Source organism: Odocoileus virginianus, chromosome 1 (assembly GCF_023699985.2).
Source record: "Odocoileus virginianus isolate 20LAN1187 ecotype Illinois chromosome 1, Ovbor_1.2, whole genome shotgun sequence".
NCBI classification, from domain to species: Eukaryota; Metazoa; Chordata; class Mammalia; order Artiodactyla; family Cervidae; genus Odocoileus; species Odocoileus virginianus.
In genome coordinates, this window is record NC_069674.1 from 2,490,866 (window position 1) to 2,631,608 (window position 140,743).

Here is a 140,743-nt window from a genome sequence, read left to right on the forward strand (position 1 = left end):
CCAGACACCAGTTCTCCAACCCAGAGGAGGCGGATATTCAGTTATCTTAGGTTCCTTCCAGAAGGACTGCATTTTTCCCAAGGCTAGCTTACTATGTTACATACCTGGTTTGGAAATTTTTCGTAAATGTAATGACTTCATAGGTGAGTCGTTTTGTACCTGTGCGCGTGCTCGTGTTGCCAAACTCCTGGACTTGGGATCCTTGGCCCCCTACCACGTGTGCATTTGTGATTTGTCTCACTGTTCTGACACTAGCAGATGCCCTCTGTTGAGTCCTATATGCTTCTTCTCCACCAGTACGAGGTCTCATCTCACCAGTGCCAACTCAGCCTTTTTATTTTGCTCATCTTCTTTTTTAAAATGAGATGTTTATTCACCTATTTGGCTGCACAGGAATCTCAGTTGTGGCGTGGCGGATCTTCATTGCGTGTGGGACCTGGTTCCTTGACCGGGAACTGAACCCGGGCCCCTTGCATCAGGAGGGCAGCATCTTAGCCCCGGGTCCACCCGGGAAGGCACTGTTTTGCTCATCTTTTGTTCAAATTCTTACTCAGTTTTCAACTAGGTGGTTAGATTTAATTTTCTGGTTTTGCTTTTAATGGTGGTGGTGGAGTCGCTCAGTTGTGTCTGACTGTTTATGACCCCATGGACTGTAGCCCACCAGGCTCCTCCATCCATGGGATTTTCCAGGCAAGAGTACTGGAGTGGGTTGCCATTTGCTTTTTTTTTTTTCCCCCAGGAGATGGTGAGTTTTATTTTGTCTTGTCTGGATAGAGGTTTGATTTGCTCTCGAATGTTCCAGGGTGGAGGGAGACTAGGAGAAAGCACAGAATGCTGAGGTCTATTCAGTGTAATCTCCCTCATTTTCATCTTCACCATCAATGGCAAGAGCAGCATATTTGCTTGCAGACAGAACTGAACTTCGAGGCTGGATTTTCTTCAGCTTTCTTTGGCTCAGGTGCAGATCTGGAGTCATGATCCTTTTTGCCATCTTTCCTATCTGACTCCTTCCAGTGGTCTTTGTTCCCTCCATCTCTGGGACCACGGCTGGAGTTCCCACTTTGGCCTTTTGGGGCACTTACCTTGCCTATCCCTCCTCAGGTGGTTGAGCTGAAACTACTTTCCCTCCACCACTTGTAGGGGACTGCTGCTCTGTGTCTGAGCTCTGAGATCGAGCAGGAGGGTTAGAACTTCGCTTCACCCAAGCATTCTCCTTTGGTGGAGGGGTTGGCATTACCTTTAGAGGCTGTTCAGGTTTGGGAGGCTTAGAAGTTGGAGACTGAGAGTCTTCCTCTTTATTGGGGGTTTCATTTTCTAGAGATTTCTCACTCTCTCTTCTTCGTGCATTTCTGCCAGATGTGGCTGAGGTCCCAGTCTGTGATGACTCACTTCCTGTCCTCGATCGTTCCTGTTCCTGAGTTTCTTCACTTTGCCAGCTTGGGTGCCTCTCCCGAGGCCGTCGTTCTAGTTTTGGCCCATCCAGCTGATGCTGCAGTCTCTCTTGTTCCTTCTGTAGCCGCTCTTCTACTTCTCGTTCTCCAGCAGCTGTGTCAACAGGCTTTGCCCCTCCAAAGACAGAGGCTGCCCGACTGGACTGGGAGGTGCTAACGGAGGAATCATCTTCCTTAGGAGTACTCCGAGGCTTTAGGGTCAGTTTGGGCCTTTGGGGGGGACCTCTGTCATCCCGCCTATAATCATCCCGAGAGTAATCATCTCTGGAGCTCTAGGACCGGTCATCTCGTCTGTCCTATCTGTCTTCATAGCGGTCCCCGCCTCCTCTGTAGTCATCATCCCTACGGTACCCACTACCGAACACTCTTCTGCCACTGCCTATCCTGGAATCATAGCCTCTGTCATAGTCTCTGCCACCTTGGTCATCATAGTGATCTCGGCCCCCATATCGATCCATGTCCCGGCATGGGCCATCATGGTAACTGTCCCGATACCCATCATGATATCGGTCTGAATCGTAACGATCTCGATACTTGTCTCCAAAGCTATCATCACCCCTTCTAGGCGGGTAGTCATCAAAGCTGTCTGCAGCAGGACGGGCCCTCCAGTCGGTATCTGTTTTGTCAGAATCACTATTTCTATCTTGGCCAAAAGAACGATCATCCCTGTCTTTATCCTGTGCTCGATCAGCAACGTCCACTCGAATTCTCCTGTTACCTAGAGACTCTTCGTTGAGGCTCAGGGCACTGAGCAAGGAATCCAGGTCCTCAAACTCAGCATAACCAAAACCTTTTAACCTCTCAGGATTGCTGGGTTCAGGCGGTAAACGCACCGCACTGATATTTAATCCTCTAAAGAATTCCTTAATGGAGTCTTCTGTCACATTATAGGGCAGGTTCCCTAGAAAAGCAGTGTAGGGTGGAGATTTGGGAAGATGGCTCCGGTCGATACTGGGTTCCCGAGCAGCCCGTGGAGCAGTGGGCAGGATGGAACGGTCAATTGGAGGTGCCTGATACACTTCATCATCATTACTATGCCAAGTGGTTGAAACATCCCCTTCCAGATCATCTGTTTCATCAGCCCAGCTGACTGGTTTGGGGACAGAGGTGCTGCCTCCACCAGTCCCTCCATCCTCAGCCAGAAAGTCTGTCAGGGAGATAGTCTTCCCCTTCTTATTCTTCTTTTTCACTGAGGCCGCCATGTTGGGAGAGGGAGAGAGAACGCAAAGGTGCCATTTGCTTTTAATAGCCTTTATTTTTTAGAGCGATTTTATGCTCACAGCAAAACCGAGCATCATGACAAAGATTTCCTGTATTCCTTCTGCCCCTCAAATGCAGTCACCCCTCTTTATCAGCACCCCATTCACTATCTGTGTGTCTGGTTTACTGTTACAGCTGGTGAGTATGCATCACATGTGGTCACTGTCCAAAGTCCGCCGTTTGCATTGAGGTTCACTCCTGCTCTGGAACATGCCACGGGTTTGGATAAGTGTGCAGTGACGTCATTACAGCATCATCTAGAACCATTTTGTGGCCCTAAAAATCTTCTGTTTTCTGCCAATTGATTTTATTTTATTCTTTTTTGGCTGCACCGCATGACTTTTGGGCCTTAGTTGCCCATCAGGAAAGAAACCTGCGCCCCCCGCAGTGGAAGGGCAGACTCTCAACCTTGGGCGGCCAGAGAAGTCCTGGTTTCAATTTTTCCATGATTAAGGGGTGCTTGGTCTCTTCTTTTATGATTTGGGGGCGGGAATGGCTAGAAAGGCTTGCCTCACTCTACAGGCGTGTAATAAACACTCTCTGGTAACTTATTCTAGTATTTTTATGGTTTCCTTTCTTTTTTTTTTTTTTTTTTTTACTATTTATTTATTTAGCTGTACCAGGTCTTTGCTGTGGCATGTGGGATCTAATTCCCTGACCAGGGATCAAACCCAGGCCCCTTGCACTGGGAGTGTGGCATCTTAGCCACTGGACCACCAGGCAAGTCCCTATGGTTTCCTTCCTTAATCCATCAGGATCGTCCCCTCTGTGATGTACATCCCAAGACGGTTCACTGGACGGTCTCTTACTGCAAACACCACCTTCCCCGCACCCTCAGGCTGGCCTGTGGAAAGCTCTTTCTGGCCACGTTCGAAGCACAGGCGGATGGTCCGAGGGATGCAGGCACACCCAGCAGGACTTTGAGCAGCTGAGAGGCCAGAAGGATGCCCCTCAGAGCAGGTGGGGGGGGGGGAGGTGGCAAGGAGCAGCCTGATCCAGAAATATTTGGGAGACAAAATCAAGGGAGTTAATAAGGAATCAGATATGGGGCCTGGGGGAGCAGTGGGGGTGAGGGACGACTTCCTGGGGCTGGGCTCTGTGAGTGCTGGACCTGCAGGTACAAGGAAGCTGGGTCTCCACTGCAGATCCAGGCCCCTGTGGCTGATGGAGAAGGGCCGGGCCGCACAGGGCCTGGGGCTCTCTCCCCTTCTGTGGCTCCTCTGCCCTCCCGGAGTTTACGCAGGACCGGGCCCAGACCCCGTCCTCCTCTCTTTCTATAGGCTCCGCAGCCTCAGCTCTCACTCCCCAGGCCACGTGGACCCAGTCCAGCTTACTGACGGTTTCCTCTAGGATGGGGTGCTCCCCTTTTATGAGCAGCTGTGTCCAGGGGCCAGGGGTCCTTGGAGTTGCTACTTCTGTGCTGGGGACCAACAAGCTTCCCTGTGGTGGGGGGAATCACCTCTCTGCTCTTTCAATTAGGGATTTCATTTGGCTCTCTACCAACTTATACTAAAAGTAACAATGGCTTAAACCTGGTGGACATGAACTTTTCGCTTATATTGAGGGAAGGCCCAAAGTCAGCAGTTATGGGCTGGTGTGGACATCAGCATCAGGATCCAAACTCCTGGCGTCTTGCTCTGCTTTTCTGCCTTGAGGCTGCCTCAGGGCCCAGGAGGCCTGCAGGAGTTCCAGGCATCAGATCCACATTCCAAAGAAGAAGCAAGAAGAACAAAGGAGAGGCAAGAGGGACCCAAGGTCGCTGTCTTCCTGCTTTTGAGTTTTTCAGAAGTCCTGCTTCCCCCCAAGCCCTGCTTACATCTCACTGGCCAGAAATTAGTCCAGTGTCCATACCTAGGAGCAGCGCAGCTGGGAACTGGAATCTCTAAGCTGGGCACACTGCTGCTCCGTTTAAAGGTAAAGTCAAGGTCCTATGAATGTAAACAGTGCATGTGAGCAAATGGCTAAATCTCCCTTAGGTGATACCATGGGAGGGAAAGGTGAATATCAGTTCAGTTCAGTCACTCAGTCAGGTCCGACTCTCTGCGACCTCATGGGCTGCAGCACGCCAGGCCTCCCTGTCCATCATCAACTCATGTCCATTGAGTCGGTGATGCATCCAACCATCTCATCCTCTGTCGTCCCCTTCTCCTCCCACCTTCAGTCTTTCCCAGCATCAGGGTCTTTTCCAGTGAGTCAGTTCTTCCCATCAGGTGGCCAAAGTATTGGAGTTTCAGCTTTAGCATCAGTCCTTCCAATGAACGTTCAGGACTGATTTCCTTTAGGATGGGCTGGTTGGATCTCCTTGCAGTCCAAGGGACTCTCAAGAGTCTTCTCCAGCAACGCAGTTCAAAAGCATCAATTCTTCGGCACTCCTCCGAAGGTGACTATAATACGAGGCTATGTTTATCAGAACCAAGCCCGGCTCCTTGGGCCCAGATGACCGGGCACAGCTGGGGCCAAGCAATGGTCTGCAGGGCCACGAGGTGACTGGGCGCTTGGGGGGACAGGCAGGGAGCTGAGCCGCCGACACCCTGTGAGGGAAGCGGAAGGGGGGCCCTTGCTGTCGGAGAAGGGGTTTGGTAACGCCACAAAGGGAGAAGGTTACAAAGAACCTGAGGCGCTGGACTGGGTTGGATATGGTATCAACTCATCCATCTCGATGTAGCCATGGAGACGTGTGTGCACTGGGGTGAGTGTGTCTATACGTGTGCATGCTAACTCGCTTCAGTCGTGTCCGATTCTTTGCGATGCCATGGACTGTAGTCTGCCAGGCTCCTCTGTCCATGGCATTCTCCAAGCAAGAATACTGCAGTGGGTCGCTGTGCCCTGCTCCAGGGGATCTTCCCAACGCAGGGATCGAACCCGTGTCCCTTACATCTCCTCTATTGGCAGGCGGGTTCTTTACCAGTAGCGCCACTTGGGTGTACAGTGATGTGTACTTAAATCTCATCTTTCTCCCAGACAGTCTGGGGGCAGTGACACCCCAGTATACCTCAAACTTGGTCTCCCAAAACGTCTTCTCCAGTCAAGGGTGCCTGGCCCCTAGAGGAATGGCGAGTCCGCGAGGCGAGTGTCCCTCCTCCCCCGCTCCTTCCCTTCGCCCTTCTTTTTTCTCTCTTTCATCTCTCCCACTACCCCCATCCCCCCAAAATACCCCCCAGTTTCACCTTCAATGGCCCAGCATCCTAGAGACCAGGTGCTCAGAAGCATGCTACAGAGCTGGCATTTTCTGCTCGCTCAGAGAAAGCAGGGATCTGGGGAATATGGAGGAAATTATTCCGATTACTTGGAGGAAATTAAAAAAAGCATTTCCCTCACTGAACCAAGTCGCCATCCTTCTTTCTTCACCACGCTCTGCCCGCAGCCTGCAGCTGGGTTTGGGGTGACAGGCGGGCAGGGTGTGCCTGGGGCCCAGTTCCCCAAGGGCCTGCACCTGGCCGCTTTTCCTATGGGGTTTGCATGAGACTCATTTGCAAAAAAAAAAAAAAAAGGATGCCCTGCTGATGTTTAAGGCAGTTCCTGTTAAAATGTAAATGTGATGCTTAATTCATCCGCCCCTTTCAGGCTTGTGGGGTGAGTGGGACAAGGTGGGAAGAAATTGGATTGATGGAGGGGACTGGGAGACAGGCCTGGGGCGGGGGGTAAGACCAGTGTCCCCACAGCCTGGGAAGGGCTGGGACACTCCTGGGGCCTTCTGAGAATGCCCAGGAGGACATGCCTTTTGCCCGTTGGAGCAGTGTTGGGAGCAAGGCCCTCCAGGGCCAAGTGACCCGGGGCACCTCACATCTTTGCTGCAGGGTGAGGGTCTGCACGCAGGGGGTGTAAGCACAGGTGACCTGGCTCATGGGGCCTCCTGCCCAGGGCTGGGGCGAGGGGACCCAGAGAGGGCGTGGGGACACAGGAGGGAAGGAGGTGGGATTCCTGGAACAGGATGGGGACCTGGGATGGGGTTGGAGGCTGGGGCAGGGCTGGGGAGGGGCCGGGGCGGTGGCCTGCCTGGCAGAGGAGGCAGCTGTGTGCACCGGGATGCGGGCACAGGTGTGGCGCCCAGGGCAGAGCTGGTCTACCGGGTGACCAGGGCGGCCAGGCATCTGCTGGGTCTCCCGGCGGGACACCCAGAGGCCAGAGGGCGCGGAGAGGAGGCGGTGCAGGCATGGCGCGCTCGCTGCGGCCCATGGCCCTGCTGGTCATGCTGGCCCTGCTGGAGGGGCTGCCGGCGGCCCGGGACCCCCAGGAACCGGACATATTCTGTGGAGGTGAGTGTGGGGGTGCGGCACAGGCCGGGCATCCCCGTGGCTGGACAGTCCCCTGGCACCCCAACGGGAAGCTCTCTGGGTTCCCACTGAGCCCTGGCCCGGGCTCAGGTCCAGAAGTTATGGCAGCGGCTGTGTAACCTCTTCCAGCCCCGCTGTGAGCATGGGTGCTCAGTTCCTGTCTGTGGGCCGCGTTTGGGGGCAGAACCTTGGGGCATCTGCAAGGAGATCCAACCAGTCCATCCTAAAAGAAATCAGTCCTGAATATTCATTGGAAGGACTGATGTTGAAGCTGAAACTCCAATACTTTGGCCACCTGATGCAAAAAGCTGACTTATTAGAAAAGACCCTGATGCTGGGAAAGATTGAAGGCAGGAGGAGAAGGGGAAGACAGAGGATGAGATGGCTGGATGGCATTACTGATTCGATGGACATGAGTTTGAGTAAACTCCAGAAGTTGGTGATGGACAGGGAGGCCTGGTGTGCTGCAGTCCATGGGATCAGAGTCAGACATGACTGAGCGACTGAACTAAACTGAATTTGAGGTGTTGGCTCAGCTGTGGGGTCACGCTGGCACGTGTGACCCAGGGCACTTTAGTGACATCTCTCCTGGGATGACGAATTACTGGGACCTGTTAGTCACAGCTGATTTGAATACTTGCGTGCCCAGGTTTTGGCTCTAAGCTTGCCCGTTGGACTGTAGAACCTGCGGGTGGCTTTTAGTCTTTTCAGGGTGGTCCTTTAGTCACACCGAGGGGCGGGGCGTCATTAATGAGAATCGGGGGTCTGGGGAGGAGCACGTGGGCTTCCACTGGCCATCTCAGTGGGGACGAGACCATGCAACCGGGAAGCCACTCATGCCAGCAGAAGCGTCTGTTGGCTCCGGTCAAGCATGAGCCCCGCTGTGCTGTTTGTTTCTGCGCGGATCCATCATGCGGCCCCTGGTCTCTGGGTGGGTGGGGGGAGCCACGCCTGTCCGGGCAGTCAGAGGGCAGTCACTGACCTGTTCCGGCTTCCCTGGTTGGGCTCCTGGACGCCGTGAGGGTCAGGGACAGGAGGAGGGAGTCCCTTAGGACCAGGGCCTGGGGGCAGGGTGCAGAGGGACAGGTGGGGTGGAGCCACAGAGCCCACGGTTGAGGAGGGGCCTCAAGCTGGGGGCCATGGGGGGAGATGGGAGAGGGCGGTGCCCCCGAGGCCCGGGGGCAGGTGATCTGCTGAGAATCCCCAAGGACTCACTGGAGCCGTTCCGGATCCTCAGAGATGGGCCCCACCCACCTTGGGCTCTCATTGCATGCTGAGTTCCTTCAGTCGTGTCGAACTCTTTGTGACCCCACGGACTGTAGCCCACCAGGCCCCTCTGTCCATGGGATTCTCCAGGCAAGAATACTGGAGTGGTTTGCCATGGCCTCCTCCGGGGGATCTCCCCAACCCAGGGATCGAACCCACATTTCTTATGTCTCCTGCATTGGCAGGTGGGTTCTTTACCACTAGCGCCACCTCGGAAACCCTAATGTAGAGAACATGCAAACAGTTGGTTGTGTCTGTGTTCCAATAAGGCTTTATTTATAACAGCACGCAGAGGGCCAGATCTGGCCCGTGGGCTCCAGGCACCCAGCCCTGCTCAGTACAGGCTCCAGGCCCTCAAAGGACTGAACCTTGTGGCCGCCTCCACGCAGCTTGTCTGCTCACCTCTTCAGGTTCCCCCCCACTCCTTTGTTCTGGCGGGAACTCCACCTAAGGCAGGTGGATCGAATTATCGCCCGCATTTGCAGAGGAGGAAACTGGCAAAGCTGAGCTTTTCTCCCGAGGCCATTCAGCCGGCGGGGGCAGCGCCAGGCCCGTCCGCGGACCCGGGTTCTGCAGTCTGGATCCCCCGTGCTGTCTCGCGTCTCTGAGTGATTCTGGAACCAGTGAACGTGTGTGCCTGTGAGCTTCTCCAGGGCCCGTGGCGAGGGGCTGTGAGCCCTTGGAGGAGATGCTGCGGAAGAAGCAAGGCGCCTTCGCAGTGCCGAGGGGGAGACGAGGGGAAGGGGCACCCACGGCGGGGTGCAGGGGCGGCCGAGTCACACCCCACCCCCAGCCCCCGTGGCGCGTGGGCCCCCTGCCCTCCTGGCTTTCTCCCAGCTCCTCTTCGGCTCCTCTGTGGCCCCCCTCCCGTGTCTGCGTGCTGAGGCTCAGGCCTGCCCCACGGTGACCCCCTGGTCCCCAGGACCTTGGTGGCGTCCTCTGCTCCCGGCGCCCCTGGAAGCAGAAGCCCGATCCCTCTTCACCCTCGAGAGCAGCTGGAGCCTCGGCCGTGGCTTTGAGATGGGCTGATGCGACTTTACTGCACTCGTGTTCGTGTATCTGTGTCTCTGTGGAATGTGCGTGTATTGTGTATGTGTGTGTATGTGTGCCTCTGTGTATATGGGTGTGTGTGAATGTTTGTGTGTATGTGTGTCTCTGTGTATATGGGTGTGTGCCTGTATGTGTATACATGTCTTGTATGTGTTTGTGTGTGTGTTCTCTGTGGTATGTGTGTGTATTGTGTATGTGTGTGTGTGTATGTGTGTGTGCCTCTGTGTATATGGGTGTGTGTGCATATATGTGTATACATGTGTTGTATGTGTTTGTGTGTACGTATGTCTATATGTGTCTATGTGTCTGTGTGTCTCTGTGTGTATGTGTTTGTGTGAATGTCTGTGTGTCTCTGTGTATATGTGCGTATGTATATGTGTGTGTATATATGTCTGGGTGTGTGTGTGTGTATATGTGCTTGTGTGTATGTGTATGTGTGTGTGTGTGTGCTTAAATATTTGATGCTTAAATTTTGACTGCAAGGTCCTAACGCCTGAATGTCAGGCCACCTGTCCGTGAGCTTGGGGAGCTCACCCTGGCCGGTTAGGCAGCCAGTTTTGAAGTCTGGTCCCTCAGGACAAAAGGCAAACACCCAGCTGGCCCCAGGGTGGGAGGGGCCAGTGGCTGAGGGCCTCTGTCTGTGGCAGCCTGAGTCTCAGGACCCGAGACCACCCTGATGAGCCTACCCTGCCAGGGCATCACCTCCGCAACAGACCTCGCCCCATGCCATCTCGCCTGCCCACACCCTGAGTGTCGCCACCTTCCACCCGGCTGAGGAGTGGAGGACCAGGCGGTGCCTTTGACTCCTTCCTTTGCTCCCCGCCCGAGGCTTGCCCGGCGATTCTCCTCCACGGCCGTGCGGAGCCGTCCACTGCTTGCAGGCCAGGGCAGCCACCGGCACCTCGGGCCTCGTTTATAACCAACTGGCCCCCACTTCCTGCCTGCACCCTCTCCCCCTCATTCTCTGCACAAAGCCAGCATCTATTCTGTTTTAGTACTGTTTCCCCCCCAATTTTTGGCCATGCCTCGAGGCATGTGGGGTCTTAGCTTCCCAACCAGGGATGGAAGCTGTGCCCCTTGCACTGGAAGCTCAGAGTCCTAACCACTGCACCCCCAGGGCAGTCCCTCCTGTCGTAGGACTTGTTCCTTCCTCCATTCTCTCCGACCCTTTCTTTGATCTGCTGGGCTCATTTGGAGCGGGTGGGAGGCCCCTGCTGGGTGTGGGCCTGCCCTGGCCCCGCTGCACAAGCGTCGGTGCGGGGCTTCTAGTCCTGACCCCCTCCACCATCGCCTGCTATTCTTGGGGCACCTGTAGCATGGAGACGATCGCCAGGTCCCCCTCCTCTTGTGCTTTGACCTGCGGGCTGAGCGGGTTTCCCTCTCCTGGCCCTCCTCCTCTGCGCCCCCTCGCTTTGTGGGGGGAGGCCCTCTGTCCTCCGCAACTCTTCACAGACCTTCACGCGTGTGTGTCAGCCGTCAGCCAGCAGCGCCACGCAGGCTATTGATTTAGTGACAACCATCGCCGCTCAGGATTGATCTAATGTTTCCATTACACTAAAAATGCTTTAACAAGTTCATTGGGAATTAGGCAACGGCAAAGAGTGGCTCGGGTCGTGTCAGGTCCCCTGGAGGAGGGGACTTGTAGGGGACCTTGAGGGATGAAAGCCGCCTCCCTTTGGTCAGCCTGGTGGCGTGGGACTGCCTGCCCCCAGGAGAGCGGAGCCCTCGGTGTCCCCACCAGGCCTGCTGCTGGGAAAGGCTCGGTGTGGCTCACTCGGGGCTTCCCAGTGACCATGTCCCTGGGGCCCTGATTCTTTCTTCATCACCACCCCACCCCCCAGCAAGTGGCTCTGAAGGTCCCTGTCTTTGAGAGACCTCAGCTGCTCTGTCTGAGCGGGGAGGTCCACGTGCTCCACTAAGCTTCCCGTCTCTCCCGCTCACGTTTTCCCCATTGCTGACCTCAGTTTGGACCCTGGGTGCTTCCTCATCCCAAGACCCTGTGCCTCGGGCTCCCACAGGTAGCTGGGTGACGCCATTGGCTCTCAGGGAGGCGTGGACGTTCAGAACAGTGATGGGGCCAGGTGCCCGAGTGGGCAGCACTCAGGGCCACAGTCTCCCAGCAGGGCCGCTGTCCAGGGTCCTGAGACAGCACCCTGGCCATGGGGTCCTGCTTGCAGATGGCAGAGCCTTCCCTACCTGCGCCTGGCCTCGGTGCCAACCTCCTCCCAAGCCTAGGTCCCCAGCCTGGCACGGAGGGCTGGCCTTCTGTTCTGGACCCCATTCTGAGGCAGCGGTCAGCGGTTGGTCACTCAGTGCCCCGGGCCGGGACCGCTGCGTAATTCGCGAGGTGCGGGAGAAAGGCTGATGCAGGGCCCCTGTTCACAGGCCAGGGCTTCACAACAGCACGGCGGCCCTGCCCCGTCGGTCATCCCGGGAGCCCTGCGGGGCCAGATGCAGACGCTCTGTGGGTCTGGGCTCTCAGGGGCCCCTGCCCCTGGGCCCCAATGATACGGTGCTTCTCGCGCCCCTCAGGGTTTGCACTGGGGTCCCCTCTAGTGGGCATCCTGAAACCAGCCCCAGAGGCCCGTGTTGGCCGAACCCCGGGGAGCTCGGGTGTGGGCAAGGTCCCTTTCCCGGGGTGGTGACATCCCGGGTGGCAGGCGGTCAGGACAGGCCAGGCTGCGCTGGGTAACACCCACTCCCAGTGCTTCCCATTATGAGTACTTCTACCCCACCGTGGGCTGCTTGGCCGGTTGGCAGCTGTCATGGGTGGGTGAGGGCGGAGAGCCCCGGAGGGTCCTGGACAGCATGCAGATGCCGGGATTCAGCCATGACTCACCCTTGGCTCCACCCGAAGCTAGGGTAGGAAGACGGGGGAGGCCGAGCCCCACTTGCCACATGCCTGGGACAAGCCCAGCCAGAACTGTTCACTGAGCGCCGTTGCTAATGCCGTGTTTCTGAAACTGAGCCAGGCCTGAGCACAGCTCCCTGGGGCCATGGTGATTCACGACAGTGTCATGGACATCACCCTGGGCCCACCTCATTCATTTAAAACATCTGACACCACTGTGGGGTCTTTCTTCATGTGCACTTTCCCCATGTTGTTATATAACCTACTCTATCTGAAAAGCAAAACACCCAAGTCAGCATCTGGCATCAACCCCCAGTATCTAAGTTCTAAATTCTTTGATTTGTGTGTACACTGTCAGCCAGCTACTGCTGCATAACAAACAAGTCTTAGTGGCGTTTTTCCCTCCAAGTCTGCTGGTTGAAGGGAGCCAACTGCCTAGAAGGTCTTCCCTTGTAGCTCAGATGGTAAAGAATCTGCCTGCAATGCAAGAGACCCAGGTTTGATCCCTGGGTTGGGAAGATCCCCTGGAGGAGGGAATGGCTGCCCACTCCAGTATTCTTGCCTGGAGAGTTCCATGGACAGAGGAGCCTGGTGGGCTGCAGTCCATGGGGTGCAGAGTCAGACATGACTGAGCGACTGACTCATGTGTGTAGGCTCAGCAGGCGGCTTTCCCGGGTAATGTGGGTCCAGGTCTGTCCCACACGTGACTCCTCCTCCTCCAACCTGGGGCTGGGAGGGACGTGCTCTTCTTTGGCCAGGTTACGGCAGCAGGAGGACCAGTGGAGCTGTGAGATGCCCTGGGAAACCCAGGCTCAGACCTGGCAGACCTCGTCACAGACCGGGCTCAGACCTTGTCACTTCCACCTCAGTCCCCGGAGTCAGACGGCTGACCCAATGCCCCACGTGGGCAGAGAAGAACTGTAAGGTTATGTTGCAGAGCCAGGGTCCCCATCAGAGTGGGGTCTTCTCCCTCCGTCCTTCTGTAGATGGGTGTGTGTCTGCAGAGGGAGTCAAGCCTCTACTCCCTCAGGGCGGTTTATATCGCTGCTCTAGAAGCACCAGCTTAACCAGCCAGGTAACTTCACCACCGAGTGGGATTACCTGATGAGACCCACCCCCACACCCACGTCCCGCTTGCAACCAGCCCAACCCCACCCTCAGGAACCGTGGTCTTGTTGGAACCGACCTGAGCATCCTTGGGTGCTTTATCGGGAAGTCAGTTTCCTCCTGGGGAGACCAGGTGTCTGCATCCTCTGTGGGAGGCATGCATCCTTCTGGCAGGAACCAAGGGACCTCTGGTGATGGGAGCGCATCCACCCAGCCTGGGCTCGAGCACCCAGGATGACGCCAGCCTGGGCTGTGTCTTCATCAGCTCGTTAGAACTCAAGACAATTTTGCATTTAAGCTTCTTTCTACAACCAAACCTTTTATGATGGAGATTTCAGGGGCCGTAGCAGTCTCTAGGAGCCCTCCCAGGTGACCTGGCTCAAGTGAGCACTCTCGCGCTGTCCTTGGACGGCCCCACCTGCCCGCTCTCGCCCGCTCTGCCCGCCCTCGCTGGCTTGCTTTACCATCTCTCCACACAGAGGGCATTTGGGTGGGACCATGGTAGGTTCTGGAGATGCACCTGCTTTTGAGTCTCTGCCCTGTGGTCCTGTGTGACCCAAAGCAGATTGCTTCCTTGCTCGCCTCAGTTTTCTCATCTGTCAAATGGGATGAAAGACACAGCAGCTGCCCTAGAGTTTCTGTGGGTCTTCATCATGATGGTGGGCAGAAGCCTCAGCACAGAGCCTGATGCAGTGGGCCCACCAGTGGAAGCCCCCGCACATGGATGTGGTCCCCAGCTCCCCAGACAGGCCTGGATTCAGTGCCCTAATGGTCTTTTCTAAACTAAAGTATTGTTGACTTACTATGCTTAGTTTCTGCTGCAAAGCGAAGTGACTCAGTAATACACATATATACATTTCTCGTATTCTTTCCCACTATCTCAGGATGCTAATAGAGTTTCCTGTGTTGTACAGCAGGACCTTGTTGTCTGTCCATCCTAGATATAATAGCTTGGGCATGAGTTTGAGCAAGCTCCGGGAGTTGGTGATGGACAGGGAGGCCTGGCGTGCTGTAGTCCATGGGGTCGCAAAGAGTCGGACACGACTGTGCAACTGAACTGATATAATAGCTTGCATCCCTCACGATCTTTAATCACATCAGGATGTTTTTAATTGACAGGGACTGGAGGGCCGGAAGTCCCACTCAAATAGCTCTGACTATGCCTTGTGAAAATAGCGACCCACAGCCTGTTTTATGCTTTGCCCAGAATTTTCTTAACATTCCCAAGTCTCAGAGAAATTTCGTACTCAAGACGTGCAGAATAAAAACTTTCAGAGTAATCAGTTGAGAAGGACCTGAACCAAAGAAAGAGATTCTAAGAGATTTAAGAGGCGTTTGGGTTGATGGCACTTCCGGTCACCTGAAGGCTGACCGGAGACCCTTGTATTGTTAGCACCGGAAATCTTCCAGTGGCGTACCTGCCCACATTTCTCCCAGAGTAAACAGCATCTGCCGGCTGTAATTATCTCTTCCCCTGGTGACTGAAGGCTGCTGTCCTGAACGTCAAGGATGATGGAGTGAGACGAAAGGTAAATAGAATTACAGTGAAGCTGGAACATTCCCTGGGAAACAAACACTGCCCCTGAAAACCCTAAGGTTGCTTCTTTCTCTTAAAGGCGTGTGGGAGGAAAATGCCCGCCAGTTTGGGTTGTGAGTAACCAGGGTTTGCCTGTTCGAGTAGAAAATATCATGGATCGGATTTGCCTTTTCTACCGCGCATCTCTCGTCTTTGCACACCTTCACGTTGTTAACATGAATCCTCACAGCGCCTCTGTTTTTAGATCTGGAAGATATAATTTGGGTTAAAACTCGATGGGGAGTCGCTGGGGCGCTGGGTTGCCGTGGTGACGTGCTGGGGCGGCTCTGTCTTTGCACCAGCTGGTGGGCCTCCTCTTTCCAGGCCCCGCCCCCACCTGCTGCCTCCCTGAATCACTGCCCAGCACTGAGATGTTTGTGGGGTCCCCGGGCACGGTGCAGGCTTGCTGGCAGAACTTGGATTTTCTCCATCTACAGAGGGACCGAGAGCCTCAGAGGCCAGGCTGCACCCTTTCTGGCCCCAAGGGGTAGATCTCAGTTGATCTGAGCTAAACATCATCATTTTATTTCCATGCCAGTGACTGACCTGGGCCAGGTCACAGGACAGTTCTGGCTAAGGACAGCGGGAGTCTGCCAGGGGCATCTGGAACTTTCCTTACAAACAGGAGCTCACAGGCGAGGAAATAGTTGTTCAGACTCTAGGTGTCACATCTGAGGCTTGGAAGCTGAGGACCGCAGGTGACACTGCACGCCTGTGCCGGAAAGTCAAGAGGGTGGCAGAGAGGCGGAACCAGAGTCGGGGAGTTGCTGAGACTCTGAGCTCACCGATCTGGGGTGTCTTCATATCCGGAGACAAACTTTATTCCCGAATTGTGCTCCCCTAAATTCATATGTCGAAGCCCTCCCCCCTTGTACCTATGAATGTAATTGTGTTTGGAGGTAAGGTCTTTTCTAAAATTGTGCTTGTTTTTCCTGGCTGTGCTGGGTCTCTGTTGCTGTGAGGACTTGCTCTGGCTGTGGCGGGTGGAGGCTCTTTGTAGCTGTGCCGCGGGGCTTCTCACTGCCGGGGCTTCTCTTGTTGCGGAGCAAGGGCTCTATGTGCTCAGGCTTCAGTAGTTGCCGCAGGCGGGCTCAGTAGTTGTGGCACATGGGCTTCGTTGCTATGCTTCTAAGCCCACGTGGACCTTCCCGGACCTGAGATCGAACCAGTGTCCCCTGCATTGCAAGACGGACTCTTCCCCGCTGGACCACCAGGGAAGCCCGAAGTTCCACTTTTAAGGGACTGGTCAAATTGGATTATGACTTACTGCACGGCTGTTAGCATAACGGACGCCATCTTGGGCCCGTACACCCCGCCTGTGCTTCTACTGAGCCCACCCAGGACTCTGCTCTGGAGTACCTTTCTTCTCTGTCATCAGGGGCTTTGTGGTGGACAGGCACTGTGTAGCGATCGTCAGGTCCAGGTGGCCTCGGGGCTCTCAGCCTCCAGACGATTGCGTAGACGGATGATGTGTTCCGGGCACCCCCGAGACTAGCGCCCCGCTCACAAACCTGCCCGGCCCGCGGCCTCCTCGCCAGCCACGCTCCTCTCACGCGCTCCTGCTCAGGCATGTGGACGGGCTTCTTTCTCCACTTCCCCCAGACACACTGACCTCACACGGGCATTTCGCGTCTGCTGGGCCCTCTCTCCAAGGAGCCTGGACACGCCTCACCTGCACCCAGCCACCCTCACCCGCCGTGTGCAGCCCGCCCACCCTCAGAGGCCTGCCCGTGAACCGGCCGTGCTCCCGGGCTGGGCAGGCGTGGGCTAGCGGCCTCAGGTCCCCCTGCGCTAGCTCGTGCGCCCGAGTCCTGCAGCGGCCCCCAGGGCGGGTCTGGGGCCTGGGTGCTGGCCCTTGGCTTCTGCCTGTTCCCACCTGACCTCACGGTCAGCAGTCCTTCTGGGCTCTGGACGGGATGGTCAGACATCCCAAGAGGGCAAAGGTGAATGCTCCCAGGCCCCTTGAGGCCTGGCCCTGCACACATCACTCCTTCATTGCTATTGGCCAGCCCAGCAGTGTGGGAAGACGGAAGGACATGAAAATACATCATGTCCATACATGAAAATAAATCTCAGAATGTCTCAGAGCCCGCGAGGGTCTCCTTTCTGGAGTTGACCCACACTCCCCTGTCCTCTGCAAACCCCGAGTGGCTGTGGTCAGGACGGTGGTCTTCTCTTACCTTCCATTGTAACTCCGGCACCAGGTACGGGGCCTGGAAGAGGGTCAGGGTTTTACTATTTCTTGAATGATCAGATGAATGAGACACAATGATGTCCCCAAGTTCACTTAAAACGCAGCTATTTTGCTAATAACGATCCTTAGTGAGGCAAATTATCCCCCCTTTAAACAGGAGCGGGTAGAAGAGTTAGGGCGATTGCGGTGCATCTTCTCGGTGGGATATCACACGCAGCTTTTATAACAGTCACCGCTGAGCAGCAAGTCGAGAATATACTGATGGTAGAGAACTGAAGGAGAAAAGTGGGACAAAGGAGTCACAATCGTGCAATAGCGTCATTCCATCGCTCAAATTCGGATACACCCATCATTCCCCGGCTGATACAGCTGCTCCCGCGGGGGGGATCACCCCCTTCTGGGAGCTGGTGGTCTCTGTCGGCCCGCCTGGCCGTCTCCGGCACTAGGGAGGCCCTGAGGCCCAGCCACGCGCGTCCCGTGACTCTCCCTGCCCCCGCCCATGCCGTCTGCCTTCCTCGCGCTGTGTCTCTGCCCCTGGCACAGCTGAGACGTGGTGCCCGGGGGTGCTGGGGGGCTTAACAGTAGAAGTGCATTTCCTCACGGTTCTGGACACCAGAGGTCTGAAGTCCAGAGATGTCGGCGAGGCCACATTCCCCCAGAAACTTCTGTGGAGGGCCTTTCCCGCCTCTGCCAACATAGAGCGGGGGCTGATGCCTGTCAGCTTGCGGGCGCGTAGCCTCAGCCTCTGCGTCTGCCACCCCGAGGCTCTCTGTCCGTGTCTCCCTCTGGGCGACGGTCTCTGGGTCCCTCCTCTCCTTCCTAGACCCCAGTCACCCTAATGACCTCATCTGAGTTTGACCATCTGTCAAGACCCTGTCTCTAGATAAGGTCACCTCCACCGGGACCGGGGCCAGGCACAAATCCTGCTGGACACAGTTCTGCCCACGACCCTGGGAGAGGGAGGGGAGGAGGAAGGTGGCTGCAAGATGCAGGGCGCCTAAAGCTGAGGCTCGCTCCCAAGCCCAGCCGGCTTCCCGCATGCCTGGCTGGCACTCACACCTCCCCTGGGGGCTCTGGGCTGCCGGGGTCTCCAGCCCTGCAGGACTCCCGGGGGGCTGCGCCCCTCCAGGCCCCAGCTCAGGGTCACTGGTGTGGCTCGTCACTGGCCTCTCAGCTCATTTCCCGCCCACCCCTCATGGAACAGCACCCCCCCCGGCCCCCACACTTCTGGCGTCTTGTGGACAAAACATTCAAGAAAGACTTAAGTGCTGGCCACCACTTCCACTTGCAGGAGACCCAGGGTTCCTTGACGGGCAGGGTGGGGGAGCTGCCCTCTTCAGGACAGCCCCCACCTCGGGGGCCAGGGCTCGTCTCCCCAGAGGGCTGGGGCCCCACTAAGCAGAGACAGGTAGCTTGGTGGTGGGACGCAGGCAGAGCCTGGGCCGCTCCTGGGCTGGGACCCGGGTCTGTGTCTTAGCATCTGCTCAGCTGAATCTGCTCGTCGCCCGTGCTGGTGCACAGAACTGGCTGCTGCAGGCGACTCTGGGGGTTCAGGCGGCCTCACTCACCTCGCTGGCGAGGTGTCTGCAGCCCCACCCCGCACTGCTCATTTCTGTGCCCCTTGGTGAGCAGGCCGCCCTCCAGGCAAACACAAGCGCCCTGAGGGCCTGGCTGGGACTCCTGGGACTCCCCTGCTCCTCGCATCACCCTGCAGACCACAGGTCCTTGAACGCGGGTGACTCCTGAGCCTCTAGGGCGTGTGCCCAGCAGGGTGCGGGAGTGGGGCGTGGGGAGAGGGGTCTGGACCCCTAGGTCACACGTGTTCTCTTGTGGGAGTGGCATCAGCAGAGGGGACCGGCAGGCTGCAGGCTTCCTGGGCACTGTCCCCACCCTCAGGGCTGGGAAGGGGGGTGCCCCCCACCTGCCCTCCGCAGCCCCCAGGGACCATCCTGACGGCCCCGAACACCCGCCGCGTCTCCTCCCCATTTCCAAATCTCACTCCCAGAAAGAGAGAGAGGAGAGGCCAGCAGAGAGGATGAGGCAGACGGAGGGAGGAGACAGGCGGGCCCAGCTGGGGGGAGGGCTCGCCCTCTGGCAGGCAACGTGACCCGCCAACCCCCTCAGGAGGCTCCAGGCCCGCCGCCTGCTCTAATAAACTCGAAACTCCAGTGACTTAAGTGAAGATTTCAGATTAACATTTAAATTAATGCCGGACTAGAAATCTGGAGGCCCAGGTCGCTGATGTGACTGTGTTAACTTGTTCTGTGACCTGGGGCGAAAATGTGAAATGATCTGTTCTGCTCGCTCAGCCCCTTCCCTGCACCGGGGAGGTCAGGACGCAGGCCTGGACGACCTCACGCCCTCCAGGGCTGTCCTGGAAGCCCGGCCTTCCACGTGGGTGGAGCTCACCTCTGCCCCAAGCCACTCTGCTTGACCAGCAAATGTGGCCCCTGGAGGCTGGGACCCCAGGCAGCTGGTGCCACAGAAGAGAAGGCAGGGCCGGGGGCATGGGGACCACGGCGACCCTGCCGTCAACTCCGCTTTCCTCTTCCCGGCCTGTCCTGGCACTCCCCAGACATGGCCTGAGCTGAAAGGAGTAGGACATTAACAGGACCGATAGCCCGGGGATAGGCACGGTGGCTAGGTCCACCCCGTGAGCTCCACAGAGCCTGGAACATCCTAGACCTGCTGGATCCTGGAACATCCTGGAACCCAGTCTGCAGACACAGGGCAGAGAGCCAGGCAGGACTGGGGTCCCAGGAGGGTTGCCAGGTCCAGCTGAGGGGGAGGGGGTGGTGGTCCGCTGAGTGGATGTTGACACTAGGTGGCTTCTAGGTTACCCTCACCCTCTGATGAAGAGAGAGCTAAGTGAGTCAGAGCAAGTGAAGCAGGCACCCCAGGGCAGGCTTGGAAGGCCCAGGCTGTGAACAGGGACCCCGCTGCCCTCCAAGCGGGCAGCTGTAGCAGGAAGGGCTGGTGGCACTGCTGGAGCATGGAGCCCCCTGGTCCCCCGGGCCCTGCTCCGTGGGGCTCCTCAGGCTGGCCTGCCGAGGTCCTCTGGGCAGGGGGGGAGCCACATAGCTCCCTGGAAGCCGCCTCGCAGCCCTGCGGCCACACCAGCCACTGCCCCTTCGCACTGACCGTTCCCTTCCCTGCGGCCGAGTCTGGTTCCCACTCCCTTCCCCTCCTGGAAGCAAGGACTGAAAGGGCATCAGGAGACCCGAGGACATCCTTCCTCACACCTGTCCGTCCCCAGGGATCCCGAGTGGTCCTCAGCTGCAGCGGTCACCCGCGCTTTGTTCCCAGGAGGCCTCCTGGCCGAGATGCCGGGCCATCTGCCAGCTGCAAGGCCGGGGAGGTGTGGCCCCCACCCCGGCTGGTGGGCTCGGCGGGTCAGGGACCCTCCGGAGACCCTTTCCTGGGACCATAATGGACTTGGAAGGGCAGCGGCTAAGGCCCCTCACAGAGCAGGAAGGCTGCCATCCAGGGGGCCGGGAGAGCTGCCCCGAGTGCGCAGGGCGCTGGTCCAGAGCGACAGGAGGGCATCACTGGGTCAAGGGCTTTCAGGAGGGTGCTGGGATGCCTGCTCCAGGGCCAAGTCACAGGCTGGGGATGGAGGAGCAGGCATGCCAGGCTCCTGGCGTCGGGCAACCGCCCGCTGCCCTTCCAGCTCCTGCTGTCTCCTTGGACTGATGGGCTCTTCTTGGAGGCCTGAGAATGGAGAAAGAGCGGGTGCTGCTCAGGGGGCCGGCGCCTCCATAGTAGGTAACCCTAATGATCAAGGATGGCTCACACTGCCCGAGGGTCACCCGGTCAGCAGCTAGGCCGGGTGACCCACGGCCTGACTCTCAATCACAGACCTGCCCGTGTCCGTGTAGACATGCTCTGGGTGGCCTGTGGAGAGGAACTGGGGAACGTCCTCCAGTCTCTCTAAGCCTCACTGTGACACAGGGTCACTCTCCAGGCTCCGAGGAGTGTCGAAAGCGTGGCTCAAGACCCAGCATGGGGCAGGCAGGACGTGTCTGTACTGTCGGCATCGGCGAGACTGTGGTTGGCTCTTGCTGCCACTGACGCAGGCTGAGCCCACGCCATTCCACTCTGGTGTACAGTGGGTTGTTGTTCAGTCACTCAGTTGTGTCTGACTCTCTGCGACGCCATGGACAGCAGCACGCCAGGTCTCCCTGTCCTTCACCATCTCCCGGAGTTTGCTCAAGCTCAAGTCCATTGAGTCGGCGATGCTAACCAGGAAACAGCGCTAAAACCAGGGTCGGCCGTGCCGGCGTTCAGATTTGGGAATTTAAAGGTTATGCTGTTCACCCCTGAAATGCAGTGCTCAAATCAGACAGAAAACGTGTTCACGCCTCGTTTCACACCAGGCAAGGGGCTGTGAGCAGCCCAGGCTTTGCTGGGCTCCTCCGACATCCATGTCAGAACGGGGGCAAAGACAGAATGTTCAAAACCAGCATCCTGTTGAGCAAACGAGGTTGATGCTGGAGGCATCACTTCGTTTACTTTTTCTTGGCGAGAATTCTCAGCTGGGTAGCCCTGCCTGAGAAGAGGGGCAGAATCAGCTATAGAGCTGGGTAGAGGGAGGTCGGTTTCAGAGGTTCCCTGAGATTTTAAACTCAACCAAAGAGTGTCTTTGGGAGCAGGGCCCCGTTTTGGACAAAATGTTTCCTTTGCTGAGGCTCTGTGGGGGTAATGACTGTGACCCAGTGGGGCTTAGGGAACTCTGAAGGACTTGGAGCTGAGGTCTATTCTTTAAAAAAAAAAAAAAACACGTGTGTTTTACATGAAAAAGTAAAATGTATGTGGTTTATGAAAAACACAGGGGCCAAAGGATAAGCAAAGGAAGCCTCAGTCTGGCTGTTTTTGAAAGTTCTGCGTGTCTCAGCCTGTGCAGAAGAAACCGGAGGAGAGGAGCCGTCCCAGCCCCGGGGACCGCAGGCTCGTGACTCTGCAGCTGGACGGGGGCTAGGGGCAGGGGCCCTTCCGGGAGTAACGTGCACGCCTTGCCTTGTTTAGCGTGCAGAGCGCTGATGGACGAAGTGGAATACGACGTCACCAAGGCTCGGCAGGAGAAGACCAAGGTGGGCTCCTTCCGAATGAATCCTGACGGGACGCAGGAGAGGAGAAAGGTAGCGGAAAAGAAATTATGTCCCCGTGTATAATTGCGGGTGTGGGCAATTACCAGCCATTTATCCAAACAGCAGTTGGTCTTAATCTTCTAACCTTTCTCTTGTTCAGGGTATCAGCTCTAAATTGCTTCTGAGTCCTGGGGGACCCAAAGTAATCTTTAAGCTTGAAATTGAAGTCTCTCTCCCAGCACCTAAATTTTGTGTCTCGTCAAGTCGGAAGGCGTTCTGGCACTGTTGTGCATCAGGATAAAAATAGCGCTTCCACGGTTCTTGGGCGAGGCCTGCAGGGGACCCAGAGCGACTGCGGGGGCTGCCTAGGGACCTCAGAGGCTGAGCACCTCCCCCCGGCTCCCCACCCCTGCTGCCACGATCCGCAGAGGATCCTCCTGGGGGTGAGGATGCGAGACCCGTCTCTAAGACAGACCCAGTCACTCATCTGAGTGGAAAGATGGATATGCTTCTTCCATGGATGCCCCCCGGGAGGGCCCCCCACCCCACCCCAGCCCGCCCCGCCCCACCCTGAGTGTCTGATGGCAGGGGTCTGAGGACCCAGGAAGGAGGGGCTAGATGGGGCCAGGGCGAACCTAGGCTCCTGTCTTCTCCCCCCACCCCGCACACAGGTGGTAAGTGCCCAGACGAGTAAGTGATTTCACAGTCATCCTAAGCCAAACAAGGGCTTCCCCGGTGACTCGGTCAGTAAAGAATCTGCCTGCAATGAGGACTGACCTCAGTTCAGTCCCTGGGTCGGAAAGATCCCCTGGAGGAGGGCATGGCAACCCACCATGCCTAGAGAATCTCCATGGACAGAGGAGCCTGATGGGTTACAGTTGATGGGGTCGCAGAGAGTTGGATACGACTGACCGACTGACACACACAAGTGAATCAAGGCTGGAGAAGGTGTTGCACCACGTCACCCAACGCGCTCTGGGCTGACCGGAAGTTGGGTTTGGATTTCCTGTTGGTTTGTCCAGCATGGCCGAGGTGGGCCGTCCGCTTTTTCCACCTCTTTCTGGAGCGTTTGCCCATCAGAGAGCGTGGGAGTGGGCTGGTTAAGGCCCAGCAGGACACTCTGAAGGGAGCCTTTAAGAGATGTGTTGGGTCAGGAGCCACCCCGAGAAGGGCAGGGCCTTCCTTCCCACGTCAACCCTTCTCCCGTAATTTCACCAGGTAATTCACCAGAATGATCAGATAATTCTGATAACTCAGGTGCTTCCCCGGGAAGGACCATGACACTTGCGTCACCATGCACCCACGGCAGCTCCATTCAGGCCAATTCCCCGTGACAAGGTGGCCCCGGCGGCCACAGTGACCTGCAGGGGGGAGCAGCCCTGGCCCCTCCACCGGCCACACCGTCTCCCACCATCCAGCAGGGCAGCGAAGGTGTGTGTGCTGGGGCCAGTGCAGCCTCTGAAGTAAACGGAGGGTCGCTACGGTAAAAGGTTAGGCTGTGGGTTACCTGACCCGCTGCTGGTGCATCTGGGCCCGGACAGAGGAAGGAGCCTTTCTCTAAAGAATGACTGACCCAGGGGACCCGGAAGGTCCCAGAGGAGGTGGCGGGGTGGGGACCTCGGGGAGCTGGCGGCTGATTGTTGAGAACCCCGCCATGCCAGTCTTTCAGTGATTTCCCATCCTGACAGCGACCTGCAGAATAAACCTGCTTTCTGATGACAACATGCAGAGCAGGTCAGCGGTGTCCCAGGGTCCCGTAGAGACAGTGGGCCCCGTGGGGCTGGGCCGGGGCGCACCTGGGCCCTGCACCCTCCAAGCTCTCCCACTGCGACCCTGGGGGTCTTCCCTGGGGTCCGTGCGGAGTGCCCCGAGCTCCCACGTGGACTCACCTCTAGCAGCGACAGGCTTCCTCACACCGCTTGGTTCTGCTCTGAGATGATCTACTTGAAACCACATTTTCAAAGTTACCGCAAACTGTCTGCTGAGCCCCGAGGGCCGCCATTCCGGCGCGTCCATCTCTCGGGCCAGGGTGACCTCAGAGTCCAGGCAACCGTGAGCCCCACCATCCTGGGGCATGCTCAGCGGTCACGGGGAGAGGCCCCCCCAGCTCCAGCCCTTGGCGCTGGAGCCGGATGCTCCGGGCCTGCACGGGGAGGCTCCACGGTGACCGGAGAGGCTGGGCTTCCAGCCACGTGTCCTGGAACCATGTGGCTTTGGGGTCAGGGCTGGCGGTCAGCCTCCTGGCCTCTGGCCAACACGAAGCCAGTGACCGCGACGGCTCCCATACGTCACAGAAGCCAGCAGCCTTTCCTCCCACCCACCCAGGAAACGCTACCCAGCTTCAAAGCCCCGCGGCCATTTTCTCAGCCAGTCGGACTTGAAAGGCAAGGCCTCGTGTGGTGTGAAGTCGGGGCCTCACCCGCCTCCTTGGACGCGGGCCTGGCGGGCCTGCCGGCGGGGCTGGTGTGCAGCCATCTCTCTGTCCTTCTGCCGCAAGCAAGCGCGCAGCCTGTGTGAGCTCAACTTGGTGTTTGAGAAGCGCGCGCACACACACACACAAAACAAGCGTCCGGCGGGACTGGGCCTGTGCTCCACTGAGAGAGGCCTAGACTCAGGGTGCGTCCCGACACGCTGGCCAAGGGTGCAAGACCCACCTTCTGCTCTGTCCTGCTTTCTCGTTTCCTGGTTTGGCCCTGTTTCTCCAAGGACGGGGGGGAAGCCCTGACCGGCGTGCTGTGCCCTCCAAGCTGAGGGTCCGGGGGTGGCGGGGGGGAGACAGGCCTTCGTCGGAGGGAGGGGGGGCGGCCCTGCTGAGAGGCCCGAGCTGGCATTTCCAGCGCGGTGTGTGGACAGTTTACACACAGGTCCATGCAGCCTGCTCGCCCATATCCAGCCTGGCGCCAGGGAGGGCGGCAGCGGAAGGGACGTGGCCAGCTGCTCTGGGTTGGGTCATGTGTGGTGAGTGGGCTGCAGCCGGCCCTGCCCAGCATGCTCCGTCCCCCGTGAAGGTGGGCTCAGAAGATGAGGTGCGCGGGTGGGGGCAGCCCTGAGGGGCCGCGTGTCCCCCAGACGGCAGCTCCTGATGCCGCATCGCTGCCGCAGCCCGAGGACCAGGGTGCCCTGCGCGCCTCCCCTCCACACTCTGCAGAGGCAGCAGTGGGGCCTGTGCAGAAATCCACCGCCTTGTGCTGTTCCCCGACTCTTCCCGCGGGCACCCCAGCTGGGAAGCCTAGCCCCTGGTCCAGGAGCCGGGGGAGCCTGGGAGGCGTGCTCGGGGGCCCCGGGGAGCCTGTGCTCAGGCTGCGCCCGCCCCAGGGGGCAGGCCCGGCTCTGCGGGGTTAGGACCTGCCCTGGCCCCGCCCGCCAGCTGCACCCCGCTTGCTTTGGTTCTGCCGTGCCCTGTGGCCCTGGGCCAGCCTGGCCTTGAGCCCTGCACCCCGCTTTCCTCTCTCAGCTCCGTACACCCGGGGCAGGCCGCCCGCTGGACCACGGACACCAGGACACAACCCTGTGTGGCCACTATAGGATGCTGGGAGGTGGGGACGTCCGGAGGGCCAGCCCTTGGAGGATGCGGTGGGACTCGGGTGGGGTCAGGTCAGGGTTGAAGTCAGGTTTGGGGTTGAGGTGGGAGATCAGTGTTGGGGTGGGAGGTCAGACTTGGGGTGGGAGGTTGGAGTTTGGATGGGAGGTTGGGGTGGGAGGTAGAGGTTGGGGTGGGAGGTCAGGGGTGGGAGGTCAGAGTTGGGGTGGGAGGTTAGAGTTGGGATGGGAGGTCAGTTTTGGGTGGGAGGTCAGTTTGGGGTGGGAGGTCAGGATTGAGGTGGGAGGTCAGGGATGGTGTGGGAGGTCAGGATTGGGGTGGGAGGTCAGAGTTGGGGTGGGAGGTTGGAGTTGGGATGGGAGGTCAGTTTGGGGTGGGAGGTCAGTTGGGGTGGGAGGTCAGGGATGGTGTGGGAGGTCAGGATTGGGGTGGGAGGTCAGAGTTGGGGTGGGAGGTCGGGGTTGGGGTGGGAGGTCAGTTTGGGGTGGGAGGTCAGTTTGGGGTGGGAGGTCAGGGTTGGGGTGGGAGGTCAGGGATGGTGTGGGAGGTCAGGGATGGGTCGGAGGTCAGGGTTGGGGTGGGAGGTCTGGGTTGGGGTGGGAGGTCAGGGTTGGGGTGGGGGAGTTGTGGCAGATGCAGCCTTTCCCGTTTCCCCGGGGGCTCCCACTGACTCCAGGAACCCTGCTCTCTCCTAGAGTTTTCTACAGTGAGCAGAAAGGGGTAGACTGGGGGTGGGGCAGTGCAGGGAAGGGGTCTACTACTCCTGGGTGGGGTACCTCTCAAGAGCGCTGCCCCCGCTCTGGACCATCCCCAGTGGACTTGGGCCCCAGCCACCCCCGGAAGATCCACCTTTACCTTCTGCCCCCACTTCCGCAGACACTGCCCCTGCCCCGCCCATGTTTGGAGAAGGGAGGGGAGGGGGCAATGACCCTCCAGTGAAACCCAGACCCAGGCAGTTACCATGAGGCCCTCTCAGGCAAAGTGCCCCTCTGGTCCCCCTCCCCAGGAGGGCCACCAGGCCACCATCAGCTCCCCACCTGGCGTGGTGGGCCGGGAGACCCTCGGGGAGAGGCCCCATTTTCTCTGAGTGGTAACCAAGCAAGGCCTGGACCAGCGCTTTGCAGACTCAGTGGACAGCGGAGCCTGGGGTGCCCAGCCTGGCTCCGTGCCCCGCACCCGGGCAGGCCTGAAGGGAGGGGCGTGTAGTGCTGAGACGAGGAGAAGTCTCATTTGCTGGAACATCCTCGTGGCAGCATGGAGGCCTGTTTGCCAGCGAGATGAGAGGGTGAGTGTTGGACAGTCACGGGCCAGCTGGAGGGCAGAGGGGAACTCAGTCCCCAGTGACGGTCAGACTGCGGGCCACCCCCCAACCAGCAAGCCGCCAGTCAGCACCCAGGGGTGAAACTGGCGTGGAAACGTGTACGTGAAGTGTCAGAGTGCTTCTTGACAAAGGAAGCTATTGTCTCCTGACGCTTTATGTAAGGAATTGCATTGGAAAAAGTGGGTCACATCCCGAACATTGAGAGCCACGGCCCCAGATGGCCCTTCTCAGCATGGGACCGCAGCCTAAAGGTCTTTCATTCTGGAGGACTATTCGTACCCAAACAATGCCACAGGAATTGCTATTCCCCATGCGGAAACCAACAGAACCTCTCCTCCAGGGGTTACGGCAGAAAGCAGGGCTGGGTCTTGGTGGTCTGCGCTGTCCGTGGACCCAGGGACCAAGGCGCCCTGGGGGCCACGGTTGTCTCCCCAGCCCAGCGGGGGCCCTGGCAGCCTGGCTCCCAGCTCCCAGTAGCCATGGCTCAGAGGTTATGCTCTGGCCCCAGGGCCACCCTGCGCCAGGACGCCTGGTGCGTGTTCAGCCTGCACTGGGGGTGGTGGAGAGGAGGAGTTCTCAGACCTCAGAAGGGAGCACCGTGAGCACAACGTGTGACGGCGGTGAGAGACGATCTGGTCTTCGTCCCCACCCCCGGCATCAGAGCTTGATGGTTTCAAGCTACTCGTTTCAAAAAGGCGGCCCTGGGAAGCGCTCAGCCTCGAACAACAGGCCAACCAGCTAAAGCAGCGTCTCCCGTCCTACACAGGAGATAGTCTGCATGCCGGTGGCCCTGGGGGCGAGTTTGGAGGCCCAGGGACCCCAGGGGTGGCCGAGCCCCTTTCTGCCTTTCCTGTCTGCCGATCTTGGCAGAAAGAGAGCTCGGCCTGGTGGGCGGAGTCTCCTCGTGGCCCCCAGTGAGCCACGCGTCTCCCGGTGTCACGCGTGGACAGCCCTCAGAACAGAAAAACGGAAAAGTGTTGCCTTAGGTTTCTTTTCAACAAGTGGGGAATTTGTCCAAAAGACCCCGACTCCCCAGCCCCAAGACAGTGCGGATGGTGTCTTACAGTCAGGACACCGTGAGGGAGTCCCCGGGAGGTCAGGCCAGCCCTGGGGTGGGGGCTGCTGCCCGAGGAGAGGAGGGGCGACAGAGGCGTCTGGCCACCTGAGGGTCGGGGGGCAGTGGTCTTGTGGCAGGCGGCCACCCGGCAGTCCACACTTCTGCCCTGTGCTGTGAGAGCGAGGGCTCAGAGACAGTGTGGAGACCCTAGTGTGGCGATGGGACTGAAACGGGGTTGGGGGACATTCCTGAGTTCTCTCGAATTTTCCTGCAAGCAATAGAAAGAGATGGTGTGAATGGGTGCAGGGCTGGAAGCTACACTGGCAAGCAGGAGCTGGGAGACTACCCCTATGTTGTTTCATGGACGTTGTCAGCCCGCGGTGTGTGTGTGTTCAGTGGCTAAGTTGTGTCTGACTCTTTGCAACCCCATGGACTGCAGCACGCCAGGCCTCCCTGTCCATCACCACCTCCTGGAGTTTGCTCAAACTCATGTCCATTGAGTTGGTGATGCCATCCAACCATCTCATCCTCTGTCGCCCCCTTCTCCTCCTGCCCTCAATTTTCCCCAGCTTCAGGGTCTTTTCCAATGAGTTGGCTGTTCGCATCAGGTGGCCAAAGAATTGGAACTTAAGCTTCAGTCTTTACAATGAATATTCAGGCAGTGGTTAACACCTTAATCAATGTATTACTTTGACAACTGAAGATAAAATTATGTTCACATGGACCCGTGAATCAGCATGTAAGAAAATCAGAAAGGTGCAGTGCAGTTTTCAAGTACAAAAAAGAAGTGACTACTCAGTGTATACAGATACTCCCCATGAGTGAGCATCTGGTCTTGGGAGATGGGGGCACAGAATATACGCCTTGATGATGATGGGGTCATCCTGGCATTGCTGTGAGGCTTCGTTTTTGTTTTTTTTTTCCTCATCTTTCTAATGTTTTCCCATCATGAACAGATTACTACTGTGTAATTTTTAAAAATTGAGTTTTGGTTGGTTTTTTTTTCCCCTGAGAAATCAAAAGAATTCCATGTCATTTCAGGAGTTCCAGTTCTCAAAAGTAGCCTTGCTCTCAGTAAAGTGGAAGGCACACATAGCTCTCTGCTACACAGAACACGCGGCACAAGCAGGCAGGTGGCCACCCCCGTCTGTGCGGCCTCTGCTCCTGGTTCCTGGTGGCCCACCAGCTCAGCGGTGGGGGGCCGCCCTCCATCCCCGTCCTGTGGAGGTTCGGACAGTCCTGGGAAGGCAGCGCTGGAGTCAGGGGGCTGTCACCTTTGTTTCTGTTGCCGATTCTTCTCTCTAAAGCCGCGGGGCCCCAGGACCCTGTCTCTGAGATGAGCGGGTCTCCTCTCTCAGGCGTCCAGAGGACATGCGCAGAATCTGTGTGTTCAGTCCTCGACAGCCTGGCTGCTTTTCTCCCAGGCTCCCTTTCCCCCCTCTCCCGGAGAAGGACGAGGAGAAGGAGCGGCCTTTCTCGTTTTCCAGACTGTACACTTGGGGTTCGTTGCATCTCTGTCATTCGTTTGGTTGACAGCTTTGACTGTGTGTCATCTTCTTTTTTACCTCTCCTTCTATTCTTTTATTTTTTTAAACAAGTTATACTTGAACTTTTTTCTATTAAGAATCCTTTTTTAAAAACTCTATTTGTTTTTGGCTGCGCTGGGTCTTCGTTGCTACATGCGGGCTTTCTCTAGTCGCAGCCGGCAGGGGCTGCCCTCCGCTGGGGGCTCAGGCTTCTCACCGCGGTGCCTTCTCTTGGTGCAGAGCACAGGCTCGCGGCACACAGGCTTCAGTAGCTGCGGCTCGCAGGCTTTAGTTGCCCCGTGGCACCTTCCCAGACCAGGGTAGAACCCATGTCCCCTGAACTGGCAGGCGGATTCTTACCCACAGAGCCGCCAGAGAAGTTCCTCTTTCACTTTTTTAAAAAGAGAAACCCTCTGGCTCTTGTGCTGATTTGTTGATACGGTGCCAAGGGCGTCTTTCCCGTGTGAATCCAGGGACCGCTCCCACGATGAGAGCTGCCCTCCTGCCCACCGGCGCCGGTGGGTGGGGGAGGCTGCTGCCTGGCTGTTCAGGGACCCAGTCCTCGGGGTCCCCTGCATGTTCCGAGGGAGGGTGGGGAATTCGGGGCAGGGGACTCCTGGGGGAGGTCCAGGGGGCAGGGTGAGAGTGAAACGTCTCCCTTCTGCCCGCACACCCAGCTCTTGTCTCTGGCACCCGTGCTCACCTGATCGGTTTCCAGGGAGCTGGGGTCAGGTGACTATATGGCGGTTCCGCCCCGTGGCCACTGGGGACAGGCTGTGTCGCGGGGGCTCTCTGGTCACCAGGCATCTAGGGTGTCACCCAAGTGAGGGTTCCTCAAACCAACGACCTGCAGCCCTAGCACAGAGCAGCTCAAAGCCTATGATCTCCCCGCACAGTGGGGTCCGTCACCCACCTTGGGCTTGTCGAAGCCCAGCCTCGCTCCACAGACACTGAGGTCCCAGGGGGCCCCAGACAGACACCACTGCAGGTCTGCAACTGGCAGGGTCCCATTTTACATGTGACCCGATCTCAGCGCCTCTAACCGGGTAAGGTCGGCCAGCACAGATCTGCAGACGATCCTTGCACCCATCACATCTCAGCCAGGGTTCTGCTGGGTATAAGAACCCCTGCGGTGATTTTGAACAGAGAGGAATTGAATGCAGGGTTTCTAGGTTTAGATGCTCCCATGCAGCCGCCAGGGGAAGGAGGGCCTGGGGCCCACAGCTAGGGGGCAGAGGGTCCAGGAAGGTTGGCGCTGAGCAGGCGCACTTGTGGCTGCTCCAGCCTTGGGGCCAGGACTCCGGGACGAGGGTGGGAGTTTGGATTCCTCAGCCGTGGGTCAGTGGAGGGCACTGCCTGGCCCCTGCCCAGCTGGTGGACGTCTGGGCCCTGCAAGACTGTTGGTTTCTTCCTCCCCCGGGGCTGACAGGCTGGCGTCCCCTCTGCTCTGCAGACTCCAAGCCAGCCCCTCACCCCTGCCAGAGGCCCCCAGCTGTCTGAGTCACCCTGGACCTGTCCCCGGGGCGGCACTGCCCCTGGCCGGACCCCCAGGTTGGAACCGCCCTGGGTGGCCAAACCCTCTTCCTCTTCAGCCAGAGTCGCCCCCCAAGAGGCCAGGGTGCAAAGGCAAGCAGCAAGTGTGTGCAGGTGTGTGTGACACGTGTGTGCACGGACGTGTGCACACGTGAGCATGCCTGCATGCATGCGTGCGCACCGCATGTGCATGGGTGTGACCGTGTGCACACACGCACGGCACAAGCCCGTGAGGGGGCAGTTGCCCATCTCAGAGCAGAGAGGGGAGACTGGGTCACCCAGCGTGTGCGGCAGTGGCAAGTACCAGGGTGGGCAGGCCTGGCCGGGACCCACTCAGAGGGGAACGCTGAGGGCCCCGAGCGCAGCAAAGACGCAGCTCTGCCCGCGAACCTTGAGCCCTCGGCCCGGGCGCTCGGTGCTCTTCCGGGCAGGGCCACCAGGGGGCCCTTTCCCCCAGGGCTTCCCGTCCAGCCGCGCCTCAACAAGGGTTAACCTCCCCCCACCCCCAAACCGCGGGGATTAAACATTCACGGCGTCCCCGGGGCATGCAGCATAGAGGGGTGACGCAAAATTAAAAGGGAAGGAGATTATTTTTAATCCTCTTGGTAGGTGTTGAAACAATGCAGGGAGGGCCAAGCCGCTGAGTCGCCTGAGACTGAGGCTGGAAGGACAGACGTTGCCGTTGGGAGCAGGTAATTACAGACTGCCTGTTTTTCTTTCCTAAGGAAGAGAATTGCTCTAATCCCATAGAGATTGCTTCTCCGGTCAAAGGTGCTCAGATTTTCACTGCGCCTGACGCTGTTGGCGAGTGGAATTCGGAGTTGAGGTCGACCTCTGCCTCTGGGGGCGGACTGAGGAAGCCAGTGTCCCGTGAGTCCTAAAGGACACCCTGACGCCGTGCGGGTCACTTCGGGCCTTGTTCCAGGAACTCTCTCTTCCCAGCTGTCAGCTGAGTGATCTGAAGCCTCTGCCGCCTGAGCGCGTACTTAAAAACTCAGGAAACAAGCACTCATTCTGCTTTGAGTCTTTTTGCGGATGGCATCAGCTTTCCTTTTTTTTTTAATCCAAATTTTACACTTTTTATTTTGTATTGGGGTATAACTAATTAACAATGTTGTAGTACTTTCAAGCGAACAGCCAAGGGACTCAGCCACACATGTACATGTATCTACTCTCCCCCAAACCTCACAAACTCCTTTTTTCCACCTCTCTCTGACTGATCGGCACGTTCCAGGATTTAATACAGAGCAGTTCCTTTTTATGTACTTATTTTACTGAAGTATAGTTGACATTGTACAGGAGACAGGGATCAAGACCATCCCCGTGGAAAAGAAATGCAAGAAGGCAAAATGGTTGTCTGAGGAGGCCTTACAAACAGCTGTGAAAAGAAGGGAAGCGAAAAGCAAAGGAGAAAAGGAAAGATATTCTCATTTGAATGCAGAGTTCCAAAGAATAGCAAGGAGAGATAAGAAAGCCTTCCTCAGCGATCAATGCAAAGAAATAGAGGAAAAAAACAGAATGGGAAAGACTAGAGATCTCTTCAAGAAAATTAGAGATAGCACGGGAACATTTCATGCAAAGATGGGTTCAACAGAGGACAGAAATGGTATGGACCTAACAGAAGCAGAAGATATTAAGAAGAGGTGGCAAGACTACACGGAAGAACTGTACAAAAAGACCTTCACGACCCAGATAATCAGGATGGTGTGATCACTCACCTAGAGCCAGACATCCTGAAATGTGAAGTCAAGTGGGCCTTAGGAAGCATCACTACGAACAAAGCTAGTGGAGGTGATGGAATTCCAATTGAGCTATTTCAAATCCTGAAAGATGATGCTGTGAAAGTGCTGCACTCAATATGCCAACAAATTGGGAAAACTCAGCAGTGGCCACAGGACTGGAAAAAGTCAGTTTTCATTCCAATCCCAAAGAAAGGCAATGCCAAAGAATGCTCAAACTACCGCACAATTGCACTCATCTCTCACACTAGCAAAGTAATGCTCAAAATTCCCCAAGCCAGGCTTCAGCAATACGTGAACCGTGAACTTCCAGATGTTCAAGCTGGTTTTAGAAAAGGCAGAGGAACCAGAGATCAAATTGCCAACACCCACTGGATCATCGAAAAAGCAAGAGAGTTCCAGAAAAACATCTATTTCTGCTTTATTGACTATGCCAAAGCCTTCGACTGTGTAGATCACAATGAACTGTGGAAAATTCTGAAGGAGATGGGAATACCAGACCACCTGACCTGCCTCTTGAGAAACCTATATGCAGGTCAGGAAGCAACAGTGAGAACTGGACATGGAACAACAGACTGGTTCCAAATAGGAAAAGGAGTATGTCAAGGCTGTATATTGTCACCCTGCTTATTTAACTTATATGCAGAGTACATCATGAGAAATGCTGGGCTGGAGGAAGTATAAGCTGGAATCAAGATTGCTGGGAGAAATATCAACAGCCTCAGATATGTAGATGATACCACCTTTATGGCAGAAAGTGAAGAGGAACTAAAGAGCCTCTTGATGAAAGTGAAAGAGGAGAGTGAAAAAGTTGATTTAAAGCTCAACATTTAGAAAACTAAGATCGTGGCATCTGGTCCCATCACTTCATGGGAAATAGATGGGGAAACAGTGGAAGCAGTGTCAGACTTTATTTTTTTGGGGCTCCAAAATCACTGCAGATGGTGATTGCAGCCATGAAATTAAAAGATGCTTACTCCTTGGAAGGAAAGTTATGACCAACCTAGATAGCATATTAAAAAGCAGAGACATTACCTTGCCAACAAAGGTCCATCTAGTCAAGGCTATAGTTTTTCCAGTGGTCATGTATGGATGTGAGAGTTGGACTGTGAAGAAAGCTGAGTGCCGAAGAATTGATGCTTTTGAACTGTGATGTTGGAGAAGACTCTTGAGAGTCCCTGGACTGCAAGGAGATCCAACCAGTCCATCCTAAAGGAGATCAGTCCTGGGTGTTCACTGGAAGGACTGATGCTGAAGCTGAAACTCCCATATTTTGGCCACCTCTTGCAAAGAGTTGACTCATTGGAAAAGACCTTGATACTGGGAGGGATTGGGGCAGGAGGAGAAGGGGATGACAGAGGATGAGATGGTTGGATGGCATCACCGGCTCGATGGGCATGAGTTTGAGTAAACTCCAGGAGTTGGTGATGGACAGGGAGGCCTGGTGTGCTGCGATTCATGGGGTCGCAAAGAGTCGGACACGACTAAGTGAGTGAACTGAACTGATAGTTGATTCACAATGTTATGTTGATTTCTGTTGTACACCAAAGTGACTGAGTTATGCATACATAGAGGCATTCTTTTTTGTATTCTTTTCCATTACGGTTTATCACAGGACCTTCTTGTTTATCCAACCCGTGTACCCCTGTGTGTGTCTGCTCACCCCAAACTCCCAATCCCGCCCTCTCGCACCCCACCCGCTGGCAACCCCAATCTGTTCTCGAGGTCTGTGAGTCCTTGGCAGTTTGGCCAACTGAAGTCATGTCAAGGTTCTGACTTGCCAGCCCTGGCCTGTTCCTTCCTCCCGCCTTCTGAGCGGTGGATGGAACGGGAGGCTGAGACAGAGAGGCAGAGACACGCGCTGCCCAGGGTTCAGCCCATGTGGGGATGACTGTGGCAGGGTGCAATGCTGGGAGACCTGACTCTGCAGTTATCTGCACGTGGTCACACCAAGTCCAGGTTATCTGTAGGTGGCCACGCCGAGTCCCAGGTTATCTGCAGGTGGTCACACCAAGCCCCAGGTTATCTGTACGTGGTCACACCAAGTCCCAGGTTTTCTGTATGTGGTCACACCGAGTCCCAGGTTATCTGCAGGTGGTCACACCGAGTCCAGGTTATCTGTACGTGGTCACGCCGAGTCCCAGGTTATCTGATATCTGTACGTGGTCACACTGAGTCCCAGGTTATCTGATATCTGTACGTGGTCACACTGAGTCCCAGGTTATCTGTACGTGGTTACACCGAGTCCCAGGTTATCTATTATCTGTAGGTAGTCACACCATGTCCCAGGTTATCTGTATGTGGTCACACCAAGTCCCTGGTTATCTGTACGTGGTTACATCGAGTCCCAGGTTATCTGTAGGTGGTCACACCATGTCCCAGGTTATCTGTACGTGATCACACCATGTCCCAGGTTATCTGTACGTGGTCACACTGTGTCCCAGGTTATCTGTAGGTGGTCACACCATGTCCCAGGTTATCTGTAGGTGGTCACACCAAGTCCCAGGTTATCTGTACGTGATCACACTGTGTCCCAGGTTATCTGTACGTGGTCACACCATGTCCCAGGTTATCTGTAGGTGGTCACACCATGTCCCAGGTTATCTGATATCTGTACATGAGCACACCGAGTCCCAGGTTATCTATTACCTGTAGGTGGTCACACCAAGCCCCAGGTTATCTGTACATGGTTACACCGAGTCCTAGGTTATCTATTATCTGTAGGTGGTCATGCTGAGTCCCAGGTTATCTTTACGTGGTTACACCGAGTCCCAGGTTATCTATTATCTGTAGGTGGTCACGCCGAGTCCCAGGTTATCTATTATCTGTAGGTGGTCACGCCGAGTCCCAGGTTGTCTGCACGTGGTCATGCTGAGTCCCAGGTTGTCTGCACGTGGTCACGCTGAGTCCCAGGTTGTCTGCACGTGGTCACGCTGAGTCCCAGGTTGTCTGTACGTGGTCACGCCGAGTCCCAGGTTGTCTGTAGGTGGTCACACCGAGTCCCAGGTTGTCTGTAGGTGGTCACACCGAGTCCCAGGTTATCTGTACATAGTTACACCGAGTCCCAGGTTATCTATTATCTGTAGGTGGTCATGCCGAGTCCCAGGTTGTCTGTACGTGGTTACGCCGAGTCCCAGGTTGTCTGTACGTGGTCACGCTGAGTCCCAGGTTATCTATTATCTGTAGGTGGTCACGCCGAGTCCCAGGTTGTCTGCACGTGGTTACGCCGAGTCCCAGGTTGTCTGTACGTGGTCACGCTGAGTCCCAGGTTGTCTGTAGGTGGTCACGCCGAGTCCCAGGTTGTCTGTACGTGGTCATGCCGAGTCCCAGGTTGTCTGTACGTGGTTACGCCAAGTCCCAGGTTATCTGTTATCTGTGTGTGGTCACACTGAGTCCCAGGTTGTCTGTACGTGGTCATGCCGAGTCCCAGGTTGTCTGTACTTGGTTACACCAAGTCCCAGGTTATCTATTATCTGTAGGTGACCACGCCGAGTCCCAGGTTGTCTATTATCTGTAGGTGGCCACGCCGAGTCCCCAGTGACCACCCACGCATGATCTGTGTGTGGTTTATTCTTAGCTCCTCTAATGGCATGGACGATCCCCCAGAGATGTCCTGCTGTCTTTAATCTGTATGTCAGCAGGCTTGAATGGATATCCATTGCAGATCTTTTTGGTTTTATTGCGTGGTAAAGAAGAAATTAACGTATTTTGTTTTCTGACTATAGACTGAGGAGGAAATGGATGGTAACATAACATAAAGCCATGGCATAAAAAGGTGTCCTGGTCTCCAAACAGTCAAAGAACCATTTAACAGGACAATGACCCAGAGAAAGAAACAGCCCTCAGGGCCAAGCATGAATTGGCAGGCAGAACAGATGGAACTGTTTTTGTTATAAAGCAGCTATTAGAGAATATCAGGCGAACTTTCAGAACCAATTTTTCTCCCCTTTTCTAAATTTCAACATCATTTTCACTTACAGAGGGTCCTAACAGATGCTGATCTGATTGAAGTAAACTCCTATTTGTGATGTTGAACAGATGTTGACACGCATTCTGCTTTATTTGCTCAAGCTGTCGTTGAGATCCAAGCTGACTTGGGTCTCACACTTTCACACAAGAGTCTCCAGGGAGTTGGGCAATTTACAGTGCATGAGCAGGACTCGTTCTCCCAGGTCTGTCTGATACATCCTGGGACATGCGGGGCTCAGGGCTCAACCCTCCAGGGACCCGACGGGCAGTGTCCCCCTTCCCTGGTGACAGGGCATTTCCCTGGATCTCTGCCCCTCTAGCCACCAGCCACGTGGCCCATCTTGCTTGGATTCCCGGCTGTGTCTGCCTGACAGACTGTGAGGCGCTGAGAGCAGCCAGAGTTCCTGAAGGCTCAGCTGAGGAGTGATTAGGAAACAGACAAATCAGGGACCAGCCCACCTTGGAGTGCGGACAGTGCATCACCAGCCACCACCCTCAACAAGGGGAGCTGGAGTCCCAACGCAGAGGGAGAGGACGAGAGCGGTGGGATGGATCTGCCAATGAAAGCAGGGGCCCCCAGCCATAAGCACGCACACACCGCTGCCTGGCCTTGGGCTCAGCGCGTCCTCGGTCTAAGGCTCAAGGAGACCTCCTGCCATCCAAATGCATCTTTAACCTTCTAAGTGTTATCTGGACCTCCCTAATTCAAATGTCATGGCTAGTCTAATGACGTACATGCTAAGTTCACATGATCTTGAGGGAAAGAAATTCTTTAATTTAGCTTCATATTAAGCAATAATGGCAAGTGAAAGTGAAGTTCGCTCAGTTGTGTCCGATTCTTTGCAGCCCCATGGGCTATACAGTCCATGGAATTCTCCAGGCCAGAATACTGGAGTGGGTAGCCTTTCACTTCTCCACGGGATCATCCCAAGCCAGGGGTCGAACCCAGGTCTCCCACACTGCAGGCAGATTGTTTACCAGCTGAGCCACAAGGGAAGCCCAAGAAGACTGGGGTGGGTAGCCTATCCCTTCTCCGGGGGATCTTCCTGACCCAGGAATTGAACCTGGATCTCCTGCACTGCAGGCAGATTCTTTACCAGCTGAGCTACCAGGGAAGCAGGGGCTAGTGTCCCTCACAAAAGAAGTGCATGCATGCTCAGTCATGTTCAACTCTTTGCACCTCCGTGGACTGTAGCCCGCCAGGCTCCTCTGTCCATGGGATTCTCCAAACAAGAATACTGGAGCAATTTGCCATTTCCTTCTCCAGGGGATCTTCCAGACCCAGGAATTGAACCCACATGTCTTGCATCTCTTCATTGGCAGGCAGCTTCTTTACCACTAGCGCCACATGGGAAGCTCCGATATGGACCCCATTCTTTGAATTTCAATTTAAAAACATAAACGTGAGAAGGCAGAGAAGATTGATTGTCAAGAATTTAGGTCTAGTATGACCCCAATTTTTTTTTTTAAGAGTCTATCTATGATGAGAAGCCTATTCACAAATAAAATGTGAGTGGTCACCCAGTGTGCAGGGCCTGCTGTCCGCAGAGGCCTGGAGGCTGGTGTGCACCTGCTGGCGAGGCAGGGGGGTGGGCCCGGGTTCGGCGGCCGAGGATGCCACCACGTGCTGCCCGGGGTCAGCCCGGACACCACCGCCAGCAAGCCCAGGGGGCCAGACGGCCTGTTTCCCCATCACAGTGACTCAGCAGAGGCTTCCGCTAGGAACCCGGTCTGTGGCTGCGGGTCTCTGCTGGGGGCGACCCGGAGCAACACTGGAGATGTGGCTGGCGGGGAAAGTGGGGGGCCAGGGAGCTACCTGGACTCGCAGGGAGAGGCGGACGCTGCGGGCACAGGACAGCCGCTGCCACAAAGGATTCCGCGGGTCTTCGCTGTCCCCAGCGCGGAGCTTGCGAAGGCCTGTTCAGCAGGAGCCGTCTTCTCCCGTCAGTTAGCCGGTGCTCACTGTTTGTGCGGGATCTCGGCTGCTGCTCGGGCTTCCCGCTCGGGGCGAGCTGGGGCTGCTCTCCAGGTGCGCTGTGCAGGCTTCTCACCGCGGTGGCGTCTCCTGCTGCAGGGCACGGGCGTCAGGGTGCGGGGGCTTCAGGAGCTGTGGCTCCCAGGCCCTAGAGCACAGGCCCAACAGTTGGGGTGCCCCAGCCTAGCTGTGGGAGCTTCCCGGACCAGGGGTCGAACCTGAGTCTCCTGCATAAAGTAGGTGGATGCTTCACCACTGAGCCACCAGGAGAACCCGGGAGTTTTAGTGGCTTAGACTTGGAATTCCAGTGTTTAGAGAAAGCTGGAGCTGTCACTTTACAAAGCATGGCCACCTGGAGTTGCATGGCTCTCTTACGACTGAAACCCCGGCTGCCACGGTTGGACCTCAGCTGTGGTCAGGTCCAGTTTGGAAGGAGTGACACCCCTGCCGAACACACAGGGCAGAAGGTGCATGGAAAAAAATCACACGCGAATCTGGGGATGAGCTCTAGGCTGAATAGCACCCCCCATTCACATCCACATAGAGCCTCAGAATGTGACTTTATTGACAATAGGACCCTAGGAGGTGTCTGTTGTTAATGAGGTCATGCTGGACCAAGACGGGCCCTGATCCGGTGACTGGAGTCCTTACGGGAGGACCAGCAGAACCGGAGATGCTCAGAAGGGAGACGCAGGCAGGACACCTAGGATGGCCAAGGGCACTGAGGCTGGAGCAGGGGGAGGAGGGACTCTGCTCAGAGACACGGTGTACTCCCTCTGTCTCCCAGGCTCGGAGGCCAGTATTCCCGGCTGGGGGCAGTCACCCCCCTGGCAGGTGCAGACTCTGCCTGTAACCGGGTCTCTGACAAAGGAGAGACGCCTGGAGGAAGCAGAGGACTGTGCTTGGAGGGCGGAGGGCTGCAGGGGGCTCGGTGGGCGTGAAGACCACCTCCTCTCCTGCGGGGTTCAGCTCTGGATGCAGAAACTGCCTCAGCTTGCACAGCCTTCTGGGGGCATGGACGGGGGGCTCTGATGCGTGGTTTTCAAGGGCTGGACCCCAACGCCCCTTCTCTCCAGTCCCATGTGATTTCTGCAGTGGGGACAGCCCCTGAGTCCCCCCGTCGAGCTTGACGTGGGACAGAAGGAAAAGTCGGGGCCCTGCTCATGATAAGAGGAGAGGCCGAACGGAAGGGTTGGGGTGGACACAGCACCAATCGAGAGGCTTTAAAATTTATATGAAGAGAGAATATGCTCCCCTGTCCACTGTTGAAGTTCAGTTAAAAAAAATAATTAGGCTCTTTGGGCTGTTCTCACATTCTTCCTCCTGAACTTTCTGGAACATCAGAGGGAAGGAGGCATCTCTGGCCACTCGACTGGTTGGAGTTCAGTCCGTCTGGAGAGCTCTACGGGAAATGTGGGGTGAAGAGTGGCCTCTCATGGTCCAGAGGCCGCTGGACCCACTAATAAGCTCCCCCGTGGGCACTCTCCAGTGTTTCAGGGGAAGAGTCGAGTTCTCGATGCAGGGTCAGGCGATGCTGCCCAGAGGCTGCGTCTCCGGGGGCTCCTGGGGGTGGGGTCTCCCAGACAGTGCGGAGCAGTGGGCTGGGAGCCCCTGATGGGTGTTCAGCGGTTTACAGGTGGTATGGGATGCACTTGTATCTGCTGACTATTTGCGGTTTTCAATTTTTTTTTCTTCATTGAAAAACTTAAATTACAGAAGTAATGTGGTAATTTTAACTTGAGATCCACACCAAAAAGTTTGTCAGTGACCCTTCCACTCTCCCCTGCTGGCTTCCCACCCCCTCAAATAATCCAGGGTGAGGGCACTGCCTTTTTCAGCATCCTCCACGTTCCTCAAACCTGTACAAACATGCACATCCCATATGGATTCATTTTTCTCTTTTTATCATTTAAAGATAATAGTAAAATCATGCTATATATATATCCCCCTGAAGGGTGTGGAAGTGTTAAACCGATTTAAATGTTAAGTTTAAATGCATTTCTCGCCCTGTAGACAGGATGGTTGTCAACCGCCTCCCCCGATTGACATGGCGAACCCTCACCTCCCCCCATTGTGACCGTGTTGAGGTCTTCGAGTAGGGGATTCAGGTTAAGTGAGGTCATAGGGTGGGGCTCAGTTGCATGGGACTGGTGTCCCCGTAAGGACAGACAGAGACGCCAGCCCTCTCTCTGGGCTGCGAGAGGTCACAGAGAGGAGGGGCTGTGGGCCAAGCAGGAGGGGAGTCCTCAGACTCACCCGGGCCCTGGATCTCGGGTGTCCAGCCTCCAGAACTGTGCGAAAACACTTCCACTGTGTAACCCACCCAGCTGGTGGTGGCCCACGCTAAGATACTCACTTAATGAGCGTCCGTCATGGATGGCCTCCAGGTCAGTGGACAGAGACCCAGCCTGGCCGCTGGGACTGTTCTCCTACAAACGCACACACAGGCTGCTTCCAGTCTGTTGCCACTACAGCAACAGTGCAACAAGCCTCCTGATTACGTGTGTGTGTGTGTGCGCGCGCGTTAGTCGCTTAGTCGTGTCTGACTCTTTGCCACCTCATGGACTATGTCCTCCAGGCTCCTCTGTCCATGGGATTCTCCAGGCAAGAATACTGGTGTGGGTTGCCGTTTCCTCCTCCAGGGGATCTTCCCGACCCAGGGATCGAAGCCTGGTCTCCTGCATTGCAGGCGGATTCTTTACCATCTGAGCCCCCCAGGGAAACCTGATTATATATGTGTGGTTCCCATGATTTCTGCAGGACAGACTCTCCACGGGGTAGGGCTCCCAGAGCACGCACGTCTTGACTCGAATCCTTGCCGCCAGCTTTTCTCCCCACAGGTTGTTGCCACATTTTGTGTTCCTGCTGGCCACGCGTGCGAGCTCTTCTGTTTTTGCCAGGACTGGATGATGTCATTGTTTAATTCCTGGTAATATATGAAAAATGGCATTTCACTCCCGTCTTAATTTCCCCTTCACTGGCTCCCAGGATGTTAAGCAGATTTCCTTTGCTTCGAGTTGCTTCTTTGTGACCTTTCCCTGTGTTCTGTGAGGCTGTTTGTCTTGCATGTTATTATTTCCCGGGTGACCGTGCAGGGCGGCTGGCTCCATGCCACCCACGCCTGTTCTTGGTGGCATCTGTCCGAGGCCCTGGCACCTTTGCCCCACACACGGTCTCTTTCCTTGATGCCTTTGGGTGTCTCATCTCGTTCAAGACTGCGTCCCCATCTTTGTATTGATTGTTTTCTGAATTTTCTTCCGATGGTTTGTGCTTTCATGTTCCAACATTGAGTCTATATGGAACTCGGTTTTTGGATGTGGTGTGAGGTGTGGTCCAGCTTTCTTTCCTTCTGGCAAGTCATTTGTGTTAGCACTGTTTATTAAACAAACCACACTCCCCCTCCCTGTTGCATTAGAATGACACTTTGTCAGCTTTTCAAGGATGCATTTGTCAGAAACTGAAATACAGGCATTCCCTCGCAAGATCCGAACATCTGAAGTATTTTTGTAGCTTTTTCAGAGCGTTTGTTAAAGCCCGTGATTCATCCTCGTTACTTGCGTTCTATCGTACCTCTCTGTCCTGAAGGACATGCTTTATCTTAAATGTTCCCTACATGTTCCCTACACCTCATAGCATGATATTTGGCTCACAGTGTGTTCATTCTCAATTTCTGTGAAATAAAAGAGTAACTGTTTGCTTGACAGATATGTCACTTCTCCTTTGGTTCTGTGAGGTGTTTGGGGACTGCTTCCACTATTTTGTGAAGAGCCTGGGAAGATGATAGAATGTCAAGGAAAAAAAGAGTATCCGGGGACTTCCCTGGCGGTCCAGCGGTTAAGACTCCCGGCTTCCACTTCAGGGGACGCAGGTTTAATCCCTGGCCAGGGAACTAAGATCCCACATGTTGCACGATGCTGACAAAGAGTTAAAAAGTGAATAAATAGAAACTTAATAAAAGAGGCTCGCCACCGGTGAGCGTCCTGGGCGTTTGATCTGATGATGTTTTGAGTGTGGTGTCAGGCGTGTGCTGAGCAAGCACAGAGGGGTCTGAAAGGGGCCTGTGACGCCAGCATCTGCGTCTGCAGACCTGGGAGGGCTGCCCTGTGCCCTGAGCCCTGCGAACCCCAGGGCAGCCATGCACATGGCCAGCCCCTGGCCCTGCATCCCCAGCCCCCGCGCCCGCAGGTCCCACGTCCTCTGCCATCCCTGGTGCTGCTGGACTGTATACATGACACGGGCAGAGGCACCGTGGTCCGATTAGGTCAAATACTCCGGCTGAGCGAGAAAACACTGACACTAGCATCTGGGCGTATAGAACAATTCAACGCCACACTATCCTCCGGGAGAGGAGATAAAACAGATGATTCAGTACCCATGGACAGATAAAAATAATAATTATCAGAGGGCAGAAAGTGATGGGAGAGAATTAAAGATTACAGTAGCTTAGCACAGAATTAAGGTTAATTAACCAAACTCTGGCCACGCATGCGTTTCAATTGATCAATACAAACAAAAGGAGTGATACTGACTCATGGTACCGGCTAGTGGCCTGGTGGCTGCTCCCTCTCCCCGGCCTGAGTCCTCCCGGGCCCCTGAAGACCATGGGAATGCCCCCCTCTCCCACTCGGATCCTGGAGGGAAGCTGGGAGTGTGGCTTCCGCAGCGCCTCCGTCCACAGCTCCCCTCCTGCCCCGGGGCATCTGGACTCAGTAGCTCTTCATTTCTGACACTTGTGTCGCAAAGCACCACAGATCGGGCCTCAGGGACAGACTGTCTCCCAGCTCAGGAGGCCAGAAGTCCAAAACCAAGGTGTTGGCAGTAGGTTCTTTCTCGGGGACTCGGGGAGAAATGGATTTCCTGCCTCTCACCGCTGCAGTCCTTGGCATTCCTCGGCTTGGAGATGTGTCCCCCCTGGGTCTCTGCCTCGGTCAGCACGTGGCCTTCCCCTCTCTGGGTGTCTGCGCTGTCCTCCAATTCCCAGCAGGGCATCAGCCACCCTGGATCAGGGCCCACCCGAAGTGAATACGCCCTCATCGTATCTCCTTACCTCTGCAAAGACGCTCCTGCGCTCACAGGTGCCAGGTGTGTGGACGTGCACATATCTTTCCGGAGACAGTTTGACCACTGCAGGCTTAGACTTGGCGACCCCGAGGGCCTCCCAGCCCTGTCTTTCTGATTCCTCCAGGCTGAGTGGGCTTGCCTTCCCACCCTGCCCTTCTGCCGAGGGTCCTCAGGTGACAAGGGTGCCAGAGGGTGGGTGGGGACCCTATGCGGCCCCTCATGTTCGTTCGCAGGCTGCTAAGGCCGAGGGCAGTGGGGTTGGGGCTGGGGCATCCCACCCCACGTAGAGTGGTGGATGGAATCAACGCAAAAGACTTTAGGGGAACAAACCCTGACCCTGACCCCCACGCCCTCAGGAATCTTGGCTCCCTTCCTGGCCTCCGTCTGGGCCTGCAGCTGAGCTCCTTGTACCTCTTGTCTCTGATCTTTGCGTTCATTTGCAGCGTGTGAGACTGTTCTCCTTCTGGCTGGTTCAGACCATTTGGCGAGAATAACTTCACGAGCCTGGAATTAGACGCTGCACAAAAGTCTAAATACATAATGCATTTTGTAATTCTGTCACACTCAAAACAAGCTGTCAAAACTGTCTGGCATGACTTATCCTTAATAAATCCCTCGTCCCGTTAATTGCTCCTTATTCCACTGAATCGGAATTGTTCGACTCCACAATCGGGGAGGGATAAAGGGTTGCATTTGGAGGATTGTGCTGTTTTCCCAGTGCAAGAGGAGCCAGGCCTGGCAGTGGGCGCCGGGCAGCCCTTGGCGAGGGAGCTGGGTGGAACGTAGCACAACTTTGCATCTGCACTTTCAAATGGTTCTCTCCTTGGAAACTCTGGAGGGAAAGCAACGTGCTGATGGTCATGAGAAAGACAGCTGAGATGTGAGGCTGAGTCCCCTGACACTGGTTGTTCTCTACAAACAGTAGCTTTGGGGCCCTCCCATGGTGCCAGGTGTCTGCCCAGGGCAGTGCACTCCATGAAGGCTCGGGAGGAGTCATGCCTTCTGGCCCCCCACACTCAGAGAAGGGCTTTAGCCTCAAACGGACCTGACTAGCTTCTGGCTTCAGCATGTACCCAAGGTCTGTGACCTGGAGCAAGAGACCAACTTCTCAGTGGTGTGTCTGGGGAAGTGGGATGGGGCCCCCAGCCTTGGTGAAAGGAGCCCGGACAGGGGCAGCCTTGTGGATGGAGAGAAGGGCATCTCATTGGGAGAGGCCCCAGGAGCCACAGACATTTGCTGTGTCCGCTGTGGGGCCGGCTGTGTGGTACCAGAGGGAGAGGCAGGCCTGGCCTCCTGAATTCACTGAGTAAATCTCTCGAGGCTTCCATTTCCTGGCCTGCAATACCAGACAATACCCACCCCAGCAGTGTGTGTGTGTTGGGGGGGTGGTTCCTATATCAAAGCATGCAGTAAGCTCCACAACTGTAGTGACGGTGGCGTCACCGTGGGCGGGAGGAGAGCGGGGCCTGGGTAGAAGATGCTCTAGGCTCCCTGGGAGCCATGAGGCTCACTCAGTATCTGCATGTGTATCCACGGGTGTGTGCACACGTGTGTGTGTAAACACATCTGGAAGACCTGTTGTCGGGTCCTCCGGGAGAGAGGCACTGCGGGCCGCCAGGGCAGGGAGGACGCTGGGGTGGTGGGAGCTGGGGAAGCTGGAACACATCACTCAGGGGGGCGGGGCCGGGTGGGGATGGGGCAGCGGTCAGGGGCCCACCAGGAACCGGGGCTCAGCGCGCCAGAGGAGGGCTGGGCAAGAGTCTTCTGGAAACAACCAGACAGATTTACCGTGGACACTGAAATTCGAATAGCATTTCATTTTCACGTGTCACAAAATATTCTTTGGATTTTTTTCCCAGGCATTTGTAAATGTAAAAACCGGTCTTGGCTCATGGACACAAACCTCGAGGCCAACATGGCCCTGTGAGATTTCAGGTGGGGGCCAGACCACAGGTTTTGGGAGGACAGGGGCCACCTTAATTTTGTTCACTGCTGTCTCTTCACACCTAACCCAGTATCTGGAACCCAATAGTTCAGTTCAGTTTAGTCGCTCAGTCGTGTCTGACTCTTTGCGACCCCATGAACCGCAGCACACCAGGCCTCCCTGTCCATCACCAACTCCCGGAGTCCACCCAAACCCATGTCCAACGAGTCAGTGATGCCATCCAGCCATCTCATCCTCTGTCGTCCCCTTCTCCTCCTGCCTTCAATCTTTCCTAGCATCAGGGTCTTTTCTAATAAGTCAGCTCTTCGCATCAGGTGGCCAAAGGATTGGACTTTCAGCTTCAGCATCAGTCCTTCCAATGAACACCCAGGACTGATCTCCTTTAGGATGGACTGGCTGGATCTCCTTGCAGTCCAAGGGACTCTCAAGAGTCTTCTCCAACATCACAGTTCAAAAGCATCAATTCTTCTGCACTTGGCTTTCTTCACAGTCCAAATCTCACATCCATACATGACCACTGGAAAAACCATAGCCTTGACTAGATGGACCTTTGTTGGCAAAGTAATGTCTCTGCTTTTTAATATGCTATCTAGGTTGGTCATAACTTTCCTTCCAATGAGTAAGCATCTTTTAATTTCATGGCTGCAATCACCACCTGCAGTGATTTTGGAGCCCAGAAAAATAAAATCAGCCACTGTTTCCACTGTTTCCTCATCTATTTGCCATGAAGTGATAGGACATGCCATGATCTTAGTTTTCTGAATGTTGAGTTTTAAGCCAACTTTTTCACCCTCCACTTTCACTTTCATCAAAAGGCTCTTTAGTTCTTCTTCACTTTCTGCCATAAGGATGGTGTCATCTGCATATTTGAGGTTGTTGATATTTCTCCCAGCAATCTTCATTCCAGCTTGTGCTTCTTCCAGCCCAGCGTTTCTCATGATGTACTCTGCATAGAAGTTAAATAAGCAGGGTGACAGTATACAGCCTTGACGTACTCCTTTTCCTATTCGGAACCAGTCTGTTGCCCCATGTCCATTTCTAACTGTTGCTTCCTGACCTGCATACAGGGTTCTCAACAGGTTCTCAACAGGAACCCAACAGGTGCTCAGTAAACATCGGTCGCCTGATAGATTTCGCCATTTGGGTCTGTGGGCCTCTCCTCAGAACGTTCTCCTCGGAATGTTGTTCCGGCTCCCGCAAGGGTAGGGAACTTGCCCTGTCCTCAGGGTAGTCCACCCGTCCTGCTTCCCAGCCCCGCGCTCGCTGAGTGGAATTTAGCCATGCAGGTGGCCTCTGTGATCCTGGAGCCCAGTGGAGAGGTCCCGAAACTGTCACTCCACCCACGGCCCAGGCCCCACCCACAACACAGGCCCCACCCACAACACAGGCCCCACCCATGGCCCAGGCCCCACCCACGGCCCAGGCCCCCACCCACAACACAGGACCCACCCACAGCTCAGGCCCCACCCACGGCTCAGGCCCCACCCACAACACAGGCCCCACCCACGGCCCAGGCCCCACCCACGGCTCAGGCCCCACCCACGGCTCAGGCCCCACCCACAACACAGGCCCCACCCACGGCCCAGGCCCCACCTAAGGCCCAGGTCCCACCCACAGCTTCCCTTTGGGAGCGATAGGGGAATGTTTCTTACTCCCAATTTAGAAGTAAGTATAGAATATATTTAGAAATATAATCCTCCTCCAAGATCTGGGTGTTAAAGAGCAGAAAGATAACATTTATCCAGATGCACAGAAATCAGGAAGAAAGCTTTCACTTTACCTCTTGGAATTGTTCATTTTTATCCAATAGTGAAAGCTCGGCTCAAAAGGAACAAAACGACCTCAGGCTCAGCTCCTTTTGGAAGCGTCAGCAGGGGGCAAAGTGGAGACTGTACTGTGACCGAGCAGAGCCCCGTGGGCGCTGAGCGAAGCCGCAGGCCCTGTGATAAACCCCAGCCGTTGATCCTCTCACCGTCTCCCTGGAGCAGGTTTCTGAGGAACTCGGCACACAGGCCTGGAGGGAGCCGCTCCTCTTTAGGGAAACTGCTGAGGAACTTTGCCCTGACTGAGCTCGTAGTTTATTTTCACAGGTGTCTCTCTGTTAGGCAGACTGGGGTTCGTGGTCTGACCAGAAGCATCAGTAGATAAAACCAAATAGGACTTGGTTAGCCTACATTATGGAGAAGGAAATGGCAACCCACTCCAGAGTTCTTGCCTGGAGAATCCCAGGGACGGGGGAGCCTGGTGGGCTGCCGTCTATGGGGTCGCACAGAGTCGGACAGGACTGAAGCGACTTAGCAGCAGCAGCAGCCTACATTAAGGAACACGGCCTGAGAAAATAATCCAACAGGAGAAAAAGTACCTCATGTGCAGAAATGCTCAGAGCAGAATCATTCATCTCGTTTTAAATGTGGGCAACTCCCCACATGTCCAAAGTGAAGGGGCTTCGAGGAGGGTGTGGATTCTGATGGGTGCCCACCACCCGGATGATCGGACGATCATGGGGCCGGGGGCTCCCAGAAAGGCCTGTGATGGGGCAAGGGCGCAGTGGGGACACAGGAGGGGGATGGGGCCAGGGCCGGGCGGGATGCTGAGATGGCGGGCAGCTCCCCCCTTGCGTCTGAGCCCGGATGCTTGAATGTAACAGCACCTCCTTGCACACTTAGCTTGTGAAGGCGTTGATCTGGGGAGACGAGTTCACTGGCGGCCCTCAAGGAGGAAAACCAAACCAAACAAGCCAAACGTTCTCTGGGACAAGAACAAAGCTGACTTATGAACCGTCTCTCTTTTTTTAAATTAAAAAAAATTTTTCTTGGCGGTGCTGGGTGGTTTGTTACCACGGGGGCTTTCCTCTGGTTGTGGCAAGCGGACTCGACTCTAGTTGCGGTGTGCAGCCCGCTCATTGCGGTGGCGTCTCCTGTTGCAGAGCACAGGCCCAGCAGCTGTGGCTCACGGGCCCAGCTGCTCCGCGGCTGGCGGGATCCTCCCAGACCGGGGATGGGCCCGTGTGCCCCGCAATGGCAGCTGGACTCCCAGCCACTACACCCCCAGGGGAGTCCCCTCTCTGTCCTTCTGTGGAGAGAGGTGGGGGATCTCAATCAGACCCATGTTTTGCACCCATTATTTTGAGCTTTTAAGAGATGCTACAGACCTAGAACCCAAGAATTAGCAAGAAAGCAGAAACACTGATGACCCTTCTCCCTGGACAGGGGACGGTGGCTCCCTACACACTTCAGGAGTTTACTGATCACTGGCCTCCATTGCACCTGAAGCTACAACACATCTGGTCACCACCCCATGACTCACTGGCTCAGAACTGGGTGCTCCTTTTTTTCTGTTTTTTGGCATTTCCCTGCAGCATGTGAGACCCTAGCTCCCCAACCAGAGATCAAACCCATGCCCCTGCATTGAGAGCTTGGAGTCTTAACCACTAGAATGCCAGTTAAGTTCAGTTGCTCAGTCCTGGCTGACTGCGACCCCATGGACTGCAGCACACCAGGCCTCCCTGTTCATCACCAACTCCTAGAGTTTACTCAAACTCATGTCCATCGAGTCAGTGATGCCATCCAGCCATCTCATCCTCTGTCATCCCCTTTTCCTCCCACCTTCAATCTTTCCCAGCATCAGAGTCTTTTCCAAGGAGTCAGTTCTTCGCATCAGGTGGCCAAAGGATTGGTGTTCCAGCTTAAGCATCAGTCCTTCCACTGAATATTTAGGACTGATTTCCTTTATGATTGACTGGTTTGATCTTGCATTCCAAGGGATTCTCAAGTCTTCTCCAACACCACAGTTCAAAAGCATCAATTCTTTGATGCTCAGCTTTCTTCACAGTCCAACTCTCACATCCATACATGACCACTGGAAAAACCATCGCCTTGACTAGACAGACCTTTGTTGGCAAAGTAATGTCTCTGTTTTTAATGTGCTTTCTAGGTTTGTCATAGCTTTTCTTCTAAGGAGCAAGTGTCTTTTAATTTCATGGCTGCAGTCACCATCTGCAGTGATTTTGGAGTCTAAGAAAATAAAGTCTCTTACTGTTTCCATTGTTTCCCCACCTATTTGCCATGAGATTCTGGGACTGGATGCCATGATCTTCGTTTTTTGAATGTTGAGATTTTAAACCAGCTTTTTTACTCTCCTCTTTCACTTTCAAGAGGCTCTTTAGTTCTTCTTCGCTTTCTGCCATAAGAGTTGTGTCATCTGCATATCTGAGGTTATTGATATTTCTCCTGGCAATCTTGACTCCAGCTTGTGCTTCATCCAGTCCAGAGTACTCTGCATATAAGTTAAACAAGCAGGGTGACAATATACAGCCTTGATGTACTCCATTTCCTGTTTGGAACCAGTCTGTTGTTCCATGTCCTGTTCTAACTGTTGCTTCCTGACCTGCATATAGATTTCTCAAGAGGCAGGTGAGGTGGTCTGTTATTCCCATCTCTTTAAGAATTTTCCACAGTTTGTTGTGATCCACACAGTCAAAGGCTTTGACATAGTAAATAAAGCAGGAGTAGATGTTTTTCTGGAACTCTCTTGCTTTTTCTGTGATCCAGCGGATGTTGGCAATTTGATCTCTGGTTCCTCTGCTTTTCTAAATCCAGCTTGAACATCTGGAAGTTCTTGGTTCACGTACTGTTGAAGCCTGGCTTGGATAATTTTGAGCATTACTTTACTAGCGTGTGAGATGAGTGCAATTGTACGGTAGTTTGAGCATTCTTTGGCATTGCCTTTCTTTGGGATTGGAATGAAAACTGACCTTTTCCAGTCCTGTGGCCACTGCTGAGTTTTCCAAATTTGTTGGCATATTGAGTGCAGCACTTTCACAGCATCATCTTTTAGGATTTGAAATAGCTAAGCAGGAAGCTAGGGAAATCCCCAAACTTTTTGGGGGGGTTTCTGAGACAAAGGAACTTCCGAGCCTGGAAGAGATGCAGGATCTCAAATGTCGTGTTAAAGCTGTTTTAAAGCTGCTAGCGTTGGGTGACCTGAGTTTGACGCATCAGAGAAAACACGACCCTTTTCTGTTCTAATGTTTCTTACTCCACGGCCTGGGCGCCAGGCTGGGGCAGGAGGGTGTGCCCTGATGTGGACTCCCAGTTTGAGACGCTCGCCCTGGCACCAGGACCTCCCAGCAAAGTCACACTGGGGACCACACCCCTGCCTGGTGTGGGTTTGCAGAACTGCGTGAGAGAAAAATAATGCCACGGAGAATGGGCTCATTGTTTGCTGTTTTCAGTGTTCAGCCTTGTAATCTCCCCTCAAGCCAGGGGTCCAGGAAGGCTGTGCCCCTCACCGTCCTCCATGGCCCCTTCAGTTTTCTCTGCTTGTGCATGCAAGATCTGTGCCCTGGGTCTGCGTGTGCTCACTCATGAACTGCTGTCTCACTCAGCTCAGCGCTCGTATGGTAACTGGGGGGGCGGGGGGTAGTGAGGTCCGTCGACAGGTGCTGTCCGGTCTGAGGACCCAGGCCTCTTTGCGGGTCACCCCACACGCGTTTCTAAGGACGAGCAGCCCCCTCTTGCCACTGCCGCCCCGAGCGTCAGCAGGGTCCTAGGCCGTGATGCCCCTCCCTGTGCATGCGGTGCCCAAGGGGCTCGGGGACGGGTAGGATGGCAGCAGGTCTGGGGGGGTCGTGGGGTCCTGAAGCCAAAACTGCTGGGCCTCGGACCACGCTTTGAGTACCACGGGTCTGGACACCTGTGGCTGACAGCTCTCAGATTCTGAGAGGACGGGAAGGGGCGAGGACGGTGAGAGGTCCTCAGGCTGGCTATTCAAGGCACTGCGTCGGAGTCCCAGGACTGTCTGCTAGCCCACCGGTAGGGAGGCTGCAAAGATGGGCCTGTGCGCCTTCAGCCCGCGTCACCTGGAAGGCAATCTACACGCTAAAACAGTCGGCGTCCATCCGAGGGAAGGAAATCAGGTCCCTTTACATCTGTGGGGCATGCCATACTCTCGGAGGGTCTTCCTGCCAGTTACCTCCCCTGGTCAGGCACACGAGAGCAGCTGGCGCTTTCACCCCAGGTTTAAAGGCCAAGCCTCTGGCGAGCGAGGAGCCAGCGTGTGTTCCAGCCCTCCGTAGGTTGTAGGCGGGGCCAGACCAGGGTGGAGCTGTTTGGAGGGACTGTGTAGGGTCCCCCCGGCTCAGACGGGATCACAGCACACGTGCCAGCCCGCGGTGTGTGTCCCTCTGTGTCCCCTTGTGACGGCAGGCACTCGAGCAGCCTGGGTCACCTCTTGGGTGTGAGAGGTGAGAATCGCAGGACTTCAGGCCGGGGCTCAACATGGTCTGGGACTGTGTTATGAGGTCAGCTGCCAAAGTCCCACAGACCAGGCGGCTTAAACAGCAGAAAAGTATTGCCTGCAGTCTGGGGCTGGGAATCCCAACCAGGTGTGGGCAGGGCCGGTTCCCCCCAGCCCCTCTCCTGTCCGCTTGATGCCCTCCTCCCCCCGCCCCGCTGTGTCCGCACACGTTGCCCCTCTGTGCGTGTCTGTGTGCTGAACCCGTCTCGTGAGGACGCTGGTCGGATCCGGGCAGGGCCGTCGGGACTGGTCACCTCAGCTTACCTTGCTGTTGCCGCTCAGTCGCTCAGTCATGTCCGACTCTTTGTGACCCCGGGGACTGCAGCACGCCAGGCTTCCCGTCCTTCACCAGCTCCCAGAGTTTGTTTGATGTCCACTGAGTCGGTGATGCCATCCAACCAGCCCATCCTCGGCCGCCCCTTCTCCTCCTGCCCCCCGTCCTTCCCAGAATCAGGGTTTCACCTTACTCACCTCTTTACCGGCCCCACCAACTGAGGTCTGGGGGGATGGCCCTGCAGGCCGCTCGGTGGGAGGCAGCACGGGTGCCGACTGAAACGGTGCTGCCCTGTGGGGCCCCGGCAAGTCGCCCCTGTCGGAGCCTCAGTCTCCCCACTTGGGAGGGGGTCTTCAAGGCCTTCCTGCCCCCAGCGTCTGCGCGGCTGAGTCCTCAGCATGATGGCCTGCCCGCGTCACGGCTGCAGAAGGAAGCCTCTGGGCCGGGGCTACTCAGCCAGGACAGGCGGCAAAACACTCACCTCACCCCCTCAAAACTATCATTTCAGGATAGAATAAGGTAAGCTATGTCCCCAAACTGACGTTTAACAAACAATCCGGAGGGATTCTGCCATAGCTCACACTGGCCAGGAGCTCCCTTTTGAACCAGTCCTCAGGACATGGGACATCTTTGAATCTGCATGGGTTTAAGTTTAGCTGCCTCCGCAGTGCGTGTCCTTCATCTGAGGTCCAAGGGGAGACCGTCCTCAGCCTTCTGGACATGCCTAAGACCTTTTTTCCCCAAGTGGGAAGACAGGGGCTGTGCTGGGCTTGGATCTTGTACAAAGAGGAGGACGCTCAGAAGTGCACACATGGACACTCACATATACACACGTGCACATGGACACATACACAGAGACACTCATGCACACACACACATGCACACAGAGATACACTCGGACACACAGACACATGTACATAAGACCCACATGCACATACACATGTGCACACATAGACACACACGGACACACACAGACACATACATACAGACCCACATGCACACAGAGATACACTCAGACACACAGACACAGGTACATAAGATCCACATGCACACACACGTGCACACAGAGATACACACGGACACACACACACGTACATAAGACCCACATGCACATACACACATGCACATGGACACATACACAGAGACACTCATGCACACAGAGATACACTTGGACACACAGACACATGTACATAAGACCCACATGCACACACACACATGCACACAGAAATACGGACACACAGACACATGTACATAAGACCCACATGCACACACACGTGCACACATAGAGACACACAGACACACAGACACATGCATACAGACCCACATGCACATACACACATGCACACAGAGATACACTCGGACACACAGACACATGTACATAAGACCCACATGCACATACACACGTGCACATGGACACATACACAGAGACACTCATGCACACACACACATGCACACAGAGATACACTCAGACACACAGACACATGTACATAAGACCCACATGCACATACACACGTGCACACATATACACACACGGACACACACACATACATACAGACCCACGTGCACATACACACATGCACACAGAGATATACTCAGACATACAGACACATGTACATAAGACCCACATGTGCACACACGTGCACACATAGAGACACATGGACACACAGATACATGAGACCCACGTGCACATACACACATGCTCACAGAGATACACTCGGACACACAGACACATGTACATAAGACCCACATGCACACACACGTGCACACATAGAGACACACGGACACACACGGACACATACATACAGACCCACGTGCACATACACACGTGCACACAGAGATACACTCGGACACACAGACACATGTGCGTAAGACCCACATGTATACACACACATGCACACATAGACACACATGGACACACACAGACACATACATACAGACCCACATGCACACGCACACATAGACACACATAGACACACAAGGACACACACAGACACATACATACAGACTCACATGCACACAGAGATACACAGGGCCACACAGGCACACATGAGAACAGACCCACATGCACATGTGCACACACACACAGACATACATAGACACACAGGCACCCAAGGACACACACAGACACACATACATACAGACCCGCATGCACATACAGACCCGCATGCACACACATGCACACACATACACACAGCTGTGCACCAAGAATGTTTCTGGAGGATGGAGAGCTGGGCTTTGGGGTCTGGGGGAGGCGTTCTAGGGGGAGGCATCAGTCTTACTTTTTACTCTATGCTTTTGTTGCTTTCGGATTTAAAACAAAAATCAAGTGAATGTGTTACTTTTTCTATTTAAAACTATTTTTAAAGAAAGGCTTTTCTTTGCGGCCAGCGGGAACACATCTGTGTGCTCATGTTTCCACAATGAGGGAGATGAAACACCCCGGGTTTCTGAACTGATCCCAGTCTTCGTCCTTTTCCTCTGAGAGTGCTAAGACTTTCAAACGAGATCTCACAGGGATGACGCAACCGGGAAATGCCACAACAGAGTTCCCGTAGGTGACTTTTCACTTCTTCTATTCCAGGAAGCAGTTTGCAGAAGTGGTTAGAAATGGATGCTTACTGTGTTTTCAGAAGCAAGATGGTGAAAGACTGGCAGATTTGGGAGGTGGGGGGCAGGAAATTGTAACATAAGGACGGGGTATGTATTTATGTGATCTTTAGCTAAACTGATAGACAAGGAGTCATATTATCATCCACCGGGATTTATTGGCTCTCTTCCAGGCAGTCTTGTTCAAGTATTTCTTTGTAATTTTATGCAGAGTCACAGGAAAGTCCCCTTTAAAAAGCCTGAATTAGAGAGGTAAGTTTGTCTGATACGGAGATGGAGTTGAATAAATATTGTTGACTGAATGAACACATTCCCACCACCTCTATCACTGCTGCAGTTCTTAGCGCCTTTGCCCTTTTAAGCACTGTCACTTTCTTCTATTACTTTTTTTCTAATCTGCAAAATCCTTCCGGGGTAAGCCAGCAGAGGTCAAAGCTCAGAAGCAGCGTGAAAAGGTCGCCCTAAATCCTCTCTTGGAGCGACTTGAACAAAGAGTGAAAAATTGCAACATTTTTCACATGGACAGTTGTGTTTCAGTTCACCTAAAAATGTGTGAAAAGTAAACTTGCTTAAAAGACTAATAGAATACTTTTCAAGATGAGAAGTCAAATGGCCCTGCCAATTTTGTATTTAATAATGAAAAGAAAGTATATATTTTTTAACTTTAGGAAGTCGAATTGAGTTCAATGACCCCCATTTGGAGTTCATTAATGGTGATCCATTATGCAATTTTTCTATACTTTCAAGTTTTCCATATTGTTTAGCTGAAAACAGGCTCCAGAACTTTTAAAAAACGTGATTGAAATTTTAATAGTTTTGAATTCCAGGAAAAATTTCCCCCCAATCACATTATTATTTTATTATTGCTATTTTTCTCACAATCTGAGCGTATACTTTATGTTGACATAATACGTCCAGGAATAAAAATAGGAAACACTTGCAAAATATTTATTTCAAATGATGACTTTTTCTCAGTATTCAGATTAAAGGAGGCAAAATTTTTGATGTTGTTTTCATAAATTTATTGTGTCATTTGTGGTAAATTGTGCTGCAGTCTTTGTATTTTTGCCCCCAAGGTTTTATTGATTGCACAAATTCACCTGTTTTAACATCAAATTTATGTAACTGAAAAAGCTAATATTAATTCTGTTATATATTGGCTGGCTTTGGCTCTCTGAACAAAGGCTGCTTAAAATCTCTCTTATTGATTAAGTCCAGATGGGATTCATTTTTTCTGATATACAGAACACTGGAAAATTTATCAACCTTTATTATTCTTCATCAAAATGAGCTTCTTTAGATTTCTAATTATATTGTCCAATAAAACTAAACAGTCAATGCTATTTGCATATTATATGAAGAAGTGTCACACAACAAACTCATAGCAGTCAATTAACATAAAAGCTAATTATATATCTCATCAACTTACAAGTTTCTAAATTCATGCTCTCCCTGTTGTAGCCTAAAGCAAAGGAGGTTTGAATTTTCACTCCTAAATATTGACTTTTAACTAATATCAGAAGTGATTTCAGTATTTTTATGGATGAAAAGTTAGTGATTAAAGCAGATGTAATATTTGCTGTAATGCAATTAAAATTTTTACAATAATGAAACCTCTAGGAAGAAAACCTTTGCAATAACGTGAAACTAAGCAGGTTGAGTGTTGGTTTCCTATCTCAGGGACCTTCCAAAATAAGCGTCCAGATAAGTAAGATTTATTTGAGATTGTCAGGCTGTTACGAAGGAGACAGTATACCACAAGGACAGTTTTCATGTCCGACTGTACGCTGTAACATAATTGTATTGCTGCCTGATTGTGATAGCTATCAAGCAAGAAATTTGCTACAAGATTAACAGAGACAGTAATGAACGAACACGGAAAGCACCCTGTAATTGACTGTTATTAAAGTGTTGCCATAGTGGTTCGGAATAATTCCCTAACTCCAGCTTTCTAGAGAAACTGAAGCCAAAACTTTCAGCTACCTTTTTCTGTTTTCAAGTAGGAATATGAGTACCTCCTCCCATCCCCATGTCATTGCTCACAGAACAAGCACATGGTCAGAAGGGGCCTAAAGGGGAAAAAAAAAAAAAAAAAGTCATAGCTAGGTTTCAGAATGAGAAAACTTAGGATTTTACTCTGAGGGTGCACTGAGACAGTAACGAAATCGAAACGGATGGTTTTTGTATTTATAACTGATACCAAATGAGTCCATGTGTAAAAGCAACGGCTGGTGAATCGGTTTTCTCCCGATACAATGATGGCGGCCTTTTTCATTCATATTTTAATGAGGTTAGTATCTCTGAGACCCTCCTCCCAGGACGGAGGCAACACTCCCCTGAGACTACAATAGGAGTTGCTTTATTGACAAGTGCTATTCAAAATCTTCATAGTATAGAAAGAAAGCCTCAGTTTTATTCCACTTGTCTCAATACTTATTGCACTCTTAAAATCAAAACACTTTGAGGGGAGAAAAAGCCTCAATTATTCCCCGAACAGTCTTTAAATTTAGTGAAAGTAGTTCAGCTAAGTGGAATCATTTTAAACCCTAGTTGTGTGCATTTTAAAAGTGGAATCATGTTAAACCCTAATTGTGTGCATTTTAATAAATGTATAAATAGCTGCCATGCATAAGTACCGTTTTCTTTAAAATTTTCTCGCAAAATCAGATGCTTTGATTGGGATTTTAGGTCAATTTTAAAAAAAATATTTCTGTAGAGTGGACTGTACTAGTCTCCTGCTGTGTGTTTTTCTTTCTTGCTCTCAGTGAAGACTGTAAAACGGCATTTTCTGAGCTCTCTGCCAGCAACATTTCCTACTCTTTCTATTAAAGAACGTTTACTAGAAAGAGCCAGCTAATTACATCAAAAAGCCAGTTAGCCTTCAAAGATGTATGAAATCCACAAAACTCACGTGTTGATCCCTGGATATAACACATTTGTGTTAAAATTGGTGCAATACTAGTCTATTCGGACATACAAAATCCCACTTTCAAAACAAGAAAAACAATCCTGTTTCGTAGAAAGTTATCACATGGCGATGATTTTTTTGTTTTTTGGTTTGTTTGTTTTTAAAGCACCAACGGGAAATAAATAAAATGGCTCTCAAAAGTAAGTTGTGGAAGGTCTCACGTTATTAACACTGATCTGTTCAGATCTTACATACTGAGGGTTTTTGCATGCCGCTCAGAACGTCAGGTCTGTTTTAAAATACGATTTCGAAAGTGGGTCTCGGCGCCTCGGGAACTAGTGTGGTGTATTCGTCCAGGGTTCCAAAAGCACCCTCCAGCACGCGGAGCCTCTCTTTTCAGTGACAGCGTCTCCCCAATGCTTACGGTAAGACTGGGGACAGGGCTAGGGAGGGGCAGAGAGAATGCATTCCCGATGACAGGTTTCTAAACGAAAGCGCCAGCTCTTCACTTGGAGGTTAAAGTGCCGCTTTGTTGACATCCATAAAGTGCTAGGAGCCTCTTGCTATGGACCAGACCGGGAAATACACGGCAGCACTCGCCTGGCAGAATGAAGACCATACTCATTCTGTTCACGATCTGCTTGACTAATTGTAATTTAAGAACTGACTTCTCTTTTCTAGCTTTTAAGTCCCAACACGTATTTAATCTTTCGTCTCCGTAAGTCCATAAAGCAGATTCTGTCGGTTAACCTATGTTTTTGGTTGTGTTTACAACTTAGGAGGCTTACACGGCACAATTAGAAGTGTGACTACATCGTATTCATTGTGGTTCGATTGTGCACTTTCAGCTACTCTTTAAGGGTCTTCTGATTGTAGACATTTTTAAAAAATCACTCATTAAAAACAAACAAACGGTATTTTAGCGAATAAAGGATGTTGCAGTAAACTCCAGTTTAACAATCGACTTAATTGCCAAGTGACCGCAGGGGCCTTGAAAGCAGCTCGGAGTCGGTCTCCAGGTTCGCCAGGAGAAGGTGGGAAATTTCACCCCCACGCCCGTGGTGGGGCCGGTGGAACGTTCCCGCGCTGCCCTTTCCCTTCGCACAGAGTTGGCTCCTTGCTGAGACGGGGGGTGAGCGCAGGGCCGCCGGCGTGGTCGGGGCTGCAAGCAGGTTTGCGCGCAGGGGCGCGGGGCGCGGGCGGCGGGCGGGGCGCGGGGCCTTTGTGCGCCCGGAGCGCGCCCGTGAGCGCCGCGCGGTCGCCGGCACCGGAAGGGTTCACACTGCGTCTGAAAGGGGGACAATGGAGGCGCGGTATCTGCACAGCGCCGAAATCGAGTTCATTTGTGATCCGGCCCCTTTCACCCCGGTTGTCAGGCAAACTTCCTACTTTGATCAGCAGAGGGTGAAGAGGCAGAAAGGCCCGCGGAGGCCGGGGCCGCGGCGCGCCCGCGGCGCCCTTGGCGGGTCCCCGCCCCCTTCCGGAAGGAGCCGCGGGGACGCGGCCTCCTGCACCTTGACCTGTCTAGACGGCCCCCGAGTTGGTTTTTTTCTTTTTTTGTCACGGTTACCAAGGGCGCGGGGTGCTCTTTGACCCCCGTGCGGGGCGAACGTGGTGGTCACAGGGTCCCCTGAATCCTCGCCGGATTCCGGAGGGAGAGGGGCGCGCGGACTCCCGCACGGGCTGCTCCAAAGACAACGCGCTGACGGCCGCGCCCCGCCAGCGGGGACACGCCGTCCGCCCGGCTTCTTCCCGCCCCGCGGCCCCCGGCCCTGCCCCGGACCCCGGAGGCCACCGAGGGGCCAGGAGGCTGCGGAGCGCGAGCCCGGGCCTGGGCCCAGCTCGAGGGGTGCGCGGCCGTAGAGACCCCGCGCGCTCCGGCTCCTGTCTGTCGGTTTCTCGCAAGTAAATAGATAATAACAGCCTTTCTCTGTGGCTCAGAGCCTTCTGCATGTTCCGTGATTTTCAGAAATTATCTCCTGTAGAAGGATAGTTGCTAGTTTGAATAGTTTTTCTTCTGGCCACTTTCAAATATAGCACCTGTTAAAAACCGGAATTTAAGCCAACCTCTTAAATGCTGTAAATAATACAGCTGGGCAGTAACCGGACAGGAAAACTGTTTGCCCGCGCGGAGGGTGGGGGCGGGGTGCGGCCACGTGCATTCGGGGGGATGGCTCTTAAGTAACACTAACATTAAGTCAAGTTTCCTGCCTTTTTCGTTTTTGTTTTTTTCTTCGTAGATCCCCTTAGCCCAGTCGGAGGTATTCCTCACAGACCTCCTGGACAAAGTGTGCGAGCGGATGAATGACTACAGACTCGAAGAAGACCCCGTGACGAAGGAGAAGACTTTCAAGAGATTTGCTCCGAGGAAAGGAGACAAAATATACAAAGAATTTAAAAAATTCTATTTTTATTCAGATGCTTACAGACCTTTGAAATTCGCGGTAAGCTGTTTTTCCGCAGAGGAATCCTATGCTCCGTGAACGCGTTTTGGGTACTTTAAAGAAATTTCTTGCTCTTTGGGATTTTGTTGAGTTTCAAGACAGGCCCATTAAATGTTGTCTGTTAGCGTTGTTGTCCTGCTGCTTTCTCGGTGTTAACCAGGCGCTCAGAGACTTGCCTTTCGCATCACTGGGGGGCTGTGGTATTTTCATCTCCATGGAGACACTTAAGTGATATTTTCCAGAAAGTGTGTTACAAGTCCCAGTGACTTGGAGGCACCGTTTGCAGGTTGCTTTGCTCCCAGGGACGGTGGGGAAGGGGACTCAGTCAGTCCCATGGGCGGGCAGCTCTTCTACAGGCTCCCGTGTCAGGCAATAGGGGCCGTGGTCCTGAGATTAAAACCTAAATTAAAATGAGTGCTGTTTTCAAATATGGATAGCCACGCAATAGAGGGAGAGTGACGCATGTCACTTTTTTCTCCTCGGGCTTCACAGAAGAGGGAGAGTTCTTTCTCCTCTGGAGTTAATTCAACAATTTTAGCACAGACTTGGTTAAACAAAGGCTTAGGGATGTTCGTCGGCCTTGTGGCACATTTCATAATGTTTACTTTACGTGGACGGTGGCCTCTGACTCAGAATGTGCCCACCAAATATATGGCAAGAGATTTCACTTTACTTATGCTGTTGAGTCAGACCATGATGGGAAAGCCTGTTTAAGAAATGTCTGTGGTTCACACAGTGGCCAAAATGTCAGACATGCCGACCCCCTGATAGAAGGGCTGCAGCTGACTTTGGACGATTTCGTTTTAATTAAAAAGTCAAGGCAATAATTCAGGGCTGAAAATACTATAGCATGGGGACTGCAGAGAGGAAGTGTGCTTATATTTCACAGGTCTTCCACAAACACGTGATAGTGGAAGTTAAATATTTTTAAATGCCATTTAAAATTTTTTATAGTCTCACTTAATGAACTCAGAAAATGAGTTCCAAGTCTCCAGTGAACACCCTTTAGCATCACGGTTCCTAAGAGTGTAAGCTTGTGTTTCCCCAAGGCAGACGCATACTCTAGTCAGAATTTAAGGGTTACAGAGGCATGGGTACATTTGAGCACCCTCTTTTCAGAAATGTCAGATTTGCGGGCAGAGGGTGGGGGGAGTGAAGTGAAATTACAGATGGATCTAACTGTTAGGAAAAGAAAGTTTCCCGAGTGACTGACAAGCCGTTATCCAGAGTGCAATGGAAGATGCATTTGTGTTTTCATTGCTGAGAAAGCTTAATTGTTTTCACATTTCAGATCCTGCTTTAGAACCACAAAATGGATTGTTATGTTAAATATAAAGGAAACTGGTTTAACCATTTTAAGGAGCCATGTTCTTTAAAGTTTCCAAAAAACAAAATAACAACAGCAACAACAACAAAAATAACCCACCAAAAAAGCGAAGACTTTTCAGCTCCATAAGTAGGAGCGCCGCCCCCCCTTCCTGTTCCTTGCATTCCATTCCAGTTTGAGGAAGAGAAACAAATACAAAGAACCATTTTCCTGCGGTACCCTCATCTTTCAACAGGACTAATCAGTCAGCTGAGTCTCGGGGAAAATGATGCAATTAGCATTCTGGGGAGAGGGTTAATCCAATGCAATGATGTCTTAAACCAAAAGGGCTAATAAAAATGGACCACCTTGGTAACATGATTTTCTGTTTTTAGCTAATAAAACTGTGACAAGTCCTTCCTAGCAAGATGTCCTGTGAGCGCACATCTATCCACGTCTGTTGTTGTTCTGTTTCTGCAGTGTGAGACTATAATAGAAGAGTTCGAAGATGAAATATTTTCACTTATCACCCAGGAGGCACACCACCTCGCTGACACGCTGTGCGGTGGAAAGTCAGGTACTGTGTCTGATGTGGCGGCGCCCTCTCCCAGGCCCACCCCTCTCCCGCTCAGCAGCTTTTTTTCCATTTTTTTTCAAACCGAGCCTGTCTCCCCGCCAGGGCTGGTCTCTACTGAATCAGAGAAGACACCAGGTGAGGGGAGCAAACAAACCCACCTCGGGGCTGTGTGGCCTTGTTGCTTGCACTTCTGCACCTCGGCAGAAGTGAATTCACACATGCTTGGCTTCCAGCCGGGAAGGAGCACAGGCTTGGTCAGCCCTGCCTGGGTCCAAAGCACTTCTCCTTTTAAACTTTTAGAGCTGGGTTCTCCACTCTGGACCAGGGAAGGATTTCTTTATGACTTGCCTGCTCACCTGCACCAATAGACAGTGGGGTCCCTTTAGTAAGAAATATCTAATGTTTTCCTGTTGGTTTATTTGGGCTGGAATTTTTTTTTTCAAGTTCCTTTCCCCAAATATCTACTTCTTAAAACTTTTTTTTTTTCTGGTGTGGAAAATAATATTTGATTCGTATTCTTAAACACACTCATACATACACACAACCAGAAGCTAGAAAACACTGCCAAAACTTTATTTCCTATATACAGAGTTGAAACACAGGATCACCCCGACCCTCCATTCTGCTTAAACACAGGCCTTTTAGTCTGTGTCATTTTGACACTTTTAAAATAGGTTTATAAGAATGTGGCACAGGTTGTACATTGTTTTCAGATATCTTTGAAAAAAATGGATGTGATATATGGAGACAATGATTGAAAGCTGGGGAAATACTTTTATGCAATTATGCAAGCCTCAGATGTCTAGCATTCAGCAATTGTTTATAATAAAATATGATATACCTGCATCCATAGAATCAAATTTAGTGCCAAAGTCCTTAAAATAATAGTTACTGTGATTTGAAGATAAATATTTGTCATTCGAAGTTATTGAACAAGAAAGTAATAGATTTCCATTAACATGACGAAGTTTTCTTACTGAGTAGATAATGGGGGTTGTTCTCTGTTTAAAATCCAGTTTGGTTGGGAGTTTGAAGACCACAGTGAAATAATATAGTCAGAATATAGCCAGGAGTTCCAGAGCTTTTTCCATTGATTTTGGATATGTACTGTTGTAAGTGGTGAACGTCACATAATTGAAGTGAACTTCACATCATCACAATTTCCCAAAGAAATTATTTTTGAAGGTTTTCAAGCAATTCAGAGATGAATGTGTGTGTTAGGATGTAAGCAAAAATGTAATGAACAAGATTGGGAATATTTATTTTTCTGTTTTTCCTCAAAGGGTTTGGGCTTGTCATTATCATCTTTGCTATATGAATACCTGCTCAGATATTATGGAAGTCTCTGGAAAGTTTCGCCAACTTTTTATGGCAGGAGTTGCTTCAAATAATAAGATTCTGAGGAAACGCTGTTTCCAAGTGCAGCAGTTGGGCTTAATTTCAATTATAGTAACTATCTCTTTTCATTCCTTCCGTATGTTTATAATTGGAAATAAAAATTAATATATCCTAAAGAAAATGCAGTGTAAAGCATAAACTTAAGATGTGTGCTGTATTACTAGTGTAAAATAAAACATGATCAAATCATTCTTAATAGTATCAATTTTTAAAAGACTGATTAAGTGTTTACTGTAAACATAAGTATCAGTGCACCAGACCTATTGAGATCACAAGGTGACCACTCCAAAGGCTTCTCCGCCACATGGCTGCTACCTAGTGAAGTGGAGTGAGCTTTTTCAGGCTGTTTCTTTGTGAAACATACTTATGGGTACTCTAAATAATTTATAAATAAAAATTAGGAATCCATTAATCCTAAAAAGAGGCAAGAGTCCCTGCCCCTCCTAACTGCCCCCCCCCCCCCATCATTGACGTATGTAAACCACACAGCAAGGTCAAGGGTTTTCCAAACTTAAAAATTATTGTCAGGAAAAAGCTGAAGTGACACAGTAATGAGAATAATCCTAAGTCATGACTGCAGCCAACAAAGAAATAGTATGTTTTAACATATCAGGATGGTTTTAGAAATCTGTGTAAAAGGTGAGGCTCTCGTATGGTAGAGAAACTCCAGATGCTTTTAACGTAACCTGAAATACAAGCACAGTGAGTTTTCTGTGGCAGCACGCGCGTCAGCCTGTGTTCTGTAAAGATGAGGCTTTGTTTTATCCTGTTCTGCCACCGCTTTGCTGCGATCCCTCTGCACGTCTAAGTGATGTTTTAGAGAGATGACCGTGTGTGTGTGCGTGTGCGTATGTGTACTGGAGGTTATGAAACTACATTAACCAATACTTGACCTATATACTATGAACAACCACTATACTGAGGGCTCATAAAATGTCTACATTGCTTTTAGGGAGATTAATAATCTTTTCAAAGGTAGATATTTTTAGAACTAGAAGTTTGGTTGGAAGGTTAATATACTTTATATACACCTTATATATTTGTGTGTGTGAGAGAGAATTTTGCTTTTTTTCTAGTTAAGGTAGACCTTTTCACTTTAATAGTTAGCATGGGAGCAGATCAGTGCTTATTCACAGACTTCAGCATTTCAGCTTTAGAGGTATAAATGACCTAGAAAATTTCTGTAAGGTATTTAAAGTGTATATCATGCTGATTTGATATGTGCATCCATCTAGTTAATTAACACAAGTATGATCGTTTAAAATACAGGAATCTAAGGCCCACTCCTACACACAAATACATGGGGAGTAATGGAGAAAACATGTTAAATTTAAGATGACTGTGTTTGGCTTTAAAAATAATACTTCTGTGAGATTTTCATAAACGTGTTATCTTTTTGATGAGTGAAAAACATCTTGGTGAAGTGCTATGGGTTTGCAGGTAGACCTGCAGATGCCACTGTAGTTTTATTCAGTGGACAGAAGAAAAGTTATCAAGTGCACTCTGTTTTAGGGGCATGAGACATCAGTAGTGGTATAGGGCTATTTCTTACATATCTCCTTTTTCTTCTAGGCAGAAAATAAGAGTTCATTAGATTTTCCTAGTTGAATGTTTTGTGGCACATGACCCAGTCTTCTCTAGATTGTCATTTTAATGTCTTGAAGTAAAAATAGTATTTTAAAATCTTAATAAGATACAAGGTCATGATTAAAAAAATGGCTATATTTCACTCAAGGTTAAACATGTCACTCTAGATTATGGATGAATGGATTCTTTGGTTTGTGGAGGTATTCATTAAGAAGAGTGAGTTTATAAATATAAATACATAAATATGTTTTTTATACATATCACTTCTGCTTTGGTATCAAATCTTAGCATTTAAAAAAACATGAGACCAATAAGAATTTGTGACATGATCATTTTGAATGGCCACCTAAGGAATAAGGTCTCAAGTATTCTGAAATGGTTAGCCTGCATTTAAAGTAAAAGCATTTTGACCTTTCTGTATAGACTTTCAAGCATTAAAGAGAGTGGTAAATTCTAATATTAAAAATAATTACTTTCAAAGCAAATACATGATACAAAATAACACAAAGGCTAGCCTATTTTAAATAAATTATGTAGCTGGAATAATCCATAGCCCAGTCTAGATAGCTGGCATTCATTGCCTCCAGTGGAAAATGTACTATGTATCCAAGCCTCTCCGCTCGTTGGATTAAGTGCCCAGCACACTGATTCCCTGTCTGGAGTTTTCCTTAAATACTCCCATGGCCACAGGCAGAAGGACATAACCCATGGGCTTTGTTTCAAAATACTCCAGGAAAAAAGGCTGGCAGTGCCATTGGAATAGCAGTGGTTGACCAGTCTGCAGCAGAATAAACTGCATTCTTCTCTCTACTTGTGTGTATTTGAAAATGTCCATAAGGAAAGTTTTTGGGTTTTTTTTAAAATGTGCTTCCACAAGAATGTGCTTTTGCAGAAAGTAAATGACTTAACGGGCTGATGTTAAATGTGAGAGTGATGCCATCTAACTGTTTTCCCCCAGGTCTGTGTGAAACTTCCACTAACCGTACTGAACTCTAGGAATCACGGTGCTACTAGCAGAGAGGAGTCACGCCTCGGCCCCCAAGGTCAATGTCTGCATTTCTGTCTTCATGTTTCTTCACGAGAAGAAACTATGTGTCTCTTTTTCATACTGCAGGGTCTCCTGTTTGATATTTTATTGAAAATCTCTTCTTTGGCATCATGACAAGTCCCACTTCTTTCTCCAGGTGCAGTTGAGGAGTACATGAAGCAAATTACCTGTGTGGATTTTGATATTTACAGTCTTGGCAGGAAAGCATTTAGTAATAGGACAAATGTGAAGGCATTTCATAAATGAAATAAGGATTTAATAACATGTACTGCATATATTCATGCACATATACAAGTATAGTGTCCTGTTTGATAAGGACTTGATTTGATTTCATAAGTACTTGATTAGTCATGAAATTAAGAAAATACATTGCAAAATTCCAGGCTAATTTTTCTGGACTGTATGGCTATCACCAAAAGAAATGAATTCACTTTATGTCAGGAATGAAATTTAAATTTCTAGAAACCTTAAGTTTAAATACTTTCTAATTCCTAAAATTTAACCAAATACATAGAAAGCAGTGAACACTTTTATAGTGAACAATTTTATTGGCCTTTCTAATGCATGCATTCTGAATTGAAATGATTTAGAAAGTTGATTTATTATTCATGTATTTATTATCATGTATTCTTAGAGGCTGACACCAATGGACTCATTTATTTTGGTGCAAACTCTCCTGTCATGCTTTGTTTTTAAAGATTTTCACCTAATATTTAGCATGTAGATTTTACTACTAACCAACTATTGTTCTGTCTATGGATGTTTTTGTAGGTGTGGAGATGAAAGGAGAGGTGGAAACTTACAGAAAATTGCCTTTTGACCACCTTCATAATGGTGTGTAGTGATCTCATTCTTAGAGATTTCATTGTCTTGGGGATCTCATTTCTTGGAGATTTCATTGTCTCTCTTGAATTTACGTTTAGTGAAATAAAACTTTAATTGTTTAAAATGTCAGGGCATGCTTCACACACACACGTTTTAAAGAAGAAATTCTCGTTGCTATCTCTGAGAAATTTACGAAGTGGGTTGATGTTCCTCCTCCAAAAGCAGAAAGTATTTGCCGTGTGTTACAAGGTCGCCTAGAAAGCACATTACTTAAACCGTTCAGCTGGGGAGACACTTGGGGAGAAAACAATTTGTAAGTTTAGAAAAATTTGCTACCATGGAGAGAAAGAAGTTCCCTTTCTCCCTCTCCCACCTCAGCTTGTGTTAAAGTCAGGCTTCTGTGTTAATGTCGTTCATTCACTGAGAAAGTTTCTGATTTTTTAGCTGATTCAGTAGTGTGGAGCCTATATATTATAACCCGATGAGTCTGCACTGCCTGCAACTGACAAAAAAATGGAAATGGGATTTAAGAATCATTAGCGTCATTTTTCAGGACGGTAGGAAAACTGGGACTTAAAACATAGTGCCTAAAACTTTAGTAAACTTACCTATTTAAATTTCGTTTCGCATATCAGATAATAAGCTGTAAACATTTTCCCACCTTCGGCTTCCTTGGTAAACACACTGAACTATTTCTTCACGGGAACACCACAGAGACACTGGCGTGAAGTCCCCGTTAAAACCGTAACACGTGTGTGTGTAGGGGTGTCGCTGACAGTGCCCACATACAGACAGTGCCCTTGCCAGTCATAGAATTTAAGGGCGTGTGGGCTTTGGTTTCCACGCTGAGTGACTGTGGCGAAGTCTGCCTTCACTCCATTGATGGTGTTTCTCATGGATGTTGATGCTTCCACTGTGACAAGAACCACACACCTCGCCTCTGATGGTGAATATCTCAAGGTTTTGCTCAATATGGCTATTCAGTTTTTTTCTTATTTCCCAGTAAAAATAATCTTGACTCTTAGCAAAATTTTCAGTATCTCATGACTTATATATTTTGCTTTCCAGATCAGACTTGTTAAACTCATGTAAACATTTGGGATTGCTGATTAAAACTACATTTGAGTCCTGGATATGAGTCACTGCGTTTCTTATGGCTGCGACGACTGGGGTTTCCCTCCGGGTCGTGGTGAGGCTACGCTACTTTTGCTAATGAAAAATAATGAGAGAGGGGCCGCTGGCTCCACCGTCCCTCCAACCACATTCCTGCCTTTTAATGACCTTTATTGACCAAAAAACCAAACAAAAGCAAAAAGCCTGAAAAAAGGAAAAAGAAAACAACACCTAGGCTGTAACAGAAAAGTTTCTTAGAGTCCCTGAAAAGCCACCTAATACTGAGAGAAATTCCTGGAGAAAACGTTGGAGGGAGGCTTATATTACTTATTAGAATAATGAGGAAAGAAGATGTGTTTGAGGTGGATGGTTTCAAATCACACTTTTATGAGATGGTTTCTCTGGGTCTCCACGGAAGACTTCTGTGAGCCTCTTCTCATAAAGAAAAAGACCAAATTGGCTGAGATGCACAGCTTATATTTTGTTATGTGGATTACTATTTGCAAAGAATAAGCCAAGACCAATGAATCTATTTCACTGAGGAGTGGAGACTGGAATAGAGCAAAGTCCCAAATGGGAGCGATCAATACTTGATTTACTAAGACAAGCCCTAAAAAAAGAGAGTCAATAGCTGGTTATATTTTTTATACCTATTTCTCTGCTTGGTTGACATTTATTCATATATGTAATAGTATGATCTAAATAAATATTTTAAACTGTATACTAATCTATCTTAAAATTCATGTTGTAATGAATATGAGAAAACGCCAGCCTTTGATGTGATTGTATATCCTGTTTTAAACTCTAAGGCAAATCTTTGAGGTAATCTTAAATCTTGACACCCAGTCCATAGCATATTCCATAGTTTTATACCAAAATGCAATTAACAATATTATAAAAGGATAAAAAGGATACCCATTAGATATGTGCATTTTTTATTGTGATCTTTAGCCTATAATTTAATCCCCTTTATAAGTTTCTTAAATTCCTCAGACGATTTGCTTTTAGAGCAAGGACTTAAATAAATGAAAGGTCAAACACAACAAATGAAATATGAAAGTTGTAGAAACTCGTCGCCTGTGAATTACGCAGAAAAAGAGGCAGGAGATGACATGCTTCTCTCTGGAATCACGCTTGGGGCCTCCTGCCTGAAACGTATTTGCTGGAGAGGAAGGATCCACCCTTTGCATCTGTTTTCAGGACCTGCCCTGCTCAAACAGATGATGATTAAACTGAATAGGATATGGGCTCATTTGTCTGTAGGACCATCACCTGAGAGAGCAAGCTTTGCTTCGTAAGGACAGTTTGTGGAAGTGGCGTCTAAAGTATCAGATACAGCTCTGTGCCCTTGCCAATCCTAGGGGGGACTCGGAAGATAGATGGGTGGGTAGAAACCTAGGTTCATAGATGCAGCCAACAAACCTATGTACATAGATAGGAATCAAGTCAGGACTCAGAGAAGCCAGCTACAACTCTTGACTGCGCCAGGGTGATCCCAGAGAAGAAGTGCCCGGAAATTTCTTTAATTCCTTAAAGAAAAGAAAAAAAATCATTCCTGTACTCGCATCTTGATTTTCAAGAAAGAAAAAAGATAGCCTGTACCATGACACACATAGAAAATATTCTACCCCACAACAGCGAACTGTTCATGAGACACGTTTGATCTGTTAAAAGGTTAGTGGGAAGCGTACAGTGACAAAAGAGGACAGACTATGATTTCAATACCTTGAGACCATGGAATTTTTGCACCATGGTTTATGTCCCTGGATATGTTCCAGTGTCTCCTAGTTTACAGTCTATGAGAACTTGACTTTGTATCCTAGTGTTGTGTGAAAATTATATAAATCTTAATGATGTTGAATTGGTTCATGGTGCTTTTCAGGTCTACCATATCCTCCTACTTTTCTGCATATTCATTCTGTTAATTTTTGAGAGTTTGATACTGAAACTCCAGCTAAAATGCTTCATTTATTAAATAATTGTCATACATAGTGGAACTATACGTGAAGGACTGGGAAGCCTGGTGTGCTTCAGTCCGTGGGGTGGCAAAGAGTCAGACATAACTTAGCAACTGAACAATGAACAACAATATGTAACTTTGTTCTGTATTTCCTAAGCCTCCTGTAAGTGTGTTATTATACTTTCATAATTTAAAAAATAGAGAAAAAAGTTACTAGGAAGCAAAATAAGCCACGAGGTTACCTGGAAAATGTATTTGAATCTTATTATAATATGGCTTAGTATTATGGAACAAAATTTCAAGGAACCGTGGGTCAAAATTGTATACCTTCCCGCAAACATACTAGCACAAAGCAGAAGCCTGATACAGCAGGTAAGCCATTCGAGTAGAATAGAGTCGTGTTCTGTTGAACCACAGTGTAGGACCAAGTTTCCTAAGTGCAGACTTGGTTGATCTGTGATGCAGCTCAGAGGCACACAGGTCTTTCCTTAGAGCAGAGATTCTAGCGACTTCTTTCTCCTTTCAGGATTGTTGCTAAACCAATATCTAAGGAATGCAGGTTACATAATGAAACGTTGGCAGCCCAATGTCAGCTAATTAAGAGCCTGCCTGGGAGTCAGAAAGATCCTGTAAGTGACAAGTGAAAATGTTAATACCGGTCTCAAACTTTTTGAGCAGAGAAGTTGGTGCCTGAAGACTACCAATGCCTTCTGCCACTCCATGTTAGGGGTTTGCCCAAAGCTGCTCTCTGAACCAGTGGGGATTTCTCTGCTGTGTGATCTGATGGCAGCCGACGAAAGGTGCTGATAATCCCAGGGGGACCGTTGTCCACAGAGAGAGGAGTGCAGTCAGGTGATCTCCACTGTCTGATAGAAATGATCTTTATGGCTTTGTTCTTCATCAAAGGACCTTGATTAAGCACCTTCATGCCCTGTGGTTTGTAGAAGAAAGCAGAGAACCAAAAAATAGACTATTTGGTCCCCATTAAAAATGGACCCCATTTAAAGCAACATGGTATTAAAACAGAGCGAGATCTAATACAAATGCAGCTTCAATAAGTGTTATTAAATTATTAGACCTTTAGGTGAAAATATACCCGTGAACTGCCTTTATATGCAATCAAAGCTGTGATTAAATATTAATGCCCTAAGATTAAAGGGTCACTTGAGTAGGTTTTTTTAAGCAATACCCCCAAATGGTGAATAGGAGATGCTGCAAATTAGCTGCCTTTTGTATACTTTGTGGGCGCTAAAACCTGGACCAATTTTGAGGGTGAAAACCGCCAGGGTGTGGTCCAGCCGTGCCTGGGCTGAGGCCCTGTGTGCTGGAAGTGTGTTCTTCCTCCCTGTCAAACCACAGAAGGCTCATCCGGCCTCGCACCTCCTCCTGTTGCCGTGTAAGGTCCTTTCGCAGGAGGAGAAGCGTCAGAAGCAGCGTTTGTGTTTTATAAAACCCGAGGACGAGTTGATGACTGCCCGTAGGAACTAAGGATGTGAGACCTTCAGTCTTCAGAAAGGAACATTTGCTTCTCGCTCAGAAATCCTTTTCCTTCTCCTCGGCGTCTGGGGTCAGGTCCAGCAGAGACCCCGCCCCGCTCCGGGCAAGGCCGTCACGTGGCCCAGGCAGGGCCCCCCAGGCAGGTGAGGGGAGCAGGCCCGGGGGAGTGGCCCCTCGGGGGGGGTCCTGCGTCCTTGCCCTGAGCTGCCCCGGCCCCTGAGCCCAGCTGTCCTTGACCTGAGGCCCCGGGGAGCAGGCCCGTCTGCCGGCCAGCCTGTGAGGCTGACGGACAGCCGCGGGAGTGGAGGGGCGCCCGCCAGCTTCTCCGGCCCGTTCCCGTTGGTCTGAACCCGGGAGCCACCCCGGCTCACGGCCCTGCTCTCATCTGGCTGAGAAATGGAGCCAGGTGGCCTTGGCAGCCGGCACGGCGGCCGGACGCCTGGCGCCCCGTCCCGCGTGGGGTCCCTGCACGGCAGCCGGCACCTTCCCGACCCCCCGCCCGCTCTCCACATGCCTGGTCTTGCCCTGCCCGTCATCGTCCTGGGCCCAGCGGGCCCCTGGGTGGAGCGGGCACCGAGAGGCATCCAAGGAAATGTGTCCCTGACCGTGGGCACAGTGCCCTCCACCCCGCGGAACAGAACCAGACGTGGGAACGGGGGGCGTGTGCGGAGGGAGACTGCGCCGGGGTCTTCGGCGTGAGCGCTGACGTCCCCCCGGGGTGGACCCGGGCTGGGCTCTGTCGTCCTCCCGCGAGGACCACCTCTTCCGGGGTGACCGGCCCCTGGGAGCGGGGCAGCGGGTGCAGAGAGGGTGAAGTCCCGACTGGAGGCTGGGGAACGCCGACGGTAAACACGGCCAGCGACAGCTTTCGGAAGACAGGTTCCCTGGCCTTGGGTGGGCTTGAGAGAAGGGGTCTGGTATGAGAGAAGGGGTCTGGTACGAGAGCATCTGAGGCTGAAGACGCAGAGACGCTGAGAAGGAAGCTGGAGCCCAGCTGGCGGTGCCGAGGATGCAGGTGTTCTTGCCCCGCCCCCTCGGGGACAGCTCGGTGTAGGGCCCTCCGCGATCCTCAGCTAAGGGACAGAGACCAGCCCTACCTCAGGCGGCTCTTGGTTTTGCAGGAGGACCAGCAGGAAGTGTGGGGCCCCATTCTGGCCCCAGAGCCTCCACTCTGCACCCCCGGGGCCAGGCAGGGCTGGGCATCTTAGGAACCCTGCCCTCCGGGCTTTCCTAGAACTGCGACCTCCTGGGCTGTGCTGGGGCCATGGGCACTGCTTGAGTGTCAAACCAGGCGCAAGCTCCGATGGTGGAGCCGTTTCATCTCGTTTGGGTAAATTTCAGTAAGGGAGAGGGCACTTCGTTTTTATTTATTACCTTAGGTTCTTACAGAGCGGAAGGTCCGGGAGGAGATGGGCGCTCTCGGATCCCCTTAGAGTCTCTGTGTCGGATGACGCCCCTGGACCAGCCTGCATCCTGGCGGCCCCCCAGCCGGGAACCCTCCCTTATCCAGGGGTGGCGGGGTGGACCTCCAGCCTCGCTCTGCTGCTCTATCTGCTGGCCCCACGTCCGTGCTCGTGAGCCCCTGCGTGCACGTTGCTAGTCTTCTCCTCATCTGGGAGACCACATTCGAGACCACCTAAGTGTCCTGCCGTGCACTGGTTCTCCCTTTCTGGGGTCCACGGGGCCCACGCTGAGGGAGTCCTCGGTCCTCTGAAGGCTCAGAAAGTATGGTTCAGACCAGAGCAGGCGGGGCTGGGGCAGGTGGGGGTACCCAGGGTCACCTCAGTCTGCCCTGCCCGGGGCAACTGCAGAGAAGGGCATTTCTGCCTCTTTAACTTGCCTTTCCTTTTTTAAAACCAGACAAGACAGGGAATCCCCTGGTGGTCCGGCGGTTCAGACTCCATCCTTCCACAGAAAGGGGTGCAGGTTCGATGCCTGATTGGGGGAACTAAGATCCCTCATGCCATGTGGCCAAGAAAAAAAATCCAGACAAAACAAAATGAAAAACACAAGAAATCCCCTATGTTCCTTCTTATAAGTAAAAAGAAATACATGTATTTGGAAAATATAGATCAAAAAATGAGAAAATAAAACTTTTCTCAGCTTCATCACTCAGCTAATTGTTCATCTCACATATGTATGTGTACATGTGTGTACACGTGTGTGGCCACGTGTGTGAATTAGACATCGTTCCTCCTGCTTGTGAGTGGCCTTTGCCCTCAACATGCGGTGAGCTCCTTTCCCTGTCATCTCATCTCCTTCAACACCATGACTGACAGCTGCCAAGTGTGACCTCGGGTATCACACACACCACATTCATTTAGTCTCCTGTGTTAGGTCATTTAGATTATTTTCAGTATTTTTATCATTGTGAAAAAGACAGAGGTGAGTTTTGGTAACTGCACGCATGTGTGCTGTTGTGTCCAACTTTTCATGACCCCACGGACTGTAGCCCACCAGGCTCCTCTGTCTATGGGATTCTCCAGGCAAGAATACTGGAGTGGGTTGCCATGCCCTCCTCCAGGGGATCTTCCCGACCCAGGGACCAAACCCGCATCTCCTGCCTCCCGCATTGGCAGGCTGATGGTTTACCACTGAGCCACTTGGTAGCCAAGTCTTTAGCATATTCAAGGAAATTTCCTGTGGATGAATTTCTGGAAGCAGGATTTCTGGCATTAGCACATGTGAATCGCCAGGGTCTCTGCGTGGCCCTTGCGAGGCGGGCACTGTCGCCATCAGCCTGGACCAGGTTCCTCGTGGTCCAGGGAGGCCTTAGAGAGCCTTGAGTCTCTGGTACCCACAATGCCCTTGGAGTCCAGGACGGTGCTGTCCTCCTGGGGAGATCTGGCGTCCAGGAGCGCCATGCCCTGCTTGGCAAACTCCTACATCTTCACTCCAAAGACAACAGAACCTGCCTGACGAGGTTCCCAAGCCGTGGACTGGAGCCAGTCACCCAGAGTCGGGCTGAGCCCTGCCATACCCCACCCCATCTGGCCCCCAGAGCGCTCCACTGCTCTGGTAACTGCAGTCCCGGTGATGCTTCCAGACCCTTCCATGGGCACTGGAGGTGTCACCCTCAGACCACCTGGTTCAGAAACACAGTTACCGCCTTCACTTGAAGGTGAAGCAACCAACGTCTAGGACCTCCTTGGTGGTCCAGTGGTTAAGACTTTGAGCTTCCACTGCAGGAGGCAAGGGCTCAAGACTTTGAGCTTCCACTGTAGGAGGCAAGGGCTAGATCCCTGGTAGGAGAAGTGAGATCCCACAGGTCGAACAGAGCGGCCAAGAAATAAGGGAAAGAAAACCAGGGTCTGGAGAGACATTGTGACCAGAGTCAAAGGCCCAGGTGTCCCTACCGCAGGGCCAGGGTGCCTCCCTGGAGGGCCCCCGTGTCAGACCCAGAAGCAGGTCTGGGGCCCCTGGGCAGCCCCGCCCAGTGATCGGCAGGAGCAGGACCGTGGGGGCAGCCCTGCAGCTTGTCCGCAGGCGACATCTCCCCTCAGGACCACAGCAGGGACATGGTGCCAGTGAGAGGCGGGTGGGTGGCGGCTGGGCGGTGAGCGGGGCCATGCCATCCCGTTCAGGTTGCCGACACAGCCGGGTGCTGCTGGCTGATGTGCCCACCGGTGCCAGCTCAGCCAGACCCGGGAGGAGTGGCCCAGACACCATCCTGCAGAAACCGGCCGCTCTGAACACGGGCAGGTCACAAAGTCACCCCAGGTCAGCCCTTCAGCCCTCAGAGTCATTTCCCTGATTCACCACTGCAATAGGAGCACTGTCAACTTTCCCTTCTTTTGCCCTAAAGAGCTGCTTGACCTGTAGCCAACACTCAACCCCCTCAGTACCCTCTAGGCAGAGCCTATTAACCTTTTTTTAAATGCCACGGGAGCCCTGGGAGCCCTCCTTAGGCCAAGATGTTTAAATGCTTAAAGCGAAATACACAAGACCTCTAGGAAACCAATTAGATTTAAAATAGTTATAAAATACCCCTGTGATGTATGCTTCTTTACCGATAGGTTAACTAACGAGGTCTCAGCACCGATTTTGAAGCAGCAGACACAGCAGAAACTGTATTACTATCTGTAACTGCAGCGCCATACAGAAGTGTCTGTGGTTTACACTGCAACAGTGTCACAGGCGACGCAACCCTTGCCATGGCATCATTATGCCTATTTCATAAGGAAACCAACTGGTCCATTTTAGTTAGAGATAGATGAGGAGAACAGGATGGGTTTTTCCCATCCAAACGCACGGAGCCCAGGTGAGTAACTCCCGCCCTAAGGGAAATAGAAATAAGCAATCTTGAGAGGACAAATGAGGAACGGAGGGGCTAACTGTTTGGTCCAAGGCCACACAGCAAGTTAGAGCCCCACTGGGGCTCCTGCCAGAGGTGCTGACCAGTTGGTCTGGCTCAGCCTCTCCCTGCCTTATCTTCCAGTCCTAAAGTGACCCCAGGCTTCATCCTGAAATGCTTCCCAAAAGATCAGTCAACTGCATTTACTACTATTAGTAAAGGTACAAAATGGTCTCAAAAGCACTTTGTCATTCAGTCACTCAGTCATGTCCGACTCTTTGTGAACCCATCAACCGCAGTACATCAGGCTTCCCTGTCCTTCACCATCTCCTGGAGTTTGCTCAGACTCACGTCCATTGAGTCGGTGATGCCAACCAACCATCTCATCTCATAGGAAAAATTTTATGGATAGTACAAAGCCCAAATCGGAACCCCATAAACAGACTTGTTCGATCCAGGGGGATTAGAAGATTGATTTCATCTGAGAAACACTTCAAAAAAGCCAACCACCAGTGCTTTCTTTTGGGAGCACTCAAATCAGTAATGAGACTCCTTGAAGAAATCCTCCAGACCACTGTTCAGATTTAACGGAAGTATTTACAAACAAGTTAATGGTAAGCTCCGCTTATTTATACTTTGGTGGCAAAGGGCGATGTGACCGTAAGGTCTTCGGGTCTTGTGTTGCCAGAATGCTTTACAAAATGAAGCACACTGGGGGACAGTGGGCCCCTCAAATAGACTAACCTCATACATTTCCAGAAATAAATACCGGGAAGAATGGGGGCTTTTCTGGTGGTGCAGTGGCTGAGACTCCGCCTGCCAGTGCCAGTCCGTCCCCGGTCCGGGACGATCCCCCATGCCGCCCAACTAAGCACGCACACCACGGCGACTGAGTCTGTGCGCCAGAGCCCGGGAGCCGCAGCCACTGAGCCCATGAGCTGCAACTCCTGAAACTCACGGGAGCCCGTGCCCCGCAACAAGAGAAGCCACCAGAATGACAGCCCTGCACACGGCAACCGGATAGTAGCTCCCACTCGCTGCAGCAGCCACGAAGACCCAGCACAGCCCCGAATCTAAAAACAGGGGGAAAAAAAGAGACTGGGACAGGACATGGTGATTTCCTCACCTAACTGACCATCGGAATGAAAAGCAGGCAATTGGACGTTCTCCCTTTTCATCCATCAACTGTAGAACTTTCCCCGCGAGTGTCCCTTCTGGTCATGTGTTCCCACCTCCCAGGGCAGCAGAGTTACTGACTGATGGATGGTCTTGCCTCCATCGCCTGGGATGCTCTGAGCGTCCCAGCGAGCTCTCAGGGAGGGCGCTGACATCCACCTGCCACTTCCTCGGGGGCATCTTCTCCTGTGCTACCTCCCCCTGGCGTTTGCATCTCTGCCGCTTCACCTGTCACCACACTCACTGCCCCCAACCTGCCACCTCCTGCCCAACTCCTGCCCTGGGTCCTCCAAGCTTCACAGACCAGGAAGGCTCCTAGCCTGCCTCCAGCTGCCCCCCATCCTCCTCTGTCAGCCCAAGTTCGGCCCCTTCTTGCTTCTCAGGTCTTTCTCTCCAGTGTTGACCCGTCCGGCTCTCTCCACATTCTTCCTGCTCCTCCGGGGTGTCTGGATCCCCATATTAGGGTGTGGCTCTGTGTTTGAACAGCAGGCTGACTATACTGGGAAATGCTCGCCATAAATCTTGTAAACCCGCCTCCACTTGTCGCCACGTTTTTCCCCATCGTGATGAGGATTCTTAGGCTTGCTCTCCCAGTCGCCTTCCCCTAGGCAGGATTGTTCGCTCTGGTCATGAGGTGTACACCACACTCTTTTCGCGATGTGTGTAAATATCGAGTCTTCACACTGTACACCCGAGGTGAGCATAATGTTACCTGCCAATTACATCTCAGTCAAGATAAACGCATGATAAACGAGGCAGGTAACAGGTGCTGGGGAAACGCATGATAAACAAGGCAGGTGACAGGTGCTGGGGAGAGAGCTTGCAACAGAGGGTCGGACCCAGCAGACCTCGGCCTCCGAGATCTTCTTCCGTCCTCCCTGGGCGCAAAGGCCCGGCTGGACGGTGGCTCCGCCCCGCGGTTCTGTGAATTTCGCGACGCCTCCGCCCAGGGTCACGCACGGAAGTATTTGTCATCGCGGCGGTTTGCGGCCCTCAACCTGACCTGTCGGGTCTGCTCGTCTCGGCCGTGTTTCTGTCCCCACGTCCCCACATCGGGCGACCCGTCCTCCCTCCAGGGCCCACCCCCGCGTCCCGGGAGCCCCTAGGCCTAGCAAGGCCTCCCCCGCCCGGCCCTCGCCCCCAGCTCAGATGCTAATCGGCCCACTCCTCTCCCCGCGCCCGCTCTCAGCCCCCTCGGCCCTTCCAGGCTTAGCTGGGTTGTCTCCTCTTTTTTCCCTTTGTTGCTGTGGGTTCCCCAGACTGTTTGCACATTAAAAAAAATTTCCGTCTTCCATGTCAGCGCGTTCCCTCCTGCCACATCGAGGCCACAGCCCTGTTTCCTGCAAGCGCGTGGATGCCTGAGGCCCACCATGGCAACGTTGGAAGGGACCGGAAAGCGATGCCTCGGATCAGCCCCTCGGCCAAGACTTCCCCTCCTTGTTAGAGGAGGAGCCAGAAGGAGCGGCCGGACTCCGGGGGTGGGGGGGCGGGTGGAGAAGGTTCTGGACACCCAGCCCTGAGTCCAGGTGCTTAGGTGGCCCTCCTCCGGGCGTGCTGGGCTCTGGGGCCTGCCAGTGGAGAAACAACTCTTTGCTCTTTGTGTACTGAGTCAATTAGGTCGTGTCTGACTCTTTGCGACCCCATGGACTGTAGCCTGCCAGGCTCCTCTGTCCATGGGATTCTCCAGGCAAGAACACTGGAGCGGGTAGCCATTACTTTCTCTAGGGGATCTTCCCAAGCCAGGATTCAAACCCGCATCTTTTATGTCTCCCGCATTGGCAGACAGGCACTTTACCCCCAGTGCCACCCTCTAGTGTTGCTAAAAAAAAAAAAATTAGCAGGCAACTGGAAATACCTCCTTCAAGTCACGGAGTGGTCCTGATGCGGCAGCTTCAGGCCTGGCCCAGGGCCCCGGCTGCCCTTCCCGCAAACACTCCTGACAGTCCCCCTTCCGGGACATCAGCCTCCTGACTTGTGAGCCCCCTGTAGCCTCCGGTCCCCGCCCTGCCTCGCGGCTGGGGCAGGGCGCGTCCTGGCTCCGGATACTGATTAGAAATGTAAAAGGAGCAGCTGCCCTTCTCGTCTCTCTTCGGGGTGCGCCCCCGTCCCTCCGCGGGCCAGCCCCTCCCACTGCGCACAAGAGCGGGGCAGCCAGGCGTGCCGGGGGTGGGGCCCGCTAGCGGCCCCTTCGCCCTTTGCCTTCTGGTGGCTTCTGAACCATGAAGTCCTGGTCAGCGCCGCTCAGGACCATCCCTGGAGTGGGAGTTGGGGGAGGGAGGCAGGAAAGGACCCCGGGGGAGCAGCTGGGGGGGAAGGTCCTGAGCTCATGTTTCCTGTTTGGAAGCATCCCTCCTTCCCAGGGACTTGGCGCTGACCCAGGCTTGGGATGGAAAGGCCGGCTGAGAACACAGCAACGCTCAGCCAGAGAGCGTGGTCCTTGACCTGCGGGGACGCCCGCCTGGAACCTTGGTCCTCCTGGCCTGTGCCGGGTGGGGCAAGGGGAGGGCTGCTGTGTGGGGCCCCTCTGCCCGCTCCAGGGACGACACTTCGGGTCCTGGGGCGGTGGAGAGATAAAGGCCCGAACGGGAGCCAGGCTGCCCCCAGCACCACTGTGCCCGCTGACCCCGCTGCCTCTTGGGCTCCTTTCTTGGCATTCACCCCCCAACACCCGGGTGCAGGCCTCATGTCTTCTCTCCTGGCCCCTTGGAGGCCACCCCTCTGCAGCCCACCCTTTATCTGCTCCAGGGGCCTCTCACCACCGTCCCTGATGCTGCCCCCGCCATCAGGCCCTGCCACCACCTTCAGCGTTGCTTTCTGCGGCCAACCTCTTGGCCTGGCAGGTGGTTCTGACTGCCTGGGCACGCCCGCCTTCCCCGCCCCCGGCGTCTCTGACCCCACTTCCACACGCACGAGTTCTCACACGGCTTCCCTGCCCAGGATCCTGGCAGTGGGGCGGTCGCCGGGGGCAGGACAGAAACACAGACAAAGGGACAGGGGCGCGTGGGCTGGGGCTGGACACCCGAGTCCCAGGCAGCTTCCATCGCAGGAACGCATGCCTGCGCGTTCTGGCCCCGCAGGGGTTGTCTGTCTGTCCAGCGGCCCTCCCCGTCCTGCCCAGGGCTGGCACATCAGGCCGGGGCTGGGGTGGGGCTGTACCCCTCCTCAGTGTCCCCCGCAGGGATGCCGGGGAGGTGGAGTGAGGCCAGAATCATCAGAGCCCCGCCGACGATGGAAGCACCAGCAGACGGGAATGCCGCGCTACTGGGCAGAGTGTGACTTGGGGCCGCAGTGGCCACGGCAGCTGGAGCCCGGGGGTCGGGAGCCCAGCTGCGGGGGTCGCAGACAGGCCACAGGCAGGGACCCCAGCCCAGCTCAGAGCTTGGGCTGGCAGCGTTGTGTGGGCGGGGAGGGACCTGAGCTGGGGGCTGGGCCAGCTCGGCGGGCCACCCCTGGGGGATGGCGTGACTGCAAGGGGCCTCCAACCCGTCCTTCACCGGTTAGTTCTACAGACAGCATGCATACTAAGGATCTGGCGCTAGTAGCGCAGCGGAGCCCCACAACCGTCCCCCGGAATTCCTCCTCCCTTCACAGCCCCACCTCTGACCCCAGCAAGCGGCTACCCCCCAGCCCCCCAAGCTCCTGTGAGAGGGAATCCTCTAAGGGACTGTGAGCTGGAACCCCCGGGCCGCCTCCTCCAGGCTGTCCTGCCACCTCTGGCATCGTCTACACTGGGAGGCCACGTGCAGTCTGGACCAGTCAGACGGCGGGGAGGCCCCTGGCGAGGGCAGTGCCCAGCACAGAGGGTACTGCCCAGTGTGGCCAAGAGCTCTGCAAACAGTTCCCTTAAATTAATTACAATTAAATAAAATTAACATTCAGACCCTCCGCTGCCCTGGTCACATTTCAGAGGCCAGCCAGGCACGTGGGCGAGTGGCTTCCACGTCGGCCAGCATGGGAAGCCCTCCTGGACCGTGCTGGGAAGCAGCCTGGGTCTCCGCACGGCCCCTGGGGACAGAGCTGCCTGGGGATCTGGGCCCTGCTGGCGGCAGAAGGGTGTCCAGAGAAGTGCCTTCCGCGTCCTGTGCAGAATGCCCTGCGCTTGGGGGCTGCTTGTTGTAACGCTCTGTCCTCACAGAGGTAGATACGCTGCTGGGAGTGTATACACGTGATGGATGTATTTTTCAGCAGATACATGTGTACACATACATAAATTATGCCTCAGATGCATGCAGGTGCTGACGTGGTTGATAAAATGTCATTTAAAAGCCCCATGGAGGGCTTCCTTGGTGGCTTGGTGGTGAAGAATCTGCTTGCCCTGGTCCGGGAGTCCGGGAAGACCCCACATGCCTTGGAGCAACTAAGCCCGTGAGCCACGACTGCTGAGTGTAGCTCTAGAACCCTGAAGCCACGACCCCCGAAGCCCACGCGCCCTGGAGCCTGAGCTCTGTGCCAAGAGACGCCCCCATGATGAGAGGCCCGCACACGGCAGCTAGAGAGAAGCTTGCACGGCAGTGAAGGCCTAGGATGACCAAATATGAATCAACATAAAATTGTTTTTAAAAAAAGCCCATGGAGCTGGAAGTTGTTTTTTTTTCTGTCTACCTTTTCTCAGAAAGCACTACAACGGTAACAACCATTAGGCTGCGGATCTAATCTTCAGATGTTAAAAAGAGAACTTTTTGCCTGAAAAGGCCGGGAATCACTGACCCAGATGAGAGGGATGGGTCGGGCTGGAAAGGAGGAGGTGGGGTGTGAGTTCCTTCGAGCCGGCGTGAAGAGCCATGTGGGCACGACCAGGCTCTGACCGCTGGCCCTCGGTCAGGGGACAGGCAGGCCCGGACTGGCTCTCGGGGCAGACGTTCCAGGCACGGGAGGCAAGCAGGGCATCTGGCCTGGGCCTGCAGCCGGCCATCCCAGAACAGATGAAGAGAGCACCGTCAATGGGGAAACTGAGGCACAGACCGAAGCCCGCCAGCTCCCACACTGGGCAGTGAAGAGGCTGAGATCCAAAGCCAGGCCCTGCCCGCGGCCTCCGCAGAGCCCGCCTGGCGGGGGAGAGGACCATGCCGTCCCCCCAGGAGCGAGACCTCCCGTTACCCAGGTCTCCCGGTCAGCCCCGGCCCCCGTTCAGCCTGTCAGATTACAGGCAACCGTGCTCCAAGTTCTCTGATGTGTGAACACACCCCCTGGGAATTCACAGCCGCAGCCAAGAAATTAATTTGCAGAGGTCACCCAGCACCCTCTGCTGAACGGGTGAAAGCTCCCGGGCCTGCCCGGGGCCTCGGTGACAGGGACCCGCAGAGCAGCGCGCTCCCCCCCGACAGGCCTGGGACCCCAGGAGCAGGGTCTCTGGGTCGCAGCACCTGGTTTGTGACGAATGGCATCAGAAGACCCCTCCTTGACCCCCATCCAGGGCTCCACCTGACAGGCCTGGAGCAGAGAGCAGCCCTGGAAGGCCTCTCGGAGAGACGGGAGTGGGGCCCTGGTGGGGCTGGGGGCCACCGGTCAGGTCAGGGTTCTGGGGAGTCCCTGAACTTCCCAGAGTAATTGTGAGCTTAGAAGACAGACAACCCAGCGGGGGGGAGGGGGGGCTGTGACGGAGTGGGCAGGGAGGGGGCTTGCCAGGAGGCAGAGCAGCCCGTGGGGAAAGCGCCAGCCCCAGGGCACGAGGGGATGTTGGAGGAAGCCCAGCTGTGTTTTGGGAAAGGGACAGCTGGCCGCAGGGACAGCTAAGGAGCCACTGGCTTCCTGAGTCGAGGAGACCCCAGGGGTCATGGCGGAGTGGCTCTGGGTGGCTGGCTGTCACAGGTGGACTGGGGTCCTTCACACCTGTGCCCAGAGTACGCTGTTGGCCCTGGTGACCGGGGATCCAGATGGCAAAGGGGCCGTGCTCCCCTGTGAGGAGAAGGGCACCGCCAGGGACCCGCAACAAGGCAAGTGACCCCCTGGGTCGCAGCTCAAGGAGGAGCTGGTGGCTGGAGCAGGGGATACAGGAGACCTGAAAGTCACCGTCAGGCCAGCAGAGTTGAGTGAACGGAGCCCAGAGCACAACTCAACATGTCTAGTAGCAGGAGGTGTCATGCATTTCAGTGAAAAGTGTGTGTGCGGGGTCCTGACCTCAGGTGGGGCTCACGATGGACATGGTGGGGGGGGGGGGTGGCCAGGTGGAGACCAGAAACCCTGGAGGAGTTATCTGGACACTGTGCTAAGTTGCTTCAGTCGTGTCTGACTCTTTATGACCCCACAGACTGTATCCCACCAGGGATATCCCTCTGTCCATGGGATTTTCCAGGCAAGAATACTGGAGTGGGTTGCCATTTCCTTCTCCAGGGGATCTTCCCGACCCAGGGATCGAACCCATGTCTCTTACATCTCCTGCATTGGCAAGTTGGCTCTTTGGCCACTCGCACCAGCTGGGAAGCCCCTATCTGGATACGAGCATGTCCCAAGAGGAACAGCTGGCAAGCTCTAATTTGGCAGACCTGGCCCGTCTGAGCCAGGTCTGTGGTGGAGAGGGTGGAGGGGGCAAAAGGACTTGGAAGGGTCGGAACGGTGGCCTGCCTGCAGCACCCCAGTGGGCCCCTCCCGCATCTGCTGCCCACACACTTCCTTCCACCCAGGACCCAGGTTATCCGTGGATGCCTCCTGGAAGGGGCTGACCCGCCCCCAGCTCCAGGGAGGGCTCTGATTGGGCAGGTCAGTCACCACGTCACGTGGTCATTGGCTCAGGAAAAGCACAGAACCCGATGTGAGCCAGTGAGGCATCAAGATATGTTCACTGGGAGCCTCTGGGAAGGACCTTCCCTCTCTCCAAGCATGGGACCCAGGGGTGGGAGTCTTCTGGGTGTGAACCAGGAAGCTTGAGACTCCCATTTTGGCCAGAAGTCAAATTGTATCCATGCAGAAAGGAAGCATTAGGATGAAGCCAGCAACTTGGAAGTCAGAGGGAGAGATCAAGAAAGCCAGCCCTGGTGACGTTGGTGAGCCTTGGTCAAGCCTCACCTGAAGCCATCTTACTGCTGGACTTTGGGGCTTGTGACTGAAAGCATCATGACACAGCTATAAATCCATTTTATATTAAATAGTGCTGAATGGCTGTTCAAAAAATTAAGATCATGGCACCCCTTTTAATGACTTCATGGCAAATAGGTGGGGAAACAATGGAAACAATGATAGACTTTCTTTTCTTGGGCTCCAAAATCATTGCAGATGGTGACTGCAGCCATGAAATTAAAAGACACTTGCTCCTTGGAAGAAAAACTATAACAAACCTAGACAGCATATTGAAAAGTAGAGATATTACTTTGCTGACAAAGGTTTGGTTTTTCCAGTAGTCATGTACAGATGTGAGAGTTGGACCATCAAGAAAACTGAGAGCTGAAGAACTGATGCTTTTGAACTGTAGTGTTGGAGAAGACTCTTGAGAGTCCCTTGAATAGCAAGGAGATCCAACCAGTCAATCCTAAATGAAATCAACCTTGAATATTCATTGGAAGGACTGATGCTAGAGCTGAAGCTCCAATACTTTGGCCACCTGATGCAAATAGCTGACTAATTAGAAAAAACTCTGATGCTGGGAAAGATGGATGGCAGGGGGAGAAGGGGACCACAGAGGATGAGATGATTGGATGGCATCACTGACTTGATGGACATGAGTTTGAGCAAGCTCTGGGAGTTGATGATGGACAGGGAGGCCTGGCGTGCTGCAGTCCATGGGGTCACAAAGTTGGACACAACTGAGTGACTGAATTGAACTGCCAGGCTAGATGAATGAGGGTCTTATGTTTATAACAATATCTGAGATGCTGTTGTGGTCAGTGCATTTAAAAACCTTACTTCATTCATCATCTAATTTTCCCCTTGTGGACTATCTCAGTGAATAAGTAGTAAATGACAGTGACCATCATGCTACGGCCCTCACATTTGGATGTTTAAAAGGCCTCCTGTTGCTCGTGAGAATCAGCTAGACCAACAAGGACAGTCAGAATTTGCATAGGAGAGGGGGAAAAAAAAGTGATAGTCTTTGGAATCGTATCCTGATTTGGTTTCTTCTCTCCCAGATTGGAGGCCCAGAGCTGGGAGAAGGACTGCTTATCCTCCTGCAGAGTCTAGATTCTCTTCCCAGGCCCACGGCGGGGTACCAGACTGATCAGAGGGTCCCGGGTGCCCCCGTGACCCGTTCTGCCTTGATGCCTAGTTCCTGTCCTCAGGCCTGACACCCCCAGCCCCAGCCATGCCTCTGATGATGATCTGGCCCTGATTTGAGTCCTGGAAGGAGGACGCTCCCCACATCCTGCTGACAGCGAGGCTCTAACCTCAAATGCTCTGAGCAGATGCCCAGTCAGTCCCCCAAAGCCAGCAGAAAAAGACTCCGACCTCCAATTCACTCCATCACGGCTTGATTTCAGGTCTGCAAGCAATTAGCATTTGGCATCAAACACAGTAACAGACAGAAGCTGCCCCCCACGTACACACGACTCACATAACACACACACACAATCAGGTATACGTGTGAGTGTGCACCAGTGGGTGTGCACCCACAAGCACCTGCATCCACACGTGGGCGGGCACACACAGGTCCACACGTGCACACACACACATCACATGGGCTGCATGCAGGTGTGCACATACACGAGACTTCCCACATGGGTGTGCATCTCACTCACAAGCTTGCACACACACCATACCAATGTGGGTATACACAGCCTCACACGTGCACACCTGCGTCAGCCCTCCACATGTGTGGGATGCAGGACGCTTCTCCGCTCACCCCTCAAGATGCCTGTGCCCACCCCTGCCCACCGCCCAGCTCACACACCAGATAGAAGGCTATCAGGCCCCCAGTGAAAACTCTGGTATTTCCTCTGCCTCTAGGATATTTTTAAGTTTTCCAAGAGACAGTATTCTTGTATTGGAGAGAGGCTTGAATTAGGCTTGAATTAGGAAGTGGAAAACCCAGCCGTCCTTGAAGGCCTTCACGGGTGGGGCTCCCCAGGCAGCAGTGCTGAGCCAGGTGAGTGTCTTGCAGCTCCGGAGTCCACATAGCATGAGGCTGGGGAGTGGCTGGGCTGTGGGGCAGCCATCACAGTGACCCCAGATGACCCCTGGGGGCTCTGGAGCCCATCTGACCCTTTGGAAGGGCCCACATTGCAGAGAGGGCATGCAGATGCTCTAAAGCAGGCACGACTTGGGGGATCCATCGGCTCCCATCTTAGGGAGCACCATCCGCAGAGCTCAGCTGAGGCTGAGACAGACACCATGGGTCACAACAAACTGTCGCCGCCTAGAACACAAAAGGGTTTCACAGGGCGGGTTCCCCTGCCTGGGCTCAGCCCTAGGACATGGGAGTCACCACGGTGACTGTGGGGGTCGCATCTTGACAGATGTTCTCAGAGACCGCGTCGGCTTTAGCCAGCCCACAGAGAATGTGCTAAACAGCACAAACGAATTTTGTAGTGGGTGAGGGATGGTGAGATGCCTGGCAACTCTGACAGAATGGAAACACTTAGTTCAGTTCAGTTGCTCATTTGTGTCTGACTCTTTGTGACCCCATGGACTGCAGCACGCCAGGCTTCCCTGTCCATCACCAACTCCCAGAGTTTACTCAATCTCATGTCCGTTGAGTCGGTGATGCCATCCAACCATCTCATCCTCTGTCGTCCCCTTCTCCTCCTGCCCTCAATCTTTCCCAGCATCAGGGTCTTTTCAAATGAGTCAGCTCTTTGCATCAGGTGGTCAAAGATTGGAGCTTCAACTTCAGCATCAGTCCTTCCAATGATGCTAGGAGGACTGATGCTGGAGAAGGACTGATGCTGGAAGGATTGATGTAAACATTACCAAGGGCCAAGAATTTAAGTAGGGCTCAGGCACGTGCCTTACATGGAATATAAAATAAACACCAGAGCAGGGAGATCAGTGAAAACCCTCCAGAAATGGTCCCCAAATCTCAGATGTGGTCAAGGAAGGAACTTGAAAGGGGTCGTTTTCACGGGCTATTTTCTATGCAGTACACACAGCACCCCAGAACTCTGCAGGACTCAGCGGTTCCCAGGAGAAAGCGTATATCCTGCTCCTCAACCCATGAGTCAGCAGCAGTTCAGCTGCCCCAGGATGCGCTCAGCGGTGCGGCTGTGCATGGGCGGGTCCAGGGCTGCATCACACAGGGCCATCTGGAGTCCAGGCCACCTGGAGATTCAGAGTGCTGAAGTAAGCCAGCACTCTGCAAGCATTTCACATCCAAAGCTCAACATCGAAGCAGTGGGCGTGCACTCTATGCAAGGAGGAGGGGGAGGAAAAGTGAATATTTACTGAGAAACAGTCCTAACTAGCAACAGACCTAGGCAAGGCTTTCTGTTGCTACAAGTTTTGTTTCTGAGTCTTGCCTCGTTTATGTTGAGATAAACGTAAGGTGCTGGCACCCCTGTATTGACCTGCAGAGATTATGTTTCCTTCACCTCTTCTTTTCCTGAGATCTTCTTGACTTTTCTACCAGGGCTGCCACTGCCCTCTGTGCAGATTAGAGAAAGGCTCCCCCACTGAGTAGAAGCCTTGATGAGTGGGTGGCACCTTTTTGCAATTTAGAAAAAGGCGCCCCTTTCTTGAGGCGGATGCGGTTCTATGCCAGGACAGAGAGCTTGGCAAACAGAATACAGGTTGAGTTTTAACCCAACCATCTCAGTGGCTGTCGTTGTGCAGTGAGCAACCTACTCAACTGTACATGGCATCCTGTATCTGTAGCACGCTTCTAGCTCTGCACTAGCAAATAACACGAAACTGCACATGTAGGTCAATGGATGCCCTCTGAGAAACAAGAAGGAAAAGACTCGCGTTGCTTTCCATGTTCAGTAGTGTGCAAACACTTTATATTTTGGAGTGGAGGGCTCATAAAAGCTCACTCAAGCAGATAGTTTTCTCTTCCTGAGATAGTAGACACGAAAATGTAAATTTACTTGAGTTGGACAGTGTGACCCAGAGTGATCACAAAGAGTGTTGGGAATAGCAATATTGACGTTAGCCTTGAATATTTACTGTACAAAGAGTGTAAGAATAGTGCCAATGTCAGTACATTCAAATGCTGTTATAGGTGAGAACGTCCGATGACAGGGCATGTGGCACGGCTCAGCAGCTTTGAACCTAGCAGCAGATAAGCCTCTGTGCCAAAGACATTAATCACAATATCTTTAACCTCATTCTTAGCTTTGCCTTCTCAGCTCTGCAACTAGATGTCCACGTGGGCCCTCCTGCCCTTTCAGATCCCCCAGGGGATCTTCCCAACCCAGGGATCGAACCCAGGTCTCCTGCATCGCAGGCAGATTCTTCACCAGCTGAGCCCCCAGGGAAGCCCACACGGTAGATGTTAAACAGTTAAAACAATGGACATGCATCCTTTAGCATCCCAGGGGCTGTCAATGTTTGCCCTTGAATCTTCCTCCTCATTCTGGGTCGATGCCCTCAGAGGGAGAAGTGGAAAAGGATGAGGAACAAGAGGTAAAGGGTCACGGGCAGGGAGACCGTCCCTGTTCTCAGGACTGGCCGGCCCCAGAGTCAGGAAGGACGGGCCGCCGTCACAGATAGGACTCATGGGGTTTCTGTTTGGTCGCTGGCCTGTGCAGCTCCGACAAATCAGCTGCATGTCTTACTGTCCTGTTGGCCTAACTCTCTGGGTCCAAAGTGAGTTGGCGGGCTGTGATCCATGGTCATTTAGGGGTCCAGGTTGGATGTGGGCTCGCCGCCCCATGAGGTCATGTCTAACCTGAGGCATCGAGAGCTGCAGAGATGGAAAAGGAAGGATGGGGAATCTCATGACTCATGAGCCTTGGACCTGAAGTCCAAGTGGGTCACTTTGCCCCAGGACCATTGGCCAGAACTACTCCACTGTCCCCGACCTGCCCACCGGGAGGCTGGGAGATGCCAGGTGTGCAGAATGTTTGGGGAGCCATCGCCCCATGATCCTCCCACACTCGTCCTGTGCCCCGGTGCCAGGCATCCACCGCCAGGGCTCCCTTCTTGGGAGCAGCCGTGCCTCTGCCTGCCCGGGACCTGCTTTAAAAACGCGATCGTTGCTGGGCCGGAAACCTCAGCTCTGCAGTTGGCTTTGGGAGGGTCAGCTATGCCCTCCGGGCCTCACGGATGCCTTCCCAGGAACAGGACTGTGCTCCCGGGGCTGCGGGACAGGACCGCAGAGAGCTCCCAGGAAGGTTCGCGCTGAGATAGACAGATGGCTGGGCTCAGGGTTTGGCAGGCCCCGGGGTGGTCAGAGGGTGGGACCCGGGTGAGCCGTGCCCAGGGAGGGCCCTCCGCCTGCCTTCATGTCTTCATCATGCACAGCCGGTCCTCCGAGAAAGTGCAGGATGAGGGGCCTCCATCTAAAGCTTCCGCAAGTGTTCCCATCAAACAAGCGTCTGTTCTCTGCTGGAAGCAAAGTCTAGAACACAGGGTGCTGGGTTTGTCACAGGACAGCAATGCGTCCCTCCTTTCCTGTTCCCAGTGCTGGCATTCTGCAGCCGCGTCAACAGTGATGCTTCCAGTTTGAGAGGCTCAATCCTGACTCCGTGGATCCACGGCAGTGGACTAGACTCACTCCCCCATGAGTTGGCAAGACGGTAGAAACATCAGCCGTGATATCAGCTCCGTGTTAACAGGGGTCCTGGGCACCCAGCGAGACTCAGCACCTGCGGGGTGCTCAGTGGGATCCAATACCGCAGGGCCCCTTGCAGGACACCCTCGATGTCTCCATCAGGGCCCTGCATGTCACCCCCTCGCTCCAGGTACCATTCTCAAGGCCTCCCGGGGCGGCTCGGGGGGACATCCCAAGAGCCCGCAGGTGGCTTCTCTGCTTCCTTCCCTCCAGGTCTCAGAGGAGGAGACCGAGGCCGAGAGGGGAAAGGAACACTCTCAACAGGATAACTGCGTGCTACACCCTGGAGAAGGGGGTGGAAACTCACTCCAGTATTCTTGCCTGGAGAATCCCATGGACAGAGGAGCCCACGGTCTACGGGGTCGCAGAGAGTCAGACATGACCAGGTGACAACAGCAGCATGTGTGGCGCCCACGGGAGACAAAGCGCCTCTGCATGGATTGTTCTATGGGACGGACAGCGTCTCGCTGGGTCAGACGGATGCTGAAGTCGGGGGGCTATGTCACGGATGCCACAGACCAGCAGAGGAAGCTGAGGACCAGTGACTGGAGGACGAGGGCTCACCCAGACCCACCTCGTGTTCACCGCCAGGGAGAGCTCCATGGCTCAGTCTCCTGACCCTTCCATGGTGGGAAAAATGGAGTCCGTTGCAGGGGCTTTACTGGGAGATGGTTTAAGAGAATCCAGGTTACTTGTGGAATACTGGCTGGACTGGGCTGAAGAGTGTCCCCCCAGAGTCACGTCCATTCATGAACCTGTGAACAGGACCTTATTTGAAAATAGCATCTTTGCAGATGGACGTGAAGTTGAGGTCATGCTGAATTCGGGTGGGCCCTCAATCTTATGTCACTGGTGTCTTTGTGAAAGGGGGATCTGGACGCAGACCGGCACGTGGGGAAAAGACCGTGTGTGTCCACAAGCCAAGGACACCAGGGGCTGATGTACCGAGGCCAGCAGAGGTGAGGGACAGACCGTCCTGGAGCCGCAGGAGGGAGCAGCCCTGCTGGCCCCTGGCACCGACTCCTGACTTCCATCCTCCAGGACCGAGACAAACACCCCCAGTTTGCAATGCTTGGTTGGGGCAGCCGCAGGAAGCCAGGCCCTGAGAGGGACCTCAGCAAGCACAAGGGGTTCCCTGGTGGCTCAGACGGTAAAGAACCCGCCTGCAATGCGGGAGACCCGGGTTGAATCCCTGGGTCAGGAAGATCCCCTGGAGGAGGGCCCGGCAACCCACTCCAGTATTCTTGCCTTGAGAATCCCATGGACAGAGGAGCCTGGCAGGTTACAGTCCATGAGATTGCAAGAGTTGGACATGACCGAGCAACTAATACTGTCTTTCCAGCAAGCACTATGTGCAGTCATGATTTAAGACAGAAACACAATGGACCAAAAGGTTAGGTAGCCTGACTGCTGGCATAGGAAACCCGAAGGAAGAGCTGGGATGTCTCCTAAGGAAGCCTCCGGCCGAAGGACACGCTCACAAGTTGCTGAGAGAGACGGGGAGCCCCTGGCTGCTGGTCACGGTGCTGCTTCCACCCATACCAGCTGTGGGCTTATAGTAGCTGCAGTGTGGGCCTCTCGCCTCCTAACTCTAAGGGGCCTTGAGAGAATCGCGGCAGAAAGTGACATTCCTTAGTCCTGGAAACCAGGGGGCAGTTTGCAGGGTAGAGGCTGCCCCTCCCCCAGTCGGCGGCCAGCCACCTCCGCTGGGGTCCGGAGGGCCAGGGAGGGTCTTTCCAATGCAGGGCTGCAAGGCGAGCTTCAGTGAGAATCAGGTTTGATGCCCGAGGCAGAGGAGATTCTAACACACTCTGGAGCAGAAAGAGCCTTGCAGATGGCTGCCACGGGCAATACCTGGCAGCCAGGTTCCTTGGGGGAGTTTAACCTTCTGCGACCTCACCGGCGAGCGCTCAAGCTCTGTCTGTTTCACACACGCAGTCAGAGGCACAGATACGCCTGCGATCATCTCCAAGTTTTGCCAGGACGGTTTTATTTGAGGCAGCCCTACAGGCTGACACCCCTCCTTCTCACCCCACGGAACATCTTACATACGCACGCCTGCACAGCTCAGACGTCGAGCAGAGGCTGAGACTCAGGCAGCCAGGAACCTGCTTCCTTGCTGCTAACCAGGGCAGTACCGAATGTACAGTCGGAGCTCGGCAAATAATTAATAGTAATGAAAATTGACGTTGTAAAAATTAAAGGGAGATAGCTGATGGAAAGGAATTGGTTTGGTTGTCAGACCCCAAGCCTAAAGGGAAACACATTGCTTTGGAGAATCTTTTAATTAATTCCAGAGTCGCCCTGTTTCTTCTCCGCCAAATGAGCTGAGTTCCTTTCCTGGGCAGGAGGCTCTGGTGCAGATGCAGGGAGGGACAGGGAGAGCTGAATGGTTATCAGGGATCATCCCACCTCCATCCGGAGCCTCCAGAATTTCCCCGCCCTCCCAGCAAAGAAAGCTCAAGGTGGGGGTGACCACGGAGTCGGCCCCGAAGAGGGGTTCGTTTTGTAAATGTACTTTTTACTACCTATGAATAAACCAGGAGGTCTACCTCATTCATAGCTAAAATAAAAATGGATCTCTACAGTCTGACCAAGTTCAGCCACTGAGCTGCGGCATTAACTTGTATTCTAACAAGATTAAAATATATTTGTCCTGGGGATTAGCATACTTAAGTCCCCTTTCCCCTTTGGAGCGGTGGCAGGGCACTTTGATCTGCCTTGCGTGGCGAGAGCGCGGCTTGGGCCCAGCTATCCGACTGCCAAGTGTGAAATCGGCCTGATGTCATCCTCAGTCTTCATCTTTTACATCTTCCACCAGTTTAATTATATTTCCGCCACAAAGCTCCAGCGCCTCATTGCATATTCAAGTTTGACTAGGAAGCATTTAAAAAAAAAAAGAGGTGCGAATGAAATACCCCTGTAGGGGGTAGGGAGGGAGCCACACCTCGTGGTGCAGAGGCAGCTGCCCGGCCCCAGCCCTGGGTTTGCCCCAGACGCCCTCACCTGTGTGGAAACGTACATCCACCCAGCCAGCTCTGAGCTGGGCCGGGCGCCCTCGTGGGGCTCCGGGCAAAAGCCATTGTTATACCCGTGCGTGGCGTCTGGGGTTACTGGCCTGTGACTCTGTGGGTCTGTGTTACATTCACTCCCCGGGAGCTGGTTCTGCTCCCCTGGGGCTCGAAATCCACCGGGGTGCTCCCTTTGCTGCATAAAAGCCACCTTCCTCTCGGGGAGCGAGCTGATATGTCACCCAGGAATCGCCCACTTTGAGGCCCTGTGCAACCGCCAAAAAAAAGAAAAAATTGAGGGCACTCTCAGTGCCTAAAAGCGCCGTGTCTGGCTGACCTCTGACCACCTCAAAGGAATCAGAGTTGAACTCTGCATCCCCATGCCGAGTTCTGGCCCTCAAGTCCTTGGCGAATTCCCCGGAACTGCTGGGAAGGCCAGCCTGACTGCAGAACAGTCCCTGACGTCCCAAGGGGGGGGAGCCTTCTAATACCTCCACCCCAGGGCCACCAGGGGAGGGCCGGGGGAGGGGAACCTGGCCAGGCCTTGGTCCTGGGGGCACCCCTCCGCGGGCACTCGTGTCTGGGAGAGGAAGTGAACCCCCTGCAGGCGTGGCTGGCTTTTGACCTTCACTCCAGGCCGCCAGGCTCTGCTCACACCCCCGCTGGAGTGTCTCGGAGATCTTGCGCTCTGCGGGTCGCCAGTCTTTGGGTGTTACTTCCCCAAGCCAGCCGGACAGAATAGAAATGCAGATGGGCTTCCTGAGCCTTTGAGAGCAGATTGGCCCTGGGCCACCTCTTCTCCCCGGACTGCCCCCTTTGTCCGAGGTCTCCCACGGCCCCTCACTCCTTCTGGGTTGGGGTGTATGCAGGTACCAACGGTAGATAGACTGAGTTGAAACTCACTTTCTCCATGTGCAGGAAACCAAGATGCAACCCTGATACTTTTTTTTTAAAGGTCTAAATTTAGGACCATCTTTATTTTAAATCATCAGTCTTGTTGAAATGGGAGGTTAACAACATATCACTTCTTCAACTGAATGATATAATTATAAAATTATCTCCACATAATTAGCTCAGGATTATGTTTCATTCTGGTTAGCATGTAATCAAAGCCTGTTATGCTTTTAGCTATAGGAACAGCAATTAATTTCAAAGGGGGTACTTAGACCCTTCACTATTTAGACAAAATAGCTCATCGCGCCAGGAGCAGGCAGTTGGCTCTTGGAGGAAGAACGGTGGCTGGGGGGCTGTGATTCGAGGGTGGGGTGGGGTGGGGGGGACTCCCAAGCCTCTTCCCAGCCCCCACGCTGTCCCATTGGGCGCCCACCTCCTAGGCGCTGAGTCCACCCATGTCTCCTGGTGACTGAGGCTCACTGCTCAGTGACTGGAATGGAGAGGTGACTGGAATGGAGAGGGGAGTGGTGTGTGAAGTTGCTGAGCCTCCATAGGAACCCAAGGCACGATATCTTGCTCATTTTGGGGGGAAAGCCTGGGGACAAGAGCCTGATACGAATGGAAGTGCCTATGTGCTTGAGCCCTGTGATCACAAAGTGCCCACCTAGCTGTGTTTGGAAGGAGAAGGGACTCCTGACTCTAAAGAGTGCTAACGGGAGTCCTGCGGCCCTCTAGTAGGAGTGCTCCCGTCACTGCTCCACTTTTCACAGTCACATAAATATTTCATCATTTCCCCCTTCCCCTCATCCACTATATAGATGCCGCCTGGGATGGCAGAAGTGGACACTATGCCCGTGGCTTTACCAAAACCAGGCCTTGGGCTGGCCGGGCCCAGGGAGCTGAGTACGAGTTTCCCCTGAAGAAGGGGAGTGGGACTGCCCACCGAGCAAGTGCTGTTCCGTGCCACACGCTTTCTATTCTTTTCCTCATAAACACCCCCTTGCAGGGAGCCTGTTAGGTAGCAGTTCTTTCTGCCTGAGACATGAATGATTGGGCTTCAGGGCACAGGACTGCCTGTTCACAAAACTCAGCCCCATCCTTGCCCCAAGTTTCTTTCAGTGAGAAGAAATGCTGTTGTATAAGTATTCGCATGAAAAAAATATGGAAGTCCACATGCTGAGCCTGCACATGGCGGGGAGCTCAGCCGAATGCTTTCTTAGCGGGTTTCAGTCTCGCGCCAAACAAATTTGCTGTCGTTCAGTCGCTAAGTCGTGTCCGACTCTTTGCCACCCCGTGGATTGCAGCCCTGCAGGCCCCTCTGTCCCTGGGATTCTCCAGGCAAGAATACTGGAGTGGGCAGCCATTTCCTTTTCCAGGAGATCTTCCCGACCCAGGGATCGAACCTGCATCTATTGTGACACCACGGAGCCACTAGGGAAGCCCTAACAAACAGGTGTTTGGAAGTCAGCATGCCAGGCGTTCCTTCTAGAGACTGAAATCTGCCCGGTTTAACCCACGTGTTTTGTCACTGGGGGCAGGAGCACAATCTGAGGCTGAAAACTGACAGCCTCTGAGTTACTTATCCGGGCACCTTTCTCCCAGCAGCAGAGGCGTGGAACCGGCCTCCACAGGAGTACATTCTGCAAAAGGCTGCTGACCCTGCCTGTCCCCCCACTGCCTGAATCCAAAGAAACGCCAGCTTTCCGGATTCACATTTTTGGGGGGTGGGGGGGTGGGGAGTGAGAGTCCAAATCCTCGGGAGAAAGTTGTGGCCTAAAGGGGAAACTCGGACAGACCCACCACGGCGGCTCCAGGAGGCCGGAGAGCCGGGGGCCGGAGTCCTGGTGAAGTTGGAGGGGGCCGGGAGGGGCGGCAGACCCCCGAACCGGGCAGCAACTCCTCTCGGCGCCTGGCAGCTGGAGCCTGTGATTACCCATCCAGAGAGGAGAGAAAAGCGGGGAGGGGAGAGAAAGGGCAGTTAGCGGAGGGGGTAGGGCCGGGGAGGCGGAGGGCAGAGCCCGGGCGCAGAGCCTGACTGTCCCTTCGCAGACAAAGGACTTGGCGGGAGGAGCGAACCCGAACGCGCCGGCAGAAAGGCTCGGGCCGCGCGCTCGCACCGCGCGGCCAAGTTTCTCAGCGCGACAGATGGGGCCGCGCGCCCGCCCGGCCCAGCCTTCCAGACGGTCCGCTCCGGCAGTGACCCCCACCCGCCCTCGGCCCGGCCCCACGGAGGACCCCGGCCGGGGGCGGGGCCCTCCCGGCCGCGCTCCCCACTCGGGCCCCCTCCGCGGACGCAGTCCACTGAGGCCCCGTGCTCTTTTTCCCTCCCCAGGTGTCTCCGGGGAGACTGGGCTGGGGCTGGGGGGCTCTCTGGGACGCCTTCCAGCCCGAGGGGGCGAAAAGGCGGCTGAGCAGGCCGGTCTCCACCACTCTTTGTTCTGGGCAAAGCTCTGGGCTCGGCCCTGGAAGGAGGGGTGGGGAGGGACCGCCGATGGGGCGAGTCCGGGGCTCTGGTCCTAGCGTTCCCCCCGGGGATGCGGAGCGGGTAGAGGGTCTGGGGACTCCCTCCCTCCCCCCAGAGGCGTTGCCGGGGCCTGCCAAGGGCTGGGGCCTGGGTCGGCAGGGTATCAAGCTGGGCCACACCTGTTCCCTAGACTCTTGGGGCTCCCCACCGCCCCTGTGCTGACCTAAGACGACGAGGTGGTCAGTCACCCCGATGGCTAAGCAGGAGGCGAACAACAACAGCAACAATAATAACGCGGTCCTCCTCAGCCTCACCAGCCAGGAAGGGGATATGGCGGACCACTCGATTAAATCTCATAATGAGGAGTCACTTTAATGACTATTATTACGTTTCAGGCGATTTCAAGAATGGCTTTTTATTTGCTGTGGGCGGGGAGCATAAACAGAATGAACTACATGAGATTAATAATGAAAATATGAATGGTCTGCTCGGGCTTGCGCAGCCCAGCTCACGTCGTGCGCCCCTGGAGCTCAGGGCGCAGGCACCGCGCGCGTGTTTCCCCCGCAGAGGGCGGCCCATGGGGTCGCGGGACTCAGCGCAGAGCCAGGCCTGCCTGCAGCCGCCCTCGCCCACCACCCAGCCCACCCCGCCCGCTGCTCTTGAAGCCAGAGGCCTCGCCCTCGGCCCTGATAGGAGAGAGAAGCGAGCGCAGAAATGGGGTCTCCACCCCCGAGGCCCGGCGCGGGGCTGCAGTGCGTGCCTGGAGGCGGCGTGGAGTGCCGGTTGGAGGGTCGGCCTCCCCGGAGGCCTTGGGCGCCAGTCGCCATTAGTCTCCCAGGGCACGGCGGCTCGGCCTGGCAAGCGGCAGGTTTCGGCAGAGCCGGGACCTTCCTGGGGGCTCTTGGGGAGCTTCCCCGGGCGGGCAGAGGTCGGATATTAAACCAGCAGGAGACAGAATGACTTTCAGCCGAGACAGAGCGAGCAAACACGGCCTCGCAGCTGGCCCCGCGCGGCGGCAGGCGTATTTGCATACATAGTGTGTGATGTTTGCTGTGCCCACCACACCCCCGGGCACACCTGTGCCAAGCGGTTCAGAAGCCCCAGCGATTTGCCCTTTTCACCCAAGGGAAAACAGGAACGATGGAACCTTCTCAGAGATCAGACTGGTGGCGCCCCGCTTTTGCCCCCTAAAGAAAGCCCTTGGTGGTCCACTTCCTGCGACCTTCGCCTGCCGGTGTTGACCCTCGGATTCTGACTCCAGCCTGAGGGTGGGGGCTCACTTATTCGACCCCATTGGGCAGCTGGAGGAGGAGCTAAGCACCAAGGAATCCTGCTGGGTCTCTGATCCTGCATCTTTGGGGAAGCGTGTTCCACTGGCCTGGGGGGCTGCGACCGTCCGCGCTTAGCTCCCAGGCCTCAGCCCAGTCTCTGCGCAGCCACGCAGGCCTGGGGAAACTGCCGAGCCTAAGGGTGGGGCCATGCAGCTGCAAGCCGCAAGGACGCCCTTCCTAAAGGAGCTTTCCTCTGAGCACATTTAGGAAACCCCACCTGCTGCGGGGTGACAGTCTGGTGGGGCCCAGGTGGGGTGTCACCGGTACTGCAGGCTGGGTCCAGATCCAAGCTGGGCAGAGCTGTGGGGGCCCAGGTGGAGCTCAGTGGCGGCCGGACTTCACGAAGGGGCATCGCCTGCCCTGCAGCCTGACTCTGGTCTCCACTATCTGTGCTCAGTCGCTCCATCGCGTCCAACTCTTTGTGACCCCATGGACTGTAGCCGCCAGGCTCCTCTGTCCATGGGATTCTCCAGGCAAGAATACTGGAGTGCGTTGCCATTTCATTCTCCACGGGATCTTCTCCAACCAGGGATGGAATCCGTATCTCTTGTGTGTCCTGCATTGGCAGGCAGATTCTTTACCACTGTGCCACCCGGGAAGCCCAGCTCCTAGTGAAAGTGGCTGGTGTGTGCCGAAGTGGCTCTCCATGAGTTATGAGAGAATTTAAAAACATGTAATAAACGTAGGAGCAAAACCAGAATCTCAGCATTTGGGAGGTCTGAGAGTTCATTTAGTCCAATCTCCTACTGGAGGCCGGGGGGAAGCAAAAGAAAAACCTTATGCCACTGTAGGCCTAGTGTCTGCTTGCACACCTCTGCGGATGGGGAGCTCATTACCTTGAAAAACCATACATTGCCCCTTAACAGCGCTATGATTTGCCAGTGGGATGAAATACAAAAACTAAAAATGATGGCTGAATGTTGCTATGTGATCTTTTTATTAAAAGGAAGGAGAGGCCAATCAGGTAATAGAAGCTGGGCTAGTGCAGTTTTGTCTTTAGGAACCCGCAGATTGGCAGAGTGGCAGGGTGGTGGCTAAGGAGGATATGATCCCGCCCCATTAGTGCTCCTGGGACCAGGCTCCGGAGCCTCTGCAGCGAGACCCCAGAACGTGTCTTTGCAAAACCGGGAAGCAGCTCAGCTCCTAGCCAGAGGCCCAGCGTCCTTCCCCTTGGGAAGCCGGTGTGGAATGGAAATGCCTAAAAGGTCGCCTTGGGAACAGAGGCTCCTCTCTAGTCTCTTGAGCTTCTTTTACTGGGAGAAGAAAACTGTAGCCAAGAGAGTTTGGAAATAGAGCAGTTGGGTTCACAGGGCCACGTCAGCTGTCCTCTGAGGCCAGGTGAGTTGCAGGTCCCAAGGTCAAAACTCCCATCCACTTCCGGTCTTTTTCTCGCATCCGCCTTGGGATGCATCAGTCCGTGTCCTCTGCTCTGGGGAAAAGACAACAATGCAACATAAAGAAGAGCCTCTTTGTCTCAGGTCAAGTGAGAGCTCCTCTCTCCAGGGGCTGAGCGCCTCTGTCGGCTCAGGGAGCAGCCAGGGACAGAGACCTGTTGCTTTCTGCAGGAGTTTAAATATTTATTCAAAGAAAAAGCACCAGACTTTGGAACACTTCCTTCTGGTAAATAAATGCATACTTAAATTCCTTTGGTTGTTCTGTACTCATACAGAGACGTCCAAAGTGTCTTCATTATTAAAAAAAAATTATGCCTCTGGCTACAAAGGCAGGCATGTGCACACCTGCCGTGGAGGGAAAGACCTGAGCACCTGAGCACTGAGGTCGTCCTCGGCAGGTCAGCTGGGCTCAGAAACACACTTAAAAAAAAAACAAACCTACTCATTCCATCTTGGACAACTGATATTTTACAATAAAGTGGGTTTTTTTATTTAATGTAACTTTCAAGAATTTCAACACACAAAAATGCAGGGGGAATGTTCACAATTTTGATAACCACAGTAGTAAATAGAAACATTCATTTCTTATAAGATTATAAATATTTGCTACTGGAACTGTAAAATGCACATGTGTAATAAACTAAAAAATAAAAATAAAAAAATAAAAACCCCAAAACTTTGCTTCCTGCTAAAAAGGCATATCATTTCATTGAGTTTCCTAAGCAGCAGATGGTTATTCACAGAATTTTAAATTACAGCTTTTGCTTTTATAAGTTTCTTTTCCTTAAAAAAAAAAAAAAGGGTTTACACTAGTATGTACAAAGGGAAGCTATTATCGCAGTGAAATAAAGAGGTTTAAGGCAAAGAGAGAAGTTCACCCTCAGTCCTCGGGGCAGGGCCCGGGGCACCCCCCAGACTGTCCCAGCACAGACGGACATTTGGACACAATTCTTTTTCCATACAATAAACAGAAGACAGTGTGGAGCTACAGATATAGATAATGTGTTTGTTTATATATATGTACTTGGTGGGGATATATTGAATATATTTCATTTACACTGTACCACACTTCAAAAAATAAAATGTATATTTAAAAAAAAACAAGAAAAGACAAAAAGTGATAAGAAATGATTATTTACACATTTTCTTCTTTCCTCTAGATCCTGGAGAATTCTGAGTTCCTTTAAAAGTCAAGGTGGCCACATGTTCTAGAACTGTGGACTCTTACACGTCAGCTTCTGTGTGTGACATGAACACACACACAGATATATGTACACATGCACACACATATTTACCATGAAAGAATGCTCTCTATAGCAGAAGCGGCCACTTAAAAAAAAAAAGGAAAAAAAAGAAAAGAAAGTGAAGAAAAAGAAAAAGGAAAGGGGAAACGCCAGCTCCTTCAGGCCTCCACAGCTCCGGAGGCACACCCAGCAGACCTTGGCTGCGTTTCTGGGCACCCCCCCCCCGCCCCCGCAGATATTGCCTGGGCAGCTGATGGAGCCGCAGGGGAGCTTCTGGGCCCAGGTCTGGGGGGACAGGGTGGTCCCAAAGCCTGTGGGCCTCCAGCCACTGGCGCCCTGAGCCCCGGAGCGGGTGCTGGAGGTGGAGGTGGGACACTCCGGCACTGGAGGCGGGCGGCTGGACAGGGGACAACGACGCAGATGCAGACAGAAGGATGCAGGGAGGCGCGAGCCAGGCCTCGGCGGCGAGGAGGAGACAGGGAGGGAAGGCAGGCAGAGGGGAGGAGGAGGGCTGGCGTGGGCCCTGCCCAGGCAGCCCTGGGGAACAGGGCACCCACCGGAGGCCCAGCCGCGGCCTCGCCTCCGGGACCCTTTCTCTGCGATGGTGGTGGCGGGCTTGGGCACGCGGACCCTCCTGCCAGCCTCACCAAGCCCACACAAACAAAGTGGCAGAACTCATAGACCAAGTAGGAGCTATTTATTCGGTTCACAGTCGTGTGAAATGCAGCAATAAAAATCTTTGGACTTCAGCAAGTTGTTTTAATTTTTTCATCTTTTGAAATTAAAAAAAAAGTGTCCGATGTCCCATAATGGAACTTAGGGGATTAAAAAGATGAAACCCTAAGTAGCCCCCTTTGCAAAAACCAAAAACCCAACATAAAATTAGCATAATCTCATAAACATAAAAAAACTCAAAAAATATTTTATAGTCAGATATTTTGGATTTTACACCTCCTGTAAATTATATATACATAGAATATTGCAGAACCATAGCTAATACACGATATCTTCACTATTAATGCTGGTATAATCTTTATACACTGGCCCTTGATTTCTGATTTTAAATTATTGCATCATTTTGCCAGGGCGGGCCGGGACGCGGTACCCGCCCGCCCTACTCGCTGTCCGACTTGCCCTCCTTGGCGGTGGTGGAGTGGTTGTACAGGCCCTGCGCCATGAGGTGCACGGCCAGCGTGTTCTTGCTGCCCGTCGCCTTCTTGATCTTGGCGCGCTTGTTCTGGAACCAGATCTTGATCTGCGACTCGTTGAGGCTGAGCTCCTGCGCCAGGCTCTGGCGCCGCTGCTCCGTCAGGTACCTGTTGGTCTGGAACTCGGCCTTGAGCCGCTGCAGCTGCTCTGCCGTGAAGGCCGTGCGGGGCCGCTTGTCCTCTTTGTTGGGGTTCTTCTTCTTTGGTTTGCGAGACCTGGGACCTAGGGAGGCGCGGGGGACAGACAGCGCGGGTTAGGAGGGCTCCGGCCGGCTTGCTCGCTGGGGGGGGGGGGTCCACCACCCCGCACAGGAGGCTGTCGCAGCTGTTGGCGACCCGGAGGAAAGCAGGGCTGGCGTGCTCATGGAGGGGGCGGGGAGGGGGGCCGGGAAGCCTGCAGGAGCGGTGGGCTTGGGGGCAGAGGGCAGGCTTAGCGGAAAGGCCAGGATAGCAAAAACCCCAAAACTCTGTGGCCAGGACTTTTCGAATCCTTCCTGAGGTTCTGTCCACGAATGGCGACAGGGTGGGGTGGCTGCGGGGAGAGAGTTGAGGGAGACAGACTGGAGGGGGTTGGGCCAGTCAGAGTAGCAGGGGGAGCCCCGGGGTGCAGGGGGGACTCCCCACAGACCCGGGGGGCCGTGGGAGCCAGCGTCAGGTGGGTGCTGAGAACGGGAAGGGTCTGCCTCCCCCAGCCGGCCCTGTGGGCCCACGTTCATCCTTCCCTTTAAGGGCCAGAAGGAGCACGAGCTTCCCACCCTTCACCCCACCAGGTCTCCCCCAGTCCCCCGTCCAGGAGAGGGGACACACTGCCAGCCCCAGAGCTGAGGCGGCCACTGGGGACCCCGCTGACCTCGGGCAGAAGGCTCACACTTCTCACCCCCACACTCTTCCTGGTGGGCCGCCCAGGTTGGTGCGGGGCAGTGGCGCTGGGAGTCCTAGGACCTCGGCAACAGAAAGGGCCTGAGAAAGGCGACCAAGTCGTGTCTTTTCCTGGGTTTCCGAAGGTCAGATGGGGCGAGGGGGTCAGAGAGGGAAGAGGCCTTTGCGGGAGGGGGTGGTGGCTTCGGGTCTGGGGGTCTGAATCTGTGAAGTGTGTTAAGTCGTGCTGGGGGCTGGCTCCCGCTTCTTCGGAGGAGCCCTGGCTGAGAGGCTGGAGAAGGCTAGACCTCCGGCAGCCGGAGCACCCAGGCGCCCACCCCTACGGCACTCTGCGGGGTGAGGCTCTGGGGGGGCAATCGGACCAGGAGGGTGGACCATCACCCGGGCCTTCCCTAGCTAGGGATCTGGGGTGGTCCGCAGACCCAGGAGGCCCCGGGAACCCCCTCCTCCGCCCACCGAGCCTTGCGCTGTCTCCGGGAGCCACGATGGGAAAAGGAGGGCCGGGCCCGGTGGAGAGGGGGCACCAGACTGTTCGGCTCAAGCCTGGGGCCTTCAAGATTGGAAGCACACCCAGGCGCACCCCGACCCAGGCGCACCGCGCCCCCTGCCCCCACCGCGCGCACACTCGCTCACAAGCCCAGGTCCCCGGCTGCCCAGCCTAGCTTTTCCCCAGAGGGTGCGGATTCGGGGCGGCTGCCCGCGTCCAGGGGGCGCCGCGCGAGGCGGGCAGGGGCCGGCCCTGCGAGGCTTCTACAGGCCCGGCGGAGGCCCCCACCGCGGCCTCGTGCGGCACAGCCCGCCCGCGGTCCCCATCCGCAAACTCCTCGGATCCCGGGGCGCTCGCACACGCCCATCAGCCCACAAAAGGCCCGGGCCACTTTATAGAAAGGAAATCTCCCTAAAATCAGAGATTTCAGTTCCTTTTCCTTCTTGATTTTCGTTCAAAACGCAAACTCTTAAGGAGTCTTGGAAAGACCAAACCTCCGCAAAAACAAAACAAAACAAAACAAAACTCTGCGTCGCTGCTTTCGTAAACGCCCGGAAACACATATCTTATCTAACGGGGCTTTTTTTTTCTTAAGTCCAGGAAGACCAACCACTGAGCCAGGCCCGGCTGCCGGGCTTCCTCCGGCCTCTGGGGCCTGGCGCGGCCGCGACTCCCGCGCCGCACAAAGCCGGGCCGAGGCTCCTCGCCGGCCGCATTGTGAGCCTATATGTTAATTAAATATTAACAAAGGAGAGAGGCGAGAACAATGGAGCAAATTTCAGATCTAGCTGGAGAAATTGGGGTTTCATCAGAGATACACACAGACCGTTTCTGCGGGCAGGAGACCCGGGGGTGACTTAGTTGCGCTGTGAACTGTTTAAACGACCCCCGCAAAACAGTTGAGGGTTCGGGGAACAGGGGGGTCCGGTATGCGCAGCCGGCTCGGGGACAAACGGAGTATGCGCCTAATGGCGGTTCGCAGCCGCAGACCCGCATTTACTGCGGCTCATACTTCTATGGGGAAGTGGACTCAGCTTTTAAAAATCCCGGGTCTACGAAAAAGACGCCCAGAAGCTCTGCACACTCTCGCCGGCTCCCCCGCGCACTTCCTCTGAAATCTGCTCCTTTCCTACGCAGGAAAGCTCGATAAAGATCCATTCTATCCGAGGACAGCAGGCCTTCCTCTTCCAAGCTGTGTGCGCACCTCTTGGCAAATAAAACGAGGCACAGGGCGAAGGGCTCCTCTGTCTCCCTTCCTTCCCTCTGCGGATCCCTCCACCGGCCCCTGGTCGACCCCAGCTGAGGACGAGCAGCGAGCCTCGCATTCTTCCCGGGACACATCTGGGAAACTGGGGCGGCAGGATGAGACTAAGTCTCAGGGCGGGCTGGGCGTGGGTCCGGGTCTGGACCGAATGGGAAGAACAAGCGAGGGTGTGCTCTTCCGGGCCTGTTTTCCAGCCACCCCCATTCCCACCAAATAAACTCCGGCCAGGGCAGGGATGGGCTAGGGACTAGGAGAGGCCCCCAAAGGCAAGAGAGAACGGAGGTCCTGGTACTTTTCGCCGTTCTAGGAAGTCTGTAGCCCCGAGTGAATCAACCCTGCCCCTCTCCGCCTGGCCGCGGCCCGCGTCAGCGTCGGCCGCACACAGTGTCGCTGTGTGCGCGTCTTTGTGTTGGGGGCGAGGGATGCTCGAGTCTTCTTTCTCCCGGTAAGTTCCCGCCCCAGCGCTGCCCCGCAACCCCGCGGGCCTTCCCACGGCAGGCCGGGACACGGGTCCCCAGGGCTCACCTGAAGAAGGTCGGTCCGAGTAGCGCGTGCAGTAGACCCAAGCCGGCCAGAGCATGGGCTGCGCGCCAAGGTTGGCGCTGGCCTGCGAACTGTCCGAGTCTGAGCTCACCGACAGGTCGCCGCCGCCCAAGCCGCGGGCTTTGAGCGCCCCGTCCAGGGGACCCCCGGGGTCTCCTCCTTTCTTGGCACCGCTGTGCAGTGAGAGCGCTTTGGAGCCGCCTTCGCCGTCACCCGGAGAGTCGCTACCGCCACCGCCGGGCAGCGGCCCGCCCGCCCCGGGCGCGTTCTGCCGGGGCTCCCGGCCCGACACCAGGAGCTGCTCCGCGCCGCCCGCGCCGCCGCCTCCCTCCAGGCCGCCTTCGCCGCCTGCCCCGGCGCCTCTGCCTCCTCCGGCGCCGGGACAACACGTCCCCGCGTCCTTTCTCCGGCCGAACTCGGGCCGCAGGATGTTGTCGATGAAAAAGTTGGTGATGCGGTGTGGGTGCTGGTGGTTGCCCGGCGCCTGCAGGACCGCAGGCAGCATCAGAGCCCGCCGGCGGCCAGTGTCCGCGTCGCCAGGGCTGCCGGCGCCGCCGCTGGGGCTGGATTCCGGCGGCCGCTGCCCCTCCGCCGCCGCCGCTTCGCTAGGCTTGGGGTCATTCTCCTCCATGCTGCTCGCAACAAATCCCGAGTCGGTTCTCCAGGGAGACCCTCCAGTCAGCCTTCCGCTTCTCCGCTCCGTACGCGGAGACTTCCGAGGCCGGCCGGTGTCCCTTCCCCGCCGACTCTCCCGAGGGCGAGCGCGGCGGCTGCAGCCAGGGCTGGGGTCCTACACGTCGCCAGCCACGCTCAGAGCCGAAGCTACGTTCAGATCCACGAGTTGAGTTAGAAAATACCAAGAGTCGCCCCACGCCCAGACGCCGGGAGATTCAAAATAGTCCGGTCCGAGTCTTCGCAGCGCACCCAGGCGCTAGACGGTCACAAGGGTCCGACGCGGACCCGGGGCGCCTCGGGGCTCCGCGCGCCTCTCCACGTCCGGCTGCCTCCGGCTCCGGCGCCGCCGCCGCCGCCCGGCCGCCCGGGGCTGGAGCTCCGCGCATGCAGGCAGCGCGCTCGTCCGCGCTCACGCCCGCCGGGGCCCGCTCGGGCCAACGCCGCCGCCGCCGCCGCCGCCCGGCCGCCCCCGCCCGCGCGCCCCGGCCGGCCCTCTAGGGTGCGGGGCGCGAGCGGTCAGCGCGCCCGTTGCCGCCAGCACGCACATGGAGGCCCACGGGCCCGCGCTGCGCTCGGCCGGCCTCCGGGCCCCTGCGCGCGGCCGCCGCCCCGCCGCGGGCCGGGGCGCCCCCGCCGAGCCCCGCCGAGCCCCGCGGCCCGAGTCGCATGGGTGAGCGGCGGGCCGGGCCGGACCGGGCTGGGCCGCCCGCGTTCCCTCGCCGTCTGCGCGCCCTCGCGCCTCGGCCTCCGCGCGGCCAGGAAATTTCCAGGCCACTCGGCGCAACCCGAGACACTCGGACTCTGGATTTTTGTTCTTATTTTTAACCGAGCCCCCTCGAGTGACGTCGCGGGCCGGTCTCCTGGACACGTGCCTCGGGCCAATGGTCGCGGCGCCGCGCGCCCACGTGACCGGCTCGGTGACAGGGGCCGCCCGCCGCCCCGCCCCCGCTTAAAGGGGCCGCGTCCCTGCGCTCCGGGTGCGGAGCCTGGACCCGCGAGACCGCCGCCGCGTTCTCTGCGCGCGCTCGCGCGTTCGCGTTTTCCCCGCGGCTTCTCCGCGATCTGAGAAACGCCCGCGACAGTCCCGCCGGGTCGCCCACACGCGGACGGGGACAAGCGCTGGAAGGGTGCTTTTTTTTTTTTTAACATTTCCATATTGTTTACCGTGGGGAAAAAAATCCCACAATTCCTTGCACAAAAATGCATAAATAACATTAAATGAGCTGCCGAGATACAAAGAGACTTCTGGAAGTCCGCCTTGCTGGAAAGGGCGGTTGTCACTTACATTTGACTTTGGTAACCCGGGAAGCTCCCCGTCTTTAATGCAGAGCTGATGCGCAGGCCCCTCTTCCTGCAGACACTCACTGTAAGTGTGCGCGCGTCTGCGCGCGCGAGTGCAGGGAGCCGCGTGCCTGCTGTCGGATCCCACCCTGGTCACGGATCCTCCTGAATCGTGCATGCAGACCCGGAAGAGCTCAGGAACGCGATGTGGAACTCCGTGTTGGGGAAAGAATAAAGGAGCACTGCGCATTATAACCGAATCTTCTTTCTGGAAGGAGAAGGGAAGCGGATGGTTCAACCAAGCCCTCAAAACCACGTGGAACAAACTACTCCCCAGAGGCTGCCTCCTCCCAAGTCCTCACTCTCATTTCCCACCCCCCAGTTTTTACCCCACCGAAGGTCCGAGGGGCTACAGGACATTCACCTCTTTTTCTTGTCTTAAAATCTTCTAAATTAGTTTTTCTGGAGGGCCCATATGAAAGGGAAATTAGAAATCAAATGGTGGGGTGGGGGCCCCAATTTGTTTCCCCTTTCCCCTCCCCTCCTTCCTTCCAAGATCCCTTCCTAAGCTTCCTTTGCAGCTGCTGTCAGAAAGTCCAACTGGAATTTCTGTTTTCTCTTCTCCCGCCTCTTACTTGTGGCTCCTTCCTGTTCACTCCTCTGTCCTTGACCCCACCTGCAGACACCCCACCAAACACCTGTTGTGACCCGAGGCTCGCCTGTCCATCATTTAAAAGGCATTTCATGGAAATTTTTGAAGTCCGAAAAACATCCAAAAGGGCAACTCGCAGGGTGCTGGATCACTGGCAGATAAAAGTACGTTGGAGAGGATATGGGAAGACTGGGGAGAAAGGGAGAGCCCACGTGGCTTCAGGGTGCCCAGCAACAGAGGCCTGTTTTGGTAACCCTGGGCCTGGGCAGCCAGCAGGAGGCTGTCAGACTGGGAGGATGGAGCAGGTCTGGGCCAGCAGCCCTCCTGGCAATGTGACCACCAGGCCACCTTGAGGCTTGAAGGCTTGACTTGCTTAGCTTTTCCTCTGGTCCCCATGCAGGTCCCATTGTCTCTCCACCCCAGATCGGTCCACCCACTGCGGGCTCCAGGGTGAGGCCTGGGTTGAACTAGAAACAACAGTTACAAGGTACATCTGGGGGAATTTAACCCACGGAGGAGAGGCATAAAATGGGTAGAAGGAAGTACTGGGCTGGGTCACCTGGCTGTTAAATGCAGGTAGTGGCTGGGTGTGGACAGGCTCTGGAGGCAGGTGGTGAGACTCTGTCAGGATGGGGAAACCCTTTCCACTGGGGTGACTCACATCCCTCTCCCTTCCTCCCCCTCCAGTGGAGGGATCTTCACCAAATTACCTGGCTAGGCACACTCCTGCCAGCGGCCCTCCCCTGGGTCTCAAAAAATGAAACCCATAGTCTGTCTGCTCCTGGAAAAATGACGCTGGTGAAGTTATGGCAACACTCTATTTACACATGTTTAGGGTTGCAGGGGAGTTTTCCTGCAACTCTGGGGACCCTTAATCATCAGGGAATGTCCAGTTATTTGGGTTCTCCTGATCACAGAATGGGGAGGGGGCAGGCCCAGGGCTGGCTGGTTCCTGCAAAGCCACCCCAGGTTAATTTCTCCACCTGTCCCCTGAAAAGCACTCAGGCTGGCTCTTGAGAAATACTTCATAATGTCTTGGGCGCTTTTGCCTCTGATTGCCCCGGCATTAACTGAGCGGGTGGTCCAGATGCAAACTACTGGCTTCAGCATGAAGTCTGCAAAAGCAGCACCATCATCTCCAGGCTGACCTCGTTTACTCTGGGGGAAGAGGTGGGCAGCAACCTGCAGACACTGGTCTCCAGGCTGTAGGAGGCTGCTCTGAGGAAGCAGGACAATTCCTGAGTGATGGCCTGCTGCCCCCCTCCAGTGATTAGAGGGGAGTCCTGCAGAAGAAGGAAAGAAGAGGGAAGGAAGAAGTCATTAGAGGTATCGGGCCACACAAAGCCAACCCAAACCTCAACATAATTCCACAAAAGAGCTCCCCTTGAGCGTGGGCACCATCCAAAGGTACAGCGTGGAGGATGGGAGAATCTGGGTGGAAGCTGCAAGAAAGTTGATTTGCTCCTAGCGGAGGGAATCCTAAATCTTACAAAAATCACACAATTCATTTCTGAAAGCTCTAAAACATGCTTGAGACCCGACAGGCCCGCCGGATGTGGGACCCCGCCTGGCTGTGGTTTCTGTGCGGGGAGGGGGGGGAGAAGCGCAGGGAAGGGGGACAGGGAGGGGGAAGGCACATTTCCAAGTGTCCGCTCCCGAGGTGCGGGCCCTAAGCCCAGCCCGCCTTGCCGCTTGGCTTCTCCACCCACAAGGCGGCCGCCCCGCAGCGGGGAACTTCTCCGCGTGACCAGGCGACCCGGTACTGGACATCTGCTTCTCCCCAACCTGGTGAGGCTGCGATCGCCGGGATCCCTGGTCTTATCTCCTCCCGCCAGGCCGAGAAGACAGTCAGCAGCACCCCGCTTCCGGAGAACCGGCCCCCCTGCCCTTCCCAGGCGTGCGGCACAAAGGCGGACCTCGGAGCACATCAAGGGGAGAGGCGGCTCCCAGCCCGGTGTGTCCCCAGCTCCGACGCTAGTCCGACGAAATCTGCGGCCACAGCAGATCCTGGGGACGCTGGCTGCAGATCTGAGCCTCCCGTTTTTTTCTTAAAACGAGGCCAGAGGTGGCTGACTTTTCCGGTCGCTGTCCTGTCCCCTTACTCCCCACACTTCTCAGTGTGGGGAGTAAGGACACTGAAAAAAAAATAATAACCAATGTAATATGAGCGGTGTTGGTTTTCAGGGTCCTTGTCACTCGGTTGGGAGAGGTGCCCAACAATTCCTGAGAGCGAAATCTCAACCCCCCGCAGAATCAGGCTGGGGAGCGGCGCGCCCGTGGCCGAGAGCCAGCTCCGCGCGGCCGGTTGCCTAACCGGGAATTAGGGCCGATCCGGGAGAAAGGGCTCGACCTGGCAGAGAGCCCCCCTCGGCCCTCGGCTCCTGCAGCTGCGGCTGAGACCCTGGCCTGCAGACAAAGGCCTAAATGATAGGGCAGGCGGAGGAGGGGGGGTGGTCGGGCGGGGCCGGAGGAGGGGGCGCAGAGGAAGTGCGGGTGTCTTACCTCCCAGCCACGTGCCAGCCTGCAGACACACCGGGCGACCTTGGGGGCCTGGGTCAGGGACCTGGCCGAGTAGCCCTGGGAAGGATTAAGCGTAGCAGCGGAGGGCCTGGAAGGGGCCTGCAGAGTGGTGAGGGATGGGGTGCACCCGCCCTCGAGCTCCAGGCCCCACGCCTCTCCCCGCCTGGGGCGGCAAGCGCCAGGGAGAGCCTGGTGGGTGGGTCGGTGCTCCCAGAGGCTTGGCTCAGAAAGGGGGTGGGCAGCGAGCCGCACTGCTTATCTGGACCCGGCCGCCAGAGCTGGAGAAGAAGCGACTTATGCTTGGCTAAAGGCCCCTGGGAGCTGGTGGCAGATGTGGGTGCCCTCCTGTCCAGGCCACAGGGAGAGGGCCTACTTCTGATGCTTAGCCTCAGTGCCAGCCTGCAAGAGCTGGGGAGACGGATGGAGGGCTGGGGCGATAGGCAGAGACCTGGGGAGAGAGCCAGAGGGCTGGGGAGATGGGCAGAGGACTGGGGAGACAGGGGGAGGGTGGGCAGTTCTGTGCCGGAGACTAAGATGCAGAAATCTTCCCTAACCTGACTTCTCAGGAATAAAAGAGGCTTCTAAAGGGAAATCATAGGATCGCCCCCCTTGGGCTAGGAAACCCACACCCCAACTCATTCCTCTGCCTTGGCACACCCTCCACTGGCTTTCTCCAGGGCCAGGCGACTCTCTTCTCAAATGACCTGCACTAGGATTGCTTGGGAATCACCGTGCACTCTGGGGGACCCTTTCACCGCTGTTCTCCATCCCAGTAAAAGGTGGATGCTTCTGGAAGCCAGGCCCGCTTCCACTCACTGTCCTCACCAAGCTGACGGAGTAGGCTGTGCAGGGTCATGGCTGGGAGTCACACAGACTGCTCCCTGACCTCATGCCTCCAGGGTAGGGAAAATGTCCCCTCGGAATTGCGGCAACCCAGAAGAAAGGGACACAGTCCAAACAATCCAGAGGCAAATAAGTGGACTTGGTTGGGATTCAAAGAGCTGGGTAAGCACACGAAAGTGAGAAGAAAAGATATGTAAACGGATAATGAATCGTGAAGATAATCGGCCACCCTCTCCAACCTTACAATTATGTACAAATAGTGGAAGAAAGTCTAGTATCTACTCACTGTCTTCCTTTTGATCTTTGTAAGGAAAACAAGACCCTCAGAAGGAACTTTGGGAATAGCTGCCTCCTTCATGGGGCGAGAGAGGTTTCTTTTCTTCTTGTTCTTTCCCTGAAAGTCACAGAAAGTCACAGAGAGTGTAAACTCACATATGCTGACTTCACATTATTTTTGGAAGCAGGATTTGAGTGGCTAGAGAGTTCCAGAATTTTAGACAAATTTAGGTTTAACTTACATGACCTGTATCCAGTCCAGCCAACCTACCGACAGCTGGGGAGACAACTCATTAGTCCAGGTTTTATATCAGCAAGAAAATATCTAAACCATCACCCCAAATGTCAGCAATTGAATAGAGCTTGGGGGGGCACCCTCCACACAGAGAGTTATATATATTTCGGTTAAGTTGGGGAGACGGGACTTTTTAAACCTATGTTCAAGTTAGTCATGAAATAATTTTTTTTCTTTAACAAATAGAAATATTAAAATTTATAGTTTGATGTGAAAGAGTGAAACTAAAGTGTGAATGAACTGAAAACATTCCCTACGTTGGATTCAATTACTGATCAATTCGACTGAGTTGAGCAAAGCTGGTCATTTCTCCTCATGGGGCCTGGGTCTTGCAAGGCTCTGCATTTGGGGGCCTCAGACAAGAAGTGAAGGCTTTCACTCAGCGGAAAGTCATAGAGCACGGAGGATGTGTCCGCAGTACATTCCAGGAACACTCTCGGGGGATTGGTGGCCTTTGAGGAACACAAGGGCGTGGTCACCACCTAGTGGGTGTTCGCTGGCTCCCTCCCCCCGGAGGTAGCTCCAACTGCTCTGGTCAGGACCTAGGGCCAGGGAATTGCCCTCAGCGGTACCCTCAGCCTTCGTTTCTGCTTCTGTGCCTCATCCCAGCCCACCTCGCCCACTCAAGGAAAGCCCACTAAAGCAACATTTCAAAGTCAACACATAGGAAGGAAGCACTCTCTCTCCTCTCCCCAAAACTCTTCTCTCCTCAATCCCTCTTTAAAAATCTCCTAGTTTTCTGCAGGCAGCTCTTCCTTGCATCTTCTGTTACAGAGTTTCAGGGTTTTGTGCATCTCCTCTTAGTTAATCCCCTAAGACACAGCAGCTCTGTGAAGGCGGCAAAGTTCGGGAACTTGGTCCCAGCTGGAGCATAAACACAGGCTGGTCGGAGAGGCGGACGTGCAGGCAAATTTCCCATGTGTGTAGCTAATGCCCCTACATTCCTGGGGATTTTCACCTCCCCAGCTACTGGGAGCCAGAGAGGCGAGCTGTCCTAATTAACTACCTGGCTCAGCTCTCCCTTCACAGGGCCAGGGCTAACTTTGGCGGCCAGGGGCAGCCTCTGGGTTTCAGATGTTGGGGGCCCCCGGGGTCGAGGATCTGAGGCACCGTTGGGGACTGAAGGTTTGGTGCCAAGGCGGGTAAAGCGCGGGCTCCCCCGAACAAACGACACCATCAGGGCGATGCTTTTCTCTTTTTTTGCACAAGATGCAAGTTCAGCTGCAGCTGGTGCAAAGCAGCCAGACAAAGCCCAGCCTTGAAGGTAGAATGTGAAACCAAGACTCGACTGCCAGGAAGCCTCAATTCGGGGACGTCCTCCGAAGTCGGAGGCCAGAACGGATTTCGGATGGAGAAGCAACCCAGAGGCCAGGCTCCGTGAGACTAGGCCGAACGCCGGCCAGCAGCTTTTCCGCTCGGGCGGAAATCTTTCCTCGGGGCAAACCAACTCCTGGAAAGCACGAAATCGAGCCAAGAGAAAGCGGCACGCCCGTCACAGCCCGGGCTCGAGCAGAGCCCCCTCCCCGGGAACCTAGGCGCCGCCGCGCGCATCCGGGCTGGCGGGAGGCGGGAGGCGTGGGGTCCTGCCAACTTGCTGGGCCCCCGGGTGGCGGGGCAGGAGCGCCCCCAGCACCCGCGACAGTCCTCGCTGCTCCCCAGAGCGGGCCAGGCGAGGGGCTCCGCGCTCCCCGCCCCACCAGGTATGGCCTAGACTGGTCTCGGCCAGCACCCAGCTTCTCCGCCCAGGGGGCCGTGGTTCCCCTCGTGAGCAGGGACGGGGCACCCCACGCCGGACTTTTCCCTTCGTGCAGGGCCGTAGTTGGCTGTGCGCGTCGGGGCGCGGTGTGACCCGGTCTCCGGCTTCCAGAACTGGCAGCTTCTGCTGGGGGAGCGGTTTCACTCGTCTCCAACTCGCTTCCCTGTCTCACTGCGCCTTCGGGTGGGTTGGTTGAGGGGATTCCTCGCTTGAGTTCGGAGTGTGAGAGCCCCCGGGGGGCCCCCGAGGGCGGTTTCCTCAGAGGGTCTCCCTCCCCCTGTACATCTGAGTAAGCTGCGAGCCCGCTTAGTTTTACGAGGGATTCCTAGAGACAGCCGGGTGCGCCACTGCGCCCGGAGAGGGAGGGAGGGGGCGCTGTGGCTCCGGCACCAGGCCTGCCCGGAAACCTGGGAGGGTCCACACGCGAGCCCTCGGGCTCCGAGCGGGCCCCTGGGGATGGATGCCCCCCAGCCAGGTTCCAGCCTTCTAGCCAGGAGGGGACCCCGGCCCAGTCGAGACTCTGGGCTCCACCACCCAGCATTGAGGTCCCAGGAGTCCGAGCCCGGGCCCACGAGGAGGAATTCTAGGCCACCAACTTTCCACCGAAGTGACATCCTGTGCCTCCAGACCCCCAATTCCGAGCCTTGCGAGACCCACCGCCCGCGAGGAGAAGGGCGCGCGGCTGGAGCGCAGCCCCCTCCGCGGCGCCCAGCTCGCCCGGAGCTCCGGGCCCCGAATTGGGGCACCGCTAGGGCCGGCCGGGTGCGGATTTGTGAATGAACCGCAGAGCGCTTCCCACAGCTCACAGATCAGAGACCTGCGGTCGCCCCACCGACGTGGTCCAGTGAGCCGCTGCAATAGCGCTTGGCGACAAAGCCGGCACGGCCCGGACTTGGCGATCCCGCGCGGCGCCCGGCGGGGACGCGGGAGGGGCGAGCCAGGCAGCGACTTCAAAGCCGCTGGTCCGGACTCAGTGAAAGGGTGGCGCTCCAGGGTGGCAGGGTCTGAAACTGCGCTTCCGCCAGCCCGCCACCCCCGAGACGCCCACAGGCAGCCCTGACCCGGGTGACCCGAGTTTCCGGCGTCTCCAGCCCTCCCCGCGCGCTCCCTTCGCGTCCCCCGGGGCCCCTGGGCGTTGTCTCATCCCCGAAAGGCCTCGCAGGTCTGGCCACACCCGCTTCCCTAAGCAGCTGTGTGGTTCGAAAGGTTTCCTCACTGCCTTCTCCCACCCAAAGTCTTTGGATGCCTCCCTCCTGTTCCAGGTGTTGTGGGGCGGGGGAGACCCGCGCGCCCGCCGGTGTCCTGCGGAGTAGCCGGGCCTTTCCGCTTGCCGTTGGAGGCGCCGGGAGAGCCCCCCGGAGAGGAAGCGGAGGGTTAAGCTGACCGCCCCCCCCCTCCCCACCCCCGCGCCCTTTCCCAGATGGTCGGGCTATGCTGCTCTAGGTGCGCGCGCCTTAAAGACGCGCCATCTCCGCGTGTGCTGCCGGCCTCGAGGGTCCCAATGTGCGCGCTCTTTTTTTCTGGATTGCAGCGGGGAAGGGCAAGGGGAGGGGGAGGCTGGGGCAAGGGGTGGGGGCGGGGGTGTGGGGAGGTGGCGGGGAAGTTTGCTTAAAGGGAGGGAGAGGTCAGAGGTTAGGAGGGATTAAGGCTGGCAGCCCGGCTCGTCCTCGGCTCCCAGAGAGGGACTGCCGGAAGCAGGGGATCCAGACATCTAAGAAAACTGGATCGGGAGGAGGGCGTGGTCGCAATGAAGACCGAAAGATCCCAAAAGGAAGCGCGCAGAGGAGCCGGGATGTCGGGGTGCACAGCCGCGGAGGAAGAGAACCAGGAGACAAGAGGGCAGGGCTCACTGTCGTGACTCTGCGCCCCCGACAAGGCCCTTTGGGGAGTCTTTCTGCGTAGGGGCGGAGGGCACGTTCTCTCTGCACCGTGTCGGCCCTCTCGGCTTCCACCCGGGCAATGCGCGCTCCTCTGTCAGGCCTGGCCCCGCCTGGCCCCTCTCGGTTATCTGCTGGGGAAGACCTCTGGAATGGCCCCCATCTGCTTCCACCCACCCCCCCAGATTCCCCAGAATAAATCCGCCCTGGGGTGAACTGCCCCCAGCCACCAGAAGGGCCTTGACGTTTGGGAACTTCCCAAAGCTACTGAAGCCAAGTGTAAAGCGCTATTTCCTTCCCCACTTAAGGTAGCATCGCCGCCCCAGAACAAGATTCCTCCCCAGCTCTGAGCAGGAGACCCCGGCACCTGACTGCTCCCTGGCCGCCTCTACCCCAGTTCTAATGGGCACTTCTGACTCAGCAGTCCCCCCTGGGCCTCAGTCTGCTCCTTCCCAGTTTCCCCATCCCCTGGTCTCACTGGCCAAGACCCTGGAGCACGGTCCAGGTTCCTGGTCCCTCACGGGCCACACCCTGGTCTTCAGCTGGCCTGCCGGCTCTGCCTCCCGCGTCCACCCCACAGTTACCCGCCTCCACCTCTCTGTGGCTATTTCCACCCCACCTGGAGGGCTGGTTGGTCTTCCAACTTCCCTTGGCTCCTCAGTCTCTTCTCTCTTCACACTTCATCCACACCAGTGGTTGCCAAGAATGCTAAGAATTAGACTCGATCCTGAAAGACACCTGGGGCCCTGTGTGACCTGCCCTGGCCACCTCCGTCGCCTGGGGTGATAAAGGCTGGCCTCACTCGGCAAGCTCCTGCCCCGGTTCTATTTTCGGCAACACTCATGGCTGCTTTGGGTTGTGAGACCTTAGGAGCTGTATGTATTTGGGACATGCCTGTTGAAGATTGATTCACATATAATGACAATAAAAACCCACTTTATGTATACTTAAACCATATATTTTAATGACTGCTTACTATATTTCCCCAGTGACTCCCCTATAGCTCAGGCAGTAAAGAATCTGCCTGCAGTGCAGGAGACAGGGTTGATCCCTAGGTCGGGAAGATTCTCTGCAGAAGGGCATGGCAACCCTCTCCAGTATTCTTGCCTGGAGAATCCCATGGACAGAGGAGCCTGGTGGGCTACAGTCCATGGAGTCGCAAAGAGTCAGACACAACTGAGCGATATTTCCTCAAACAAAGCAAAATTCAGAAGAGTCGTGTTTCACATTTTTACACACTTCTTTAACCTCTCGCTTAAAAGTTAAAGGTAGCTGGACCCTCATTTCTGCCATGCAACCTATTATTTTGGTTCAAGTGTATGAAGAAAATGCCTCCCAGAGACATGTAGCTGGGAATGGAGGAATGTTTTATCACCCTTGGCATATGACTGGATCTTCTTCCTGAATATTAGACAAAATTCAACAGGTAGAAATTTCTGGAAGATTAGTTTCAATATGGAAGCTGAAACCGTATCAACCATTGCTTCATACTCTGCTATGTTAAAATCCATTGAGCTATCTTATGCATTGAATGGATCTTTTACCCACATCATTCATTGGTCATTTGGAAAATAGTGCTTCTTGGGGTTATGCCGTTCTCCCAAAGGTTGACAGATTTTCTTGAACAATATCACAAAATCACATTTGTTAATATCACCTTCGAGTTCATCAGAAAGGTCTTTAAATACCGGGAAGTTGTCTGACTTACAGTATTGGACACACGTTTTCCAGAATTTTCCTTTTCACTTGAAAACTCAAATTTTATTCCTGGCCACAACGACTCTTTTCCTTGACATGACAGCCTCATTTCATTTACTTTCGAGAAAACGTCTGAACAGCTCTGGCGTGTCTGCCAGGTCCGTTTTGTGTAGGATGGAATTCCCCGGCAGAGGGCTGGTTGGCCATAGCTCACCCGTGAGGGCTCCCCTGAGACAGCTCCCACCCTTGCGAGTGCAGCGCTCTGAACACGACCCCCCGGTTCCTTCCCCCGGAACATTCGAAGGATAGGTACTCAGGGGCCGAGCTTTAATAGAGCTCATACCTTCTGTGCTTCTTCAGGGCCACTGTTCAGTGACACTGGCCTCTTTTAAGCACAGCTCGGAGCGCGTGGCTGCTGGGGCTGTGGCCTGCATCGGGGGCGGGGGGACTCAGCCTTCTGCTCACCTGTGTCTGTGCACCTTGCACCAATGTCTGGGCGATGACGAAGATAAACGATGGCTCAGCACACCTGTAACGTGGCTGTGTGTGGACCCTCTGCCCGGGTCTTGAGGATCTGCAGACCACACTCAGAACTGCTGTGTGCCTAGGGGAGTTTTGTGAAGGTGGCTTCCGGAGGTGGATATACAGTCCTGACCTAGAGCTCCTTTGACTTTGGAAGGCGACCAGGTGTGTGCAGCGTGTGTCACCTAGCCCCGCGGGTGCTGACGACTCTCACACTCGGATACACGACTGTCTCCGTGGTGAGAGCATCACAGGAGTCACGGCTGTGGGAGAGCAGCCGTGAGAAACTGCACATCCGTTCAGATCGCGTTTTGCCACCAAATAATTTGCACAAGTGCCTTTCGGCTCCGGTTTAGGAATTGGTGACCTCTGTCACTCTCTCCACACACCGAGGGGCAGCCGGCGCACAGAGGCTGGCCTAAGGGCCAGCCTGGGGTCCCCTGAGGATGGAGGAGTAGTTCTGGGATGGAGGCGCGGCCCCCACGCAGGGCTCAGACCACGGACATCCAGGCCGGGGGGCACTCAAGCCCCCTCTCCGCCTGGCCCTGGACCTCTCCCGCCCGCTCGGGCTGCGTGTGTCCCACACGTGCGGCCCTGCAGCCGCTCAGGCACTCTGAACACTCCAGACGCGTTCCAGCCTGCAGACTTGTCTTCTTGCAGTCTTACCCGTGAGAATCCAAGTTCCTCTAGGTCCTCACTGGTGGACGGGGAAGTCAAGTTGACGAAGGGGGGGGAGTGGGAGACAGGGGGTTGGGGGCTGTCCCCAGCCTCTCCTTGGGGTCTCTTCGCCCTGTGCTCCAGCCCCCCGGGACCTCCGACTCCTCACCCACACTCACAGTCACTCACCTTTAGAGACACCCCCTTGGTGTCTGTGTTGGGCCCACAGACCCGGTGTGGTTGCAGAGGTGTGGGCCATCTCAGGGAGACGTTCCCAAGGACAGAGACCATGATGGCTTGTCCCCGGCACAGGGCAGAGGTAACAGGTCCCGGCTGTGGAGCGATTGCTGTGTCCTTGGCACTGTTCTAGAACCTTCCTGTGGGACGATCTATTGAAATGCCCAGTAGCCCTCAGGCTTCTGTACCCGTCAGCACTCTCCAAAGAGAACACACTAAGAGACTGGTTTGCAGACTGGGGCTGCCACATCCAGAATCCTGGGGGCCGCTGCAGGCTGGATGCTCAGGCGGGAGCAGAGGCCATGGTCTCCAGCAAGGTTCCTTCTCCTCTGGGAGACCTCCACCTTTGCTCTCAAGGCCTTGAGCTGGCCAGGTGAGGCCCACCTGCGTTATGGAGGGTCACTTTCTTCACTTAACGTCATCTGATTATAGGTGGTGATCACCTCTACAAAACGCCCCACCGTGGCTCCCCAGGGGCTGGTGTTTCCAGACCAGGTCCAGGTGCCTCACGAAGTGACCCCGAAAACCCAGCATTCAGGCTCAGGGTGGTGTGATCAGATCTGCAGGAAGGGAATTGAAATGCAGGCTCCTGGAACCCAGCCTGGGCCCGACTTTCAGGGCGAGAGATCTGGAAACCTTCTTTTTTAAAAAAATAATTGTTATTTATTCACTTTTGGCCGTGTTGGGTTTCCATTGCCACGAAGGCTTTTTCTCTAGTTGTGGCGAGCGGGGACTACTCTCTAGCTGCGGTGTGCAGGCTCCTTGCAGCAGCTTCTCTTGTCGAGGGGCTCCCAGGCTCTAGAGTGCGGGCTCAGTTGCTCCACGGCGTGTGGGATCTTCCTGCAACAGCAATGTGTGGTCCCCTGCCCTGGCAGGCAGACGGATTCTTTACCTCTGAGCCACCAGGAAAGGCTGGAAACCTTCATTTCAACTTAGGTCCCCGATGACGGAGACCCACCGGGGTCCGGCTCCGCTGGTGGGGGTGAAGCTTCGGAAGGGTGAGCTGGGCAGTCTCTCCCTTGCAGTGTAGCCACATCGTCAGCCACGGGCCCTGTGCTGCGTGACGCAGACTGTGGCCCCGCGGTGGGCAGAGGATGGACAGGAACGAGAACCAGCCGGCGAGTCCTCCTGGGTGACCCCGTGGGCGTGTGACAAAGAGAAGAGAAGCAGGCCCTGTGCGGCCCGCAGGGTCCCAGATGGGGCGGCCCAGCCTACCCACCGAGGTGCTAGCCCACAAGCCTGAGACAAAACGGGGTGTCAGCGTTCACACTGGGGGTGCACAGCCTGCCCCTTCTAGTGCCCTGGCCCCGCCTTCGGGGCTCCGGGTCCCGTGGGCACCTTCCTGCCCCTCTCATCCTGGGCTAAGACCGTCTCCGCTTGGTCAGTGCCTGCCCACTCCACCCGCCTCACCAGCCTCGCGATTTCACAGGGGAAGAGTTAACAGCTCCACAAAAAGGGCTGACTCATAGACATGAGGGTCCTAGGAAGAGGGGGCAGCCCGGGGCTTGTGAATCTGGGGACCTTGGAAGGGTCCTCCAGCTCTGTCCCCATCTGCCCGATGCCTGCTGCTTGGCCCTAAGGGGACAGAGGTGCTGACCGCCTTGGAGGCCGGGTCAGTGAACTGTCCTAAGTCCGTCCTGGCCGCTGTAATAAAACACTGAACACAGCGGCTGAAGCACCGTTTATCCTTCAGTCTGGAGGCTGGGAGTGTGAGATCCAGGGCCCGGCAGATTTCGGGTCTGGTGGGAACCTGCTTTCGGGCTCACAGACAGCCGCTTCTCGCCATGTCCTCACTTGGGGAAGTGGCAGGGAGTTTCTGGGCTCTCTTATGAGGGTGCCGATGCTGGCATGAGGGCCCCACCTCCTGACACCAGCACCTTGGTGGTTAGATTCCAACTCGTGAATCTGGGGGTCGGGGGGGACAAACGTACATCCTGTGACTGTAACACGTTCTCAGCTCCCGGGGATTGGGGGTGGACATCTCTGGGGGCCGTGCTGTCTAACATAGCCAGTCTGAGGGGTTCTGCAGGGGTGTTCCAAGAAGCACACATCCTACCACACGTCAGAGTTACAGGTTAGTATCTCGGAGCCACCCCAGCGTCTCTGGATATTGGACTGGATTCTCTCTGGACTGGGGGGTTCCTGCAATGCAAGATCGCCTGGGGGGGTTGTACACTGAGCAGAGCCTTGGTCTCATCGCGTCCTCCAGAGTCAGAAGCAGCTCTCTGCAGTCCAGGCTGTGACTCTGGGAGCTGCATTTGCAACCAGCTGGGTGGCTCCTCCCGCACTCATTAAGATTTAACTCTCTTGGTCCAGACCAAATGAGGTGTGGACCTGTCAACCAGGGAGCAGCAATGCCCAGGTCTCCCCTCCCCTCTGCATTCACCCTGTGGGCATCAGTGGGCACCCTGTTTCCCTGGCCCCCCGCCCTGTGTGTGTGTGTGTTTGCCTGCCCGACTGGACCGTGGGTTTCAGGAGAGCAGGGTCCGTCCAGATTGCCGGCTGCCGCAGCACCTGCAAACACCCAGTGGAGGAGCCCAAGCCCCTGGGCACCCTCTGCAGTGTTGATCAGCCAGGGGGCATCCTCAGTGCCCACAGCCCACTCACCCGAGGGATTTAGAGAACAAAAACTGACCATGGTGCCTATTCAGAACTTCCCAAAGATCAGAGTGCAAAGTAGAAGTCATTTTTCTCGAGTTGCACTTCCTAATTGTACATACTCTGCATGTAAGCTCTTGGACTCGGTGCCTCCCGGGGACCGGGGCTGGCCGGGCTCTAGAATAGCCACCGCTCTGGCTGCTGCTCTGACCGCCGGTCAGTGACCGAGCGCTCTAGGCAAACCTCCATGCCCCTGTGTGCTCCCGAAACAAGGTTTGGGGAGACTCCCTCTGCCACCGTGCTTCCGCCTGAGACAGCTCCCATCCACAGGTGGCTGGGTGGAAGGGATAGTTTCTAGGCTAATTGAGCATTGCCCCCAATTCTACTCTCCAAGAAAAAGGCTCTTGATTATTCACATATGAGAACGTGGCTTTAAATAGCACCTCAATTTGCTTCCTCACCCATCCAGGGGTCTCTGTGGAGAGTGGGTGCCCAGGGGAACAGGTCTGCCTCCTAGAAGATCTGGAAGGGGGGCGCCGTCTCCCCCACCAGGGAGGAGACCTGCTCCCATCTCATTTCCATGGGGCAGAGCTTCTCTTGCTATGACAATTAAAAAGATGGAGAAACCATTTGCATTTTTCCTGGGTGTTAATGACCTTCCAAACCAGCGTTCAATTGTCTAGTTTAAAACAGCACGGCTCACATTGCATGAATAATTCAGCTGCCGCTGCGTTCTCCCATGCACAGGGCAAAAACCTCATTTTTGACCTAGTTCCTAAAGTTGAATCCATTCACGTAATCTTTTACACACACTCGGTCTCCTCTTTTTTTTAAGGTACATGTTATTTTACTCACATCCTAAGTAAACTTAGTATCAAGTTTCTGGGGCTTATACTGACGATGTGGAGACCTAATTTGTTTTATATCACCTGAAGCCTTGAATTTAATTAATTTTCAGTCTTAGGCACAGAGGCACCCACACCTCGCTGTGATCTGGCTCAAGTAGGCACTGTAGGGATGGAGAGAGAGGAGGCGTGGAAAGACCTGGCATTCAGGGAGGCCTCGAGGTGGTCAAAGGTACTCGGGCCGAGGGCTGGGGCCCAGGCCGGGGGGTCAGGCAGACTGAGACCAGGGTGAGGCTGCAGCTCGCACTGGGGGCAATGCCTCCCCCCCAGGAGCCTTCCACCACAGAGGGTCCTCTCGCTGAGCACACGGCCTGCAGGGAGGCTGCCCCCAAGAGCCGAGCTCCGCTGCAGGATTGTGAAAACCTGGGGTCCTGGCCTCACCCTGAAGCTAGGAAAGCCGCATTTCTGGGACGGGCCTTAGGTTTCAGAGTTGCTCCCTGACTGTTCTTAATCGCGTCCTGAGACAAAGGGCCACAGCTTGTTGCTGTTGCTCCGTAGCTCAGCCATGTCCAGTTCTCTGTGACCCCGTGGACTGCAGCACGCCAGGCCTCCCTGTCCATCACCAACTCCTGGGGTTTAACTCAGACTCATGGCCATTGAGTTGGTGATGCCATCCAACTATCTCATCCTCTGTCGTCCCCTTCTCCTCCCGCCTTCAATCTTTCCCAGCATCAGGGTCTTTTCCAATAAGTCAGTTCTTCGCATCAGGTGGCCAAAGTATTGGAGCTTCAGCTTCAGCATCAGCCCTTCCAGTGCGTATTCAGGGTTGATTTCCTTTAGGGTGGACTAGTGATCATCAGACTCTGTAGCTTAGAACAACAGAAATGTCTCACAGTTCTAAGGGCCACAGTTCTGAGATCCACAATGATGAAATGGTCACAATGGCTGTTTCAGGGATGCTCATTGAGCACTCAGTTGTGCTAGACAACAGCATCATCTTACGTAAAATGTTTAAGCCTTGGGGCCACTCTGCTGGTGTTCTGGATTTATAGACAGGGAAATGTAAGTGACTCAACTACTGTTACACAACCAGGGTCCTGCTTAGTCACTCGGTCGTGTCTGACTCTGTGCGACCCTGGACTGTAGCCCGCCAGGCTCCTCCGTCCATGGGATTCTCCAGGCAAAAATACTGGAGCAGGGAGCCATGCCCTTCTCCAGAGGATCTTCCTGACCCAGGGATCGAACCCAGGCCTCCTGCATTGATTGCAGATTCTTTACCACCTGAACCACCAGGGAACCAGGGAGTAGATGTCTCGTACGTCCTTCTTGCTCTGGAGCTCTGGGTCCCCACCCCTCTGTCGACCTCAAAACCACCTGGAGCCTGAGCGCAGCCCAAATTGCCCTGCATCAAGAGAGGCGCACCTGCTTTAGTCTTCAGCCTCCACTTTCCAACCTGACGCCACCCTGTGTCCTGAAGTGACCTGAGATGCTCGGGATGCGTGGTGGGCGGTGGTTTGGAGAAGGTCTGGCTGAGAAATGTTAGGACAAACCCTGACAGGCTGGGTGGCTTCCACACAACACAAGTTTCTCTCTCATGTTTCTGGAGGCTGGTGGCGTGAGATCGGGGTGTCACACAGGTGGGGTCTGGCGGGAACCCTCTTCTGGGCCTCTCACCGCGTCCTCACCTGGCGGGAGGGGTGAAGGATTGGGGTCCCTTTTATGAAAACAGGTTCAGTTTCTGTGGGCTCCACCCTCATGACCTGGTCACCTCCCTAAGCCCCCACCCCCCGCCCCCGGCCTAACGCCATCACCCTGGGGATCAGGCTTCCCAGCAAGTACTGGTTTGGAACACAGTCAGTACTGGGGATGCAGCATCTCGGACCAGAGCCAGTGGGCTCAGGGACCCGTGGAGAGGAGGCATGGAGAATGCCGTGGTTTCTGGGGTTGGCAGAGTCCTGGGAAGGATGGGGACGAGGACCTAGGGCAGAGACACGGCCTGGTGGCCCCTGGCCGGCCGGGGGGCTGGAGAAGGACTGGGGAGGAAGGCCCCCGTCAGGGACCTGAGCTGAGCCTGCACCCTTTGCTGTGCTAGATGTGAAACGTGCCCTGAGAACGCCCCAGAGAGGCACACGCGGGGGGCTGTGTGACCACGGACATCCCTGAACTCAGTGAGGACGCTGGCAGCTGGCGTCCCTGTGATCAGGGGTCCACAGGGGGCCGGGGGACTCTCCCCCTCCCCTTGGAAGCCTCCAGCCTCCTGCGCCTTCGCTGAAACTGGAGGCGCCCTCCATCTGGGATGCTTTGCTTCTAAACCCCTCCGTGGACTATCTTCCCACGGCTAATTCTCCCAAGCCTCTCCCGGCTTCTCAGAGCTCCCGTCCGCCCCCGGGAGCCCCGGAACCTGGCACTGATGAATCCATCCATCAAGCTCTCACAGCCAGGATTTTGGCCCCTTCTCAGAGTAGCAAGTCCGTCACAAAGCCCTCCGCTCTGAGCCTGCTGCGCTTAAGGTAAGCCCTGGATATGTATTAAACTGGAGGCCTTATAGGAAAAAAAAGCCTTTTAATAAAATGCAGTAGCATTTGCTGCAAAACATCCCCTGTCCTGGTTTGCTGAGCTCCTAGAGACCCCGCTAAGGCAGCCAAGTCCGTCAGGCCATCTCGGCTTTTGGACTTCCTGCCAACCCCGGGCATGAACCCTGGTCTCTCTGGAAAACCCTCGTGTTGAGTTGCTTGGCTTGTCTGGGCCTTGAGGGTCTGGGCATGTGTGTGCCCTCATGGGCATGTATGTGTGTGCATATGTGTCAGCATACACTTGTACCCATGGGCACAGGAGCAAGGGACCCTCGTGAACCCCTCGTGGTGGTGGGGGGTGGGGACCGGCTCCTGCAGGTCAACCCCAAGGGGTTTGGGAGACGCCTCTCCTGGGGGACCCCAAGGGAACAGACTGACCGCCCCCTCCACCGCTCATGGAGCCGAGGCTGGCTTTTCTCCAGGGCGGGCCTGCGGGCAGCATCCGAGCAGGGACTGTGTGTCCCGGAGCCCGAGCCCGCGGGGCCCCCAGGGCGGGCCTGGGCTGCTGATAGAGGGGCGGCCACGTCAGATGGCCCGAAGCCTTATCCGCGTCCCACCTGGGATGGCCCTGGGCTGACTCGGGCTTCGGGAGATAAGCCTGTCCTCCCCAGCAGGCCAGACGGCAGTGACCCTCGAGGGCCACTGAGCCGACGTTGCCTGTTCAGAGGAGGAGACACCCAAACCCCAACAGGTCACAGGACTGGCTCACAGGCTCACGGGCAGAGCGTGGAGGACAAAGCCTCGAGCCATCAGGTACTGGTTTTTAACATAGACCACGTTCAACCTAAACTCAGAAGTGTGCACGTGAAATTGCTCAGTCGTGTCCGACTCTGTAGCTCACCAGGATCCTCCATCCATGGAATTTTCCAGGCAAGAGTCCTGGAGTGGGTTGCCATTTCCTTCTCCAGGGGCTCTTCTTGACCCAGGGATGGAACCCAGGTCTCCCGCACTGCAGGCAGATGCTTTACGGAGCCACCAGGGGAGCCTGATTCAGAGCAGGTTGCAAATCCTAGTGAAGATGAGGCGCTCACTACACATCTTCCAGGGCGGGGCGGGAGGAGGTGGCCTGCAGGCCTCAAAGGGGCCCTTGGGCGCCCGCTGACTCACCTCCTCTAGGGTCGGCCTCACTGCACGCCCTTCCCACGGGGTCTGCTTGTGGCACCAAAGCCCACGGGTGCACCTCTCACAGGCCACACCGCCCCAGAGTCCCCCGTGGCTCGGGCAGGCTGCGTCCGAGCTCTGCCTCTTTTCTACCCCCTTCCCTGGGCTGGACGCTAAGAAGTGTCCAGCACTGCAAGCTTCATCTCCGCACAGCCAGGGGCCAGGCCTGGGGCCGTAAGGACAAGGTCGGAAAGGTAGGGGCAAGGACTGGGGGCTGAGTGCAAAGGCGGAGGGGAACATGCCCAGCGGTGGGAGGAAGGGGAGGTTCTCGGGAGCAGTGCAGTGTTGGGGGGGCAGGTCAGGACTGGGGGCCCTGGGCAGACGGAGGCGCAGATTTCTAAGCAGAACAGTGACGAGCAGGGGCTGGGCTGGGGGTTAAGGGAGGCTCCCTGGTGGTTCAGATGGTCAAGAACCTGCCTCCAACGCAGGAGACCTGAGTTCGATCCCTGGGTGGGGAAGATCCCCTGGAGAAGGGGATGGCTACACTCTAGTATTCTTGCCTGGAGAGGAGCCTGGGGTGCAGGCTTTTGTCACAGAGCGTCAGACATGACTGAGCTTACACTTACACTTTCCAGAGGCAGTGGGAGCAGCTCTAACCCTGACCCCCGGGCAGCAGAGAGGGCACCTGCTGCTGGGCGCCCGTCATCAGCCTTCTAAGCGGACTTTCTGACTCTCAGAAAAGTGATGAGATGCGGTTTTTGGCCCAACAGGCTGACTGGCATCAGCTGAGAAGAGCCTACCCGCTGGTAGGAAGGAATTCACCTTAGTTCATTAGACGTGTTAACGGGATAGTCGTTATGTTGCTGAGATGTCTTTGCCTGTTAGACATGCATATGGATGTGTCTGGGTACGATGTCTTGATGACTGAAATTTGCTCTAAATGTATTCCAACCGCAAACGTGGCAGGGGAGACGGACAGAATACAACCAGCGAAGACTGGAGGGTTGTTCAAGTTTTGTTGTTTTGCAGTCATTAAGTCATATCCAACTCTTTGCGACCCCATGGACTGCAGCATGCCAGGCTCCCTGTCCTTCACTATCTCCCGGAGTTTGCCCCAGTTCATGTCCATTGAGTCAGTGATGCCATCCAACCATCTCATCCTCCTATGGCATGGCTCGTAGCTTCATTGAGTTACTCAAGCCCCTTTGACGTGACAGAGCAGTGATCCACGAAGGGGTTGTTAAAGCTGGGGTGGGGGGTGAGCATATTTTGATTCGTTGTTCTATTCTCTGGACTTTACCATGTATTTGAGATTTTCCTTAATGAGAATTTAAAAAGGATGGGGGCAGAACCTCAAGCATGTCTGGTGAGAATATGGTTCTCTCAGACAGTCTAGGGCAGGTGACTTGAGGTTTGGGGCAAGCCGTCTGGCACCTTTAACAATAGAAGTGAAAACATGCATGACCGTGAGGCAGGTCACTTCTGCGTAAACAGGCGGCAGCCTGATGGTGGCCCACACACGAGGAGCAGGGCCGGGTGCTGCTCTGTGTGGCCCATCCCAGGGCGGACACAGGTGAGCTGGTGGCAGACGTGGGCTGGGCTCCGGTCGGAGGGCCAGCTGCTGTGGCCCCAAGCCAGATGTCTGACCCCTAGAACCTCAGAACATGACTGTACTTGGCAGGAAGGCCTTTAAAGGCATAACAAAGTTACAGTGAGGTCTTTAGGATGGGCCCATATCCATGACGACTGGTGCCTTTATGCCAAGAGATGAGGACACAGACACACACGGAGGGACGGTGGTGTGAGGAGATGGGGAGGGCCACGTCCCCAGGCCAAGGACGGAGGCCTCAGGAGGATGCAGCCCTGCTGACCCCGAGATCTCAGACTTCCAGCTCCCAAGCCTGGGAGACGGCCCAGTACCTTGCCAGCCCTAGCAAACTGATCCACTAACCCCATTTTTATGAAAATAAATAATAGCAGAAGCCCCTCTACATGTATGTGCTAGTGGAGAGTGTGTGCTAGTGGAGAGGCTCCTAATGTCCTGGGTGGGTGGGGATCAGAGAAAGTCAGCTTGCTTTTGCATTTTCTGCATTTCCTCACACCAACCTAACCTTTGCCATTGAAAAAATAACAGCTGTATTGTCAGAGAATTTTAAAAAAAGAGAGAGAGAGCCATAGAGAAAAAAAGTTCTGAACCATGTATCAGGAGACTGGATTCCATTGAGATTGTGAATTTCCAGAAATTCTGCATAAAACTGCATTTTAAAAAAGCCAGTTTAGTTGGGTATGGGAAGTAGAAATTTGGAGAAAAAGGTCAGACGTCCCATTTCTTTTGTTGATGCTTCCTTCAGACCGAGTAAATCTGTGTTCGTCGCGCTAGGATGGTGACACTGTGTTATTTATAAGGTGGTCATAAAATTACCATATTTTGTCTTTCAGTAAAGAAGGGCACTTCCCGGCAGATCCTCAGAGAATCTCAAGGTCGCAGGCTTGAGAGAAAGGCCATTTTCGCCCCAAACCCCGGGACCATTCTCATCCCCTTGGCCTTGACGCCCCGTGGACGTCTGGCTTCCTCTCCCACTGGAGTGACCCCAGCGCCCCTGCCCAGCCTGTCCAGAGGCGGCCCCCAGGCAGGGCGGGGCTGGCCCCTCCCTCACGTGGAGCAGTGGGGTTCCTCCTTCCGTCTTTGCTCACACACTCTAACAACACCCGGACTCTTTATTACAAAGAGCACAATTTTGCAGATCATTTTAAGGCGTTAAAGGCCCAGACACAGGGTTTCCCTGGTGGGTTCAGTGGCAAAAACTCTGCCTGCCAATGCAGGAGACATGGGTCTGATCCCTGAGTCAGGAAGCTCCCACAGGCCGTGGAACAAGTGGGCCCATGTGCTACAGATACTGAGCCTGTGCCCCAGCGCCCGGAAGACACGGCTACCAAGCCCACGAGCTGCAACGACCAAAACCCACATGCCCTGGAGCCCGTGGTCCACCAGAGAGGCCACCGCAGCGAGAAACCCATGCATCGCAACTAGAGAGGAGCCCCCGCTCGCGGTGACGAAGGAAAACCCGCTCCCAGCAATGAAGACCCAGCACGGCCGAAAATAAACACATAAATAAATTTTAAAAAGACCCAGACACAATGTAGAACCGCCGCGTGTTAAACACTGAAATTAATTAAAATTTGAATTAGTGTAATCTGAAATGTTTCCATGTCTTCAGAAACACAAAGATTTTAGGTGGAAGCGGGTAGAGGGGGAGAGAGGCTACATTCTTATTTATTTCTAAGTGCTTATCCGTAGTTTTGGACTCAGCCTCACCTGTGATTGGTTGTACCCTCCAGAACTAATCAGGCAGTTAAGTTGGTCCCAGGTTTTTCATGTCCCGCCCAGGCACCGATGAACCCGCGGCTGGGGTGAAAGGCAACACTAGGAGCAGGCCGGCCGACCTCACCCGTCATCATCAGAGGGGCTGAGCTCCACTGGACTTGCGTCTCACTTGCTGCCGCGTTCACCGTGCCCGGGACAGAGGAGGCCGACAGGGACGCCCACCATGCTGATGAGCGAATGGAGAATGCGCACCAAGTGTGCCCACAGGACTCAGCTCTCTGCCGAGGGTTCATGCCTGCTGCTCACCGGTTCCGCCTGCGAGGGCAGACTGCGCCCTGGCACCCAGCTCAGCACTGGTGCAGGTGGGCGCCCCCGGAGCATCAGCAGAATGAATGAACCTCGTAAGTCAAAGCCACGATCCCCAAGTTCAGCCGGCTCCTAACCCCTAGGGACACCCCTGCGTCCTGAGAAAGACACAGAGGTTCGAGGTGTCCAAGTCACGCCTGGGGCTTCCTTCTCACAGCCTTTCCCGCAGGTGAGGCTGCTCTGGGAGGTGGACCAGCTCCGCAGCACGTGAACCGCACCTGCTGTGACCTCTCTGGGGGACCACCCTCCACCCCAAAGTCCTGCCTCACCTTCTCCGACTCCCTCCCCTCAGGGATTCCTGTGACTCCAGACAGCTCGTCAGGACCTTCCATCCCTGGACCGGCGTCTGCTGGGAGCTTCTCTAGCGCAGAGACAGTGCCTGGGCCAGCCAGGTCCAAACCGGGTGGAGGCACCTCCTTCTGAGCCGGCCCTCCCTGCAGCCCGGGTGTCTTCCAGGGTGACCCAGGGACATGAGGCTCTGGCCCTGCGTGCAGCCTCCTGCGGAGGTAGCCACCCTGCCCACGTGTCCCCAGTCTCAGGCAGCCGCAATGGGTGATTCTAGGTGTCCAAGGAAGGGCGCTTCCATTTGGGGAGGACCCGAGAGGCATCCATGCTTCTGTTGACCTTGGCTCCGTGGCCTGCCCTGTCCCAAGCAGACTTTTCAAAGCTTGTCCGGCCCGCTGTGGCCGGTTCTCCCCCTCCTGCGACACAGGCGGGCACTGTCACCCTGCTTGGAGGGTGCAGAATGCCCAGAGGGACAAGTGACTTGGTCAGGCCCCATCCAGACCCATCGAGACCCCAGGTCCCTGCCAGGGCAGAGCCTGGCGCGCTACAGACAGAGTGAGATGTGACCTCGGAGGAAGGTCACAGGGAGCCAGCACTGCTGGCTGTGAAGACAGAGGAAGGGTCATGGCGCTGCAGGGCGTGGGACCCCGTGGTTGTCTGGTCACCCAGTCATGTCCGACTCTTTGCAACCCTATGGACTGCAGCATGCCAGGCCTCCCTGTCCATCACCAACTCCCGGAGCTTACTCAAACCCATCTCCATTGAGTCGGTGATGCCATCCAGCCATCTCATCCTCTCTTGTCCCCTTCTCCTCCTGCCCCCAATCCCTCCCAGCATCAGGGTCTTTTCCAGTGACTTGGCTCCTCACATCAAGTGGCCAGAGTAGTGGAGCTTCAGCTTCAATGTCAGTCCTGGAAAAGGCAGGATTCAGCTTCTCCCCAGAGCCTTCAGGAGGAATGAGATGGGCCCCACTGACCAGCCCTGTGAGACCCGTGTTCAATGTGACCTGCAGAACTGTAAGATGAGAAATCTGTTGCTTCAGGCCACGAAGTCTGTGCTAAGTCATTTGTTAGAGCAGGAACGAACACAACGCGAAACTGCCCACAAAGCCGAGTCGCCTCCTTCCTTCCTGCTGGTGGCCGAGGGTGTTGATGACAGTCGCGAGAGAATGCAGATCAGGTGAGAAATTCCACCTCTTCCCCGGTGATGCAGTTTAGCAAGTGACGAGCCCCACCTCCGGAACGCGGGCACCGGTGGGTGGGCTGCCCAGGTCGGTGGCTCCAGCCTCAGTTCCAGGCACGGGTTCGAGGGGAGACGCTGGCTGAGCCATCTCTGCACCTGCCCTGCTGGGACTCCTTGGGCAGGTGGCGGGGCCGGGCAGGGTCGGTGCTCGGGGCCTTCCGGCAGTTCTCCCTGGGCCCCTGGAATGGGAAGCAGCATCCCGAGTTCACGGGGCTGTAACGAGGGCCCAGTGTGGCCGAGGGCAGCTGCTGGGCCCGGGAGCTCTGCAGGGCGCGTGGGGTAAAGCTCGGACGTCGGAGCCTGTCATCTCCAAGGGCACCTGTGTGCAGTCAAGGCTGAATGGATGCAGGTGAGGGACGTCTGAAAGTGTGGCAAATCAAACGGGCCTCATCCAGGCCGAGATTTAGAGAGATCCAGGGCCCTGGAGACCAGCAGAGCAGAGCAAATCTCAGTGGCCAGTTTCTCAGAAAGACCAGCTCCGCAGACCATCAGGCTTATGAGATTCACCTGGGGGACAGGAAATCCTTGTTAGAAGAGGCTGGTCTGCAAGGCAAGGACTCACCCACTGGCAGACAGGCTCACGTGTGCTCCCATGCGCCCTGAAACCATCTAGAACTGCCAGGCTGCCGGGACCCATACTCAGGAGCTGTGACCCAGAGGCTGCAAACGGCAGAGCCAGCCTGGGCTTCTTTCTTGATCTTTTCAAATCCAGTACCTGCATTGTTAGGACTCTGATTTCCCTGAGGCTCCTGGGACCCTGGGTCAGGTGTGAGCACACCCACCTGGGGCAAAGTCCAGGGTGAGGCTGGTCGGGAACGAGGGACGGGACGCAACAGCCCACACAAGCCCACGTGCACAACTGCAGGGACTCTGCACTTGTTGCTGTTCCTTCATCGTGTTTGACTCCGTGACCCCGTGGGTTGTCGCGCACCAGGCTTCCCTGTCCTTCCCTATCTCCCTGAGTTCGTTCAAACTCACATCCATCGAGTCGCTGATGCCATCCGACCATCTCATCCTCTGTCGCCCCCTTCTCCTCCTGCCCCCAGTCTTTCCCAACATCAAGGGCTTTTCCGATGGGTCAGCGCTTCGCATCAGGGACTTTGCACATAAGCGCATTCAGACACCGTGGGCAAGAGGCGGTTTCCTCCAGCAGGACACAGGCCCCGCGGCCTTCATGGTCATGCTGACCCAACGTGCCCAGGCCATTTGGGGCTTGGCTGTCTTCAGACGCAGCCAGGAGCAGCCTGCCCGGGCTCTGACGGTGGAGAGGTGGTAAAGTCCTTCTCCTGCGCCATTTCCTCTCCTGCTGCTCCAGGGCCTGGAGTTTTGAGGCTGGAGGCTCACTCCTATGGGACAGGCTTTCCTCGGCTCCCAGGAGCTGCAGCTGATCCACAGCACCTCTGCTGAGAGCTGAGGGCTCTGGGACCCTGAGGAGAGCTGTGTCCACGCTGGGGGAAGGCGAGGGGGCTGAGAGGAGACTGGGAAGCCCAAAGTCAACAGTCCAGCTCCAGGCCCACCACCCCCACCCTCATGGAGCAGACCCTGAGTCGTTCACCTCAGGCTGGTGAGATCTCTGGTCAAAAGCAAAACACAGATATTGTGGTAACGCATTCCTGTGCAGGTATTTACAGCTGTGTGTTAGTCGCTCAGTCACGTCCTACTCTGTGTGACCCCAGGGACTGTAGCCGGCCAGGCTTCTCTGGCCACAGAACTCTCCAGGCCAGAACACTGGAGTGGATTGCCATTTCCTTCTCCAGGGGATCTTCCCAACTCAGGGATCAAGCCCAGGCCTCCTGCATTGTGGGCAGATTCTTTGCCCTCTGAGCCACCAGGGAAGCACAGTTAGAAATATTTTTAAAAATGAAGAACTATTTCTGTAGCAAAGAACATCAGGTTAAAATGAGAGATTCTGGATCCAGACTGCTTGGATTTTAATCCACCTCCGCCGGCTTTCAGCTACGTGACCTCGAGTCTGCACCTCTCTGTGCCTCCCTTGCAAACAGGGATGGTAATAGTATGTGACTCTCGGGGTTACTGGGAGGGGTCAGTAACAGTACATGACTCTTGGGGTTATTGGGAGGAGTCAATAAAATAAGTTAGTATTTGTAAATCACCTGGCATAGGGCCTGGCATGTGGTACATACTACATACATATTTGTTGAACAAGATAAAGTGAATGCCAGTATCTGGACATACTCAACCTGACACATCCCGGTCCGATCTTTGTTTTCTGGTCCTGCAGTGAGAGGGGGTGGGAACAACCAGGCCAGAGCCCAGTACCTGCTGAGGACAAAGCTGGGGAGCAGAGGGGGACAGAGGTAGACTGGGGGTGTGCACGCTGGTAGGCAGATTGCACAAAAGAGCCCCGGCAGGACGCGGGCTGTCGAGGTGCTAGGGGACACCCACACCTGACCCAGCCTCCCGCCTTCAGTCCTGGGTTGACCCTGACGGGCAGCTCCTGCCCCGCGCCCCGGCCCGCTGGCCCTGCACCGGGGACGGGCGGGCGCACAGCCACGCTCCGGGTCCAGCCCCTCCCCGGGGGAGTTCCGGCCTGTCTTCTCAGCTGCCTTCTCCCTAGTGCTGGGGGGACCCTGGAGGAGCGGGACACAGTGACAGGTGATGCTGCTGCAGTGTCTCAGCCCCGGGGAGGGGCTGGGCGCCCCTGGGAGGGACGTGCCGGGTGACGCCCCTGGCGGTCATGCCTCCCGTCCTACGGGGCCCAGGCGCCCCCGCCCCTCCGTCCCCCCCTCTGTCCTCCCCTCCCTCCAAGCCGCCCCGCCCCCCTGTCCTCCTCCGCCTTGGGCCCCGCACCGCGGTCTCAGGAACTGTATGAAGTTATGTGCTTGAGGAGCTGACAGCAGCCTCCGGGCTCAACTTTTGATCCGCCGGGATGCTGACATCTTCAAACTGGAGCGGGCTTCCGGCTCCCTGCTCCCTTAGTTGGTGGTGGCAGCTCTCCTGCAGGGGTGTGGCCGGGGCTTCAAGGCTGGGTGTGCATGCACGAGGAGCCAGGACGGGCTCTCCCGGGGCAGGGAGGTGCGGGGGGCTCTGAAGGTGGAGATAGGTCCCCGCCTGTCCTCGGAGCTGCTCTTCCCCAGGCCCCTGCCTTTCTGGGGGCCAGAGACTTGGCCTCAGGACGGGGGTGCCTATGGGCACTAGCGATGCTTGGGGCTCGTTAGGGCCCCGCGTGGCTGGAGAGGGCCCGGCCCATCACTCTGGGCAGGCGTCAGGGTGTGTCCTCGGTCAGGGCTGTCTCCCGCGTCCCTGATAGTCCAGAGGAGGACGAGGATGGCCTCCCACAGTCTGCTCGTCCCGAGTGAGGAGGGAAGACCCGCAGGGACAGACGTCAAGGCCCAGGCGTGGGCAGGACCGGTTCCTCCTGAGACCTCCCTCCCCCCCGTGTCGTCACGTGGCCGTCCCTCTGTGTCTCTGTCCTGACCTCCTTTTCTTATAAGGACACCAGGCACATTGGATCCAGGCCAACCTTAATGACCTGTTTACCTTAGTCACCTCTTTAAAGGCCCACTCCAAACACAGCCACAGCCTGAGGTGCTGGGACCACGGGTTTAACATAGGAATTGGGGGGCACAGTTCAACCTCTAACACATCTGTCTTACGTGCTTTTTCCCACCTGTAAAGGGCTTCCCAGGTGACCCAGTGGTAAAGAATTCACCTGCCCATGCAGGAGATGCAGGTTCGATCCCTGGGTCGGGAAGATCCTCTGGAGGAGGAAATAATGGCAACCCACTCCAGTATTCTTGCCTGGAGAATCCCACAGACAGAGGGGCCGGGTGGGCTACAGTCCATGGGGTCGAAAAGAGTTGGACATGACTGAGCGACTAAACAACAACCCACCTGTAAAGACGATTGTGTCACGCCAGCGGCCCAAGTCAGGAGGAGACACAGAGGTGACCCGCGCATGATCTTTCTCTCTCAGGGACTTGCAACCTGTTAGACAATAACGTCCGCCCAGAACACGGACAGGAAGCCCCAGGAGAGGTGAAAGCAGTGCTGTGTTTGGCTGTGCCCAGGGGAAGGAGCAGCAAACTGGGCTCTGTGGCTGTGGAAGGAGGGCTTCTCGGAAGCGGGGGCACTGGTCCTGGACCCTGAAGGGAGCAGGTGGGGGTTGGGGAGGATGTTGTGGCCAAAGGCATCGCTCCTGTGAGGGCGCAAGGTTTGAATACCTTCAGGTTGAGGGCAGGGAGCTGAGGGCAAGGAGAGCTGGGTGGGGGGGTCTTAGAGGACTCTGGGTGCTGGAGCAGAACTGTATTTTTAGGCCATGGGGGCCCATGCAGAGAAACTCAGGATTTAGCCACTTGCCATGTTGGGGCCTCAATAGCAGATCTGGGTCTCTTAGAGAACGTGTGTGTTAAGTTGCTTCAGTTGTGTCCAACTCTTTTTGACCCTATGGACTGTAGCCCACCAGGCTCCTCTGTCCGTGGGATTCTCCAGGCAAGAATGCTGGAGTGAATTGCCATGCCCTCCTCCAGGGGGTCTTCCCAACCCAGGGATCAAACGCACGTCTCTTATGTCTCCTGCACTGGTAGGCAGGTTCTTTACCAGTAGTGCCATGTAGGAAAACTTAGAGAATGTGAAAGTGAAAGTGTTAGTTTGCGACCCTATGGACTGTAGCCTGCCAGGCTCCTCAGTTCGTGGAATTCTCCAGACAAGAATACTGGAGTGGGTTGCCCTTCCTTCTCCAGGGGATCTTTCCGACCCAGGGATTGAACCCGGGTCTCCGGTCCTGCAGGCAGATTCTTCACCAGCTGAGTCACCAGGGAAGCCCCAGTGATCAACCGTCCTTCAAGGACCCTGGCCGGACCCGGGCTGCAGGCTGGTGTCCCTGCCCATGGATGGGCCCCAGCTGAGGCCCCAGTGGCTGGCTGGGGGTGGAAACAGCATAGGAGCAAGCTGGGATGGCCGTAGCCATCATTGTCAGCTTTTAAAATGTTTTGTATCTGAGAAAGAAAAGAAGGACAGATCAAGTTGAGGTGTCTGGACTTGATTCTGCCTGCAAAGGGGAAGAACTGGCCGCTTCTGAGCAGGAGGCTGTGTCACGAGATTGTAGGGGAGCCACTCTGCAGGCCTGCAGGCTGGACAGCATACAGGGGGCGGGGGGCTGGGGAGGCCAGGGCAGGGAGCAAACGGAGGCAGAAGCCCTGGACGCAGATTTTATTTCTCTTAAAGTCAGTTGCATCCCATTTCTCCAAAGAATTTCCCACTCTGGTTTCAATCCTGTGCTTAAATGCCAAGCTGAATAACCCTCCCGCCCCGCAAAGCTGTCATTTTCGTCCAGGAGGGGCTGGGCTCCTGGGGGAGGCTGCAGAGCAACCCCCGCCCCCCACCCCGTCTTGGGGGTGCCTTAATCTGGCTCCCAGAATGGGGCCGGCTTTTGCCATCCCCGCCTCCTCTCCCTCCAGGGAAAGCGAGGCTGGGTTTAGACTTCTGGAGTCAGGCAAAGAATTTCTGAGTGTGGGAGGCTACTCCAGGCTGGATTAAAAACCCACTTTCATGCCAGCTGGGTTTCTGACAGAAATGCCACAAGCTGGCACCTGGCAGCAGAACCGAGCTGGCAACGTCGGGGAACTTTGATTTCTTGCAGCGCGCTCAGCAGCGCCTTCAGCATTTCAGCGGCCCTCCCCTGTGACTTGCATTTCTGAGCGGGGCTGCTGTGGAAGCCGGCTCCAAGGATGAGGCACGGACGGGGCGATGTGCATTTCCAGGGAGGCTTGCAGTCTGCATCACTGCTCCTTCTAAAGGTCTCAGCTCAAGTCCGGTCGAATCAGGCTGGTTTTCTATAAATCGGTGAGTCGTGGTTATGTTGATTCTTATGGACAAAGCAGCGTGGAGGGAGGCGAGAGCCAGGGAACTGGCAGCGGGCCTGGGTTCAAACCCTGACTTCGAGGGATGCAAACTGTGTGACTGTGAACGGACACAGCACTGCGCTGCAAGACTCGCCGGGAAAACGGGAGGCGCTCAGCCTCCCTGGTGTCTGTGAGCCAGACGTGATGGCCGTGCATCCGCAGATGAGATGAATCTAAACGGGAAATGGGAGGTCCTCAGGGTGGGGCCTGACTTCCCTGGTGGCTCAGATGGTAAAGCGTCTGCCTGCAGTGCGGGAGACCTGGGTTCAATCCCTGGGTTGGGAAGATCCCCTGGAGAACGAAATAGCAACCCACTCCAGCACTCTTGCCTGGAGAATCCCATGGACGGAGGAGCCTGGTGGGTTATAGTGCATGGAGTCGCAAAGGGTCGGACATGACTGAGCAACTTCCCTTTCTTTTCTTTCTTGCAGGGTAGGGGGCACACCGAACTGTGTGTGGCTCTCGGGGCCACAGGACAGACGGGGCCTGGAGCCTGCTCAGCCCGTGGGGTGGGCGCAGCCGCTGCTCCCGAGGGCCCCCTTCCCCGAGTGGGGCTGCTGGGGGGTGGGAGCGGGTGGGCCCCACCAGGGTGCCCAGCCCTGGACGAGCCCGTGTCCTTGGAGAGTCACACTTGTCCTGCGTTCCCCTGCCCCATGAGTGCGCGGTGCCCTGTGCTTCCAGCCTTCTAGGCCCTTTGCAAATATTAACCTTCTCCCCATCGCAGCAGCCGTTTGAGGCCAGTACTGTCGCTGCCCCCTACGCACGGGGCCACGGAGGCGCACGTGGGGGACACAGCAAAGGTCGCAGCAGGCACGTGGCGGGACAGCTGGGAGCCCGGAGCACGAGGCTGATCTTCACGAAGCTTCCGAGTGGAATCAGGATCCGTGTGGGACAAAAAGTTATGACCAACCTAGACAGCATGTTAAAAAGCAGAGACATCACTTCGTTAACAAAGGTCCATCTAGTCAAAGCTATGGTTTTTCCAGTGGTCATGTCTGGACGTGAGAGTTGGACCATAAAGAAAACTGAGTGCTGAAGAATTGATGCTTTTGAACTGTATTGTTGGAGAACACTCTTGAGAGTCCCTTGGACTGCAAGGAGATCCAACCGGTCCATCCTAAAGGAAATCAGTCCTGAGTGTTCATTGGAAGGACTGATGCTGAAGCTGAAGCTCCAATCCTTTGTCCACCTGATGCGAAGAGCTGACTCACTGGAAACGACCCTGAGGCTAGGAAAGACTGAAGGCGGGAGGAGAAGGGGACAACAGAATGAGATGGTTGGATGGCATCACCCACTCGATGGACATGACTTTGAGTAAGCTCCGGGAGTTGGTGATGGACAGGGAGGCATGGTGTGCTGCGGTCCATGGGGTCGCAGAGAGCCGGACACGACTGAGCGACTGAACTGACTGCAGCTCCCCCTGCAGGCTGCCCAGACGCTGGGTGTGGCCAGTGTCAGACCCGTGGGAATGTGCCTGGGGGTAGGGGTGGGGTGGGAATCTTCAAGGGAGAGGAAGGTGCTCGCCAACCTTTGGGGGTGCGGGTGCCCCTCTGGGACTTCCACCTTAGGGTGTGTCTCAGCCCTCCACCTGCCCCACCTGAGCCTTTTCTGGCGGCTGCCTGGGCTTTCCTGGGTGAAAGGGAGAGTGTCGGATGTCAGCAGGCAGTTGAAATCCAGTCTTCTCCCTGGTGGACAGAGAATGGACTGGAGAGTTGTGGGGAGGAAGACGGTCACAATGTGGAGAAGGCATCCTATTTATTTCTCCTTGGAGAACCCTAGAGCCTTCAGACCCACCTGAGGGGAGGCGGAGGGCCCAGGGAGGCTGGGCCTGCAGGGGGCCGGGCAGGCAGAGACAGGTGGCATCCAGCAGGCTTCTCCTGGCAGTACCTGGCTTCCTCGGCTCGTAGACACACCGACCCGGTCTCCACCTTCATCATCACACGGCCTTCTCCCTGTGCATCCGGGTCCAGACTTCCCTCTTGTGAAAAGAACGCCCGTCGTTTTGGATTAAGAGTCCACCACCGCCAGGATGACCCGGTCTTAGTCTCACCCACAATGACTGCTTGTAAACAAGGTCACATTCTTGGGTGCTGGTGGTTAGGACTGCAGTGTACCTTTTGGAGACACAATTGAACTCGTAATACTCAGTTTCCTCAAATCTAAGCCGAGAAAAATGTTATCAGGCTCATAAGGTTTTGAAGAGGATGAGTTAGTGGATAAGCAGTTCTCTGGCACAGGGCCTGTGTTGCGTGCTAAATGAACGCTCCTATTTGTGCGTGCTAAGCTGCTTCAGTCGTGTCCGACTCTTTGCGACCCCATGGGCCATAGCCTGCCAGGCTCCTCTGTCCACGGGATTCTCCAGGCAAAAACACTGGAACAGGTTGCCATTTCCTCCTCCACTTCCTCATTCCAGGGGTCGAACCTGCGTCTCCTGCACTGGCAGGTGGATTCTTCACTGCATCCCCCCCGGGGAAGCCCAGAAGTCTATGTATAACTCAGTCACCCCACTGCACGCCTGAAACACAACATTGTAAGTCAGCTGCACGCCAGGATGGACTGAAGACTTTTTAATAAAAATAAATAAGTTAAAAAAGACGGAAAACCGACCAAACAAGGAGCGACAGAGAGATGCAGAGAAGAAAGCATCACCTCTGGGGTACCTCCCCCCGGCTGCGCCCGCCTGGCTCCTGGCTCTGCAGCAGACGGCACGGCGGCATCTGTGTCTAGCCCCTCCCTGTCTTGGGCGTCTGCTGGCTGCGGGTGTGGGTGGCAGGAACTGCGCAGGTGATTCGGACGCAGCTCCGTTCTCCCTCCTCAGGTGAGACCCCTGCTTGGCTCACAGCTCTGAGACAGGGCCCAGGGCCGTGGGGACAGAGAAGACAGCATCCAGGGCTCCGTCCTGCCCAGGGGACCAGCCCATGGCAGGTACAGCAGGTGGTCACGAAGAGTCAAGTGAGATGAGCTGAGGAGGGGTGGCCGGTCCAGCTCCAGAGCCATGGCCGAGAGTCTCCATCCTCTCAACATCCCGCCCCCTTTAAAAACACCTCCCCGGCAGTTCCCATTGCTGCAACTGTTGCTCCCATGACAGACAGTTCACTAAGTAGAAACGGCTTCTCCCAGCTTCTTCGAGAGCCTCTGAGCAACTCCAGGATGACCCGCGTCCCTCTCACAAGTGGACGTCTCTTTTGCCAACAGCCAGGATGCCAGTTGTTTGCAGGCCAAGTGGGCCTGCGGGAGCCCCGGGCTGAGTGTGCTGGCGGAGGAGGTCTGCGTGCGCAGGGTGGAGCTGGCCCCACGGCCAGTCCTGACGGAGGCTGCACCTTGTCTCCAGGAACAGGGTAACGGGTCCCGGAGGGAGTGGACTGAGACATAGCCCCTCACCACTGTTTTCAAATCCTTGGAAGCAAACCTGGAGGACTCCATACAGCACCGGGCTGGGAGCAGGAAGCTGCCTTCTGCCTTCTGCCCTTCATCTTCACGACAGGCTCCTGGACAGAGGGCTACATTTGTCCAAGCCTCAGCAGTCGCGTCTATAAAATGGGTATAAAACACCCGACACCCAGCCGATCCCACAGGGCTGCTGAAATGAGACCAGGCACAGTCCTTGGGACACACCAGACCCCAACAGAAGTAGAAGCACCGCCTTGGCCCCCGAGCCCCCGGAGCTGGGCTGGCATCCTCTCCCCGCCCCCCGTCCAGTTCTGCCACTCCTCCAGGTCCTTCCCACCCTCGGGGTGATTTGGCCTCCACCTCCGTCGGCGCAGACATTCCTAGTGGAATTACCATCCTTAAACAAATGCCAGCAACATCACTTCCCTGATGGGAAGCCTGTCTGGTGACCAGCTGCTCACAGAGATCCAGCCATGGCCCCCCATCCCACCCACCTGCCCGAGCCGTGCCCACCCTCTGACCTCCCAGCTCTTCTTTCTGACCAAGTGCCCCTCCTCGCTGTGTCCATGCCTCCAAGCTCGGCTCACTCCTGAACACGCGGCTGGAAGGTCAGCTCCTCCCCAGCGCTCCCTCCCGCCTCACTGCCCCCTCGGGCATCACTGGCTCAGCTGGCACTGGTCACCCTGCCTCGTCACCCGTCTGTCCTGATGTCCCTCCCCGATCCGTGAACTCCTCCAGGGAGGAGTTCTCCACACACAGCTGCCAGCACCTAGCAGGTGCTCAGCAAAGATGCAGAAAGAAGCTGAAACTTGCTCTAGGAATGATCAGAGCAGGCAGCAGGTAAAACCACATGTGCTGAGCGTGACCGTGAACTTGAGGGAGAGCCAGCGTCTCGTCTAATCGTTATCGCCGACCCTTGGGTTTAGCCTGATGGCACAGATAAGGATGGGGGAGCTCAGAAAGATTTAAGTTGCTTGTGTCACAGCCAGTAAGCAGAGGACCCAGACGCAGTCTGGCTGACGCGAAGCCCATGCATATTCATCTGTCCTGGGCTGGTTTCACCTTGCCCGTGGCTCTCCTAGACACTGCTGGGTCCCGCCGCAGAGCAGCCTTCCTGGCTCAAAGAAAGCCGAAGCATGAAGCATATAAGAGCCCCCATCGTGGCCGCCGCCCCTGTCCCCAGTATCAAGACTGACTTGATACATGGATGGTGAGGACAATGGTAGGGGCGTGGTGTCGGAAGGGCAGCCTATGGGGTCCGTTCCTCCGCTGCTCCTGCTTTAGAGTAGTGTTGCTAAGAGACTCACCGAGGACCTTGCTTGGGGAGGGGTGTGTGGTGATAACCGGCCCCCAACCCCGGGCCTTTGGCAGCTGGATGGCCTGCAGCTGGGGATGAAGCCGAGGAAGCTATCGGG

At 54.9% G+C, this 140,743-nt stretch overlaps 2 protein-coding genes and 1 pseudogene across 8 annotated transcripts; 1 reads left to right on the top strand and 2 right to left on the bottom strand.

Annotated features, from left to right (window-relative positions):
• Window positions 1–720: 720 nt before the first annotated feature.
• LOC110141447 (eukaryotic translation initiation factor 4B pseudogene) lies at window positions 721–2,665 on the bottom strand (annotated as a pseudogene).
• Window positions 2,666–6,890: 4,225 nt separating this feature from the next.
• Window positions 6,891–68,187, top strand: CNPY1 (canopy FGF signaling regulator 1). 7 transcript variants are annotated; one of them, XR_011481866.1, is made up of 6 exons: window positions 59,153–59,408; window positions 60,110–60,313; window positions 62,100–62,196; window positions 66,140–66,224; window positions 67,001–67,063; window positions 68,123–68,187. XR_011481866.1 is itself a non-coding variant. In XM_070449834.1 (5 exons), exons 1-5 carry the CDS (start codon window positions 6,901–6,903, stop codon window positions 66,175–66,177), a joined length of 519 nt encoding a protein of 172 aa, XP_070305935.1. In that variant the 5' UTR covers window positions 6,891–6,900; the 3' UTR covers window positions 66,178–68,187. The 7 variants fall into 7 exon arrangements, 5 of the variants coding, with proteins under 5 accessions (XP_070305935.1, XP_070305982.1, XP_020755990.2 ...); XM_070449834.1 differs by lacking the exon at window positions 59,153–59,408 and adding exons at window positions 6,891–6,967; window positions 22,055–22,167 and having other exon boundaries at window positions 66,140–68,187; XR_011492981.1 differs by having other exon boundaries at window positions 66,140–67,063.
• Window positions 68,188–100,744: 32,557 nt separating this feature from the next.
• Window positions 100,745–105,945, bottom strand: EN2 (engrailed homeobox 2). The gene is made up of 2 exons (XM_020900317.2): window positions 104,433–105,945; window positions 100,745–101,500 (listed from the first exon to the last, which is right to left on the bottom strand). Exons 1-2 carry the CDS (start codon window positions 105,079–105,081, stop codon window positions 101,184–101,186), a joined length of 966 nt encoding a protein of 321 aa, XP_020755976.1. The 5' UTR covers window positions 105,082–105,945; the 3' UTR covers window positions 100,745–101,183.
• Window positions 105,946–140,743: the final 34,798 nt, after the last annotated feature.

Bases quoted from the DNA above. Each gene is read 5' to 3' on its own strand.
- CNPY1 (XM_070480756.1), top strand. From the start codon at position 59,172: ATGGAGGCGCGGTATCTGCACAGCGCCGAAATCGAGTTCATTTGTGAT. The intron at 59,409-60,109 runs GTTGGTTTTTTT...TTTTCTTCGTAG, and splicing joins CCTGTCTAGACGGCCCCCGA to ATCCCCTTAGCCCAGTCGGA. The intron at 60,314-62,099 runs GTAAGCTGTTTT...CTGTTTCTGCAG, and splicing joins ACAGACCTTTGAAATTCGCG to TGTGAGACTATAATAGAAGA.
- EN2 (XM_020900317.2), bottom strand. From the start codon at position 105,081: ATGGAGGAGAATGACCCCAAGCCTAGCGAAGCGGCGGCGGCGGAGGGG. The intron at 101,501-104,432 runs GTGAGCCCTGGG...GCGCCTCCCTAG, and splicing joins CTCGGACCGACCTTCTTCAG to GTCCCAGGTCTCGCAAACCA.